At 59.0% G+C, this 112530-nt stretch overlaps 11 protein-coding genes across 32 annotated transcripts in view; 4 read left to right on the top strand and 7 right to left on the bottom strand.

The window, feature by feature from the left end:
* Positions 1-5511: 5511 nt before the first annotated feature.
* C1QTNF12 (C1q and TNF related 12) lies at positions 5512-11563 on the bottom strand. The gene is made up of 8 exons (XM_061383109.1): positions 9198-11563; positions 7332-7448; positions 7167-7251; positions 6929-7080; positions 6509-6617; positions 6169-6259; positions 5887-5965; positions 5512-5711 (listed from the first exon to the last, which is right to left on the bottom strand). Exons 1-8 carry the CDS (start codon positions 9363-9365, stop codon positions 5613-5615), a joined length of 900 nt encoding a protein of 299 aa, XP_061239093.1. The 5' UTR covers positions 9366-11563; the 3' UTR covers positions 5512-5612.
* Positions 11564-12302: 739 nt separating this feature from the next.
* Positions 12303-24279, bottom strand: UBE2J2 (ubiquitin conjugating enzyme E2 J2). 3 transcript variants are annotated; one of them, XM_061383111.1, is made up of 8 exons: positions 23785-23988; positions 20450-20466; positions 20102-20232; positions 17616-17656; positions 14138-14240; positions 13920-14058; positions 13558-13638; positions 12303-12954 (listed from the first exon to the last, which is right to left on the bottom strand). In XM_061383111.1, exons 1-8 carry the CDS (start codon positions 23846-23848, stop codon positions 12670-12672), a joined length of 861 nt encoding a protein of 286 aa, XP_061239095.1. In that variant the 5' UTR covers positions 23849-23988; the 3' UTR covers positions 12303-12669. The 3 variants fall into 3 exon arrangements, with proteins under 3 accessions (XP_061239095.1, XP_061239096.1, XP_061239097.1); XM_061383112.1 differs by lacking the exons at positions 20450-20466; positions 23785-23988 and adding an exon at positions 24096-24279; XM_061383113.1 differs by lacking the exon at positions 20450-20466.
* Positions 24280-24442: 163 nt separating this feature from the next.
* On the top strand, positions 24443-33624 carry SCNN1D (sodium channel epithelial 1 subunit delta). 3 transcript variants are annotated; one of them, XM_061383108.1, is made up of 12 exons: positions 24443-27912; positions 29557-29936; positions 30470-30677; positions 30754-30935; positions 31106-31194; positions 31267-31430; positions 31537-31635; positions 31797-31914; positions 32017-32095; positions 32172-32229; positions 32392-32637; positions 32719-33624. In XM_061383108.1, the coding sequence occupies exons 1-12, from the start codon at positions 27877-27879 to the stop codon at positions 33013-33015; spliced, it is 1956 nt and encodes a 651-aa protein (XP_061239092.1). In that variant the 5' UTR covers positions 24443-27876; the 3' UTR covers positions 33016-33624. The 3 variants fall into 3 exon arrangements, with proteins under 3 accessions (XP_061239092.1, XP_061239091.1, XP_061239090.1); XM_061383107.1 differs by having other exon boundaries at positions 24445-24611; positions 24738-29936; XM_061383106.1 differs by having other exon boundaries at positions 24445-29936.
* A 374-nt stretch (positions 33625-33998) lies between these two features.
* ACAP3 (ArfGAP with coiled-coil, ankyrin repeat and PH domains 3) lies at positions 33999-48138 on the bottom strand. Its single transcript, XM_061383114.1, has 24 exons — positions 48013-48138; positions 44330-44387; positions 43586-43705; positions 43336-43389; positions 42174-42232; positions 41386-41569; positions 40980-41024; positions 40799-40894; positions 40644-40718; positions 40210-40221; positions 39490-39602; positions 39344-39395; positions 39006-39106; positions 38820-38931; positions 38370-38578; positions 38228-38297; positions 38001-38095; positions 37718-37923; positions 37454-37558; positions 36333-36431; positions 36028-36248; positions 35742-35851; positions 35521-35631; positions 33999-35386 (listed from the first exon to the last, which is right to left on the bottom strand). Exons 1-24 carry the CDS (start codon positions 48057-48059, stop codon positions 35239-35241), a joined length of 2502 nt encoding a protein of 833 aa, XP_061239098.1. The 5' UTR covers positions 48060-48138; the 3' UTR covers positions 33999-35238.
* Positions 48139-48543: 405 nt separating this feature from the next.
* PUSL1 (pseudouridine synthase like 1) lies at positions 48544-51601 on the top strand. Of its 6 annotated transcripts, none has more exons than XM_061383085.1 (8): positions 48676-48835; positions 49097-49154; positions 49247-49434; positions 49570-49719; positions 49802-49972; positions 50570-50624; positions 50705-50867; positions 51218-51371. In XM_061383085.1, exons 1-8 carry the CDS (start codon positions 48771-48773, stop codon positions 51277-51279), a joined length of 912 nt encoding a protein of 303 aa, XP_061239069.1. In that variant the 5' UTR covers positions 48676-48770; the 3' UTR covers positions 51280-51371. The 6 variants fall into 6 exon arrangements, with proteins under 6 accessions (XP_061239074.1, XP_061239069.1, XP_061239070.1 ...); XM_061383086.1 differs by having other exon boundaries at positions 51195-51284; XM_061383090.1 differs by lacking the exon at positions 50705-50867 and having other exon boundaries at positions 48544-48835; positions 51218-51601.
* INTS11 (integrator complex subunit 11) lies at positions 51435-61730 on the bottom strand. The gene is made up of 17 exons (XM_061383069.1): positions 61580-61730; positions 60618-60715; positions 60134-60207; positions 59617-59845; positions 54961-55059; positions 54842-54876; positions 54446-54584; positions 53964-54028; positions 53614-53803; positions 53371-53454; positions 52897-52986; positions 52629-52791; positions 52428-52535; positions 52268-52329; positions 52056-52198; positions 51844-51973; positions 51435-51754 (listed from the first exon to the last, which is right to left on the bottom strand). Exons 1-17 carry the CDS (start codon positions 61605-61607, stop codon positions 51692-51694), a joined length of 1800 nt encoding a protein of 599 aa, XP_061239053.1. The 5' UTR covers positions 61608-61730; the 3' UTR covers positions 51435-51691.
* A 77-nt stretch (positions 61731-61807) lies between these two features.
* On the top strand, positions 61808-65697 carry CPTP (ceramide-1-phosphate transfer protein). 5 transcript variants are annotated; one of them, XM_061383095.1, is made up of 4 exons: positions 61808-61900; positions 63534-63625; positions 63879-64012; positions 64154-65697. In XM_061383095.1, exons 2-4 carry the CDS (start codon positions 63599-63601, stop codon positions 64674-64676), a joined length of 684 nt encoding a protein of 227 aa, XP_061239079.1. In that variant the 5' UTR covers positions 61808-61900; positions 63534-63598; the 3' UTR covers positions 64677-65697. The 5 variants fall into 5 exon arrangements, with proteins under 5 accessions (XP_061239079.1, XP_061239082.1, XP_061239080.1 ...); XM_061383098.1 differs by lacking the exon at positions 63534-63625 and having other exon boundaries at positions 61811-61881; positions 63879-64070; XM_061383096.1 differs by lacking the exon at positions 63534-63625 and having other exon boundaries at positions 61812-61881.
* Positions 65698-65776: 79 nt separating this feature from the next.
* On the top strand, positions 65777-71209 carry TAS1R3 (taste 1 receptor member 3). 2 transcript variants are annotated; one of them, XM_061383060.1, is made up of 6 exons: positions 65777-67506; positions 67598-67898; positions 67974-68756; positions 68916-69119; positions 69214-69334; positions 69465-71209. In XM_061383060.1, the coding sequence occupies exons 1-6, from the start codon at positions 67310-67312 to the stop codon at positions 70427-70429; spliced, it is 2571 nt and encodes an 856-aa protein (XP_061239044.1). In that variant the 5' UTR covers positions 65777-67309; the 3' UTR covers positions 70430-71209. The 2 variants fall into 2 exon arrangements, with proteins under 2 accessions (XP_061239044.1, XP_061239043.1); XM_061383059.1 differs by having other exon boundaries at positions 65777-65858; positions 66832-68756.
* A 102-nt stretch (positions 71210-71311) lies between these two features.
* On the bottom strand, positions 71312-83203 carry DVL1 (dishevelled segment polarity protein 1). 7 transcript variants are annotated; one of them, XM_061383068.1, is made up of 16 exons: positions 82957-83203; positions 77734-77803; positions 77488-77609; positions 77107-77210; positions 76722-76860; positions 76418-76511; positions 76224-76293; positions 76006-76145; positions 75856-75932; positions 75699-75766; positions 75410-75562; positions 74688-74819; positions 74326-74493; positions 74032-74238; positions 73192-73231; positions 72575-72653 (listed from the first exon to the last, which is right to left on the bottom strand). In XM_061383068.1, the coding sequence occupies exons 1-15, from the start codon at positions 83124-83126 to the stop codon at positions 73221-73223; spliced, it is 1725 nt and encodes a 574-aa protein (XP_061239052.1). In that variant the 5' UTR covers positions 83127-83203; the 3' UTR covers positions 72575-72653; positions 73192-73220. The 7 variants fall into 7 exon arrangements, with proteins under 7 accessions (XP_061239045.1, XP_061239049.1, XP_061239046.1 ...); XM_061383061.1 differs by lacking the exon at positions 73192-73231 and having other exon boundaries at positions 71312-72653; XM_061383065.1 differs by lacking the exon at positions 73192-73231 and having other exon boundaries at positions 71312-72653; positions 75485-75562.
* Positions 83204-85998: 2795 nt separating this feature from the next.
* MXRA8 (matrix remodeling associated 8) lies at positions 85999-90405 on the bottom strand. Its single transcript, XM_061383078.1, has 10 exons — positions 90287-90405; positions 89196-89219; positions 88727-89077; positions 88523-88624; positions 87927-88412; positions 87619-87777; positions 87400-87436; positions 87244-87320; positions 87068-87148; positions 85999-86858 (listed from the first exon to the last, which is right to left on the bottom strand). The coding sequence occupies exons 1-10, from the start codon at positions 90333-90335 to the stop codon at positions 86833-86835; spliced, it is 1392 nt and encodes a 463-aa protein (XP_061239062.1). The 5' UTR covers positions 90336-90405; the 3' UTR covers positions 85999-86832.
* Positions 90406-111436: 21031 nt separating this feature from the next.
* Positions 111437-112530, bottom strand: part of AURKAIP1 (aurora kinase A interacting protein 1) — a 4547-nt gene continuing 3453 nt past the window's right edge. For both annotated transcript variants that reach the window (XM_061383101.1, XM_061383103.1), the window contains exons 3-4: positions 111721-112166; positions 111437-111627 (exon numbers count right to left, since the gene is read on the bottom strand). In XM_061383101.1, coding sequence (XP_061239085.1) covers positions 111526-111627; positions 111721-112166 — 548 coding nt within the window. In that variant the 3' untranslated portion in view covers positions 111437-111525. The remainder of the gene's footprint in view (positions 111628-111720; positions 112167-112530) is intronic.

Here is a 112530-nt window from a genome sequence, read left to right as displayed (position 1 = left end):
GTATTGGCTCCCAGCCCTCCACTTCCCTCCCGCCCAGACCCTCCCACCCTTACAGAGCCTTACCCCCAGCAGAGGAGGCACTACTCACCACTGCCACACTGCAGCCAGGAGACCCCTCCTCAGCCCTGACGCCGGCCACCCGCCGCCCCCCCTCCCCGGGTCCCCGGGTTCCCTCCTCTGCCAGGGGTCCCTGGAACTTTCCCCACCCTTTCTGATGACCCTGAGCCTCCCCAGTCATGGAGCCCACCAGAAGGGTGACGGGAAGAGAGCGGGAGGCGAGGGGGAGACTGCCAGCCCAGGCCCCTGCTCGGGCCACAGTGACCAGTGAGACCCTGCTCATGGCCTCGTGCCCATCCCGTGAACTGTGGCTGCAGCACCAGCTCTGCCCAGGGCCCAGCTCTGGCGGGAATCAGCCAACAGCTGAATCTCCACTGATGCCCCTCCCAGCTGCTGGGGCCCCCGAACAGGACTCAGGGAATGAGTGAAATCAGGAAAGGTAAGCAGTTCCTGTGAGGCTGGGGCAGGGATCCCAAGTACCCTCCAACCTGGGCTAGGGCCAGACCCCGCTCTGAATGTCAGCCTTAGTCACCCAGGTCAGAAGACTGTGCATAGGTACACCCCCCAGTCCAAGCACTGGCAGGCATGGCCGGGTCCACCGAGCCCCACTGACTGACGAGATCTGCCCTCACTGCCCCCAGGAGAGCCAGCCTTGGCTGGGGCGGGGAAGGACCCTCCTTACCACACCGTGCCCTGGGCTCACAGCTGGTGCCTCATCGCCCCTGACCCCAGGTCCCGGCACTTCCCCTGCCCACAGCCCCTGGGGTTGGCAGTGTCCACCAGACAGGGCTCTGCTGGCCGCAGTGCTGGGCAATGCTCAAGGCTGGGGAGGAACCTGGAGCCATGGTGGCCATGGGAGCCTAGACAGGGGTTCACTCTGTCCCTTAAACACTGAACCTCTATGGCCCTGCCCACAGGACGGGCGCCAGGGCAGGTCTCGGTCCAGCGCCCACCTCCTGCTGACCCAGGGCCTGACCTGGCCTGGTGATCCAAGAAGAAAGAAACCTGAGCTCTGCCCCTCCCTCCAGTGGCGTCTGAGGGTCTCAGCAGCCCAATCCCTGAGGGGCTCCTGCACCCCTGCCGCAACCGCTCATGTGGTGCCTCGCAGAGTCCCAGGCAGATCCCAGGCTGCCCCTCCGGCCCCAGAGGAGGGACCCGCAGCCTCCAGAGTGAAGGCCAGGCTGATCCCGCTGCAGGGCCTGGAGCAGGGCTGCTTCGCTTCGGGTAACGCCCTTTCCTGTTGAGTTCTGATCTCACACACCCAGGCCCCTGGAGGGATGTGGGCACAGGTGGCCATCTAGGCTGGCCTGGCCACCACCCCAGGTGTGTGTGACATGCCAGCTGTTGCAACACCAGTGTTATCACACCAGAGGAGCCTGTGAGTCACTGCCTTAGAGCAGGTTGCATCCAAATCCTCCAGAACAAAGGTCTTTTGTCCCCGTGCCCCCACCCTCCCATCCCCCACACACTGTGGGCGCCATCAGACGCACCCTCAGATGCCCCAGCCCCCCGACACCATTGGCGCTGTCTGACACACCCTCAGATGCACCGAGGGGCAGGCATGCTGATCAAGGTGGTGGGCATAGACATGGACACGGGTCATGGGGGAGGGTGTGCCTAGTAGCCAGCCAGGTGGGCTCCCCAGCCTATCTTGACCCAGCTCCAGGGGCTGAACTGGGGGAGACCCCAGGCTGCTGGAGGCCTCAGCTCCTGGATCAGCTCCTGGATCAGTCAGGTCGAGACTGAGCACCTCCAGGACCTAGGGCGGGGTTGGAGCGGCCTGAACGTGGAGCCCAGAAGGCATGTGGCCAAGCCCAGTCAGTGAACACAGCCCCCCAGCACCCACTGAGCGAGGGCCCCTGGGCGCAGCCAGGTCCCAGGTCAGAACACCGAGTGCCGGCTGGGGGCCTCAGATGAGATAAGGCTCCCTACGGCCCCTGAAGAGCTTCTGCCCCAGGTTGGGGGTCTGGAACCCCTCTCCCTTCACCGAGAGTCCCTGTTCATCTGGGGAGTCCAGCTTCAGGTTTCAGGGAACTGATCCCTCCCCACCCAGGATCAGTGATGGTGTGGTCACCAGCCCAAGTGTCAGAACAACAGCCTCCAGAGCTGGACAATGCCAGTAGTTCTCCCAGTGCCAAGAACCCTGACTGTACCAACCTGAGCCCAGGGACTGCCTGGCCAGGGGCTCAGGCCACCAGTGCCTGGATACCAATTCTGCATCCACCCTTGGGGGCCCAGTGATTCCAGCTCAGGCAAGAAAGCCTAAGCCCCAGGGCAGAGATGAGGGACACACAGAGACCCCCAGACACACCACACAGACACAACGGACTTTGGCGGGGCTCCACTTGGACCAGAGAGTCACCGTCATGATCAGCACTGGAACATTTGGGGTCAACTTGGGAGGCCAAGATACACACAGGCCAGGAGGAGGGTCAGGGCCCCCCAGAGGACACATCCACCCAGGCCCCAAGAAGCCCCCCCACACCCCCACACCCTCAGGGCACTCTGGATCCTTGGTCGGGGTCACAGGAGTCAGCGGTCTAGTCTGGCTGAGGATGGGAGCTGTGGTGGGGAGAGGCAGTCCAAGAGGCCCTTGGAACAGGCCCCCCTCCCAGCCCAGGCCCAACCTGAGGGGAAGATGTTATACCCACGGTGAGTCCCTGGCCACAAAGAGCCCCAAAGGGCCAGTGTGTCCTGGCTGCACCCTAAGGGCCACACCCTCCCTGGAGCCCTGGCCCAGGCAGTTGGGTGGCTCTCGGACAGGCCTCACCCCTACCCTGGACCATCTGCAGCCCCCAGAGGGACCATGAGGGTGGGGCCTGGAACACCCAGCCTGCCCACCCCTGTCCTCCCCAGTTCCTGCCACAACTATTCCCAGCCCCCAAGAGAACTTGCTACTTTACTAAGTCAGAGGCCCATTTCCTGTCTGCACTCCAGCCAGATAACAGCAGAGGGTGCTGGGAGCAGGCTCTGACTTGACTGGGAGACATACTGGCCCCCAGAACCTCAGGGACAGCCTCAGCCTCAGGGCCAGGAGGGATGGTCAAGGGAAGCTGGCTACAGCCCCAGGCCCAGGGCTCAGGGAGTGTCCTCCATCCCAGGAGCCCTGGCATGGCCAGTCCCCAGCTCTGGCTGCAGGCAGATCAGCGGAGATTGAAGGCAGTGAGCCCTAGAAAGGCCAGCAAGGTCAGCCCAGCACCTCCTGCAGCTCCAGATCAGGGCTCGATCAGGGCTCAAGCTAAGGCTGCCCAGTGCAGTGCTGGCCATCCCAAAGCCCAGCTTGGAAACCAGAGTCTGGGCCAGAAACGAGCCCTGTCCCCAGGCCCCCCACCCCAGACCCCAGTGAGCCCCCCTACCCCGAGCAGCAACAGCTCCTGCAACCCACCTGAGGAGCCCCTGCTCAGGCCAGGTGGGTGTGACCCAAAGGGCCCAGGGCCCAGGGTCCTGCAAACCCTTTCAAGGCTCGGAGGCTTAGCAAACACCCCAGTTTGGGTCTGGCTCCAGGAGATGGCGGAGCTGAGAGAAGATGATGCAGCTGGGTCTAGGGTGGAGTTTCGTGCGGGCTTTACCCTGCACTGGCCCCTTATCTGTACTGAGGGGTCAGCCTACGTCCTTAAGCGCCAGTGTGGGCCTGAACTCCCTGCCTCCGCACTCAGGTGCCTAGACCCGCCTATAACAGCCACTGCTGCCCACACAAGCCCCCTATTTCTTTGCTCCTGCACCCCCAGCACCATGCTGGGGGCTCAGTTGGAGACGGCATATTCCAGGGGAATTACAGTTAAGTGGTTAATGACCTCCCATTAGGGGCAGAAGCCGGGAGGAAGACGAGACAGACCGGGAGGTGGTGGAGTCGGGCGCCAGCCCTGGCCACCTGCCCAAGGGAGCCCGGGCAGCTGGCTCATCTGTCCTGTCTGTCTCTCTTCTCTTCATCTCCTGTCTCCCACCTGTCACCCCAGCAGAGCCTGGGCCGAACCCTGTCATCACAACTCCACGACAGGACCAAGTGAGGAGGCAATCCCTGCCCCCTCTCAGGCCAGGTCGGGTGAGGGATCTGAGAGGCTTCCTGAGCCAGAGGCCCATCTCCTGTCTGCACTCCAACCAGATAACAGCAGAGGGTGCAGGGAGCAGGCTCCGACCCGACTGGGAGACATGCCGGCCCCCAGAACCTCAGGGACAGCCTCAGCCTCAGGGTCAGGCGGGATGGTCAAGGGCAGCTTGGTACCAAAGGACTGTCAGCAGAGTCCTGGGAACAGGGAGAGTCTGGCTGTGCGTCCTGCCAGGCACAGCCTCAGTGTCCCCCGTACGTGGGCAGCAACACTGACTGTACTTGCAGCCAAGCCGGACTCCAGATGGATGGCTGCCCCAGGAAGCCTGGGCTCCGGGGCCCACACAGGCCCTCAGTGATGTGGAGCAGTGACCCTGGCTTCCCCTATTCTCCTCCCTCGCCCAGCAGAGAGACCCCAGCTTGGCACTCACGCATCCCCCTTGCAGGGGTGGATACACCTGTCTCAGATCATGCCGCTGTGAGGCTGAGAACCACCCCCCAGACCCCTGGCTCCTGTCGCCACTGGGTGGGAGGCGGGGGGGACAGGTCAGAGGCCAAGCCCGCAGCTACAGGGACTGGCGCCTGCCTGGCACCAGAGCTTTCTTGCCTCATTACCCAGCGGGCTGCAGGAGGGTCGGGGGAGCAGCTGGTAACCTGCCTGCTATCCCCCCACCCCCCACCCCTGCCCCTGAGCCCCTACTCTTCCCTGCAGCCTTGGAAATGGGTCTCTGGGCCCCACTACTACAGAGCTGAGCGCCCCCTCACCCCCACCCTCCAGGCTTATACAGAGGGGTCACGTGGGGCCACCCACTGCGGGCCCAGGGGCCAAGCAGAGATGGTATCTCGGCAGCTCTGTAGAGGCCTGAATGACCCACCACAATTTACATTCTTCAGTCTGAGTTTGCCGAGGCTGTGAGGGGTGGGGGCCAGACCTCAGGGTGGCAGCCGCCAAGAAGGTGGTGAGAAGTCAGCTCCCTTAGGGAATGAGGGGATTTGAGGACCCTGGGGTTCATACGGGGGGCTGGCGGCCCTGTTCACCCACAGGCCCAGGCCCCCCTGGGGCACCTTGCCTTGCCCTGCATGCCCCGACATGTACCATCCTGCACCCCAACCTCGAGTCCTCCATGGCCCTGCGAATGTCCACAGACTGCTGCCCTCTGGGGTGGGACTGGCCCGGGCTGGCTGAGGGGCAGCCCCAGGTCATGGGCAGGGCCAAGTGGCAGCTTGAATGGACAACTGTCCTTGTCCTCAGAGTAAATGTGGCTCTTAACAGAAGCAGGGGCTATTGGGGCCACACCCACGCTGCCAGGGTGATTAGCCAGAGCCTCCACCTCCCCGGCCAAGCCCTCACCCATACCCATGGCCACTCTGCGCCACCCCCCGCCCCTTCCCCAGTGACCAGGCGACGGTGGGGGCTGGGGAACCTTTATTTATTGCTATGATCACAGGCCTACCAGCGGGCAGAGTGGTGGGGGCGGCAGGGTGACTACTCTGAGGCCCTTTCCATCCCTCACGGGCCCAGGAGCAGGCCGGAGAAGCTGGAGCTGCTCTGCACAGTGAGAGCTGCCCCGGAGCCATTGTCCACGAAGACGGAGGTGTACTGTCCAGCCTGCAGACACCCACAGTGGACGTCACCACCCATGGGGCCCAGCTGCTCTCTGGTTGACACCCAGCCCCACGAGGTGGCCCCTCCCCAGGCCTTGCAATGCCCAGGCTGAGGCTTAGAGGTCCAGGACCCCACCCCCGGTGTTCCTCTGACCCCCGCACCAGTGGCTCTGCCTCACCTGCAGCTGCAGCAGCCCCTGCACGTGCATCGAGAAGACGCTGCCACTGCTCTCCAGGCTGGAGATGGCTTCCAGGGACCTGAACGTGGGGTCCAGGGATGAGGGGCCAGGGCACAGTGGCCGTGGGGGGAACACCCCTGTCAGTGCCCAGAGACCTGCGTGCTCCCACCTCAGGGCTCACCACGGTACTCTGTGTTCGGGGCAGCCCCCCTCTGTGGGCAAGGCGGTAGGTGGTCCCCTGCCCCTCAGGACACCTCAGCGACCCCCAGGGGGCTCACTCACATGTGGCGATGGCACAGGGACTCAATGCAGACCAGCACCCGCACTGTGTCCCGGGCCCTTGGCCGGACCCTGCCCTGCAGCTCCCTGGGATCTGGGGAGACAGGCCAGGTCTGCAGTGCCCACAGGGAGGACGGAGCAGAGGGGGAGGGGCCTGGGGGCCTTCGGGGCACACTGTGGGCTGGGGAGGGTGGGCATGAGGGCTGTCCAGTCCCCAGTGGGTGCAGGGTTAAGGCAGGAGGTGTCTCTGCAATGGGACTGAGGCCTGAGGTCTGTGACATTGGGGCCCACCCTGGAGGGCCAGCCCCTCCCCATCACCCACACCCTGGCCAGATCTGCTCACCCACATGCAGGCTGGCGGAAAACTGGAAGATGGCAGTCACCGGGGCTGTGAAGCGACCAGAGGCCAGGCTCAGGCCAGACCCCCGCAGGAAGGCACCCTGGGCCGCAGGCTGGAGTGGGACAGCAGGGGAACGCAGCTGCAGTCTGGAGCCCAACCTCCCACACCCAGCCTGGTGCAGGAGGGTGCCTGCAACCAACAGCCCTCAGCTCAAGCAGACCCCAGGTGGGCAGGACAGAAGGGTGACCTGTGCATCCATCCCCACCAGGACTCTGGGCACCAAGAAGCCCCACAAGGGAAGGCATCTCTGCCCCGGCTTCCTCACACCCTACCCCAAGCCTCAGTGCTGTGTGGAGGCCCAGGGTTGGACGGGGGCCACTGTGGCCTGCTCTCCTGTGGGGCCCGCCCGCCACGTCCACTCACGGCCTGGAAGCCCTGCAGTTCCACCAGCGTCTTCTTGTCCACCAGCACCGGGCCCCTCAGCCGACAATGGAAGGCCTCAGCCACCAGCTGCCTGCCTATCCCCTCAGGCAGCACAGGGCCCAGCAGCCCCAAGGACCGATGCTCGGTGGCCTCTGTGGGGACAACGGTGCAGGTGTGGCTCGTGGCAGCATGGGGTTCTCTCCCACACCCAGGAGGAGAGGGGGTGGAGGGGGCCTACCCTTCAGCATGTCCTGGAACTCCCGCAGTGCAGACTCTTGGGGGGCCTCCACACTGGGGTGGCCGGGGGGGCCAGAGAGGCCTCGCTGGGGGAGGCAGGAGAAAATGAGGCTCCCAAGGGGGCACTCACAGCCACCCCGACCTGGGCTCAGATCCCGGGGCTCACCGATTTCTTGTCCTGACCTCGGCACCGCTTCTTTGAGGGCCCATGATCAGGGCGCCGGACAAAGTTCAGCCACGTCACATGGGCATCTGTGAACTCAGGCCCTGAGGCCTCGGGCAGCTGAAGGGTCAGAGGACAAGCCTGTAAACTGACCACCAGGCCCCGCTGGGTCCTGCCCCACTACCCCCGGCGAACAACAGGAATCTTAGGGCCCAGGCTGCTGGGGTGGGACTCGGTGCAGACACAGGAAATATGGCAACGGGACACTGCAGGGCTCCCCTCGGGCTCAGGCTGGGGACCCGTGTCCAGAAGCCTGCGGTCTGCTGCTGTGTTGGGACCCACATGGCCCCTCCTGCTGCTTCCTGTTCCCAGGCAGACGGGCATGGCCATGTGCACATGGAGCCAGCCCTGCCTGTCCCAACAGAGGTCCGGCCTGGCTGAGGCAGGCAATGGACAGGAGTGCTTTCCAGAGTCATGGTGAGGCTGGGGAGAGTGGGCGCTGGGTGTGCAAGCTGGCGGCCCAGGATCAGACCCTCCAGACATCTCTCGTACACCCCATTTCTGCACCAGGGCAGTGGGAGGGATAGGAACACACCCAGCCCCAAAGTCAGGGCTGAGTGAAGGGGTGTGAGCTGGGGGTTGGTCCCTCTCTGTATCCAGGTCTCACACAGGAGGGCCACAAAGTGACCAGGAGCACAGCAGACACTGGTCTGGTGGGGGAGAGCTACTGCCACGAGGCCAGTGGAGCCCCGGCCACTCCTGGAGAGCCAGCTGTCCAGGAAGACAGGCCAAGAGGTCCTGACCAGGTCTGGGGATCTGGGAGGGCCAGGGTTTCTCCCTTCTGCAGTCCACCTGTTCCTCCGGTCACCATAGACCTGAGCCATAGTGGGCGGACCCGGGGGGCAGGTGGAGCAGGAGCCCACTTTCAGCAGGAAGAGTGGGTCTCCTGACGCCTGCAGAGGGCTGTCCTGGGGTGGGGGTGCCATGGTCAGGGACAGCCCTTGTCTGCCCCCAGACTGCCTTGCCATGGCTCTGGAGGGGCAGCCCAGGCAGGTGGGGCCAGGCAGAGCAGGAACTGCCCCCAAGGATCCTCCCCCGAGCAGCTTTCCCAGAGCTTGCTGGCAGCCCACTCCCCTGGCAACAGGGCCAGAGGACTTGCTCTCCTCAGCCTGCCCAGCTGGAATATGGGGCCTCAGGCTCCAACGGGGCGCGTAGGCTGAGAGCAGCCGGGCTGGCCGCCATAGAGACGCCCGCGGGAGGTGAAGGCCAGGATCAAAGGCTCAAGGGCTGGCAGGGGGCCTGGCCCAGCAACCGCTGCCTCACTTCAAGTCCAGGAGCCACCAGGCCCTTGCTGACGGGGTCAGCTCCGAGACCCCCTCAGGGAGCCCCAGCCCAAGAGGGTGGAGACCGGAGGCTGAAGCAGGTGTGAGAGGCTCTCTTAGAGGGGATGCCAGGGGGTAGGCTGGAGCCAGGGGCCTCCCAGGACCTGGCCTCCTTCCCCATCCCAGAGGCCGTAAGGGATGCTGGCTACTCAGCAGTGGGTCAGGGCAGGGCTAGCCTTGGCCACCCCAGAAGCCAGAGTTGGAGCACCAGATTCCATCCAGGGGTCTGAGCCAGCTGCCCAAAGCACCTCCCCAGTTTGCAGTCTCACCTCAGGGCAGCAGGTTACTCAGGGCTTGATGGTCCTTAGGCTTCAGTGAGTTCAATGTAGCCCCCACAGAAGCCCCTCCACCCCCTACTCCCTCCCCAGGCCCAGAGAGGGTCCCCTGATCCACACTGTTACGGTTCCTGCCCAAAGTCCCACCCCACTCTGACAGGGGAGGCGGGCTGGAGAATGGCTCACGTGGGCCCGTAACAGATCATGCATACCTTGGGGAAGCCCAGTAGCCCCTCGCTGCCCAGTGTGGTGGTGCTGGGGGCCATGGGGCGCTGGCTGGACTGCCGAGGCCTCTTGGGCTCCTGCCGGGCCCCGTTGCCCCCGAGGAAGGAGATCTGTGGCCAGAGGAGGACTGTGGCGGCCACCCAGGCCCAGCGCATGTTGGCTGCGAGCTGCCGGGTCCGGAGCCCGCAGCGGCTCAATGCTGTTGAGCCCAGGCAACCGGAGGCACTCAGAGGCTGGGCGTGGGGGCGCAGCCCCGAGGGACGCCTGACTGCCACTGGTGCATGTCTGCACAGGATGAGCTGGGCTAGTGAGGGACGCGCCCCCAGTCCTGCAGACTCCCTTGTGAGCAGTGCCCTCCCCGCCCGCGCTCCCCTCCTCCCCAAGGCTGGCGGGCTCCAAGGGGGCGGGCCCACAAAGGAGGAACCTCAGCCTCCCAGGCTTCAGGGCCTGCGGCAGGGGTGGGGGGGCGGCGCGTGGAGGGGGGCGGAACCCCACTGACAGACCACCCACCTCCCACATAGCTGCTACCCAAGGGGAGAGGTTGTGCACTCCCCATCCCAGCCCCTTCAGGGCGGAGCCCAGCGACCCCAGGCGGGGACACACTCCATGGGGGTTCACAGCCCCTTCCTGTGACCTCACAGCCTGTCCCTCTGGCCCTGCTGCCCGGGGCGTGGCCCTGCTCCCGGGAGGGCTCCCAGTTGATCCCAGCCTAGGTAAACCCTGGGGGTTCCTCACCAGGGGCCAGTGGGGCTAGCAGGGAAGAGACAGGTCAACCTATAAGCAAAGGCATGGCACGCATCTGCCCCTCCTCTTGGGCCTGCCCAACCCTCAGAGGGGTTGCCTTCACCCAGCTGTGCCCCTTGGGTCCTCCAGCCTCCAGGCCTATCCCCCCACTGGAGGCCAGCGGAAAGCTGAGCCCCCAGTGGCTGTGCCCTGCCAGACGAGCCACTCTGGCAATGGAGAGCAAGCGAGAGTGGGCAGGTCCCCAGGGAGAGCTGGGGCCCTCCCTTACCTTCCTACGAGCTGCAGGCAGCATGAAGCTGTGGCCCTGGTGGGGCCAACACCTAAACCAGGACCCTCCCCCTTCATCAGCTGCCCCTTGGCTAGTGCCGCCTGGGGCTAAGGGTGGTCAGAGTTGTGGCTGACCTGCTGCTTGCAACCCAGACTTGAAAAGGGTGGGGTTCCCTGTCCCAGGGGCAGCACGGAAGACCCCTCCAGACCACCCCCACCCCTGACAGAAGTCCAGCACGAACAATGTGGGAAGGAGACAGCCAGCCTTGGGTCACGTGCAGGGTTGGCAGATTCAGGCAGAACCACCTCAGAGACAAGCTGGGTGGGGGCGATGTGAGGAGTGTCTGCTCAAGGACACCTGTCCCGCTCCTTACTCAGGTAGAGGTGGTCACCTTCCAGGACAATAGCAGCCAGTCTCTGAATCCTGAGCTCGCCATTGGGTCCTCAGCTCTCTCAAGTGTCCAGCTGGCGAGCCCAGTCTCAAGGAGGTCACGCCACAGAAGCCCCTCTGCATCTGCCCAGTTAAAGCCTTCACGTGCCCTTGGCCAATGCCCAGCAGGAAGGGACTGGCAGACAGACGACTCCTCTCCAGGCTGAGCACCTGAGTCCTGCTGGCCCGGCACATGTGGATGCGCCAGCTGTGCCAGCCTCCGGCAGTCCCCACGAGCCCCAGCCCTCCTGGCTGATTGAGGCCAGACCAAAGGGAGCCTACTCTTTGAGTTGTCCACACCTCCTGGCCACAGCCACCAACTGCTCCCTTGAACAGGCTCAGGTCAGCTGACCTTGACCCGACAGTGGACACCCCAACTCCCCACAGGAGGACAGGACCTTGGGAGCCCCCATTACAGCCCCCATCGGGTTGTCCACCCACCGCCCAGGGGAGGTATCCCACCCTCTCAAACCAATGAGAGGACAAAGTCATCTTTTATTCAGGGTCACATCAGACAGCAAGCCGCCATGGGCGCCGGGGAGTCTCTGTACAGCACGGACCTGCTCCCAACGTTGGCTGAGGATTTTTGAAAGTCAAGATTTCATATACAGAAAAAATCCATCTGCTAAACGCTCTGCCTCCTGAGGCCCTCAGGCAACATGGCACACCTGGAAGAGGTAAAGGCCTCCACAGACACGCCCCCGTGCTGGCAGTGGGGGGAGGGAGGCCCAGCAGAGCCACTCCACCAGTGGCCAGGCCCTGCAGTGAGCCCAGGCAACAGGTCCACTGCTGGTCACAGGACGCCCAGCTCCTTGGCACATGCAGCAGCTCTGGCCCCACAGGCCACCTCAGCACTGGGTGGAGATGGGCTTGTGGTTCACACACACGAAGAGCACAGAATTTAGGAACAAAGACAAAAGGATTTTTTTCACAGGAGTGGGTCAAATACACAGAAGTGGTAAATCAAAGAGTACTTTTAAGTTGATCAAAAAACAAAGAATGCTGAAGGTGCATCAACGCCTGCCGGCACGCAGTGAAGTCACCACCCGCTGTCTGGTGGCCCCCAGGCACAGCACCTTCCAAACACTAAACACTGTGCAGGTGACATCATTAAGCAGAGACACAGAGGAGGAAGACATTGGCAATCCAGGGAGTCACAGATCCCAAGCCTGAGAGGGTGCACACTGGCCCTGCCCCTGAACCCAGCTGTCCATCCCTCTTTGCCAGGTAGCCAGCCTCTAGGAACTAGACACAGATCTGCTGTGAAATGATCTTTGGGAGCCTGTCTCCAGGGCAAACAAAGGTCTGGACCACAAGTGCGGAGCCTGTGGAGCAGGTGGGACCCAGGGAACCGCTGAGGGTCTCCTCCTGCCACCAGCGCAGCACATGGAAGGCTGCAGGTGTGAAGGGAAGCAGGCAGTGTGACCAGGCAAGAAACAGCTCAGCCTCAGTGAGAAAGCAGATTTTCAACTTCAGCACAACAGCCCGTGTGCTCCCCTAAGAGAAACCTGCTCGTTTCTAGTGAACACAAGCATGTCTTAAACACTAAGGCCAGACAGAGCCCACACCCTCTGACCCACCCTTGGCCATCTGCCAGGCCCCGCCCCTGCCTGCCAGGTCAGAGTTCTGCACTAAGAACACACGCAGAGTGTTGGATAGGCATCGAGTTTTATATTTTTAAGTGACCAAATCTAATAAAATGAAAAACAGGTTACTAAAACAGGTCCAAAAGACAATACGGGAGATAAGCTATAAAACCAAAGTGTGAGGCCTCCTCGTGGACATGGAGCCCCTCAGCCCCTGCCAGATGCCAGGGCGAGCATGGGGGCTGGGGATCTCACGTTTCCTCCAAATCCAAACTACACACTTTGGTTCTTGTTTTCCTTTTAAAGGTTTTTAAAAAGCTAACCCCAGGAGTCAGCCAGGCCTGAGTGCTCAGCAGCACGTCCAGCCAGCCCACGTCGAGCTCGGGCCCAGCGTCCTGCGTGTCCGACCCCTCTGCTGGTCGTGGTGGCAGCTCACTCCTGCGCTATGCTCCTCAGCACGTACTTGACCGTGTAGGCGAAGGCCGCAAAACCAACTATAACAAACAAGTTCGCCAGGGCCCCGCCCAGAAGTCCATGGTGCCGGTTGGCCTGCTGGAGCCCCGCCAGGTGCGGCCCGGCCCCCGGCGCGTGCCCATTGAGGAGCGGGAGCCCGTGCTGGCCGTGGTGCGTCTCCCCGTCTGGAACCACGTCCGGTAAGGGGAGAGCCTGGGGTCTGCTACTGAGTTCGTCTTGTGCTTTCTGTTTTTGTTTAATTTCCTAAGAGAAAAACAGCAGGAAACAAGGGTTGGTTTAAACAAGCCACTTCCTTCAGGGCCTAGAAGGGGACTATGGTATACCACGGAGACCCTGCAGGGTCAGTGGTCACCAGCTGTACACATTTCATCCTAACAACTGCCTTTTAAGGTTGAGCTGCTGCTAATCCTGTCTAACAGACGCAAGGGCCTGTGGGAACAGTCAGAAATCACCATGCCTGTGCCTCAGGGACTGGGACTGAGCCAGATCCGATCTGCTCTGACCCACCAGGGCCCCAACCCCCATGAGGCCCAGCCTCCCCTGCTCACAGCCACATTCTCTGCTCCAGCACCAAGACCAGGGAGTATGCCCGCCCCTCACTCCTGGCCACCCATGACCTCAGCAGGCCCACCACCCTTTCCCTGATCTGCCCCCATCTCCAACCCACCCTCCGAGGTGCCCCAAGGAGAGGGGCAGGTCTGCAACACCTGCCTGTTTGCACCTCAGTTCCCCTCTCCATGTTTGTAGCACAAGAACACATAGGAATACGTTCTCATGGAAAAAATAGAATCAAAGTGTTCCTGACTTGGGGAAAGCAAAACCGATGGCAAACTTTCACTTTCTTACCTCCACAACTTCAGGAAATAATTCACAGAACACTTTGTCTTTTAAATTAAACACTAAACTTTGTGCAGCCAGTTGTCTTTTCTAGGAAGAAAAAGAAGGAAAATGTCAGTCTGGTGGCTGCTTTCAGTTCCTTCATGTTCCAGAAACAGACTAAATGACAGTTGAGCGACTGGTGTCTTCATGTTGTGGAAAGCAGTCCACAAGCGTGCTCCTCAGGACAGATTGACATGGAGTCTCCCAAGGCCATTTACCTTTCTGTATCATCAACTGATCTTAGACCTGATGCCAACTAGTAATGGAGGAGTCCCTGTCCTAACTGGGCTGAGGAGACCAAGCATCCTCCTCACCACCCCCAAGCTCACCGTGAAGTCCGATGTCTCGATGCTGCCCAGGGTGGGGCCCTTCTCCACCATAAAGCTCAGGAGCCCCGTCAGGATGGTGGAGACGGACCAGGCCGGGTTCCACGTGTCTGGGTGGAAATCCGTGATAGAAAGACACAGCCTGGAAAAGGGACCCAGTCAACGGGGCACAGGTTCCTCAGGACCCCAGTCCCGCACCCAAGCATGCAGGGGCACCTTACCTTGTATTGCACTTAAATCTTCCATTGGGAGTTATCATATAAATACTAGGAGGTTTAAAAGGAAATTCTCTGGGAAAAATTAGTTTTCCGTGGTAATAGCCACCTGCAAAAGAAGAGAGAAGCAGCCTTGTCATCGCCACAGTGGGCGCAGCCCTCACAGTCCTCAGTCTCCCGCACACCCTACTCCTGCCCATGAGCCCTGGAACACACATGTAGTGCTGGCCATCTCGCTGTGGCTCACAACCACCAACCTAGAGAGGCCTTACCACCCATCTCACCCCATGCCGAGCGCAAGCCCCTCTTCCCTCATTGCGCACCTCTCTTCCCGAGAGCAGAGCATCAAGACAGAATCTGCACAGGCTCCTCACTGGCCCTACCCCCATATTCTGGTCCCCTCATTCCTGCACCTCTTGCCTCCCATTCTCCACCAAACCACACCCAGCAACAGGTGAATAGCTGTCATTCCCCCCTGAAAATGAGTCAACAACGCAACGTTGACCCCTACCCCCTCCAAGCCCTGTGAGCTACTCCCTCCCCTGGAGAACCTTGGGCCCACCCAGACTGGCAAGGCAGAAGAATGTCACTTGACAGGACTTCCAGCAACATGCACGTGTCTGTGTGAGTGTGTGCATGCACAATGAGGCTTGACAGAGCTGCCATCTTCCCACTGGGGCTCCCTGCTGGCCCCCAGCCCCACAAGTCTCTGCACAACTCTCCCAACTGTCTGGGGCAGTCTCCCATGGTGAAGGAATGATGGAGGCAGAAAAGTGTGTGTGTGGGGGGGGCGGTGATGGGCAAGTGCCACCTGAGGCCACCTCTGCACATAGACAAGCCAGTCAGAGAGGGATTAACTCTCGAGACGACGCTGCAGCACGCCCGCACCACGAGCACTGAGAAAAACCAAACTGGAAAAAGCGCAGGAGGTGGAAACAGGGGCTCAGCCCAGAGGAGCAGGAACATTCACACACATTAGTGGAGACCACTTAGCGGGGGGGGCAGTGCAGGGTGTGTGCAGGGCGGCCAACCTGCCCAGGCAATCCAGAGGACTGTCAGCAGCACCCGCAGCCACTGGTCCCCGGCAGGAAGGCCTCCGCATGCAGTCACACACTGAGGGGCTGGGGCAGAGCCACGAGCAGGGCCTGCAGTTCCCCCGGCACCCAGATGCCCGCTGTCACCGCAGAGCATCTGTCACAGGCCTGGGGGGTAGTGCATCTGAGGGTGTGAGAGGCTGGGGGTGGGGGGGCAGCAGGAGGGAGGGGTCTCTCCTCTGGCTTCATTCCAAGTGTCCCAGCCAAGCCCTAGGACAGACACCACTGAGAGTGCCCGGCTCTGGAGGAGGGAGGCCTAGGAGAAGCACACCGGGAGCCAGGGCAGTGCTGCCCCCGACCTACTGTCGGGGAGCTGAACCCGCACCTCCCTCCAGGGCCAGCACACCGTCCAGTCAACACGACACCACTAGGAGTCTCAGAACCAGGCACAGTGACTACTTCCGCTTTATGATTTTAAAAACCATTTTAGCTTCTCTGAGTCCCTCACTTTTCCATGTAAGTTTTAGAACCAATTTTTAGAATAAACCTGTGTGTGTCTACAGAACACTCTCCTAGGGTTTTAAAGGAATAATATAAAACCTCTAGACACAAATCAACACTCGTGTGTCAGGAAGCCCACTTGAACCGTGAGCCTCCCAGTTCTAGAGCAGCACTAGCAGAGCTCAGAGCAAAGATGGGGTCAGCGGGCAGCTGACATGGAACTAGATAGATGTGGACATGGGAGAGTGGCTAAGGAGACTGCGAGGGAAGGGTCAGAACACCCACAAGTCAGAGGAGCAAACGAGGAGGGAGCCAGAGTCTATGCATCAGAATCCACACAGGCCCAAACACTGAGACCCAAGAGCTGTCCACCAGGTGCGGCAGCTGAGGGTCCCTGGGAGACCCTGACAGAGCAGAGTCATTGGAGGGTGGCACTGTGGGCAGCGGGGCCCTGAGCTGAGGCAGGGACAGGCATCAGGAGGGGCACAGCAACAAGTGCGAAGGGGAAGGGGGAAGGTAGTGGCAAGGTGGGCAGCAGAAAAAGCCCTGGTCTCTGAAGGAACCCTCCTGAGGAGGAGGTGGACTGTCCCAGCCCGAGGACCAGGAACAGCAGGACACACAGGAGAGCAGACCAGACCTGGGCCAGCAGAGTGACGGGGCTGGGCCGGGGAAGAAGGGACTTTTATCATCAGTCAGAGCGGCTGGGCGATGGGGAAGTTCCTGCAGTCCAACCTCCCACCCCTCCTATATGGAAAACACTAAATCCACAAAGAATAAAAAACCTTTAAAACCAGGCATAACCCTACTTGCGAAAGAACACTGCTCGTCCTTAGTGTCTCTTCAGGTTTGTTAAAAAAACAGCATGTATTTGGTAAGTACGATCCACACAGGCTGTCCTGCAGCCCATCTTCTGCCCTGTGGTCTGGAACCCCACGCAAAGCCATGACCAAGCCTGACACCCTGTGGCAAAAATGACATGCCACCCAAGTGCTTTCTGTACTATTTCCTCAAGACAGGGGATTCCCAAGCCAGCAGAGTCCCATGAGGCTAGTGACGTTTCTGCCAGCCTACCCACAAGGCTCGTAAGTGGCTTGTAGGTCACCCCACCCTTCCTCCCAGCAGCACAAGCCCTCTAGGGAAATCGCACACAGAACCCCATGGCAAAGCAGCAAGCGGGCTGCTCCAGCAACCAGAAATCAGGACCCAGGCCTAGAGAGCGGCCTGTCTGGCCACAGCTCTCCCCTGGGCTCCAGCTTCACCTGGAGGCTGGCTCCAGGGCTCAACTCGAGCCCTGGAGACTCACTGACTGACAGCTCCAAGTTCTACTCACAAACACCAGAGGCCACTGGGTGGCAGCAGCCACCCTTGGCAAGCCCTGCGGGCCCCCACGTTTTTGTGCCCCAACACAACGTGCCATGCCGGAGCTCAGAGGACACGGCGCAGAGCGATCACTCGGGAAATGACTTCCTTTCCCTCAACAACACACACGCTGGTCTTCCTCTTCCCCGTCTGTTCTCCCAGCGCTGACTCCACTGAGACAGGAGGCTGAGCAAACTTGATACTTTAGCAGTCCCTGAAGACAGAGAGGCGAAGTGAAGTGAAGTGAAAGTCGCTCATTCGTGTCTGACTCTTTGCAACCCCATGGACCATACAGTCCATAGAATTTTCCAGGCCAGAATACTGGAGTGCGTATCCTTTCCCTTCTCCAGGGGATCTTCCCAACCCAGGGATCGAACCTGAAGACGGAGACACATCAGCAAAACCAAACCCTGAGCAAACACCTCTAGGACTTGGAGGAAACCAGAACAAGCTCCAAATGTGCGCAGTCTACCTCTCGCACATCCAAACCAGAAAGAGCACTACTGACAAACAGACGGAGTTTCTCAGGTAAGGTCTCTTTGGAACACAGACGCTACCTCTTGTTCATCTAACTCAGAGCAAAGACTTACCTTCATAGGGAGTCATCTCAGGGCCTCGGACCACATAGTGCCTGAGGGACGAGAGAAAATGAGTTGGCTTTGGGGATGGCATCACTCCAAGGCTGGGGTTTTTGGGGCCCACCCGAAACTAACATACTCATAGACATCAGCAGGTGACTAAACTTGACCAGCTACACAGCTCCCTGCCTTGCCAACAGGATCAGAGAGGCTGTGCCCTCCAAGTTTTCTACAAAGTGCCTCTGAATCCACAACACAGTATGCAAAAAGCTAACCCTCTTTGACCATTAACATCAACTGACAATTTAAAAATTCACTTCACAGGACTTCCCTGGAGGTCCAGACGTTAAGACTTGGCACTTCCAATGCACGGGGTGCAGGTTTCAATCCCTGGTTAGGGAACTAAGATCCCACAGGCCGTACAGTGTGGAGGAAAAAAACAAACAAAAAAACAAAAATTCACAATTTATAGTTGAGATGTACTTGAAATCTGATGCTTTTCAGTGTGCCCAAATATCATGCAGTAGCTCACCAGGAATAGCTGGAGACACGCAGAGACTGTGCCCCTGGCCCTGCTACCCTGGAAGACTCAGACGTGACCTCGAGAGCAGCTATCTTCCAGCAGGAGGAAGAGGGACAGTTCGTGGTGGTCACCAAAGGCCTCACACAGAGGGACCACAGCCCCATGGACTCTGCTCTCCACACAAATAAACAACACTTCATCTCTATGGCAAGAAGCATTGGAAATACTCAATTTTTTTGGGGGGCTGCTCTGTGTGGTTGATGGGATCTTAGTTCCCTGACCAGGGATGGATTCAAGGCCCTTGGCAGTGAGAGCTGAGTCCTAACCACTGGACCACCAGGGAAGCCCTGAACTTACAAATTTTCAAAGAAAACAGAAAAGCACAAAGAAGAATACAAAACCAACCAGAAACACAAGACCAGACACAACTGTGCACACACGCGTAACCACCTCGCCAAACACTACTTCCCACCAGGACACTTCGACAACCCCTGCTCTCTACTGGCTGATAGGTCAGATTCAAAATATACCATCATCCTATGTCAGCAGACCAGGAATAAACTGGGAAAGGTGGCCTTAAAATGGGGAACGTGGCCTTAATTTGTCACTGCTCCCAATTCCTCTGTCCAATCTAAGGACATCAGGAAGGGCCGGGCAAGCAGTGCTCTGAGTGCCTGACAGCCCCAGGGCAGCAGAGTGAGGAAAGCCTAGAGTACAGCCCTCTCCAGGAGACTGCTCTCTTCTCCAGCGGCAGGGACAGACACCCCGGCTGGGAAGAGCCCACACAGCAGGCCCAACACGGCCGTCCTCAGCCGGTGTCTGGAACTGGATGCCAGGGGGTCTCATCACCTTAACGGCACCTCAACTAGGCAAATATGTGGTCAGTGCTGAAAGGAAGCCTGCAGTCCTTCTGGGAGTCTGGAATACTGGGGGGCTCCAGGCAGAGGTTCCTGTGACCCACTCCCCCTGAAATCTCTGGTGCTCAGTCCCAAAGGGGCTTCCCTGAGGACAACCCGCCAGCATACAGCTTGTCGCAGCTCGTGGCAAGGAGAGGAAGCCTGTGTCTGGTCTCCAATGGACTCCGTCTCGCGCCTCTCTAGGGAAGACCCTAGTTAACAGTAGAACCTGGGACCTGACCCCCACTCAGGAGGGTCCCCCACATGACGAGGATGTCCCCTAGACTGCCACAGAGTCCATCTGTCCATCTGCTAGCTACATCCTGGGGGCAGGGCGGGTTGTTATACTGATGTCTCCCCCGCACACCAAGGCTGGACTCCCTGAGACCTTCTGCCCACCTGCCAGCGCTGACCCTTCTCTGCAAGCCAAGGAATGTGGATCCAAAATCCTTGAACACCTGTCCAACCTGGAAAAGACTTTTCTTCAACTCAGATCTCTTTCTTCTAGATCTAAAAAATTTTTTTACAGCATTTAAGATCAAAACATAAAATATTAAATACCCTCCAAACAGAGAAAATGCTCCTTAATGTTTCAGCCCTACACTGTTTCTCACAAAATCACCAGCACACTTGATAAGGGCAGCGCTTCTGTGGCGTGGCAAGTTCCCATGAAACGCACGTCCACAGGCACAGAGCAGGGTTCAGGACCCATCATCCCCCATCACAAACTTGCCAATGTAGGATAGGCCACCTCACAGCATCAAGAAGTAAAGAGCAGAGAAGAAGAGTCAAGACAAGGAGCTTCTCCAACAGGCGTGAGTCTGCAGGCCCCAAAGTCACCCCTAGGAAGGACCCTCTCTCTGGCCCCAGCGTGCACAGCTCAAAGACAGCCTGCCACATCCCGGGTTGCTATCCATTGTGAAGACAACCAGAGAGCATCTGCAGGCCTTACGGTCCACTCACGCCCGATGAGGGTACAGGAACCCCCTTCCCATGCTAAGAGGGCCCCTCTGGCCCTAAGCCCATCAGGGAGAAGCCAGGTGGCAGGTGGTACAGGGAAGGAGGCGGCAGAGCCTTACCACTCAAGGATGTTGGAAGGGAGGGGCTCGGCACAGATGTAAGGCACGGGGTCTTTCTTAATCCGGAGATAGTCCTGCTTCAGGCGCTGGGTCGCTGTCGTCGGTGCTCTCTTCCCGCTGTTGCTGCTCATCTGTGGAGACAAGTCTACACTGACACAGGACAGAGCAAGGCAACCCCCACTGCCCACACCTCTGCCACCCGGAATCAAGGCCCCTGGGCTGCTCCAACTTGCCCGCCCTCTCAGACACCCATGAGCCTTGCAGAGTCTTTACTGCCTGTCCCAGCAGGTCCTTCGCCAATGTGACTTTCCTCAGATACAAAGGTTAAGAGAGACCCTGCAGACTCACCTGTGTCCTTGAAGAAGCTTCAGAGGGAGAGAGCCCTTGAATTCGCCAGTCGTGAGTGGAAGCGAGCTAAAGCCAGCCCCAACCACCTGCCATGTGCATGTCTCCCCCAGCGCTGCACTGGGTTCCATGCCCCTCCCAGAGCTCCTTGTTAAACATTTTCCAGCATGTTTACCACTGACCACAGGTGGGTGGGAAGAACAAGGGAATAGAGGAATAGCCTCTTTCTGGGACTGGAGAGAGAGAGGGGGCCCCAGAGAGACCCAGACACACATGCAGCACAGAAGAGGAAGCAGGAGCAGCTGGACAGGCTAAGGTAAGGAAGTGTGCTGTGTCCAGGGCACAGCACTGGGCCGAAGCACTGTGAATGGCAGCTGACGAGGCCGACCAGGGACTCGAGGCCAGGCTGTCAGGTGGCACCCCACAAAGTTTTTAGGCCCAGGTCTTAAGTCAAATCAGGTCTTCCGTTAGAAAGGGCACTCTGGAGGCCCAGTAGAGGATGACTGGGACAGACTAAGACAGACAAGATGGCACGGGAGGGACAGGACAGCACAGGACAGTACTAAGGCTGGGATGGGAGGGAGGGAGCAGCCATCATTCGAGAGAAGAGACCTGGCCTGGATCAGGGGACCTGGGACGCCTCAGCTCTGCTCCAGAGGTAGGAGGGCAGGACGGGGAAGTAGAAGTCGGGCTCCCCACTCTCAGGGGCACCAGAACAGCTCCAGCTCCGTCTACTTAACAAACTAGAACGTCTCATAGATGGAAATTAGGTGCATAAATGAAAAAGTTCTGCTGCTAAAAATAAAGCAAGAAAGCCACTGGTGTAAAACAAGGTGGAGATGGAGGACACACAGGGTGTGCAGCACAGGATAGAAAGAAGACGGGGGAGGCTGACTAGACAGGGCAGCAAGTGAGCAATCACTCTGCCCAACCTGTGTTCCCAACCTGTCCACCATAGCACAGGACGTCAGCAGCCAAACCTCCACACAGACCTCCCAGCCAGTACCCACTTGGCACTGCTCCCCGCCCCAGGCCGGACCCTCCTCACCTCACTTGCACCCTTCCTCCCATCAGTTTCTGCACGTAGTGCCTCATTAGAGGCTATGGACTCCTGCCCTGTGCCCATGGGATCCACCTCAGAGCACCCGCCCCGCCAGATGACGACCAGGGCTTGCTGTCTCACTCTGCACTCCCACGGTGCAGCAGTGGTCCCTCCACATGCTCAGCCCTGCTTCCTGCCCTGGGGTCTCTAAACCTCAGATACCCATATGCTTCCACTCTCTCCATCCCACCACACACCCCCGATGCAGGGCCCACTACACTGCCCATCAGTTATCACGAGACGTCCAACCAGCCTCTGGCTTCCAGTCTCCCCCCATTTCAGTCCATCTTGTTCACTGAAGTCAAGCTCTGGCTGGAGCTTAGGGGTGGTGCTGGGGGAGCGCTCCCCTCTCAGACCCTTCTCATCGCACAGTTCAGATCACAACCTTCGGGACTCACTCAAAACTGAACAAATATATGTCAACACCTCTGCCACCTGCCAAGTCCTCAGCCCCAGGCCGCCCTCTATCCCCTGATTTGGACTCCCACAGCCCCCGACACTCCTACAGCCTGAGCCAACCCCTCCTCACCCCAACCACGTGGCCATGCCCTCGCCCAGCCTCTACCAGTGGATGCCTTGCCGAGGCCCTGCCCAGTCCAGTGCCTGACTCCCCTGGTCAAGTGCCTCCACATTCTGCCCTTTGCTGGCCTTCCTGTTACCCAGCTGCATATCGCACAGGTGCCACCAGGCCCCAGCAGACACTGCTGGCTGGGGTGCCCACTGCGGGTAGTTAGGGTCTAGCCTGAGAGGGGAGTGCTCCCCCAGCACCACCCCTAAGCTCCAGCCAGAGACGGCAAGAGGGCCAGGTGGTTCGCCATGGGCAACATCTAGTAACAAACACCATGACAACTCAAAAGCAAGACCATCCATCACCCAGGACTTGTTTCCTTTAACTATTCAACTTAAGTCTGACATTCTGCCACACACAAACCAATTCACTGGATAATTCAAACACACTTGTGCTTGAACTGCATCGAAGTGGCCGACTTCGATGCTTCATGAAGGTTAGAGGACAGCCACACAAAACAAAATAGATCCTGCCTGGCTCCTCACAAATGAACTTTCCTCTCCCTCTTGCTTTTGAAATCATAATCTTTAGAAGCCCACTTACAATTCAACTGCTCCGTTTATTAAAGGAAAGGGATCTCTCCGCCTCGCTCAAAGCAGTGCCTTCAGGTCCCTCCAGATGACAGGCGAGCCAGTTTCTCTGTCTTCCCCAAGCACACAGGGTGCATATCGGGTGCCTCCACAGACCCCAAAGTGCATCTCAAGGTCCCTTCAGGCCAAGTCCCCACAGAGCACAAGTGTTACAGGAGACATTAAAAAACAAAACAAGAAGCACAGTCCACAGAAAAAACTTCAGTGAAGACAGCTTGAAGGCCAGTAGCCTGAAACAACATCCCGGCAAGAGTCCCTTCAGTACCACGTGTACAAAGACTCGCCCCTCACCCAGCACTGCCCGCCCGGCTCCTCTGGCTCCTTTCTCTCCGCCCAGAGACCTTGGTCTGACCCACCAGAGCGCACGTGACACCCCCGTGCCCAGGACTTCCACGGAAGTCTCTTCCTTCACCAGTGGGACTGCTTCACAGGCTGGATGGAGGCCCGCGGCTGATGGAGGCCACTGCACCTGCCACTCACTCCCATACCTGCACAGAGGTCGGCTCACCTAAGGTGTGCTGATGACAGAGCACTAGTTCTAGGCACTGGCATCCAACCGTACCTGCAGAGAGCCTGGGCTTTTCAAGTAAGCAAGACCCTAAAGTTACACCGAGGGTCCCTCACCCAGAGAGAACAGAGCCCTGACCACTGCCCAGAAAACTCTCAGGCCCTCACTAACTCCCCAGGGGCTGCCCCGGGACCTCTCTAAGCATTTCCAAGCCGGGCCCGGCTTGAGTTTGAGAATGGATGTGAACTAAACATAGTCCAGATAAGTGGTGTTAACTGGGAAGGGGGCGAGAAGCGTACATCTGGCCAGGGGTGGACCCAGACAAGTAACTGGCAGACGGGGAGGGCAGGCAGGCACAGGCGAGAAGCCGGCCCAGGGTACTCTCCAGCCACCCAGCATGGAGCTTCCCAGTCTGACCGCCCGAATTTTGTTTCCACCCCAGACGTTCATTGCTCGGGGGACTTAAGAGGCGGTCTGGGGTCCTAACTGATCGAGATGAAGCGGCGGCGGCGGCGGGCTCAACGGCAGCCACCCCACCCCGATACCGATTCCCAAGATACGTTTACAAACCAAGCTCTACGCCGGCTGGTCCTGGCGGCGCCCCCAAGTGTGCCACTAACGGGAGCCTTTCCATGGGACGTCAACCGTGTGGCCACCCGAATCCCTAAGTTGGCCGGAGGAGGGACGACCCGGCCCGGAGCCCCGGGCGCCCCGCTATAACCGACCTCGGGTTCCGCGCACAGAAGCTCCGGGCCGGGCCCCGCGAGCGCGGACGCGACGAGGACGGGCAGTGCGGAGGCCCCGCGCTCCCCGCTCGGGCCGGCTCCGGCGGGGCGGACGCGCGGAAGAGGCCCCGGCGGGGGCCCGCGGCGCGCGCTCACCTCTCCCCGTCGCCGCGCGTGGGCCGCCGCCGCGCTCAGGCTCGCCGTGGTCGAGGCCGGAGCAGGGAGCGGAGAGTGGGGCCCGCGCCGCAGAGCTGCACCGCGCCGGGAGCGAGCCCACCCGACCGCAGCCGCTACCGCCGCCGCTGCCGCTTTTGCTGCCGCCTCAGCTTCCAAGATGGCCGCCCACGGGGCGGGGCAAGCCGCGCTTCCAGTTCCGGGGCGCGGTTAGTTGAGGCGGCCGCTCTAGACGGCCAGGCGGAGGTCGCCTGCATCTCGCTGTCGCCTTTAGTCCCGGGAGGCGGAAGCAGTCGGCGCATGCGCACTGACAGGCAGCTCCGAGGGGCGGAGAACGAGCTCAGGGCAGGTCTGGCCCAATCAGCCACGGCTGGCCCTCCTGTTGGTCCCTCGGCCACATCGCTGTCAGCGGCCGCCGGGCTCCGGGGCCCCCCGACCCTGCACGTTCCCCTTCTCATGATCCCCTGCCTTCCGCGGGAAAACAGGCCCAGTTAGAAGGTAACCCCCGAGATGCCGGGATGAGCCCCGCCCAAGTTCCCTGGTACCTCGACCCTCCCACCGCCCCCTTCCAAAGAATCGGCCCAGTCCCGCCTGGAGGACCCAGTTCTTGTGCCCACTTAACAGGGAAGCGCTGAAGGCAGTCCGCGTCCCTGGCGACTGAACCACCTGGGTCCCTGAGAATCGAATCCTGGGTGACCTTGTGTGACCGCAGTGATTGTGGAGCCAGGAGCCCCACTGGAACCTGTGCCAGGTGGGGTCCAGCGTAGGAATCCTGCCCAGCCCCTGCCCAGGGGGAGAGCTGTCCTCATAAAAAGAGTTACACTGTTCTCCGACTGAATTTTCCGCCTAGCCCATGAATAGGGTCATTATTGCAGCAGTGGCCGCTGCACTGAGCCTCACTTTCTGCTCCCACGGTCCCCTCCCAGGCCCTGGGGGAGGGGGAGGCAGAGCAGGGAGGTGAGGAGTCCAGGGAAGTCCCTGGGGAGCAGAGAGTCTCTGGGATAGCACTGGGAAGCACTTTGGAGCAGGTGAGGATGGCATTCGGGTGGGGGTTTGGATACAGGAGGGCTGGGCAGCAGGCGGGCCAGCACACTCCTCACCACCCTTCCTGGTGAGTGGGGGCTGGGGTGTGCCCCCACAGGGCTGTGCCAGGGCAGACGCTGCACTGACTGTGAGACAGGCCTTGGTCATCAGCTGGGACTAATCCAGAGAGGCTGTCGCTAGGCAGATCTGGGGTTCAAACCCCAAAGTCTCACCCTTGACCACAACCCTGACTGCCTTTCAGTATACAGCACCGGTCAGGGGTACTAACCACATGACCATTGACAGTGGACTCCAAGCTCCAACGGGTCCAGCCATGGCCACTGGCAGAAGGCAGACGGGGCCATGATCGCCACTGAATCTGGCCCACCCGGGGCACCTCAGACAAGATATGAGCAGTCACTGCAGTGCTGGCCCAGGCCCAGGGGCAGAAACAGAAGTGCCCATCGCCCCTCAGGCCAGCACCAGGCCAGCCAGCCGGGGGGAAGCAGCCTGCTACCTCCCCCTGCCGCGAGTGAGCTTCGCTGGCCCTGGCCCTCCTTCCTCATGGGGAGGCTGGCGGTCCCAGGCTCCACCTCCTGCTGCCACACTCAGAAAACATCTCAAGCTTCCTTCTCTCCCCTGCCTCCTCCGGGCTCTGCCATCCCCACGCAGGGCGGGCCCAGCTGTTTTTAGCTTGAGGAGAGTTATGTAAGGGAGGCTGCCCTGAGGCGCTGGGTGTTTCAAGTGCAGGTGTGAGAGAGACACAAGACCAGACCCTGAGCCCCACACGGGCAACATCACACACTCGGCCCATCTCTAGTGGCCAGTACCTCGAGGAGCCCCCTCCGTGGTGGCCGGAATCCCTGCTTGACACTGCAGTCAGGACCTGGGGGACAGGGAGGTGCTGCAGTAGCACCGAGGAGGCTTCCTACTTGCCAGTGGGCAGGGACTCCAGATGGTGCAGCCCCCCAGGCTGGGGCGGATGCCCCTGGCCCCCAGAATCTGGCACACATGCAGAGCCCATTGGCTCAGACTTCATAGCTGCTGCACCAGAATCCTTCCAGGACCAACTCTTAGCTGTCTCTGAGGGTGGAGACACCCACAGGTGTGAAAGTGGAGCCCAGGGGTCCCATGAAGTGCTGGGTGTCCACAGTCTGGAAGGAGGCACATTGGTGTCCCTAGGTCCAGCTTCAGGGAAAGCCACCACTTGAAGGCTCAATGGGGCCATGCTCAGCAGGCTGGGGCCAGCTGTCCCTCTGGAGAGAGGGTGGGGGACATAGGGCCCTAAATAATTTCTCTAATTCTCTCAACACACAGCTGTCAAGGAGCAGTCACACAAGCCCCTGTTGTGTGAGAAGCTGGAGATGCCCTGTCTGGTCCCAGACAGCGCCTTCTGCTCCTCCAGGCACTGGAGGAGCCTGGGGAGGCAGGAGAGGGGTCAGGCAGGGAAGGGAGGAGGGGGCTGCTGGCCTCACTGCCACTGGCCACAGTCTCTGTGTCTCTGGCCTCCCAAAGGTGGGTTCTGGAGCAGCCTCCTCAGAAGCAGGAAGATGGGGCTCTGATGCGAGCTCTGTGACATCACTTGGTCTCACCTTTGAATCTCGAGCTTCAAGAGGAAACTCAGCCCCACTTTGTGCTTGAGGAAACGGGCTCAGAGAGGTTGAGTAATTTGTTCAACGTCACACAGCCGATGACTGAGGAAGCTGTGATTCGCACTCACACCTAGATGAGTCCAGGGCCAGCTCTTCCCTGAGCGTGACTTCCCTCTCCCAGAGGTCCCCGGCTGCCATCTGCCCCTTCCAAAGGCAGGAGGCTGATGACCTCACCCCTCCTCAGAGCCAAACCCCCACCAGAAGGGCCTAGCGAAGGTGGGGGCTTCCTCCCTCATCTCAGCACCCATTTGGGGTGGGCCGTCAGGAACCCAGAGCCTGTGTGGGAGGGGCAGAGGGCCAAGCGGAGGGTCTGATTATTTGGGATGGTGAGGCCTCTGGCCTCATGGAACCCTGTTGGGTTCCCCGTGGGTCCTCCTGGGGGCTCTCCAGCCTTTCACACACTGTCTGGCCTCAGGCAATCACTCTGGGGCCGAAGATTTCAGCCGGGAGGTGGTGGACTTGGACCCTGAATGTGGTGTGTGGCTGGCGCAGGGTCTCTGTGCCTCCTGGGAGGCTGAGCTATGGGCACCACCTGCCCACCCAGGCCCCAACTTACTCCCACAGTAGGTACCTGTCCCAGGGGCTGGGCAGCCAGCACCAAGGGACACCCATGTTCTGGGAGTGGAGGCCCCTGCCTGGGGACCCCTGGCCACAGACACCTGTGGTTAGAGCTGGGCAGGTGGAGGCAAGCAAGCATTCTCCCAGGCCAGGTGGGAGGAGAGTGGACAGGGGAGGGGGCCAGGCACCCCAGGGTCTACCGGAGTGGGGTCCCTCTTCACCCTCCAGAAACCTGGAGCCCCTCACCCACTGCCAGGGCCAGGCCCCCAGACCTCACTTCCAGGAACGTGGGCAAGAGAGCCTCACTGAGGTGAAGGACCCCCATCCCTACCCCAAAGGCTTCCCCTTCCGGGACCAGAGCAGATGTGGCTTTCCCTGCCAGGCTCCGCCCCACCACCGCTCCCCACGCCCAGCCTGTTATAAACAGGAGGCTGCTTGGCCAGCCTCGGGCCACAGCCCACTTTGTCACCTGCTAGAAGTGCCATCAGCACTGCTACAGTCACCGCTGTTGCAGCCGCCAGCACCAGAGGATGGATGCCCATGCACAGGGAGGGTGCAGCCTCGAGGTACCAGGGCATCAGGGCGGGCCGTCACTGGGGTCTCCCCGGCTTGAGGTGGAGGGGCCATGTCCCCCACATCGTCTGGAGCACAGGCACAGGCGGGGCAAGGGCAGAGGCTCCCATCCACGCCTTTGTCATGCACCCCTACTGACAGAGGGCTTGCTGTGTGTGAGAGGAGTGTGTGTGTGTGCACAGCTGTGTGCGTGCGTGTACTGTGTGGAGGAGTGGTGCACCCCCACTCCTGCCGTGGCTGAGGTGTCGGGGACCCCACCCCCCATCTCAGGAAGCTACCTTCCTCCTGCCTGGCAGCCCCAGCCAGGGTGGGAGGTGGCCAGTCTGGAAACATGGTTACTGGAGTCGGAAAGAACCTTCTGGAGGCCCTTTTCCCTCGCCTATATCACGAAGCTAAAGGTCCTGCTGCCCTGTGAGGGCTCCATGTGGTCACGGGACACCCGTGTGGGCAGCGCTCTGTGCCACAGGGGGCCCACCAGCAGCACCCATGCTGGCACATTTTTCTGGCCTGGCCGCCTCCACAAACCTGAGGCCCGGGCTGACCACCCCCACCTCCTACCTGGGCCCCAGGCAGCTGGTGGGTGCTGGGTGTCCAGGCCAGCATGTGCTGGCTGAGACACACCAGGCCCTTCCTTGGCTCAGCCCCCTCCCAAGGCATCAGCCCAGGCCCAGTTGCCTAGAGGGGCCAGAACCCAGGAGGCTACACCCCAGCTGCAAGAGGCCTAATGATTCAGACCAAGATGGGGACACTCTGGAAAGTCCGTAGGAAGCCCAGGCAGTGACTCAGTGCGTGTCCCGGGCCAGCCAGCCTGACCTGGTCAGGCCCCATGGCCCTGTGCACTGAGGGACCAAGGTCCCAGGATGCTGGAGCCTCCGGGTGGGAGTGGGGCCAGGCAGGCCTCAGGTCAACCTCCCTGGAGCCCTCAGGTCCCCACCATGTCTGGCCAGACTGCTGCCTACTTTCTGGAAGCCCGAGGCCCACAAACAGAGCATCCCTGGACTCAGCTCGGCGGACAACACCCCCACACAGGCCCACAGTTCCCAACAGGCTACAGGCCTGACCCTTGGCCCAGATGTGGCTGGACTTGTGTGGCTCCATTGGCCCCAATCCAGCATGGCTATGCTGGCCACTGAGGTTTGTTGGAGGCTGTTGGGGCCCAGGGTTCAGTCAACCCCCAATGCTGGGCCCTAGGCCCACTCAGAGCAGGTCACCTGGCTGCCCCTCACCAGAGGCCCCTGCCCCACTTGGCAGATGGCAGCAGAGACCCACCCAAGCCTCCAGCCTTGAGCCACCTTCCAACAAGGCCTGGCACAGCCTAGAGCCTATGTCCCCTGCTGTCCCTGCTCCACCACCCAGGCTCAACTCTGGCCATAAGACACGCCTGTAGAGGCTGCTTGGTGCCCTGCTTGTCACCACGGGAGTAGGGGCAACAGAGTTGGTCCCATGTTATGGACCAGCTTCTGATGGGGTTTTTCTCAAGCATCAGCAAGCCGGGCTAGGCCACAGGTGGCTGAGGGATGTGACAATTCCGGGAATTCCCAGGCATGGAGAATGGAAGGCTGATGGCCCAGGTGGGGAGACCCGGGTGGGGTCAGGCCAAGTGGTGGGCTGGAGCCCCGCTGAGTCTCACTTCTCAGATGCAGGCTGAAGGCACGGGCCAAACAGTGGGTGGGGGGCCAGGAACCTGGACATGCCCCCAGGCATCCCCACCGACGCTGCCCGAGGAGGAACATGGAGAGAGGCTGGTAGAGCTGCACGCCTCCTTCAGGGAGCTGGTCACCTTCTTCTGCACCAACTCCACTATCCACGGCACCATCCGCCTTGTTTGCTCCAGCCAGAACCGCCTCAAGACGGCCTCCTGGGGGCTACTGCTGGCAGGAGCCCTGGGCGTGCTCTACTGGCAGTTCGCACTCCTCTTCGAGCAGTACTGGCGTTACCCGGTCATCATGACAGTGTCCGTGCACTCGGAGCGCAAGCTCTTCCCATCGGTCACTCTGTGCGACATGAACCCACACCGGTGAGGGCTGGTCCAGCCTGGGGGCCCCTCACCTGGTGCGGTCACAGCAGGACAACCCACCTCTTCCTGCTCTGTGCCCCAGGGGCAGGGCTAAAGGACAAGAAGAATAAGCTGAGTGTTACTGTGACCAGTGCCAGGCTGGAGGGACCTTCAGGAGTTAGGCAGCCCAGGATGGGGAGGGGAGGAGAGCCGGAGGCTTTCCAGAAGAGCAGGTGCCCAGGAGAGGGGAGCAGGGTAACATTGCAGTGTGGAGTCAACAGAGCAAAGACAGGGAAGGGCTGTGAATGAGCCAGAGGAGGATGGGGTCCCGGGGGTGGGAGGCAGGCCAGGCCGGGGGTCTGACTTCCCTCTGCAGCCCCGGCTCTGTATTCAGAACCACCTTCTAGGTTTCTGAGGATGGCACGGGGTGGGGGGCTCCTATCCTGTCTGCGACTTCGGGATCAGTGCCTGGGGGCCAGCTTGGCTCTCTCCAAAGTGCGCGTGCTAAGGGGCCCTGGCTCTGACTCTGACCCCCACCCCTGCCCTGCCCCCAGGCCACACTTAGCCCGCCACCATCTGCGGGTTCTGGATGACTTTGCCCGGGAGAGCATCTACTCCCTGTATCGGTTCAACTTTAGCGACAGCATGGACGCCCTGGGGGCCGAGGTCCCAGGTCCAGAGCCCGCCTTCCATCTGGACCGTAGGATCCGCCTGCAGAGGCTGAGGCCCTTGGACGGCCAGAACAGAGTGGGCTTCAAACTGGTGAGTGTCCAGCCCGGGGGGTCTGCATGGGACTCGGGCAGGCCAGTTGCGCCCACACTGACCCCATGCCCCACAGTGTAACAGCACTGGCGGCGACTGTGTTGAGCGGGCCTACTCCTCCGGCGTGGTGGCCGCCCGGGAGTGGTACCGCTTCCACTACATAAACATCCTGGCCCTGCTGCCCGCTGCCCACGAGGACAGCCACGGCAGCCACTTTGTCTTCTCCTGCCGCTACGATGACCGGGACTGCCATGCCCAGTGAGTACAGACCAGTGTCCGCTCCCCCCACCCCACCCAGTGGTCTGCCGGCCCCACGGCTCCCTCCAGAGACAAGGCACCTGTGCTCCCCTCCCGAGAACCCCAGGCCACACACAGCAGGGTGGTGGGTGGAGGGCGTGTGCTTGTCTGAGCATGGCCCCTGGTTCCAGGCACTTCCAGACATCCCACCACCCCACCTACGGCAGCTGCTACACTTTCAATGGTGTCTGGGCCGCACAACGACCGGGCGTCACCCACAGTGAGTGCCAGCCGGGACTGGGTGCGGGCGGGGTGTCCAGGCCGACCTGGCCTCACCCCTGGCCTCCCCCAGGGATCAGCCTGGTCCTCAGGGCTGAGCAGCTGGACCACCTCCCTCTACTGTCCACGAAGGCTGGCATCAAGGTCATGATCCACCCACAAGACCACACGCCCTTCCTGGAGCATCAGGGCTTCAGCATCCGGCCAGGGACAGAGACCACCATTGACATCCGTGAGGTGGGCCTCCCCTGCCTCCAGGCTCTCAGCCTGTTTCCAACCCTGGGGGGTGGGGGCAGGACCTCCAGCTCGAGGCAGCAGGACTGAGTAGTCCCACTTCCCCCAGGACGAGGTGCACCGGCTCGGGAGCCCCTATGGGCAGTGCATGGACAGCACAGGCAGCGTGGACGTGCAGCTACTGTACAACACCTCCTACACCAGGCAGGTGAGTCTGGGCGTGGAGGATGGGGAGGCGGGGAAGGGGCCCAGGGAAGGGGCTGGGGAGTGGGTGGGGGAGCAGGCCAGTGGGAAGGAGGGGAGGCAGGCAGGCCAGGGAGAGGGGCAGCTGCTCCGGACCCCCAGCTTCAGCCCCCACTGTCCCCCTAGGCCTGTCTGGTCTCCTGCTTTCAGCATCTGATGGTGGAGACCTGCTCCTGCGGCTACTTCTTCTACCCTCTGCCGGCGGGGGCCGAGTACTGCAGCTACATGCGGCACCCAGCCTGGGGTGAGCTCCCCGCCCCACCCTACCAGCCTGTTTGGCCGACAGCAGACCTCCCCACCGCCCCTGGGTCGCTTCTCATAGGTTCACCCGTGACTGTCTCCCCAGGTCACTGCTTCCACCACCTCTACCAGAAACTGAAGACCCACCAGCTTCCCTGCACCACCCGATGCCCGCGGCCTTGCAGGTGAGGGGGTGTGCTGGGCTCTGTTTGGTCTGCCGGGGGCCAGCACACAGGGATGTGACGGGGCTGTCTCTCCCAGGGAGTCTTCGTACAAGCTCTCTGCCGGGACCTCCAGATGGCCTTCCTCCACATCAGCTGTGAGTCCCCAAAGTGGGGGTTGAGGGATGGACAAGTAGGGAGATCACGGGCAGAGAGCCCTCCCAGGACTGGCCTGTGTCCCCACAGTCCTGCCCTCACACCACCCTGCAGCGCCCAAGGGCCAGGAGGAGCCGCGGCCACAGCAAGTTTTTTGTGTGCAGGACTGGGTCCTGGCTGTGCTGGGTGAGCCAAGCCGACGGAACCCATGGCCATCTTCTGCCTCTATCAAGTCCTGGCCGCTGCCCCTGCCCTCCTCGCCCTCCAGGGCCCGCACAGAGGGCCCCACCAGCAGGTCTGGGGCTCAGCCCCTCTCACCTGAGCCCTGCCCCAGCATCAGCCTGGCCAAGGTGAACATTTTCTATCAGGAGCTCAACTACCGCACGGTGGACGAGACACCGGTCTACTCGGTGAGCTGCCTCCTGGGCCAGGGCCGGGAGAGGGGCGGGGCCAGCACCTGGGCCTCTGCTCACCACTGCCAACACCCGCAGGTGCCACAGCTGCTCTCAGCCATGGGCAGCCTCTGGAGCCTGTGGTTCGGTTCTTCCGTCCTCTCGGTTGTGGAGGTGCTAGAGCTGCTACTGGACGCCATAGCCCTCACCCTACTGCTGTGCTGCCGCTGGCTCTGTGGGTCTCGGGGCCAGCCCAGGGCGGCCACAAGGGTGCACCCTCCGAGCCAGAGGCCAGCCAGTGGACCAGTGGCTGCAGACACAACGTCGAATGCCCCGGGGCCTGGCTGCCTTCACCTACCAAGATGCTGCCGGGACTTCAGCAGGAGTCTCGGCTGAGTTCAGCCAAGCGTGGGCCCCAGAGACCCCTGACACCTGAACCAGTCTGAACCTGGCCTGATCCTAGGGGCAGTGGCAGCGGTGGGCTCTCCTGACTGCCCAGGGTGGGCCAGTCAAGCCCCATGGGGCTTCCTGGGCCAACCAACCCAAACCTGGGGCCCAGGAAGCAGCAGCACCAGAGCTGGGGGGTGGCTCGCCGCCAGGCAGAGCACAGAAGGGCTTCTTGTTAGCCAATCCACCCTGCCCTGTCCAGTGGTGGCCTCACAGGTCTCAAGGAGGCCCAGGGCAGGCAGGGAATAAGGGAGCATCCCCACCACTCTGGATTCCCATGTTCTGGTTGTGATGGAGCATCTGCCCAAGTGGAGTGTGTGCCCGTGTGTGGGGGGCGCTCCACATGGGAGTGTGTCTGTTTGTTGCCAGTGACATATGTCCGCATGTTTCTGTGTCAACAGGTCTGTCTGTACCTACATGTAGGTGTGTGCAGGCATTGGGCAGAGCCTCACTCAGCTTGGGGCCAATGGGAGGAAGGGCAGGGCCAGGCCCAGGCACTCAGTGACCTGGGGACACTTTGCAATAAAATGATTTCACCTGGTGGCTAGGGTGTTTTCTCCTGCCCTCCTGGTTTCCTGAGTGAGCTGAAAACCTCCAACCAGATAGTACTGCCACATCCTCAGTCACAGATGCTGTGGGGGTTGTGGGGTAGGGGACATGGGGCAGAGTTTGCCTAGGGGACAAGGCTAGGACCAGACCATCCTCGCCAGTTAGTGTCTATCCTAGAAAAGGGCGGGGCAGCCAGAATGGAGTATCAGGAACTGATTTTAATCAATGGAGCCCAGGTTTCAGGCAGGCCCTCAGGTTCCAGCTTACTGCACCCTTTGAGGACACCACTGGTGCTGTCCCACGCAGGGCCGCCCCTTGGGGAAGGCAGGTGACCCCCCCACCCCAGTCGAGACAGAGCAGAGTGAGGCGGGTGAGGCGAGGAAGCGGGTGCAAGCGGCTGTTTATTAACTGTGATCTGGAGTGGAGGCGGGTCCCGCCAGCTGAGGCCCTAGCAAAGGCCCTGGCGCAGGCAGTGGGGTGGGAGGTAGGGGCAGAGCTCAAGCAGGGAGAAAGGAAGGAGTTAATTCTGCTCTCTGGGTGTCACAGCCAGCAGGCGAGGGAGTTGGGGGCCCACCTTGCTGCCCATGGGGCCTCCCTGGGCAGCCTTTGCATAGTGACCAGCCAACTGGCCTTGGACTGGCTGAGGGTAGAGATGGGGAGAGGCCCAGCCACTGCCCCAGGGCTCCAGGAAGGGGAATGCAGAAGGCATCAGAGGGCCCTGGGGGTGAGCTGAAGCCCCATGGGCTGAGCCAGGGTCAAGGCTGGTGAGGGGGCAGGGCTGAGCTGCAGAGCCCCCGCAGCAGCGGGCAGAGCTGGGGGTCAAAGTGGTCCTTGAGTCAGAGAAAAGACGTGAGACAAAGTGAGAACGAGGTCATTGTAGAAAACCCCTCAGTCCATGACAAAGGACATCAGATGCAGGGGTGGGAAGAGCGACGCACTTGCCACTCGCTCTGGGAAAAGGCAGGGACAGATGGGGCTGCATGGCCAGCCACACGGCCTCAGGACGTCCGTGCCCAGTCAGGGCTGAGGCCCAGGCCAGAGCCCCAAGCACCCAAGAAGCCCAGCCTGGATGCTGGGGTCGCTAAGTGAGGTACACGGGTTGATTCCCTGGATGGGCGGTCCCTTCTGCCCTCACAAGGTGCCGGTGGCCAGCCACCAGCCCCAGGGCCCAGCGGAGGGGCTAGGGGCATGGGAGGGACCCAACTAGCAGGTCAGTGTCCTTGGGCAGTAAAGTGGGGGCACGAGGTGACACAGGCCCTGAGGGCAGAGTGGGGCACCAAGTGGCATGGGCCCAGGGATAGAGGGGCAGGAGGTGACACGGGCCTGGGGGAGCAGAGAGGAGCACAAGGTGACATGGGGCCTTGAGAGTGGTTTGTGACACGAGCAACCCAGGCCCCCTAGGAAGGGGTCACCTGAAGACACAGGGTCCCTGGGCGGGGAGTGATGCAACACCTCCTGGGGAAGACTGGAGCTTCAGAAGACTCAGTGCTGGTCCTGCTCCGGCCCGGGGTGGGGGCCGCTGGAGGAGGAGGGCAGAGCCGGCAGCAGGGCCTCCAGGAGCTCCGGAACACCAGTGCTCTCCGGAAACAGGCCGGTGGGGGGGGTCCCGCCCACCCCGCTGCCCTAGCTCTCGTCCAGGTGAAGGCTGATGAATTCCTGGATGCACCTGCGGTACTGGAGCTCAGTGGGGCTGCTGCCGGTCAGAGGGCCCGGCTGGCCAGAGGGCGCCTCGGCCTCACGCATCTCCTCGGCCATTCGCGCCAGACGGAGCCTGGAAGAGGGCGGGCCTTGGGAAGAGCCTAGCCCGCCCCCACCCCACCGCGTCCCAGACCTGAGGAGGGCGGGCCTTGTGAAGTGCTCCGCACCGCCCACAGGGTCCCCCACGCACACCGCCCTCCTGCTCACAGCGTGACGATGTCGGCGTTTGCTTCCTGCACCGCGATGCTCAATGGGTCCTGCTGAGCGTGGTCCAAGGCATGCTGGTCCGCCCCCCTCTTCAAGAACAAGCAGACCTGGCTGAGAGCGGAGGGGTCAAGTCAGGTCAGGCCTTGGGCAGGTACTGGTGGGCTGGCAACCCGGGCCCATGGGGCGGGGGGAAGTGAGGGTATGACCAGCCCACGACTCACCCAGTACGGCCAAGGAGCGTGGCGTGGTGGAGGGGAGCCCGGCCGTGGCTGTCTCTTTGGTTCACGTCCGCTCCGTTTTGCAGGAGGAATTCACAGACGATCAGGGAGCCCTGGGGAAGCGGGCGTGGGGAGGCGGTATGGTTCAGACGGAGCCAAGCCACGGAGACGGTTCCTTGCAGGCCCCCCACCTCCCACCACACCGACGCCCCTTCAAGCTGGCGCACCAAGGGAGAGCCGCTGTGAAGACGCTGCACCTGGGCCCAGGCGCAGCCGGGCGCCTACTTACCCCCAGTACAGCCTGCACCAGCGGCGTCTTTCCCTCGTCCTCCGCGTCAGCCCAGTTGACCTCCGCCCCGTGCGCCAGAGCCGCCGCCAGGGCGGGAAGGTCGCGGGTGCGCGCCGCGCGGTGCGCCAGCAGCCCCGGATGCAGCTCGCGCACGTCTGCCAGGCCCCAGGTCTCCGCCTCTCCGTCCGCCTCGCCGCTGGACTCCTCCGACTCTGCACCCTCTACGAGGACAGGGCGATCAGGGCCGGTAAACCGGCCGGGAGCGGGGGAGGCGCAGGGCCGGAGATGGGGAGCCGCGCACTCACCCTCCTCAGCGACGCGGTCCACCACAGAGCCCACGCCGAAGGCCAGGACATCTGAGCTGCCGTCGGAGCTGCCCCCTAAGCCGCTGTCGCTGCTCAGACCTGCAAAGTCCACAGCTAGAGGGGGTCCTGAGAGCGTCTGGGGGAAGGCTGGAGGGCCGCCCACACTCCCGGGGATGCTGCCTGGAGCAGGATCAGTCCCCACTAGCGGGCAGAGGAGAGCCCTGCCCAGGATGGGAGGAAAGGTGAGGAAATCAAGTGACAGCTCAACAGAGTCAAGGATTAAGCGCCCCCTAGGAGCACAGCCGTGGGTGTGATCCCCACCCTCGCTCAGGCCGGCCCTAGCAGGACGGATGGGCCGAAGCGCCGCCATAATGCAAGCGGGGAGGTCTCCATCCAGACGCGGTTCCAGGCAGCAGAGAGCGGCACCCAAGAGCAGCCCTCACAGAAGAGCCCAGAGCTGAGGGACGGCGAGGCAGCGCCCTCTGCTGCCCGAGGGCACCCGCTCACCCCATCAGCCCTGCCAATTCTTGGCCCCCGTCTATGTCTTCTGTCCACACTGCCCAGAAAGGCGGCCCAGATGCGCCCGGCCAGTGGGTGCTGTTAGACACTTTACAGGCAGGCGACAGGGCGGGGAGGGCCCCAACCTGCAGCATGTGCCCCCTACCCCCACTCCAGGAGGAGCTGGAGAAGATGCACACAATTGTCTTTCAGGAGCTGGTCTGGCACACAGCTGTCCACGAACACACATGTATGTGCACACACCCATGTGTGTACACATGTACACACTCACATGTATGTACCCATGTGCACAGTCATGCCACATACACACTCCTGTGTGCACACTGCACACGGGTCTCCCTGAGGGTCATGGCTCCAGCCTCCAAGTCAGTGGCTGAATTACCCCCAGCCCCTGGAGATACTGTCCCAGCCTTAGCCCTGCTTGGCCCCCAGACTCTCCCCATCCCTACACTAGTCCCTCCTGCAAGGAATGCCCATCCTTCCGGTCCCTGGGTGAGTGGCCATAGCTGTCCCGTACTTGTCCACCCTCTGAGCAAGCATGCCTGGTCCCTGCTCTGAGCTGCCCTGGCTGAGCTGGGGGTGGTGGGCAGCAGGGGACTTACTGCGTGGGCCGGCTGCAGCAGCCCCTGCATCGAAGTAGGAGAAAAGGGAGTCCAGTTCGTCCGGGCAGAAGAGCGAGTCCCTGCGGAACCTGGGCTCCATGGAGCCTGCAGCAGGGCAGTAACCGGGCCAGGCTGGGAGGCAGGCAGAGCTTGGGGCTCTGCTCCTTCCTTCCCCCACCCCTGGCCTCCCTGGGGTCCATAGTCTGGAGGCTCACCCCCTGCCCAGGCCTGTGAACTGGGGTGCACCTGCCGGCCCCCTCCCACCTGAGCACAGGGCTGCCACAGAGGGCAGAACGGGCTCCATTCGGACTTTGCTGCGGCGGGGGGCAGGGGCTCGGGGAGAGCTGTGGTGACGCTGGCACTTCTGCACCCTCCAGCGCTGTGGGGCCTCCCGGGCTGGTGCTGAGGGCGGCCTCCGCACAAACTTCTTCTCCACATATTTGTCCTTGATCCAGGCCTCCTTGTCCTGTCTGGACCAGGACCAGACATGAAGCCGCACTTGTGGGTGGGGGCTCCCCAGGCCTGCCTAGGCTACCCCACACCTCACCTGGGGCTGCTGGCTGTAGGCTTCCTACTGCCCGGCCCCTCACACTGGGCCTCGTAGATCTGGTTCACGGTGCTGTTTCCAAGCTCACACATCAGCTGGCAGGAGAGGGTGAGGCCAGCATCAGCCCAGCCCACAGACCTCCCCTCAAGTGGGCAGACCCGGCTCCTGTCTCCCCACCCTGCTACCCCCCCCACCCCCGCCAGCTGCCTGAAATGGACCCCACACACCTTCAGTAGCTCCGGTTCCCATGAGTCCAGGGTCAGGGACCGCACCTTGGAGCAGTGGACGCCCAGGCTCCTGGATGATGAGGGAGGAGGAGTCAGGGCACGGCTCCGCCCCCACCCCCTCCACACCGCCCAGGAGGCCCACCTGTGGATGCCTGAGCACTCGATACAGAGCAGCACACCCAGGTTGATGCTGGCCCAGCGCGGGTCAGGCTGGCCGCAGTCACCACACTGGCTGTTGCCGGCCACGTTCTGCACCCGCTGCAGCACACTCTCACCCTTGACGCTGCGTTCCCGAGAGTCCGTGGCAGAGTCAATGCTGCTTGTGGACGGGGAGGCAGTGCGGTCCAGCCTCTGGGGACCGGGTGAGGGGTCACTCAACCCCATGGGAGCTCCAACCCCAGTCTCCCCAGCGGGGGCCCCCTCTTCCTCCCCAGATACAGGGGCCGACACAGGACAGGGTGCCTGAGGCACGAGCCTGCACCCCCATGTGGGCACACACACTGATGTGCACATGTGTGCTGGTGTGTGAATGCACATATGTGCTGGTGTGTGGCCTGTGGGAGTTGTACATGCACATGCAGGGAGGGCCCACCTCACTGTAGCAGCTGTCAGGGCTCTCCCGATAGGCGGAGGCAATGCTGGCTTGCACCGCCTGAACCCAGGCCTGCCGCAGTTTCTCTGAGTCGGCTTGCAGCATGCAACTCCTGCAGGAAGGGGCCTGTCAGCCTGGGCAAGCAGGGGCTCTTGCCACATCACGCCCTGGGCAGGACCTGCTTACTTGGTGGGCGACACGACCTCAAAGCAGAACCTCCGCTCGACGTCCTCACAGGGCTTCACAGAGCAGAGCCGGAGGTCGTCCACTACCACAGTCAGCACGTCCTGTGGGCATGACCGCCTTGGTCCTCGTGCTCAGCACCCACCCCTGCCCCACCCTGACCACCCGTTCACTGCTCTACCCAGGACACAGATTGCCTGGGGTTCAAGTGGTCTCTGTCCCTGGCCACTCAGGCTATGGTGCCCATCCGTGTCCTCAGCCCTGTGATACCAACCCCCCCAACTGCCCACCCCCAGGCCAGGTGAGAAGGCCCAGGAGTTGCTGCCCTGGGCCCAGTGCACCTTGAGCTTCTTCTGGTAGACCAGCTGGCTGTTCTGGATGGAGAACCAGCGCCTGGATAGGGAATGGGCCAGGAGGGGTCAAGCCAGGCTGGGCACCCTCCCCCACCTATCTGCCCTGCAGTCCCCTGAGGAAGGGCCTCCCTTACCGGTTCCATGTCTTGAAGGCGTTGCTGGCCCTCTTGAAGAGGTAGCCTTCCATCACTACCCCACTGGGTGCATCCACATCAAACTCCACCTTGGGCTCATCGTAGGAGAAGTCCTGGGAGCAGTCGGAGCCCAGCCCCCATGAGCACCCACCCACTGCTGTGCGGACACGGCTGCCCTCCCAGGCTCCCCCCAGCCAAGGTTGAGAGGGTGGGTCTTCACAGCCACTTCCTGACCAAAACCCCATGGGGGCAGATGCCTCCTGCCACAGCTGGGGGCCCGGAGCGCTCTGGCCCCACCCCCTAGCTCCCCCCGCCCAGCACAGACAGCAGCCTCTGGGTAGGATCAGGAAGGAAGCCGCCTCCCTTGTCCTCAGTCCCCCATTCAAGTCGCCAGCTGGGCTGCTCCAGCCAGCCTGACAGAGCTCCATTCACATGGGCCAGGGAGACACTGAGCGTTGTCCTGTGTGTCCGGCAGTGGGAGAGGAGGCCCAGCCACCTGCTCCCCTGGCTGAGTGGGGGCGGGAAGGGACAGCTGCAGCTGCTCCCGAAGGGGACTCGGTCCCAGCTCAGCAGCCTCCGCTGGTGCTGGGCACACCCCGGGAGGTGTTCAGGGTCGGAGAGCCGGGGCTGCGGAGGTGTCCTTGGTGCTGAAACAGGGCGAGGCGGACAGAGGCCCCACCCACCTGTTCCCCCCCCCCCCCCCCGTGGGTGCCCACTCACCTGCAGCAGCGTCTGAGGGCGGGAGCGGGAGGAGCGGGAGCAGGGAGAGAGAGAGCCAGTGAGTGAAGCCCTGCTGCCTCCTCCTGGGAACTAGCAGCTCCCACCAGCAGTCATCTCCGCCCAGGGCAGCGCCATGACAGCCGTCTGGCCAGGAGCAGAGAGGCCCCAGTAGGACCCTCCACCCAGCCCCAGCCCTAGCGCCCGTGGGCTGAGGGGGCTGGTCCTGGCCTCTAAGTGACCTCTCACGGTGCTGAGACCCTGAGGGATGAGGACTCCCACCTCTGACTGCTCTTCCAAGGAGGATCAGAATCAGCCTGAGCATGGGCAGGCCTGGGGAGGGACGGGGAGTGTGTCTTTGCGGCAGGCTCCCAGGTCCACACTTGGAGAGGGCTGAGGGGCCCCTCCACAGGGAGGCCAGGGCTGCAGGGCCTCACCCGCTGTTGGATGGCGGCATGCTTGCGCTCCATCTCCCGCTTCTCCACTGCTGAGTCGATCACCAGCTGGTCCAGCTGTGGGGAGGGGTACAGAGAGGGAAGTGGACCCCCTCCCCTGACACGCTGGCCCTGGCTTCCCCTCCCCGCAGGCTCACCTCGGCTGCCAGCTTCTTCATGTAGGGGTCCAGCTGGTGCAGCAGGCTATAGCCCTGCTGGAAGAAGCTGTACTGGGCATGCATGAAGGACAGCATCTGGGGGGGTAGGGACCCAGGTGAGGCCCGGCTGCCAGCCATGGTGCCCAGGGCCCCAACAGGTGCACCCAACCCCAGCACTCACAGAATCCAAAATCTCAAACTTCTTCTTAGCCTGGAGGACGTTGATCTGCCAAGGAAGGAGTGAACAGGTGAAGATATCAGGGCTGAGCCCGGACCTTGCTTGTGTCCACTCAGGGTGCTTGTGGCTCCCCGAGACCACCAGCTCATCTGATGCTCCCTACACTGGTACCCATCCCTCCTCTCATGGTTTCTCCATGGACAAAGCCATGAACTCTACCCCATGCTCCAAGCCGTCCTGCAGCCTCTGGCCCTGGCTTGTCCCAAGCACGGCCCCACCTCTGGGCCTTTGCCCGGGGCATTCCCCCCTCCAGGTCCCTCCCCAAGCATCTGAAGTTTTCTCAGGTCCGAGGGGCCCCTCCAGACACCAGGTCCCTGTCTGCAGTGACACCCAAGGCCCAGCGACTCACCTGGAGCACATAGTCCAGCGCCAGGTGGCGGAAACACTTCCGGGCGAGGATCAGGGCACCCGTAGCTTCCTCTACCTCGTGGGGCCGGTGCCTCGGGGCCTGGGCATTCCTCACCAGCGACAGCTCCATGTCCTCCCGAACTTTGTCAAACTGCTTCTTGGTCTCCTTGAACTTCCGCACGTCCCTGGAGGCCGGCGGGTGTCAGGTCAGGGAGACTGAGGAGGGGTGCACTGGGGTCTCCCCCCTTCAAGAAATGCCCTCTTTCTGCTCCTAGCCCCTCTGTGCTCCACAACCCTCTTCCCCACCTCCCTGTCCTGGCCTCCCACCCACTACAGCCAGCACTCCCTGCCGCCTCCTCCTCAGGTCCCTTCCCCAATCCAGGGCCCCCTTTCCCTTCACCACCTCACCCACAGAATTGGTCCAGCTTGGGGTGACCCCTAGCCTTACCCTGGACTCCAGATGCTCCACTTGGGGGATTCCCAACTATACACACAGCACTGAGCTGAGACCCCCGCCAAGTCCCCACCTCCTGCTCTATGACCCCGACCCTGACCCTTCCATGGTCCTGCCCTCACCTCTGCCTGAGGGCCCTCTTGCTGCCCTCTGTGGTCCCTGCCCTCCAGCACTGTTTCCTCAGCCCAGTCTTGGCCTACACTGAGCCCCCCACCCAGAGCCTGCAGACCTTGTGTCAGGGCCCCAGACTCCCTCAGCTCAAACACCCCAGCATGGGTGTGGCCTCGTGCCCTCCTGGGGCCTAGAGAGGCCAGGCCTCCCTTGGGGCCACTCACTCTTTGACAAAGTTGTGGAGCTGCTGCCGCACAGACCTCTGGGCCTGGTCAAACAGGATCTGGGAGCATAGGAAGGTGGAGGTATCAGGGACCTGCCCCCACATGACCCCAGAGGCCAGGCCCCATCCCCTCAGGTAAGAACCAGAGAATGCCCTGTCCAGCCCCACTTAGGCCCCAGCTGGTCACCCTCACAGAGCAAGCCTCTCAGGGTCCAAGGGACCAGGTGCAGCCCCCAGGCCTGGGTCGGCGCCCAGAGACAACAGCTGTGACCACCTGCCCATCTCCCCGACTTGGCTCTCAGACTCGAGGCCCAAGCTGTCCCCCTCCCATGGCCCAGACAGAGCAGGCACACCCAGGGTCCCTAGTGACAGCCAGTGCCCCAGCCTGGGGAGGGGCCACCTTAAGGATGACCAGCCCTGCAGTTGGAAGGGTCCGGCTGTGGCCGAAGCTCCTGAGTGATCTGGCCTGGGGGCAGGGTGAAGTGGTTGTAGGGGGCTGGAGAAGCTTCCCCCACAGTGCTAACTGGACCCAGAATCAGATCCGCTCAACATGGGGAGAGGGTTGGGCCCTAACCAGAAGCAGACAGACACATAGACAGACTGCTGAAGCCGGACGAGCTGTCCAGCACTGGTTTATTTCTGAACTTCCCCTGTGAGGGAGGGGCCCCTTGTTTAGTCTGGGGCTCTGGTTTCCAGGCCACGGTCTGACCACCCACATGGGCCTCATTCTGTTCTGTGTGTCCATGCGGGGGGCCCCTGAGGGGCTCAAGGTCATACAGACCCATCCTGGGAAGCAGTGGGGTCAGCCTGGCCAATGACCCTTGTCTGATGGCCCTGGATAACCCTCTAAGGCACCTATGCCAAGCCCCCACCACCCTCAGCCCCAGACGGGCAGGTTCCAGGCACCTCCTTGCTGGCTATCCAGCCCTCACCTGGGACACAGTAGAGTTTCAGCAATGTGGGCCCCCCACACCCAGACTGCAGGAGCAGAAACGTGGCCTCCCCCACAGCCCGCCCCTGCCAGCTCAGCTCTCCCAGAGCCAGCCCAGAGCCTTCCAGGCTGGGTGGGGCCTGCAGGAAGCCCGAGGGGTGGCTGCCTGGGAAGGGATGACAGCGATTATAAGGAAGCGCAGTACCCCCCTACTCCCCCCATCAGGGCTCACCATGTGGTAGGTGACCATCTCCTGCAGGCTGTCTCCAAACCTCTGCAGACATTCCTGGGGGTGGGTGGGGAGACCCTTGCTTAAATGGGACTGCCGTGCCCCCAGTGTCAGTACCTCCCACCCACTAGCCACAGAGTGGCCCCTGTGGCCCAGCACAAACGCCCACCTGCTCCCAGGGCAGGGGCACCCTCAAGGGGCTGCCTGCCTGTGCCTGCCCCTGCCTAGAGGTCAGAGGTCAGCTGCCCCTCACCGATATAACAGTGTCGCCCTGGCACTGCTGGGACAGGTCTCGGATGCCACTCACGAAGAGTCTGTTGGTGGTGACGTAGGCCTTGCCTGCCTCGATCATGCTGCTACATAACTTCACCAGCTGCAGACAGGAGAGGACGGATGGGGGACACTCATGCCACCTGTGCACCCAGCCCTCACCACCACCAAGGCCAGACCACATGGGCTGGGACCCTGCCAGGGCAGCCGGAATTCAGCTCAGGGCCCATCAGTGCCCAGGACACAGCTGGGCAGCCCTAGGCAGAGAAGGCCACTGCCCACCACCTGTCCTAAGCCCACCTGGTGCTGGGCAACAGCTTGGCACTGCCCAGGCCTTGGCTCCAGTGTGGGAGGTGGGAGCAAGAGAGGGAAGCCAGGAGCAGGGACCCCAGGACTGGGGTGGGCATGCAGTCCTGGCCAAGGAACAGCAGGATCAGCCAGCAGGGGCTCATGGATGCCACCCCTCCTCCCCTCCTGCTTGTGCCCCAGGCCCCTAACCCAGCCACTCAGAGGCACAGCCCCCCAGCAGCTGCCCCTGCCTCCCCCAAGACTCCCCTCCTTGGCTTGGCGAAAGGAAACTACCCAGACACAGGTGTGTGTGCGGCAGGTATGAAGGCCAGTGACAGCCAGGCCCACGTGCTATGCATAAACACACACTTGTGCTCGTATTGGTGGCTGTGAGTGAGCTGGACCAAGCCCTCTGTGTGCCCCCAGGCCCTTCCCTCACCTTGTCCAGCTTGGCCTCGATCTCAACCACGTCCGTTTCCACCTCATCGATAGTTGCCCTGTGACGGGTACAGGGTGGCTGGAGACCCGCCTGCAGCGAGCCTCCCCCACCGACTTAGCTGGTCTTCGTCTCCCCAGGCACCTCCCCAAAGGGGTCTGCAGTGGGAAGGGGCTGCTCTGTCGATAGCCACTGGCTCCTGCAGGGCCACCTTCCTCCACACCCCTTGGACAGACTAAGACATGGGGACTGGGGTGGGGGCACGGAAGAGGGAGGACGAGAGGGGGCAGGACCTGGACCATGACTCCACGGCTGCAGAGCCTCCAGGGCCCACCACCATCCCAGGCAGATAGAGGCCTACTCAGCTGTGATGCCCCCAAATGGGGTCTGTGGACAGGAGAGGGGGTGGTCCCTAGCACAGAGGGAGGGGCCGGGGCCCTGTGGAGGGGGACATGCAGGGCCTCACTAGTCACTGCCCCCCGGCCCAGCCTATACACCTCTCCAAGGCTAGAGTTGACCCCAGACCCCATCTGGACCCCCCAGTCCTTAGCTTCAGCTGTAGCCCACTCTGGCCTGGGGCTGGCGGACCCTGGCGCAGACCTGTGTCAGCAGAGCCTGCAAACCTGGGGCTGCTCCCTGGCACAGTGAGACATCCAGCAGAGGCATGCCCCTACCTCCCAACTACTCCCCCAACCTCAAATACCAAGTTGGCCCTGTCTGCCTGGAAGGAGCAGTGGGTCAGACCTTGGAGGAGCCCACTCCCACTGGGACGGCCTAACAATGGGGCTGCCTTGGGGAGGGAAGAGTTAACGATGACATCACCAGAGAAGCCAGTGGACAGAGAATCCCGGAAGGCGAGGCGAGAGGCAGATGGATCAGGCACGTGACTCCCCACCCCCCCCCCCGCCCCCAATGCTCTGGGAACAGGAAACAGAGAAAGAGGGCCAGGATCCCAGGGCCCCCCCAACCCACTCAGCTGGTGAGCTGGGCCCATCTGGCTTCCTGGGGACAAGGGACAACGTGGAATGGAGCTCGGGCCAGGGGCTGGAGGCAGCCTCCAGGGCCAGGGCCAGGGCAGAGGAGGCTGTCCAGGTCTAATGGCCCTTTGCTGCCCTGTGGCTGGTAGAAGAGGGCCATGTTCCAGGGTTTCCCAGGCTTGGGGGAGAGGGACTTAGTCCCTCATGTGCGGGGCAGCTCAGTACTCCCTCAGTTAGGAGCTGTGGGGGAGGGGTGCCAGGCTGCCTTGTCAGGGCCCTTGGAAGATCCCCTGTCCTCCTCCACTCTGAGCAGCCCTCATCCCTGCCCCAGGGCTGAGGGGTCTCTGAATTCCAGAGCAGGAAGGGGTCAGAGGGGACGTCTGCTTAGACCAGTGTTGCCCCACCCCCAGCAGGATGCCCAGCCTGAGACTACAGGATCCTGACCATCGCTGTAGCCTCTCCCCTCCCCACAACCCAGGGGCCCAGGGTATGGAAGGACCACCCGCCCAGGAGAGGATACTGCAGAGCAGAGCAGAGACACGGCCCCTGGAGCCCCAGTCACCCCAACTGCCCTGGGCAGCTGCATGGAGGGCCATCTCCCCTGAGCCAGGAGGGCGGGGAGGGGGCAGCTGGTCCCTAGAGAGCTGGTGGGGGGCGCTGTACCAGATGGTGACAATGTGCTCATGGGGGTGAGGTGGGCACTCAGCAGAGAGCCCATCCTGGGGGCCCCATGCCCCTCATCTCTCTCCTCCCACCTCCATGGACCAAGGCCTCCTCTCCTGCCATCCCTCCAGGATTTCCTCAGCAGCTTGGATGGTGGGTAGGAGGGTGAGGCTGGCTTCCCCACCAGAGCCATGACTCAGCGCCTGAAGCCCCACCCAGGGGAGGGGGCACTATGAACAAGGGGTGGGCGGTGCCCCGGTGAGTCTGAGAGAGCCTGGAGCCCTCCAGCCACAGGCACCCAGGGCTCTAGGGCTCTGCCCAGGCCACAAGCACACAGACAGGGTCCCTCTTCCCCCAGGGCTGGGGTCACTTGGCCCTATATGCTGACCACGTTCTCCCACCCAGCTCTACCCTAACCCTGGCCCCCAAGCTGGCCTCCAGGAAGTCCATGTTACATCCTCAGCAGCACCTGAGGGCACACGGACAAGGGAACCCCCCAAAGGCCTCAAAACCTGGTTAAATCTCAGCCCAACCCTGAAACCCACACAGTGCAGCTTCTGTGGCCCAAGGTCAGGGGCATCTCCCTGGCCCCCACCCTGGGGTCTTAGCCAGGTACTTTCAAAGAAAACCTAGCAAAGCCCAGGCATCAGCTGCATCCACTGCCCCACTGTGGGTGCCCCCTGGCAAGCAGGCTGGGGTGGGAGGGAGGGCCTGGAGCTGCCCCACTGTGGGTGCCCCCAGCCCAGGATCGTAGGTACCTGAGTTGCTCACATTCCCCCCATCAACTGTCAGGAATGTAAGATGGGAGAGCAGAGGTGACCATTAGCCCTCTGCTCAGGGCCAGGGGCCACTCTCTGGTCCAGTCTCTACCCCTCATCCAGTCTTCCCTGGCCTTCATTGCTGACTCCCTGTGAAGCAGCTGGGCAAGGCGCTGGATCCAGGGACTCAGAGGTGAGAGCACCGATGCTGAGGCCCACCAGGCACCGCACACAGGCCCTCTTGCTAACACACCTCAAAGACTCAGCACACACACATACACATGCACACAACCCAGTGCAAGTGTGCCAAGGCCTGACAGGCACATGTGCCATCAAACATGGATGCACGCAGAAGCACAACACACACAAAGTGTGTACTCATGGATTTGCTGCATAAACACGTACCCTGTGCTGGGATACAGAGGAACAAACTAACATGCGCTTAGTGCCTAAACTCATCCTTGCATGATAAACACCCACTCTGTATCTAGCAGCAGTCCAGGGGCGCAGCTCACCCACACATTCATGTCCAAGGGCTGGCACCTCAAGGGAGGGTGCAGAGGGGCAGAATTCATACGAGTGTACCCAAGCACAAGCATGAGCACCTGACACACAAGAGGTGCCCCGTTAGAGCAGATGCATGCACACCATGAACATGTCCACACAGATAAGCCCGCCTGCACTCCCAGGAAGGACTAAAAGCACAAACCCATGGCCAGGCACAGCCCAGAACCTCCACCAGTCTCTCGAATCCAGTCTGCTCAGATAGCCCCCACCCTGCCAGGCATCTAGGTCACCCTGCCAAGCAGCTTCCCCAAGCCCTAACTGTGGCTCCAGCTGCCCGCCCCCTTGACTACTCCGGGCACAGGAACCAAGACAGATTCCAGGGGCAGACACCCGACGCACCCAGACGACCCTAGCCAGAGTCGGGCTGCAGGGCCCGGCAAGGTCTCAGCTCTGTGCAGGTGGCCCGCAGAAGGTCTAGACACAAAGCGGACGGACACTCCCACGGAGAGGTGGCCGCGCCAGAGGCCGCCCCGCCCCACGCGCGCACCCTTCGCGCGCGGCGACCAGCACAAGGGGCATCTTTTGTTCCGGGCTCTAGGGCTGTGGTTACTGAGGGCTTTGTCCAAGGCGAGTCCTCCTGCTCTGGCCTCCAGCCCGGGCGCCGGGTACAAAGGCGGCACCGGCTCCCCCTCCCGCGCCCCATCCCCCGGCGGTCCCGGGTACCCAGAGGGGCTGCGAACCGGCGGATCACAAAGGGCCGCGCCGCGCCCGGGGGGCGCACCTGAAGCGCGGCGAGTCCTTGATGCACTCCTCGAACTCCACCGTCATGGCTGCGGCGGCTCGCGGCGCTCACTGGCACGAGGACCGCGGCGGCCCGAGCGGCATCCCCGACCGGCCTGCCCGCCCGCCCGCCCGCGCCGCGCCGCGCCGCGCCGCGCCGCGATCGGCGCCCGCCCGCCCCGGAACGAGGCCGCTGCGCCACCGCCCCGCCCCGCCTGTCACCGCCGGGGAGCGTCGCTAAAGTCCTCCGTCCGCGCGCGCCGCCCGCTGTCACCGCCGGGGAGCGTCGCCAAACGCTCCGACGTCCTGCCCCCTTCGTCCCGGCAGCGGGTCGGAAGAGTGGATGGGGCCAGTAGCAGTCTCAGGAGCCGCTGGGCCGCGCGCGCTCCTGCGATTCGGCCTTAGGCAACCTGGGGGATTGGCAACATGCGCTCATCCGGACCGCGGCGGGAGGATTGGGGTGGGTGCTAGTGGGGTGGGCGCGGGAGCTTGCGGGTCTGCGAGAGGCTGCGGCGGCGTTTCCCCTGGGTGGGGACTTTGCATCCGCTCCCTAAGTCTAGTCCCGCCTCGGCTCCCCAGCCCTGGGCAGCCTTGCTAGGCTGTCTGGGCGGGGCGAGAGCACAAGCGCAAGCGCCGGAGCGGCCAGGGGGCGTAGACAGACGGGGTGCGCGCGCGCGTAGCCCCACGTGCGGTCCCAATCTGCCTGGCTCTCCGCCTGCCCCGCTCAGCTCCTGCGGCTCCACCTTGTCCAGTCTGGCTATGGGCGCGGGCTCGGTGCCGGCGCGCTACCTCGTGTACTTCCAGTACTTGGGAACGGACTTTAAGTACGTCCTCTGAGCCTCCTACCCGTGCCCGCGACCCCCTCGTGGAGCCCGGCGCCGCGGGGAGCACCCAAGCTCGAGCCGGAAAGCAGCCGAGGACTGGCGCCCGAGGGGATGGCAGAGGCTGAGTTTAGGGTCCTCACCTCCGGCCTCCGGCCCGGGCAGCCAGGGCGGAACGGCCGCCTTTGATCACAGTGGGCGGGGCGGGCGGGGCCCCGGGCTAAGCAGCCTCCGCGCTCTAACTTCCACCTTCCCTGCCCGCAGCGGGGTCGCGGCCGTCAGGGGCGTCCAGCGCGCCGTCGGAGTCCAGAACTACCTAGAGGTGAGCTTCAGGCCCGTGCCCGGGAGGGAGGAGGGCGACCCCGGGGAGAGGCAGATGGGAGCCCGGCCCATCTGTATCTTATACACCCCTAGGAGGCCGCAGAGCGGCTGAACTCGGTGATGCCGGTAAAGTTCACCATTTCCAGCCGCACGGATGCTGGGGTCCACGCCCTAAGTAACGCGGCGCACCTGGACATCCAGCGCCGCTCAGACCTGCCACCCTTCTCCCCTGAGGTCCTGACGGAAGCCCTCAACACCCACCTGAAGCACCCTGCAATCAGGTGAGCACCGCTCTCCTGGGATCGTACACTATGGTAGAGGCGGGAGGTGAGGACAGAACTCCTTGGGGTGATGGGGGAGATGCCAAGGTGTCACATCGCTGCGGCAGGGGGTCATTCCTGGTCTCGCTCCCACAGGGTGCTACAGGCCTTCCGTGTACCCAGCCACTTCCATGCCCGCCATGCAGCCATATCCAGGACCTACCTGTACCGCCTAGCTACCGGCTGCCCCAGGCCTGACAGGCTGCCTGTATTTGAACGAAACCGGTGCTGGGCGCTTCAGGCAGAGTGAGTGGTTTGAGTGAGCAGGGGCTTGCCAGGCCTGCCTGGCCAGCCATTCGCTCCTGACCACTCATTTGGCTCCCTGCAGCTGCTTGGATGTGGCTGCCATGCAGGAAGCCGCCCAGCACCTCCTGGGGACACATGACTTCAGTGCCTTCCAGTCGGCTGGCAGCCCAGCCTCCAGCCCGGTGCGCACCTTGCGCCGGGCCTCTGTGTCCCCCGACCCCGCCAGCCCCTTTGTCCTCCCCGAGGAAAGCAGGTGAGAAGAGCAGCCTGCACTCCGGTCTGAAGCCTGCAAAGGCTAGATTTAGCTCCAGAACCTTCCCTAGTGCTGCACTTGGGGCTCCCTGGGTACCCACCCATCCAGCTTCTGGGAAGAAGAGGGTGGTTGTCAGCCATGGTGTGGGCCTTCTGGACCCATGAGCCTTGGTCCAGAAGGCAGAGCTCACCAACTCAGACGAATCCTGGTGGTCAAGGACAAGGTTCTCCTGGGGGAGAAACACCAGGCCAGTGGTTCTGGTCTAGGCTGACAAGGGTTGTTTCTACTGCCCCCCACCTCACCCCACCCTCACTGTCCCAGGGCCTCCAGCCATCCAGCAGCTACTGGATTCCAGAGCCTTCCCAGTTAGGCCCAGCCTCCAGCTCCTGCTGAAGAGCCCAGGGCTGCCTTACAGTTGCCTCTGAGCTCACACCAGGACCTCAGCCCCGACAGCTCTACAGTCACCTCACAAGCACCAGTCATCTGGCTTTAGTCTCCCTTTCACTGGGCTCAATTACAGTAAAGCAGGAGGGGGGTGGCATTTGGACCCCAGGGTGGGAAGCCATAGGTCACACTGTGAGGTGTCTGTGTCTGCAGGCAGTTGCAGTTCTGGAGCATGGAGTTTGAGAGCCAGTCCTTCCTGTACAAACAGGTGAGCTCCAGCCTGGGGTCTTCCCTGGGGGTGGGGCCTGGGGCTTGAGCAGCTGCAGCAGTGTTTGCTTTGGGTCACAGGTGCGGAGAATGACTGCTGTACTTGTAGCCGTGGGGCTGGGGGCTTTGATGCCTGCTCAGGTGAAAGCCATTCTGGAGAGCCGGGACCCCCTGGGGAAACACCAGTCCCGTGTGGCCCCTGCCCATGGCTTGTTCTTGAAGTCAGTGCTCTACGAAGGCCTTGGTAAGAGGAAGTGACCTGAGGAGGTCCCTGCTTGTACCCTGACTGGCTGACCCTGCCCAAGGTTGAGCCTTCACCAGAAGAAGGGTGCTTGGTGGCAGTGCCATACCCCAGGAAAGCCCAAAGGCAGGTAGCCTGGAGTGGGTGCCATAGCCCCTCAGCCAAGCCCCGTCCTGACCTGGCCCTGGGTGGTGGAGGCGGGGAGGGAAGCTGAGAGGATCCAGTCGGCAGCACTGGGTGGAGGGACTTGAACTCTGGGGCAAAGGCAGGGGCTCTGCAGTTCCATGGAAGGCTCTCGCCTGGCCCTTGCAGGGACCTTCTTGCCCCCAGGATGACCTGGGGTCTGTCCATAGGTCCCACATCCATGCAGCCTCCTCGCAGGCCCTCAGAGACCCAGTACAGAAGTCACAGGTAACCCTCTGCTGCTCCGCTGCTTGACCCTGCCCTGCACCGTGCAGCAACCACAGCAAGCCTGTACCTGCCACAAGTCCCCACTTCCCTGGGCACCTGCCCAGGTGGGTTGCCACAGAGGAGTGGTGCAGGAGAAAGCATCAGAAAGGAAGACGCCCAGACAGCCTGTGGTGGTTTTTATTGGAGATCAACACCCCAAGAGCCCCCACCCATCTCCTGGGAGGCCAGGAGTAGAAATAAAAGGTGAAAAGCCTCCCAGATCCGTTTCTTTGGCCAAAAGCAGCCACTCGAGCAGGTACGTGGCCCTGTGTTCTCTACACAGATGAGCGATGGGATCTACACCCAAGGACACGGGGAAGACAGGGGCATAGACAGGCCTGGAGCACAAGCCAGGTCCCTCTACTGTCCACGGGGCTTCAGCTGGCCTGGGGCAGGCCCTTCTTGAGCAGAGATGTGAGGTAGCTTCCTAGCTCCTCGTCCTGCAGCCACAGGCAAGAAGGGCTGTTGGTCTATCCCCCTGACCCGCCTGCCCCGGGTGATAGGGAGACCCAACCAGTCCTGCCCTCACCTGGTAGGTCCAGGAGACCAGTAGCACCTTGGTGCCTGGGTCCTCGGAGTGGGCAGCGGCCTGGACTAAGATGGACTCCACGGTCACGGAGCCGTCAGGAAGGTGCTGCACGCAGTGGTCCTTGAGGACACTGCAGGGAATCCCAGTGAGGCCCAGCCTGGCGCCCCCACGTGTGCCCTGCACCCATGGGGAAGGGCGGCCAGGACACCTACCTCTTCAGGTGGCTGTACACACGCATGGCCATCTCCTGCTCCTTGCGTGTGTCGTGCAGGTGTACACGGCAGGTGAAGCGCAGCTGGTGCTCGGCCAGGCCCAACTCCTTGAGGGCCTGCTCTGAGGACACGAGCCGGAAGTTCTGTGGGGGAAGAGTGGGTCAGAGCCGGCAGAGACAGCCCCCCAGCCCCATGGCGATTGCAGCACTCACACTGTCCTTCATGATCAGGGTGCCGTGCAAGAGCCGAGGCTTCTTGGCGTCAGGGAGCAGCCCTGTGGGGATGGGGCACTGGTTAGCACTGTGAATGGGGCCACCTGCCCAGCAGCTGCCCTGCCCCCCAACCCCCACCGCAGCTGGCCTTGCCACTCACCCTGTGCCATCTCCCGCTTCAGCAGCCCCAGTGAGATGCCCACAGGGATGCTGGGGCTTGTGGGCAGCGTCACCGTCTCGCCGTTGGCCGGCATGTAGCAGTTGACCCCTGGCCAGGAGATGGAGAGAGCCTCAGTCCAGGCTGGAGGGCCCCGCCTGCACCAGACCCCCCCACTCCCCTACCCTTGCCTGGACTGCCTACGGAATTCCTGCTCAATCTTCTGCTTCAGAAACTCCATCTTCTTGGCCTCGCCGTGCACCAGCAGCACATTCTCTGGCTCCGCCTGGCCCACCAGCTGCATGATGCCCTTGGCATCTGCGTGGGCACTGAAGGACATGTACTCCACCTGCATCTTGACCTCCAGCTGTAACATCGCAGTATGTGGGCCATCAGCACAGGTGGTGGTTCCGAGGGCCTCCACCCACCCAAGTGGGATCCACAGGGCTGGTAGAGAGAGGTGAGGACTCACCACCTGCCGCCCCTCCATCTCCAGCTTGCGCTGCCCACTGAGGATCTTGTGACCCACGGTGCCCTGCACGCAGTAGCCAGGCATGATGACCTGTGGGAGGGAGGGATAGACGAGTGGCTCCCCTGCACCTCCTGCCTCGGGGCTTCCTCCTGGGACATTCCCCCCACCCACCCTTCTGCCCACCTGAACCTGAACCCTTGATGGAGGGCCCTCCCCTTCAGGGCCCACTGCAGACCCTGCAGAAGCAGGCTCAGTGGTCTCAGCACAAGCCCACCCAGGCCTGACCCCCATGATGGCGTTCAGGAAGCCAGGGGCTTTCCTGCCTGGTGCAGATGGTCCAAGACACAGTGAGAGTCAGCCTGGGTCAGACCCCAGGCACCAGCATGCCCAGCCTGCTCCTCCTAATGGCAGCAAGCCCCCAGCCAGGGCAGCCCCTGCCCCCAAGGAGCCAGCCCTGGGGCCCAGACCCCTCACCATGTTCTTCTCGTTCCCTGCCCACTTCCGGAAGATCTGTAGTGACTGGCCAGCATGCAGCATCCCCGGGGTTGCAAACACGACCTTCGGGGCAAATGTGGGGACAGTCAGGGCAGCAGATGCTCCCCCTACCCTCAGAGCCTTCTGCCCCCCCATCTTCCCAGCACAGAGGCACACTGCACCCTGCAAGCGAGCCTGAGCCTGGTGGAACTCCCTGCCCCCCCCAGCTGCACCGGGGCACACCATGGGTCCTGGGCTGTCAGCAAATGCCCGGTCAAAGGCCTTGATGTGCTTGAACTCGAACATGTTCCTCTGTACAAAGGTCTTCCGTATCTTCTGGTTGGTCCAGGGGATGAAGAGTTTGTAGTAGTGATTGGCCTTCTCTGTCAGGCCCGTGGAGAAGTAGATGGGGGCTTTCAGGTCCATGCGCTCCCTGCAGCCAGAACAGGGCATGGTGGGGAGACTGTGGAGCAGGGCCAGCCAGTGGCCCCCATGTGCCCTTAGCCTGGGTCAAGTCCAGTGCCAGGAAGGGTGTTCCCCCACCCACAGCTAGCAGCACAAGGCTTAAAACAACCACCTTGGGCTGCACCTACCAGAAGGTCTCCAGCAGGATGCAGAGCTCCTGAGCACGGCCCAGTGCAAACACAGGGATCAGCACCTGTGGGGTGGGGCTGTGAGGCCAGCTTGGGCAGGAACCCCTGGCCATGCTGTCCCCCTCCAACTGTGTCAAGCCCAAACCACACGGGCAGGCAGTCACTCCCTATGGCTGCCTTCTCAGAAGACCAGCCCTGCTGGCAGCTCTGGGGGCTTGAGGCCCTGTGACAATTGTGTGTAGCTCCTATTTTGTCCCAGCAAAACTGACCAGTGGTCAGCAGACACTCTGGCCAGCCCTTCACTGGGGTCTGAGGTCTGAGGGGTGAATAAGCCCTGGCAGAAGGGTCTTCCCAGGGCTGAGCAAACCTTCCTCCCTCTGTCCCTACCCTGACCACATGCCGGAAAGCCAAAAGACCTGTGCAGCATGGCCGGGGCACATGTGGCAAGTCCCACCCGGGGCCCCTGCGCCCTCACCAGCTACCTTCCCACCGCGCTCCACGGTCTCGTGGACCTTCTTCAGGAAGTCTCGCTCCCTGCAGCGCTTGGAGTCCCGGATGGTGGTGGCATAGGTGGACTCTGTGATGAGCAGGCTGGGCCGGCACTTATCAATCCAGGCGGCGCTAGAACACAGGTGGGGGTGGCCAGAGGGGGACAGTCCACACGGGAGCTAGGCTGTACACGGCCACGGCCCTCCTGTACCCTCTGGCGGGCAGCCTGCCTTCTCTGCACAGGCCCAGGCCGCAACGCTTGAAGGGAGATAGGAGGACACCCAGGGGACAGTGATACAGACCACTCAGGTACCCGACACACCCCGCTGAGGGTCACTATACCCTTGCAGGGACCTCCATGAATGAAACAAATGCACAGGCCTGCTTACCCCAAATGCCGGTCTGGGGTCATGTTGTAGTCGCCCTGGCAAAGAATGTGGTGATGAGGAGGGGCCTCCTCCCTCTCCTCAACCAGGCAGCCCTTCCTGTGCCCCAAGTTTCCACTGACCGTGTACACCACAGACTCTGAGCCCACTTTAATCTGGAACATGGCCGCCCCCAGCACATGGCCCGCATAGTAAGCCTTGATTTCCAGCTCATCGTCCACCTGCAGAGAAGAGGGCTGACCTCAGGTCTGTGGGCTGCACCGGTCAGAGGGCTGGGAGGTGGAGTCTGGGACATCATTCCAGCCTTTCACTATGCCAGTTTTTTTTCCATATGCAACATCCAGTTCTGGTCAGAAGCAACTGGACACAGGAAATGGGACAATAGGGAAGGAAAGAGGAGAAACAACAGTCTACAGAAGCAGACTCGGGGCACCTGGGGTTTTCAAGCACAGGCTTTAAAAGGATTGCTTTTAACACATTCAGAGAAAGAATTAAGAATATTAGCAAAAGACTAGAAACTATTAAATACAGTGGAAATCTTAAAATGAGAAAACTATAACCCAAATTAAGAATTCAATAGAGCCATACTACCCAAAGCAATCTACATAGTCAGTGCAATCCCTATTAAAATACTGAGGCTTTCCCGATGGCTCAGTGGTAAAAAAAATCTGCCTGCCAATGCAGGAAATGCAAGAGATGCAGGTTTGATCCCTGGGTTGGGAAGATCCCTGGGAGGAGGAAATGGCAACTCACTCCAGTATTCTTGCCTGGAGAATCCCATGGACACAGGAGCCTGGTGGGCTGCAGTCCATAGGATCACACAGAGTTGGACATGACTGAGCAGCTGAGTACATAGCACATCAACATAACCATTTTTCACAGAACAAGAACAAATTTTTCACAGAACAAGAACAAATAATTTTAAAATTTGTGTGGAAACACAAAAGACCCTAAAAAGCCAAAAGAATCTTGACAAAGAACATAGCTGAAGGAATCACACTCCTCAATTTTAGACTATGCTGAAAAGCTACAATCATCAAATCTACATGGTAAATGGAGAGAAAAATGAAGAAAAACAGAACTGGAGTTATCAGGCTCCCTGACTTCAGACTACTACAAAGCTACAGCAATCAAAGCAAAACAGAAATATAGATAAGTGGAGCAGGATAGAAAGTCTAGAAATAAACCCACACACTTACGGTCAATTAATCTATGACAAAGGAGGCAAGACCATACAATGGAGAAAAGAGAGTCTCTTTAAAAAATGGTGCTGTAAACACTGGACAGATACATGTAAAAGAATAAAATTAAAACTTTAGCACCACATACAAAAATAAAACAGATTAAAGGCCTAAATGTTAAAGAGCAGACACCATAAAAGCCTTAGAAGAAAACAAAGACAGGATACTCTGCAGCATAAATAGCAGCAGTATCTTTTTGGATCCGTCTCCTAGAGTAATGGAAATAACAAATGTAAACAAATGGGACCTAAATTAAACTCAGAAGCTTTTGCACAGCAAAGGAAACCATAAACAAAACAAAAAGACAACCTACAGAATGGGAGAAAATATTTGCTTATGATGCAATCGACAAGGTATTAATCTCCAAAATACACAAACAGCTCATACAGCTCAATTATCAGAAAAACAACTCGGGACTTCCCTGGTTATCCAGTGGTTAAGAATCTGCCTGCTACTGCAGGGGACGTGAGTTCAATCCCTGGTCCAAGAAGATTCCACTCGCTGCAGGGCATCTAAGCCCATGCACTACAACTCCTGAGCCATGGGCCACAACTACTGAAGCTCTTGTGCTTCGCAACAAGAGAAGCCACTGCAATAAGAAGCCAACACACTGCAACTAGAGAGTAGTCCCTGCTCACCACAACTAGCGAAAAGTCTATGCACAGTAACAAAGACCAGTGCAGCCAAAAACAAAAATTATTAAAAAAAAAAAAACAAAAACCTCCAAAATCCAAAAATGGGCAGAAGATCTAAACAGACATTTCTCCAAAGAAGACATACAGCTGGCCAACATGCTCCTGAAAAGATACTTATCACTGCTAATTAACATAGAATTGCAACTTAAGACTACAATAAGGTACCACTTTACAAAAAAGTCTACAAATAATAAATAATACAGAGGATGTGGAGAAAAGGGAACCCTCCTATACTGTTGGTGGGAATGTAAATCGGTGCAGCCACTATGGAGAATAGTATGGAGGTTCCTCAAAAAGCCAGAATTAGAGTTGCCATATGATCCAGCAATCCTACTCCTGGGCATACATCCAGAGAAAACAGTAATTCGAAAAGATAACATGCACCCAAATGTTTACTGTTTACTATTTACAATAGCCAGGATATGGAATCAACCTAAATGCCCCTCAACAGATGAATGGATAAAGATGTGGTATACACAGACACACAGGACTACTACTCGTTTAAAAGATGAAATTTTGCCATTTATAGCAACATGGATGGACTTGGAAGGCATTATGCTAAGTGAGATAAGTCAGATGGGAAGACAAATACTGTATTGTATCACTTAATGTGTGATATATAAAAAAATACAACTAGTGAATGTAACAAAAACGAAACAAGGCTCATAGACATAGAGAACAAACTACTAGTAGGAAGAGGGAAGAGAGAAAAGGTGAGAAGCATGGGGGATTAAGAGGTACAGGCTCTTATGCATCAAATAAGTTACAAGGATACACTGTACAGCACAGAGAAGAGCGCCAATATTTTACAATAACTATACATGAAGTGTAGCCTTTACTGATCTCCTAAAGGAAATCAGTCCTGAATATTCACTGGAAGGACTGATGCTGAAGCTGAAACTCCAATACTTTGGTCACCTGATGGGAAGAACTGCCTCACTGGAAAAGACCCTGATGCTGAGAAAGACTGAAGGCAGCAGGAGAAGGCGATGACAGAGGATGAGATGGTTGGATGGCATCACCGACTCAATGGACATGACTTTGAGCAAGCTCCAGGAGTTGGTGATGGACAGGGAAGCCTGGCATGCTGCAGTCCATGGGGTTGCAGAGAGTTGGACATGACTGAGCAACTGAACTGAACTGACTGACACATGAAGTATAGCCTTTACAAACCATGAGTCACTGTACTGCATTCCTGCAACATGTAATATTGTAAGTCAATTATATTTCAACTTTAAAAAGAAAATTCAACAGATGAATTTAACAGCACATTATATACAACAAGGAAAAGAATTAATGAACTAAAATAAATAGAAAAGGCTATCCAGCATGAAATATAGACATGAGGACAATGGAGGGTCTGGAGGAGAAAGATCTCCATTCAGCCTGGAGGGAGCTGGGGGCAGCTCCAGGGCCTCACACCTGAGCAGGAAGGGAACAGGTGGAGCCAGCACAGCCACCTGCCAGTCTGCAGGAAAGGACAGAATCCCACAAGTCGCCCAAGAGAATTCTCCTACAAATAGCAGATGGAAGACTTGAGTCCTGGTAGTACCTGCTGCCCTAGAATTCTGAACCTAAGGGAGAAAGTCTTTAATAATAAAGGCGAAATAAACCCATCTGCAGACAAATAAAGTTGAGAACATTCATCACCAGCAGATCCATACTGATGCTCTTCATTGCAAATATGAAGTGAAGAACATGGGAAGGAGCAGGGACACAGCTAGGGTAATGCAGATGGTACATGGCAAATGGTGAGGGCCTTGGGGCCTCATAGGCTGACAGAATTAAAATCCTGCTATATGGAAACAAGAGCTGGTGAGTAGAAGAGGGGTAAGTGAATTTAAGATGCTCTGAGACGCTTTCATTGTCCAGGAAAGAGGCAAAAGTTCCAAGTACCTTAGAGCTGAGTTGTCATGGATGTATTTTGTAATCTCTGCCACAAAAAGAATTACGAAAGAACATATAATTACTTACAAAATAAGAGGACAAATGGAGTTTTAAAGACTCAGTCCGGAAAAAGACAATAAAGGAAATAAAACATAGAACAGGATGGACAAACTGGAAGTAAACGGAAGAAGATACACCTAAATCCCAAATTATTACACGTGGAGTGCACACCTCTCCTACAGGACAGGCCATCAGGTTGCATTAAACCCAAGCCGTGGAAAAGAGTCACATTTAAAATATGATGCAGAGGGACTTCCCTACTGGTCCAGTGGTTAAGACTCTGCACTTCCACAGCAAGGGGAGCAGGTCTGATCCTTGGTCAAGAAACTAAGATCCCACATGCTACACAGTGCAGCCAAAAAACAAAAATAAAATATGCAGCAGAAAGGATAAAAGTACTAAGAAGGGCAAGGATTCAAGGTGTGGGAGGGGCGAGCTTTCGCCAGAAAGGTAGACTCAAAGATAAAGCATTATTGAGGATACACAGAATGATTCAACTCGACAAAGGGTTCAACCTGAAAAATAAGATGACCCCAAATGTCAGACTCATGAAAACAAGCAAAACCTAGACTCTTGAGAAGAAGACAAATCCATAATCCTTGTTATAAATTTTACATTTGATGTTACTCGCCTGCCTCAAGTCTTACCCCTCCACCCTGAGTCAGTCCACTGCAGTGAGCCCACACTCTGGTCTCTGACCCACCCGGCCTGCTCCTATGTACTCAGATGGCACAGTGGCCCTCTTTGGCCTCTTCCACGCACTCAGGCAGAGCCAGGGAGTGGCAGGGGCCCTGCTCAGTGCTGGATCTGAGCTGGGCCCCACGCTCACCTTCTGCCTCCAAGGGTCCCTGGGATGGCAGCAGAGTGAGTTGGGGGCGGGTAGTGGGGGGCTGACCTGCACTGTCTGGTGGAGGTGGACGGCCACCACTTTCTTCATGCAGTCCTTGATCATCTGGGACGTGAAGAAGTTGGCCTCGCCCTTCTTGTCCACGGCAATTTTGCGGTAGTCCTCCAGCAGGATGGGGCAGATGGCTTGGGTGGGCTGGGTCATGTAGATCGGCCCATCGTAGCCCACCATCTCACTGAAGTAGGGGAGTGCCCCGCAGTGGTCCAGGTGGAAGTGGCTGCGGGCGCAGCACCAGTCAGCTGGATGCCCCCCAACCCCCCATTCAGCAACCCTACTGCCATTCCTCTGCTCACTGAGGGCCTACTGTGTGTCAGACACAGCCCTGAACGTGGAAGAGGGAGAGGGCAAAAGGGACTCAGGCCCAGGTGTCCAGCGACGCCACCAGCAGGCAGTTACTGTGGGATCAGCTTCATGTTCCAGGAAGGAACAGGAAGGGGCTCAGGGCAACACGAACCAGGATGCCACTTGGGTGGGTGGTTGGGTCTGGGGTGGGGAGGGCGCCCACCTGATGATCACGCAGTCCAGAAAGTCGGTCAGTCGGCCGCTGCGGGTGATGTAGGAAAAGTCGGGGAAGCGCCTCTGTGGGGGGAGAAGCAGAAGTGTCAGGATGCCGCCCACCCAGGGTTCAGGTGACTGTCGGGCAGCCAGGGCTGTGGGGACGGCCCCTGGGTCAGGGTGCAGTTGAGCCTGACATCCACACCCTGCAGGCCCACTGAGGCCACCAACTGCTCAGAACCCCTGAGCATGTAGGGCAGAGCTGAGCCAGTACCTGAGAGCTGAGACCCCCAGCTGTGCCCTGGCTCCAGTACAGTCTGGCCCATGCAAGTGCTCCACCTGTTGGGTGACCGTGGGGGCTGCCCTCCTACCAGTGCCCACTTGCCCCCCTGTTCCCCCTCTGTAGTCAGAGCCTGAGACTCTGAGGCCCAGGTCCCTTGGTGACGACGCCGAGGAGCAGGCTGGATGCCAGGCATCCCACCCTCGAGACTCACATCGTCGCTGAAGCCCATGTGCATCCCACAGTCCAGCATGACGTTCTTGCCCGCAATGGACACCAAAATGCAGCTTCGGCCCACATCCTGGCCAGCCCCTGTATGGGAGGACCAGTCAGAGGCACGGCCATGCCCCCCTCTCTCCCACTGCCCGGCGAGGATTTGGGGTAAAAGAAGCAGTAAGAAGACAGGACTGTTCAAAAGTGAGCGGTGAGAAAGATGCCATAGGGGAAAAGAGGCTGGAAGGAGAACCCTGCAGAAGCCCCTGGAGAGGAACCAGGTGCGAGGACAGCGTGGGGCTGAAGTGGCCAGAGGGGAACCGGAGCCAACAGGTAGGAGAGGCGTGAGGGCACCTATGGCGGGGCGGGATGCGTGCTGTGCCCTGGTAGGCCAGGGGCTAGGCCACTGCAGCGGGAGGCTGGGTGGGCTATTCTGAGAGTGCACCACAGAAGAGAGCATGTAGAGCTGCGGGGGACAACACTGCTAGAAGACGCTGCGGACATATAGCCGTGGCAGGGGGGCAGGTTCCCGAAAAGCCCCTGGCACCTGTGCACAGAAACCCCGGCTGTTCCGATTCTGAGTGACCTACTGTACCTCCTTCGCACCAATGTACTGTTTGGGCCTTTAAACTATGCACTTACATCTTCCGCAAAAGGCAAGCTGGGGGGCGGGGGGCGACGTTGGTTTTGTTTTTAACGCTGCGCCGGTCAAGCAAAACAAGGTCTGACTGACGTGGGGTGAACGGCTCACGGGTAAACGGAGGCTGCAGGGAAGCGGGGCTCGAGACATATGGAACAGGTGGAAGGCAGCGAGTGCGCGAACGCAGAGGCAGGAAGAAGGTGCACTGTGCACCGGCGCTGGGAGGGGGGCCGCGCGGCGAGGAAGACACGTCCCGGGGTCCCCAGACCTCGGAGCCCCCAACCAGCCTTCCTCGGGCGCTCCCCGCGCCGCCCAGCACTCACCCAAGGGCGTGACCCTGATCTCGGGCATCCTGCTGGGCAAGCCAAGCGAGCGGGCGGGACCACCACGATCCCACGAGACCCCGGGGCCCGCGACCGGGTCCCGGCCACGCGCACCTGATTCGCGGCTGCGCACTGCGCAGGCGCAATCCCAACGGCGCCAGTTTCCGGCGCGCCGGACGGAAACGCTGGCCCGCGCAACGGGCTTTCTGATTGGGCGGCCGGCAGCCAGTCCCGGGCGACGGGGCGGTGGAGCTGTGGCTGAGGTCCGGGCCGCCGGCCCCGCGGCTGCAGCGGCAGCACAGGTGAGCAGCTGAGGCGCAGGTGAGTGTGGCGCGACGGGCTCAAGGCGGCGCCGAGGAATCCTAGCTCAACCGAGCTGGGCCTGGGTCTTGCCGAGGGGTCGGAGCGGGACCCCCCAGGCGTGGGAGGAGGCGGCCGAGGACCTGGCCTGGACCCCGAGCCCCTGTCCCCTCCCTAGGGACTAAGCTGGAGCAGGACCCGCGCAGGACAGGGGCCCACCCTACCCGAGTGGGTCCCAGCCTGGCGCCACCTGGAGCCCCCTTCTCAGGCGAGATTTCCAGGACTTCCCCGCTCCCACCCTCTGGGCCTGGGGTGCCGGAGGGCCGCCCTCTTTTCCTGGGGACCTTCAGCTTGCCGTCAGTCTCAGGACGAGCCCTGACCTTGGGGCCATGGGCTGCCCCTGGGGGAGACTTCGCGATTCCCTGCATCACCTCCCCGGAGCTGGCAGCCTGCCCGACCCCGCTGCACCGCCACTGCCCTTCCTGTTGTTTCCAAGCTCTGAAAGGCTGCTGGCACCTCCCGTTGGCTGCTGGCTCAGGTTCCGGGCAGGAAGGCTAGGCCCACAGGATGGCTGGTGACCAGGAAGGTAGTCCTGAGGACCTCAGAGGCCATCTGTTTGGTGGACAGGACACTGAGGCCCTGAGAGAGGGGAGGGTTATGCTGAAAGCCTCCCAGTGTCTTCTTCCTGAGGTCAGGCACTGCTGTCCCCCACACCTGAAGACGGGGTGAGCTCACCACCGGGCACTCCACCTAGTGCCAGGCGTGTGACAAAGGCATAGGGCCTGCAGGGCCTCAGCACCCACTGGGCCCCATCAGAGGCTCCCAGCAACCTGGGTGGTGGGTAGGGCAGGATGTGCTGGCCCATTTTCCCTAAACCTGTGGGACAAGATCTTAGGTCAGTGCATGACTTGCCCATGGTATGGAAGGGATCCACGTGTGCTCTCTTGGCTGGGCTCTCACCACAGCTCAAATGGCCGCCTCCCATGCAGGCTCTCACAAGACTTCCAGCACTGAGGGCCCAGGAACCCCTGTGCCCAAAGGGGTAAGATCTTGTCCTGGACAATGAGATGAGACACAGCCTAGTCTCCAGGGCCCATCAGAGCCACACCACATTGCAGCCCTGGGCACGCAGGGAGGCAGGGGCTGGGGTGTCCAGGAGCACTTGCTAACCTTGGGCACTTGAGTGGCATGACTATGGGAATGCCAGCAGAATCTAGAGGAGTTCTGTGGCCTGGGGCACTTCTGGAGTCCCTGGGACCGGGGGAGGGCCTATGTCCAGCCTTCCTTCTCTGTGGGACATGACATCTCCTTGCCCTCTTCCTACATTCTCACCGGGCTCCAGTTACTGTAGGGGTGGAATATCTGGTGTCTGTCCTCTGGCAAACGCTGACCCCACAGCCTCTGTTCTGGGTTTTGGGATATAGCTGCAAGCATGGAAGGGCATGACGCCCCCCCTGCTTCCGCCCACAGTCTGTCTCTCCGTGGTTCTCATCCTTTTACTTGCTACGTTGGACTTGCTGTCTTTGTTAAAAACCACACACGCACACACCCACCACGAGGATGTCATCCCAGTGGGCTGGGCTGTTGGTTGCACTCACAGTGCACCCAGGTGGCTGCCTGGCTGTGCGTGGGGACTCAGCAAATACTTCTCCAGTTAGTAGGAACAGACACACCCTGGAGAGACACAGACTGTAAACAAGCAAGAAAACCTGAGCACAGATGCTTTCCACAAGTGAGATGTATCAGGTTTGAGAAGGCTGAGTTATGGGGGGCCATGCTGAAAGCAAAGGGTCCTGCTGTGGCCCAAGCAGAGCAAGGTGGCTTCTGGGGAGGAGGGGCTGACCTGGGGGTGGGAGTCCTCATGGGTTTTCACTGGGGAGCCATGGGATCCCAGCTGTTTCTTTCCAACTGCCTCTACTCCCCCTCCCCAAAATAATGACCCAAAGAAGAGCCTTCTTACCGGGAGACAACCCACAGCCCAACCCCCTGTGTGTTCCAGCTCCTGTTGAAAATGGATGACTTGGAGTCAGAGTTCAATCTGAAAGTCGTCCTGGTCAGTTTCAAGCAGTGTCTCAATGAGAAGGAGGAGGTGCTACTGGAATACTACCTCGCTGGCTGGAGGGGGCTGGTCAGGTGCGCGAGGGGCTTCCCCGGCCACACGTCCTACCTGTATCCCGTCGGCCCAGTGCAGGTCGGCCATACTCACTTGCGGCCCAGCAGGTGGGAGTGGTCTCGCCCACACCCAGGCTGAGAGTGCCTGCTCTCTTCCTGCAGGTTCCTGAATAGTCTGGGCACCATCTTCTCATTCATCTCCAAGGATGTCGTGACAAAGCTGCAGATCATGGACCAGCTGCGAAGCGGCCCCCAACAGGAGCACTACAGCAGCCTGCAGGCCATGGTTGCCTACGAAGTGGGCAACCAACTGGTGGACCTGGAGCGGCGCTCACGCCACCCTGACTCAGGCTGCCGGACGGTGCTCCGGCTACACCGTGCGCTGCGCTGGCTGCAGCTCTTCCTGGAAGCTGTCCGCACAAGCCCTGAGGATGCACGCACCTCCGTACTCTGCACCGACTCCTACAACGCCTCGCTGGCCACCTACCACCCCTGGATCATCCGCCGGGCTGTCACTGTGGCCTTCTGTGCGCTGCCCACACGCAAGGTCTTCTTGGAGTCCATGAATGTTGGGTCCTCTGAACAGGCTGTGGAGATGCTAAATGAGGCCCTGCCCTTTATTGAGCATGTCTACAACATCTCCCAGAAGCTGTACGCCGAGCACGCCCTACTGGACCTGCCATAGGGGCTGGCGGACCCACGTGGGGTGGGCTTCCCCTGATCCAGAGGTGGGCAGGGCAGCCAGGACCCATCAGTCCCACCATGGAACTTTCTGGGCTCCCCTGTGAGCTGAGCTTGTCAGGAGCCACTCAGATTGTGCACATGGGCCACAGACGGGCTTCAACAGAGAAGGCAGTCACTGGCCATCTGCTCTGTACCCGACCTCTCCCTTGCCCAGGCGTCTCATTTTTACCCTCTACCAAGTTACACCCATGTAGTTAGGCCTCTTCTGGGTGGGTGAAGTGCTGGAGGTGGGGGGCAGGAAGGATCAGTGTTCATGGAAAAGCTGCCCCTATTTGGGGGTCAAGTCTGTGGGCTGGGGAAGTCACAGGGCCCTGGATGTAGTGTTTGCCCACCTGGGCTGTCTTGAGCCTTCTATATCAGCTAGCTGACCCCAGAACAGGGAGAAAACCCCTGGGCAGGGGTCAGCTCTGCGGGATTTCTCCCTGCCTCTGGCCTCCTCCTTAGCTAGAGGTGCACATGTCCTTGGCTGTGATAGCAGGACCTGAAGCCCCGAGGGAAGGCCTGCTCTGCCTTCACTGCCCTGCATGCACACACGGCCTCCTGCAGCCTCAAGTCTGCACAGCACAGTCCTGGATGAGAATCCCAGAAGCCCAGGACTCCTGGGCCAGCGCTCGCTTCTGCCTCCTCAGCGTCCACACATCCAGATGCTGTGTCCCCTCTTCCTGGCCCCATACTGCTCTGTCCCCATGTAGCTCAGGAGACCTAGAATGACATAACACGGGAGGGAGCCTGAGCCACTTCACCTTGGTGACAGGCTGACAGGTGACCACACCCAGCCTGGCCATCATCCAGTGATTGGGGGTCTGGTCCCACCCACTTCCTCTTTGCGAGCCCAGGATGTCAGGTGCCAAGGGGACAGTATCCACCAAGAGCAAATGTGTGTAAGTATGAGCTTTCAGGGACCCTAGGCGCTGTAATACAGGTGATGGCTTTTCCAAAATAAACAAATTGCACTTACAGAATGAAGTACTGCGCTCCAGGACAAGGGTGCTGCCAGGCCATCAGGGCAGTGTCAACCACAGGGGCATGAGGCATGTCCTTGCCAGTGTTGGGGTCCTTCCCATCTCTGTGCGAGATTGGTCCCTCAACCAGTGCCAAGGTCTGAATTATCTTCGTTGGACAGGTGAGAAGACTGAGTCACAGAATCACCTGAGTGGCTGAGTTGGAAGTGCAGATCTGAGGTCAGCTACCTCCCCTGTAGAGAGAGGAAAATCTGCCGAGCTGCAGCCAGTGGAGAGGCTGCTCTGTGCAGGGCCGTGGTCTGGACAGAAAGAGGACACGTGTCAGGCAGGGTCCTCACAGACGCTGCCTGATGGCCAGAGCTGAACAGCAGCGCGCAGCACAAGCCACTTCCTGGTCTGCTGCTGCACCCTGTCCAGCTCTGGCCATACCCATGGGGGCCAGAGCCTAGAAGGTTACTGACAAAGGCCAGAGAGTAAGGGCTGCACGTGTGCCTGTGTGCATACGTGGGTGCTGGTGTAGGCACTGTGTGTGTGTGGTGTGCGTTCTGTGTGTGCTGTGCCTTGTGCGCCCTCCCTAAGGGTGTGTAGTGCGTGTGTGTGTTTGTGGTGAGCGTGCCGTCCATGTGTGCCCCCCCCCAAGGCCATAGTTTCAGGCAAAGACCAGGTTCCTAGACCAATTCCGTGAACGTCTGCCAGACGCCACTGCACCCTGAAGGGCATCTCTAGCCTCCCCCAGCTCCCTTGGGTGCCTGTGGCCTGGTGTCAGTGAGGCCCCCAGACCCAGACTTGGGGAGACCAGTCCCCGGGCACCCAGTGGCTAAGCAGGAGCCACCAGCCTGGGCCTCAGGTCCATTGCCACACCTGGTGCTGGTATGACTGCTGCAGCCCATTTGGTTACAGCATTTCCTCCCTTGTTTGCATGCCTCCCCACCCAGGCCCAGCTGTGAGCTCTGTCCCTGAAGGAAGGCACCTGCCCTCTGAAACCTTGTGGCCTCCGAATCTTCTAGGCCACAGACCCTCAAGGTGCACTGTTCCCAGGCAGGCTGAGGCCATGACCCCCACCTCGGGACCCTCCCCACCCAGTCATGGGTGAGAGCCATGCTGGCCAGCCATCCACTGTACTTTTGGTTGCAGGGCTGTGCGATAGGCCCCCTCAGGCTGCCCCTGGGCTTGCAGTCCACCCTGCTCCACCCCGACTATAGACAGTGCCTCCCTGGGCTGGGGGGATGGTGTGCTGCCCCACTGGCACCTCCATGACTGTCTCACATCAGCTGGAGACTCCAGGGCAACCCCTGCAGAACAGGTGGGTACCAGGGGTTTGGACACAGGTAGCAACGTCATGGGCAGTAGCTTCCTAGAGCCTGCCTGCCCAGGTCACCATCACCCAGAGGGCCTGTTGGTGCCATCAGGATAAGCCCAACGTGAGTACACCTGAGAGGCCCAGGAGGTGGGGGCGACTCCAGGGCCCCAAGGAGGCAGGTGAGCAGGCAAGCACTTTGCTAAACAAATCCTGTGCCCCTCCCCGCCTGACTCCCCATATCTGGGGCCCCAGTCTGCCCGCCCACTTGCTACTGGAAGTTCAGGTGCAAGCAGTCTGTGCTGCTGCTGGAAGATGCCGCCTGCCATGCTAGGCCTGACCTTCCTGGGCCTTGTGGCTGCACTGGGTATCAGGCCAGGGGCCCCATTGTGCCTGTCCCAGCAGCTCAGCCTGCCGGGGGACTATATTCTGGGTGGGCTCTTCCCCCTGGGCTCGGCCGATGACACCGGGCTGGGTGACAGGACGCAGCCCAATGCCACCGTGTGCACCAGGTAGGGAGGCTGGGATTGTGTGCAGGGGTGGGGCTGGGGGAGGTTGGTCAGGGGGAGAGGGGTTGGCCACCCGCAGCCCCTGTGGCCCCAGGTTGTCGGCCCCCGGCCTGCTCTGGGCACTAGCTGTGATGATGGCCGTGGAGGAGATCAACAACGCATCCATCCTGCTCCCTGGGCTGCGTCTGGGCTATGACCTTTTCGACACATGCTCGGAACCCGTGGTTGCGATGAAGCCCAGCCTGGTGTTCATGGCCAAGGCAGGCAGCCGCAGCATCGGCGCCTACTGTGACTACACGCAGTACCAACCCCGTGTGCTGGCTGTCATTGGGCCCCACTCGTCCGAAGTTGCCCTGGTCACTGGCAAGTTCTTCAGCTTCTTCCTCATGCCCCAGGTGCGCCCCCTCCCCACATCCCATCCTCCCGCCCACCTCAGGAGCCCCCGTGTCAGGAGCCGCCTTCGCCTGCAGGTCAGCTACGGTGCCACCACCGACCGGCTGAGCAACCGCGAGACATTCCCATCCTTCTTCCGCACGGTGCCCAGCGACCGCGTGCAGGCGACAGCCATGGTGGAGCTGCTGCGGGGGCTGCACTGGAACTGGGTGGCCGCCGTGGGCAGTGATGACGAGTATGGCCGGCAGGGCCTGGGCCTCTTCTCCAGCCTGGCCAATGCCAAGGGCATCTGCATCGCTTACGAGGGCCTGATGCCACTGCCCCGTGCTGGCGGCACGCGGCTAGGCTCTGTGCAGAGCCTGCTGCACCAGGTAAACCACAGCAGCGTGCAGGTGGTGGTGGTCTTCTCCTCCGCCCAAGCCACCTACAGCCTGTTCAGCTACAGCATCCGCTACAGGCTCTCACCCAAGGTATGGGTGGCCAGCGAGGCTTGGCTGACTTCAAGCCTGGTCATGACGCTACCAGGCATGGACCGGGTGGGCACGGTGCTCGGCTTCCTGCATCAGGGTGCTGAGATGCCCGAGTTCCGATCCTATGTGCAGACCCGCCTGGCCCGGGCTGCGGAGCCCGCCTACTGTGCCTCGCTAGAGGCAGGGCGGCTGGGTCTGGAGGAGCATGTGGTGGGGCCACGCTGCCCGCAGTGTGACCGCGCCTCCCCGGAGAACGTGACCGATGGGCTGCTATACCACCAAACTTTTGCCGCCTACGCAGCTGTGTACAGCGTGGCCCATGCGCTTCACAAAGCACTGCTCTGCAACTCCTCCGGCTGCCCTGCACAGGAGCCCGTGCGGCCCTGGCAGGTGAGGTCACAGAAGCTGTGCCTCTTGGCTCGTTCCCCAATTCACTGGCACCCCTGAGGAGGAGATGGGGGACGGGGAGGGGGGTCTGGCCAGTGGCGACTCCCTGCCCAGCCCCACCATCCCGATTCCCCCACCACCCCCTGATCTCCCCACTGCCAGCTCCTGGACAACATGTACAACATGAGTTTCCACGCATACAACCGGACCCTGCAGTTCGACACCAGCGGAAATGTGGACCTTGCTTATGACCTGAAGCTGTGGGTCTGGAGGGACCGGATGCCCATGCTGCGCACTGTGGGCAGCTTCAACGGCAGCCTGGAGCTCCAGTTCTCCAGCATGATCTGGCACACCCCAGGAAACCAAGTGAGCACCAGTCCTGCCCGGGGAGCAGGGGTGGCCCCCAGGGCTTGGGCCAGTGTGGCCAGCCACGCAGAGCCTGAGCCCTGCCGCCCGCCAGGAGCCCGTGTCCCAGTGCTCACGGCAGTGCAGGGAAGGCCAGGTGCGCCGCGTGAAAGGCTTCCATTCCTGCTGCTACGACTGCGTGGACTGCAAGGCAGGCAGCTACCAGCGCCACCCAGGTGAGCCCTCAGGGTCCAGCCCACGCTGAGGCCCGAGTGAGGGCGGGTACCATAGGGTCAGGTCTGGGGCAGAAGGAAGGCCAGGAAAGCCAGTGGTCCCCAGCATGCCCTCTCTCCTCCCTTGCCTTAGACGATGCCCTCTGCAGCAAGTGTGACCAGGACCAGTGGTCCCCAGACGGTAGTACCCGGTGCTTCCCCCGCAGGCCCAGGTTCCTGGCATGGGGGGAGCCGGCTGTGCTTGGGCTGCTCCTGCTGCTGGGCATCGTTCTGGGTCTGGTGCTGGTGGCCCTGGGACTCTTCACCTGGCACCGGGACAGCCCACTAGTTCAGGCCGCAGGGGGACCCCGGGCCTGCTTCGGCCTGGCCTGCCTGGGCCTGGTCTGCCTCAGCGTCCTCCTGTTCCCTGGCCGGCCCAGCACTGCCAGCTGCATGGGCCAGCAGCTGCTGCTCCACCTCCCCCTCACCGGCTGCCTGAGCACACTATTCCTGCTGGCAGCCGAGATCTTTGTGGGCTCAGAGCTGCCACCCAGCTGGACAGACTGGCTCCATAGCTGCCTGCGGGGGCCCTGGGCCTGGCTGGTAGTGCTGCTTGCCATGCTGGCAGAGGCGGCGCTCTGCTCCTGGTACCTGGCAGTCTTCCCACCAGTGGTTGTAACAAACTGGCATGCGCTGCCCACGGAGGCACTGGTGCACTGCCGTGTGAGCTCCTGGATCATGTTCGGAGTGGTGCATGCCACCAATGCCATGCTGGCCTTCCTCTGCTTCCTGGGCACCTTCCTGGTACAGAGCCGGCCTGGCCACTACAATAGCGCCCGTGGCCTGACCTTTGCCATGCTGGCCTACTTCATCACCTGGGTCTCCTACATCCCCCTCTTTGCCAATGTACATGTGGTCTCCCACCCCCCTGTGCAGATGGGCACCATTCTCTTCTGTGTGCTGGGCATCCTGACCACCTTCCACCTGCCTAAGTGCTACCTGCTGCTGTGGCGGCCAGACCTCAACACCCCCGAGTTCTTCTTGGGAGGGGGTCCCAGCGATGCCAGAGGGCAGGGCGGCAGTGGGCACGGGGAGGAGACTCAGGGGAAAAACAAGTGATCCTTGAGTCAGTGACCTCACCCCAGTGAATTCAGACCTCGTTGAGGTATCCCCAAACCAAGTCTCCATGCAGCAACCTGAAGACTGTGCTTTGACTCCACTGAGACTCACAGCCCTAGATTCTGCTCACGTTGACCCCAGAGTGACCTCCAGAGTGCATAAGCAGCCTCAGCCCAATGGGATCTCATCACCTGGGGCCCCAGAGTTAGGCTCTGTCTTGTCCTGGCCGAGCCCTGGCCTACACAGGTGACCCAGCCCCACTGTTCCAGTCAGAGGCCCATAGAGGATTCTCGGGGCTCCATGAATCCTACACTGAGCGCTCAGGGAAGACCCCAGGGACCACATGAAGGCAAAGCTGGGTGTCACTTGCCTGGCTGGGCCCAGTGGGAGGCCCCCACCCAGCATCCTCTCCAAGCATCACAAGAGTGGGATATTGGGAGGTGGGTGGGGCTTTCTCAACCCCTCTGCAGGGGTGTGTACCTGACCTGGGCCCCAGCACAAGGCAGAGGCCTCCTCAGAAGGGAGGGGGCACCCAGCTTCCTTCTCTCTCCCTGGCCGGTGAGCCAGCAGAATGGGGGCCAGTCACTTCCAGCACCACGGACAGAGCCCAGGCAGGGTTGGGGGGTCAGCACTATGGCCAGCACCAGCCACAGGGACCCCTACCCCCCACCCCACCCCTGCCCCAGAGCCAGGAGCCAGCACCACAGACACAAGACTGCCTGCCAGGTCAGCTGTGGGCAGGGCCTTGGTGAGCTGGCACCCAGAGGACAGCACCAAGCCAGTCCTGGGTCAGTTCTCAACTGGACCCTGGGGAAGTTGACCCAGCCCCTGCATCCCAACCTCCTGAAGTGTGGAAGAGACACAGGTCACACATCAGTCCCATAAAATTAAACGATTTTTAGTGTTTAAAATAGCATTTACACAGAAGCAGCTCTATTAACTATCTGGATGATGCTCCCAACTAGATATAGTATCTACAGTGCAGACATGTGCAGGCCAGAGACGCCGGACGGAAGCGACGTGTATGTGTGTGTGCGTGCGTGGGTGGGTGGGTGGGATGCCACCCCAAGATCGCGAGGAAGGCTGAGCTGGCCATGCCCTCTGCTCTAAACCCTGCCCCTGCAGCAGCTGTGCGCGTCTGTGGCCCTCCCCCCCTCAGGGTCCCCCATCCTGCCACCTCCCCCTCACTGTCTTCCCGCACACCTCCAGACATGACCTGTGTCCCTGCAGGGGGGATACACGAAACTGTTCCGGTGGCTGGGGTAGGGGACAGCTGACTTGGCCGCCACCCCACAGAGCACACAGGCCAGACAATAAATAAATAAATTAGATCCCTACCTTGGGCAGCCACAGAGGGACCTTGGGGCTATGATTCTAACCCCGAGAGGAACCCCCCAATCCTGGCCTAGGCAAGATGGGTGGGGCCTGTGAACCTGGTGGGGCCCAGGCCTAGTGGCCACCTCTCAGCTCAGTTTGAGGCCCCATGTGCAGCTCTGTGGGCAAGCTGGGGTCCCTGAGGCATACGCCAAGAGGAGAGGGTCAGACTTGCCTAAGCACAGGGAGATGCCCCTCCTGCCCAGGGTCTGCACTGACAGCTCCAGCCAGGGATGGATGAGCCACCATCCAGATCACGGTGGTCTGGGCTGCCCTCAGCCCCTCCCCTCCAGCCTGCTGCCACTTTGTCCAGGCCCAGACTCCATGGCAGCAAGCACAGGTCTAACCTGGAATGGCCGCTAAGGCAAGCCCACACAAGCTCCAGGAGCAGAGCCCTCCTGCAAGAGCAGGACTCTGGGACTCCCCACAGCAGGGCTGGGCCGAAGGCACTCTCGCCTCGGTCACATGATATCCACGAAGAACTCACAGGGGTTCCCCATGGCCTTTTGGAAGGACTGGCGGCTGCCCGTCAGCTCTGGCGGGACAGCGGCCAGCTCCCGGACAGGTGGCCCCCCAGGTGGCCCACCCACCACTGAGTAGGCCTTTGTCAGGGGGTGCAGCGGGGGGAGCCCTGGGGCGGCGGCTGAGGCCTGGCTGCGTGGGCTGCTGCCACGGCTGAGCTGGCTAGGGGGACGCTCCCGCCAGCCACTGCCACCCGCCCCGCTTGGCGCTGTGTGGTCTGACTCGCTGCCACTGCCCCCAGCTCCAGCCGACCGGCTCTCCTTCTCGCGGCCCAAGGCCCGACGGCTGCTCCCGCCAGCACTCCGGGTGGACCCACTGCTTTTGCTTCCTGGGGTCAAGAACGGGGGAGAGGAATGGGATGGTCAGTACTAGACCTTGCCTCTTCCAAGACAGACGGCCATGGCCGGGACCACCAGGGGCAACACCAGCGGTCCTGAGCGGGTGCAGGTTGGGGTGGGCAGCCATGCAGATGTGAGGGCTGGACTGGCCCAGCCCAGGGAAGCAGGAGCAGCTGCAGCAGGCAGAGAAGAGATGCAGTTGTGGGGGGTGGGCGGTGGGGGACAGGGCGGGCAGTGGCAGACAGGCAGGGATGCTCCAGGGCCAGCTTGATCCCCACTCCTCACACCAGTGCCTGGATCGAGGGCCGTTTTGCAGCTGAGAAACGGAGGCCCAGAGGAGGCCATGTGCCCGGGGCACTGCCAGCCATCGTGGGCTCCCCACCCAAGACCCGCCTTTCATCTGCCCCCAGAGCCCTGGCCGGCTACTCAGCTCAGCCCCTCCTGGGCACTCAGGACATGTCGGGAACCTGAAGATGCCCACTGGCTAGGGACGTGCGGAGGGGGACGCCGAGCAGGACCCTGGCTTACCGGCCCCGAGGGTCCGCTCCGCTAGTCCTTCAGTCTAAGGCTTGCTCAGCACAAAGCAAGGGATAGAGGAGTTACACACCAGCGGCCGGGCACCCACACCGCCAGCTGGGCCTGTGCAAGGTCCACTGGCGCCCAACACGCTTCCCCTTGGACACTGCTGCCCCTGATCCACTGTTCTCTCTCCCCATCCCCTCCTGGGTCCACCAAGCCACCCACCAGACCTCTCCCCAGACACTGGGGGCATGTGCCCACTGGCCTTAGCACCCAACATGCTTCCCTTTGGAGACTGCTGCCCCTAATCCACTGTCCTCTCTCCCTATCCCCTTCTGGGTCTACTGAGTCACCTACCAGATCTCTCCCCAGGTGCTTTTAGGAGCATGTGCCCATGGGCCTCACTAACCCCCGACTCAGCCTCAGGACAGTGTCCCAACAGGTGCTCCTCTGTGACACCACAACCCCCCTGCTCAGCTTCCCTTCATGTCCCAGCAGCGGGCTGCAGCTATCTATGGAACTGTCACCTCTGCTCCCTGCTGTGCTGCAGGTGCTGGAGGGAGGGTCCCAGGACCCCTCTGCTGCTCCCCCACCCTGGGCCATCACATCCCATGCCCCCATTTCCACACCATCTCTCTCTGCCTTTGCCACGTCTGGACCACCAGCACACCCACACAACCCCTTAAGACTCTAAGCTCTTCTCCCCAACCTCTGACCACTCACCCCTTTCAGAAGAAGCCACCCAGGGCCCGAGCACAGAGCAGATGGGAGTGCAGGGCAGGGGTCGGGCACGCAGGGCAGAGCCAGGCTGTGGGGGATGGGGCTGGGCTTGGAGGTAGGGGCCCTCACCTTCACTCTGCTGACTCCCAGCACTGCCGCTGCCGTAGCCGAAGCCAGGGTCCTGATATGCAGGCGGGAAGCAGGGCGGGGGCCCTGGGTACTGGTAGGGGTAGCCCTGACCCAGAGGCCAGGGGGCAGCCGGGTGGGGCAGTGGGGCCAGCGTGTCCTGATCAGAAGCCCCACTAGAGCCGCTGTTGAGGTTCAGGGCGGCAAGATCTGCGAGAGGGGAGGGCAGAGGGAGTGCGGGTGAGGGTGGGAAGGGCGGCCTTCCCTTCTGGGACTCCACTCCGCAGCCCCACTCACTGCTGCACAGGTCCCCGAAGACGTAGTAGCACTGCTCTGAGAAGGTGACCTTGTTGACTGTGTGCCGCAGGAAGCCACGCTTCAGCATGCTGCTGGCGTACTTGCGCGCCTCCCGCCGCTCGCGGAAGCCCTCCAGGTGCGCGTACAGCCAGTCCACCACATCTGCCCCTGGGTGGCAGCAGGCAGCAGTCAGGACAGGGACCTGGTCCCGCCCCCTCACCCCCAACCACCCCCACCCACCCACCCACTGCTTGCGGAAGCCCTCCAGGTGCAGGCACAGCCAGTCCACCACATCTGTGCCTGCGTGGCAGCGGGCACATCAGGCAGGGACCTGGCCCCAGCCCCGGGTACAGGACCCTCACCGATGACGGCATTGGCGATGGTGATCTTGAGCCACATGCGGTCCCGGATTTCCAGGCCCGAGTCCGGCAGCTGCATGACCCGGACAACAGCACCCATGTCGCTCTTCACCGTCAGCGGCGCCTCCTCCAGCTCTGCAAGGCATGGCCCCCTCCTCAGCCCGAGTGGCTGACGGGCGGCACAGGGTCAGAACAGACCCCAGGCCCGGCCTGCTTCCCCACTTCAGAGGCCAGGCTCTGCTGGCCAAGCAACTGTGGGGCTCAGTGCCAGCGCTCAATGGCCCTGCAGGGTCAGGGAACAGGCACTAGGCGGGAGGGGTTTGGACCTGCATCTCCCACCCTGTCCAGCTAGGGCAAGGCCCCCTGACCCTGCAGACCAGAGCCCCAGGGGCCAATATCAGGCGTCTTCTACCCCCTCCCCTGCGGGCTGGGGCTATTAGTCATGTTAGTGGCAGGAAAGCAGGGTGAGGGCCCCACACAGGCACCTGCCTCTCCCTGCCCCCGCCACGCAGACCCCAGGGCTCACTGAGCCCCTCCAGGCATCTCCCACTCCCATTGCTGGGACAGAGAGCAGGGAGGAGGGCGGGACCAGGCAGCCCTACATCTGATCATGAGGACCCGGCAGCACCGTGAATACTCAAGGCTGGTGTGGCCCTCAGGGGCGACCGCACCCAGTGAGTGCCTGGCCAGAGCCTCGGTTCCCAACCTTGTGAGCTGCCACTTACGCGGAGCGCCAGGCACAGAGCTGGTTAGTGAGGAGGAGCTGGTGCGCGTGACGGCGCTGGAGCAGGGGCTCGTACCATAGCGGGGCAGGGCTCCCGTCAATGCTGCCGTGTGGGACAGCCAGGCAGCTGGGTCGATGGGCCGAACTGGATCCGCTGGGCAGCCATAGCATGGCAACAGACGGACAGATGGATGGTGTTGGGGGGAAGTGGAACACAGGACAGAGAAGAAGCCCTTTAGGCTGGGCTAGGTGCCCCACTCCCACCCCACAGGCCCCAGGGGGTCACTCACCCCTCGGGATGGTGAAGTAGCTGCGGGGCGTTGGGTCCCAGCACTTGGCCACCGTGAGGCTGATGGGCCTGTGGGGTGGGCGGGTCACAAGGTGACCCAGGCGGCCCCCTCCCATCCACTGTCCCACCCCTACATGTGTCACCCCCACACGCCTCACCCCGTCTGGGACACGATCTCCCGCAGGACTCGCACAGCATCATCGTTGCTCATGTTCTCGAAGTTGACGTCGTTCACCTGGGGGCAAGAGGTCAGCATGGTGGGTGGGGGTGCTGCTCTTCCCCCCACCAGAAGCTCTCCCAGCCCGCACCTGCAGCAGCATGTCGCCTGGCTCGATGCGGCCATCAGCAGCAACAGCCCCACCCTTCATGATGGAGCCGATGTAGATGCCACCGTCGCCCCGGTCGTTGCTCTGGCCCACGATGCTGATGCCCAGGAAGTGGTGCCTCTCTGCAGGGCAGGGTGGGTGGTGAGCAGGTGTGCCCCCAGCACCACTGTGCCCTGCCCAGCACCCCCCAGGGGCCTCACCCATGTTGAGTGTGACGGTGATGATGTTGAGGGACATGGTGGAGTCCGTGATGCTGCTGAAAGAGGAGGCCTGTAGGGGACGCCAGGTGAGGGGCTGTGAGTGGGACCCATCTGCCCGCCCCAGCCTACACCTGCTCAGTCCACACCTGACTGGTTCACACCTGCCAGCCCACACCTGCCCAGTCTGCACCTACCCGGTCTGTCTGCCGCAGGCGCTGTTTCCGCCGCCGGCGCTTGTGTTTCCGGATGAGCCTGGAGGAGGTGCTCTGCTCCGTGGAGCTACTCAGCCTGGGGGGGCCCAGAGTCAGGGTCTGGCCACCCCCATACAGTTGAACTCAAAGGGGCAGGGACAAGGCTGAACCTGGGGAAACCATCCCCACCCTGCAGACAGTGAGCAGCCAGCAGGGTGTCCTGCCCATGTGCACACGCACATGCGTATATACATGTGTGGTCCAGGGCACACACCCTGCCCCAACTTACACCCCCACCCTCACCCACCGGCTTGTGTTGTCATCTTCATCCGAGTCGATGAAGCTGCTGGACTCAAGTTCACTGCTCAGCACGGTGGACGCACTGTCAGGGGGCAGCCCCAGGTCCCGCCGCCGGTCCCCCCTTGGGTGCCCGTTGGTCCGGGCTGCTGTGGGGACAGCAGGGACGGGGCCTGGCCATGGGATCCCCTGGAAGTCATGGGAAGCCCCTGCAACCTCATGCACGCTTTCACCTGGGAGCTGGCAGGGTGACTGCAGGGCTGCTGAGGGGTCACTAGGGTCCAGAGTATTTGGGTCTGGAACCTCTGCCAAGGGACCCCCAGGGGAAGAGGGGCCAGCAGGGGCTTGGGGTGCCCACGGGGGTCCCAGGGAGGTCAAGGGCATGGCCTCATTACCCTCTTCACGGTTCCGGCGTCGGGCTCGCTCCCGCCGGTGGCTGACCAGTGACTCCGTGCCAGTCTCGTTATCCATCCCATCGCGGCTGCCGGCCACATTCGGGCTGTGCCGAGGAGGGCTGGGCTGGGGCGGCCAGGCCACTCATGCCTCAAACACCCTCTCAGCTCCTCTCCTCCCAACATCCAGTGGGACCTCAACTCCAGCAGAGCCCCCATGTACCCGCCGGCCCACTCTGGGCCTCTCCACTTGCCCCTCCTCTGCTGACCAGCACCTACTGACCGTGGGTCCCTGCTCAGCTGCCCCTCCCCACTTCCAACAGGCTGGCAGGACGCAAGCCCCTCAGCTCCACTGGGCTCAGCACAGCCCCCCAGAATCCTTACTGGAAGGAGGGAGGCCGGGAGTCCCCGATGCCGCCTGTCCGCTCAAGAGGCGGGGGCAGGTCTGTGTGTCCATCAGTGCCCTGAGACCCTGCATCCGAGTGAGCACCCTCAGCCAGAACCAGCTGTAGACAAGAGCAGGGCTCAGGAACCAGCGTCCAGGTGACCCCAGCAGGGCACCGGCATGGGCAGTCACCTTCTTCCACTCCCACCAGCCCAGGGCCCTCTGCCAGCATCCCATGGACTCACCCAGGAGACCACACGGCCGTTGAAGCAGGGCAGCTTGGCATTATCGTCAGAGATCTCCTCCTTTACAACCCTGCAGGCAGACGCAGCTGTGAGGCAGCCACACTGGGGCCTGCTCCCATCACTGGGCTCTGGACTAAGGCCCCCAGCTTGTCCGGGGTGTGGGTCACATGGGGTATCTGGCCACACGGGGCATCCGGCCACACACCCATATGCCAGTCTGTGCGGATGCCCTCACCCAGCACCTCCGCTTCTGGGGACCATCACCATCCTTCCAAGGACTCCACCCAGGGCCCGTGGGGCCCAGATACAAATACAAGTATCCTCCTTGCTCTGTGTGACTCCCCCAGACTTCGTATTGTGACGGCAGGGCTCAGTTCACAGCAGGCTTCAGCACAAGTAGGGTGTGGGCAGAGCCCCCAGGAGATGCACGGCACACAGACCTGCAAGCTCACACTCCAGGAACGGGTCACCACCCTCCTGACCTGTTGGCCCAGCCAAGGAGACAGAAACAGATCCCCACTAACAACACTGGCCCAACTCGAAGGGCGGACAAGTGCAGGGCCAGCAGGGCCCATGGAGAAGCCTCAGGCCCTGAATGTCACCAGCTCTACCCACTGCCCAACGGCTAGCCTGGCCTGTCCCTTCATGCTGCCCCCAGCAGGTGGGCCGGTGGGGACAGGAGAGGCAGGTGGCCAAGGCCCAGGGCAACTCTAACTGGGAAAGAAGCCAATGACCCTGGGGTCAGAAACAGGTTGGGGAGGTCCAGGAGTCCGGTTCAAAGGGGTGAGAAGGGTAGCAGAGAAGGGCCATGGGGCAGGGCAGACAGTGCTGTGGCCCAGACACATCCCACACTGTGGCCTCCCGGAGGCCCAGGGAGCAGGGTAGGCAGGGCGGGGCCGGCAGCAGGCCCCTGGAGCGCAGCCCTGCCCAACACCGCAGATTTCCACACCTGGGATGAGGGCCCAGTGTAGAAATAGGAGCTACAGACCAAGCAGGAAGTAGCCTCGTGGCCTCTGGGCCCAGACACCTCAACTCGGCATGTCCGAGGCAGCAGCAGGGGGCAGGAGGCCCCAGAGAGCAAGGCTCCAGTCCACCCCACCCACCAGGAGAGGCCCAAGACCTCAGGGCAGAGTGCACAGAGGAGACAGGGCAGCCTGGAGGGGGCACTCCGCCAGGGTCCTATGGTGACTCCATCAGATGCCTCCCAGGCCTCCCAGGCCAGCCACACAGGCACAAATGAGGTGGACAAAACAATGGACAAGAGTCATTTCTCAGGAGCCCCTCTCCCCAGTGAGGAACAGACAAAGTGTCTGCAGCCTCCATCATGCACCACAGTCCGGCAGAGCTGAGCTCTGAGGAGGCCGAGACCCAGCCCAAGATGACAGAAGGTGTCACCACATGAAGACCTGTGGTGGCCTGGGGACACTTGGGGTTCTGCTGGCTGCAGCCAGGAGACAGGGGGTTGCAGCAAGCCCTCCAGGGGACCCAACAGGCCCCAAGCACCACCTCTGAGTCACTGCAGCAAGAGACCCAGGGGGACCTGGTTCTCACTTCACAGCCCAGGTGGCCTGGCCCGCAGCCTCCCCTCCCTCCCTGCACTCATGTTCCCGCCCTTTTGACTCACAGCACAAGGTCCATGGGGCTTCCCAGAGGTGGACACCTCAGGCGGCACCCTGAACCCCCACTGCCTGCACGGCCAGTGCCTCCAGACAATCGGTCACCCAGAGCTGCCTGAGGCCCCCATGCAGCCCACTCACACATGAATGCCCTCGACCAGGGCCCAGAGGCCCTGCTTCCCCAGTCCTCTCCAGCCTGAGAGATATACACCTTCTGGTCAGAACTAAAGGGCACCCAGCCTTCCCCCTGGGGGTCAGGGCATCGAGGAGCAGCTAGTCAGGATAGCAGGGAGGGAGAGGGAGGGCCTTGCCTTCCCCAGGGGCACGCCCAGCACCAGGGGCACGGTGCTGCCCATCCCTAGTGATGGCCAGGAACAGGGACGAGGTTGGAGGTGGGGTTTGGGGAGGCCTCAACCAACCCTGGGGAAATGCCCCCCAAACAACCAGAGCGCCTTCCCTGAACCTGAGAGTAGACCTCAGGAGCTGTGGTCAGCAAAGACACGAACCCTCAGGGTGGCCACCCAGGGGAACCTCCATTGGCATGTTGCCCCCAGCTCTGGGATTCCTGGTGAGATCCATGATAACCTGGAACTTGGGCTGTCCAGCCCCACCCGCCACCCCCGCAGACGCGCCCCAGCCAGGAATCTGCTCAGAGCAGGGCCCATACAGAACAGGCTCCCTGCTCCGAGCCAGGAGCCCAGGGACCCTTGGGCTTCCAGAGACCCAGTGGGATGCCCCGCCTGTGTCCTCAGAGACACAGGGGTGCCCCAGGAGTCAGGATCCTCAGTTCCCACAGAGCCTTCATCTGTCCCCCTACTGCCTCCTGACCAGGCTTGGGCTCTGAAGGCTCCAGGGTGAACGGTCTAGACCCTAGACGCTCCACGCCTGACCGCAAGCTCCAGGGGGTGAGGCATCTAGAACCTCTCAACACCAGGGGCACTGGCTGCAGAGGGCAGAGCTGCAGAGGGCAGAGTGGGAGCTCAGGCAGCCTAGACCAGGCCAAGCACAGCCCCCACCACAGCCCCCAGGGCCCACAGACAGATGGCCCTGCAGACCAGAGCTCCTGGCCCAGAGATGCAGGGCCCAGGGCCACTGCCAAGTCCAGGGAGGCCTGGAGTCCACAAGGCAGTGGAAGCCTGTGAGCATGGCTGCACACCAAGCCCAATGCTTAGCACCTCTGGGTCAGACCAGCACAGGCTCTGAGAGCCTCCCCAGCTTCACTGGGACACACAGCTATGACCTGGATGGGAAGAGTGGGAGGGAGGTGCAGGACTCTCTACCCACTTGCCAAAGATGCTCTACCCACTTGCCAAAGATGCTCATGGAGAGTGGGGCCTGGCCAGAGCAAGTGGCTATGGCCACACCTTAGACTTAGCAAGGTTTCCCTTCCTGGCCAGAGAGGCCAAGAACTGAGACTTTAGGAACAGAGGCCTCAGCAGGGTCAGGGACCTCACAGTCCCCAATCTGAGGCCACCCCTCTCATAAGGGGGCCACTTCCCCAGCCCAGCCAGGGCCTGACCCCTCTTTCTCCAATCTCCAGCTATATCCATTAGGTAGCCAAGGTGAGACTCTAGCTCTCATTTATACTAAAGTGTGGGTGACTAATCAGACACTCCCAGAGGAAATTTATTCCACTGAGTAAATGATTCTACAGAATAAACAGAACCTGGAACTCTGTAGGTAGATCTCAGGAGAGGGAAGGAAGGAAGCAGATCCCCTCCAAGGGTCCCTGAGGCCAACAGGCCACCAACCACAGGTCTGGGGGTGGGAGTGGAGGATAAGATGAGCCACCCCTGCTCTGTCTGCCCATGCCCACTGCACCTTCCAGAGTCACCCCAATCCCTCCCTCTGTCCCAGCCCAGCCTACCAGCCCGGTCTTGTTCCCTCCCTCACATCCCAGTCATGCTTAGACAACCTGAAGAACACCTACTCTTGCTTCAAGACCCATATCTTGCCTGCCCACCATGACCTCCTGGGCCAGGGCACCCATGGGTCCTGAAAATCCTCTAGCAGGCACAGCCTCTGCTGAGAGTGCACCTGGCGTGGGGCAGGGGTCTCTGCAGCTCAGTGGCTATTAGACACAGTAGGAGGGTCGGTCCCTCAGGCTGCACCCCAGATCATGGTCCCAGGGCAGCAACCTGGGGGGTTGGGCACACAGTTTGTCACACACTCCCTTCAGTGTGTGAAAGAGCATGTGTGATTTCAGTAATTTTTGTTAAAATGATAAACTAAGTTAAAAAACAAAAGCACCCTTTCACATACCTGATGCTCACAGCCAAAGCAGAGCAGGCTCAGAGAAGTGAGACTGTAGGCGATCAACCAGCTGAGGCGGGTAGGGGGCAGCCAGTGGCCAGGACCAGGCTCCCCAGTCTATGCCCTACCCTGTGAAGCCTGGCCTGGGGGCAGCTCCTAACCTGAGCCCAGCAGGGCTGGGGGCTGCCAAGGACCCATTCCTCGTTCTCTGCCTCTCCCTGGTGTTTAGGGTATGAGACAGTCTAGTTGCCCCCATGTCCCTCAGGCCTCCGTGGGAGCCACAGAGTGGCCTCAGCTTAACCTGACGTGGGACTGCCCAGGGCCAGCGCAAACCACAGAATCCAGGAAATGGCCTCAATGTCAAAGTTCTAAGACGCAGCCACAGACAAGGACACGGGCTGCCTAAGGGCGCCCAAGCACACCTGCTCGACCCAGGCGGCCTCTGGGTGCCCCCCCAGCACTGCCGAGCGGGGGACTCAGGTTACCCGTGGTTGTGCTGGGTCAGGGCTCGAGCGTCCAGGCAGCCTCCAGTTCACCACTCACCATTCCAGAGGCCTGGCCCGGCACAAGCAGGAAGTCCCCTCAGCCGGGACAGCCACCCCTAAGGGCAGACGTGGGAACTCTGACCCAGAGGCTGCCCGAGTCAGCAGCTGGCCTGCACTGCTCTCAGGAACCCAAGTGGCATGTAGTTCAGCAGGGACACAGGCCCTGTGGCCAGCAACCCCAAGGCTGGGGTGGGTGGAATAAAGCCCCATGTTGCCCAGTGACCCTTGGCCCCTGCCCTGTCCTGAGGACCCTGGAGAAGGGGGCCAGAAGAATGCTGTTTTAAGCCTCCAGAAACTTCTGCAGACCCCTGCAGACAGATCTGTGCCCTTGTCCCGGATCACCTCATTTCCCCCGTGCTAACTAGGAGACCCACTGGGTGGCTGGCACCCTGTCCCCTCCCTAACCCCTTCCCCCCAACGCTTGGAAACTCCTCTGACCCCAAGCCTCATGAATCCCACCTGCCCTCCACATAAGGGGGTCAGCAGACCCTGAGTCTGACAGGTGCCAAGATGGGATTTCGGAGGTCCACTTCGACTACAGACCTCCACCACAAGTAACACACACTCAGAACAGGGCCCAGGGTGAATGGAGAAGCCAGGACTGCTGTCCGCCCACCGTCCAGTGCTCTCAGACCCCGGGGCAGGCAGTCAGGGGCCCAGGCGTCCCATGCTCAGAGCACAGACAGGTGGGACACACGCACCAGGGCGCGCAGACACCGCCCAGGTCACAGCCCCAGGATCCCCTGCCCTGCCTGGCCGGACAGGTGCCTACCGCGCGCACCCGCGCACAGGCCCTACGTCCCACTGACCCGAAGTCCTGGTCCATGGACTTGAAGAAGAATTTGTAGGCGTGCACGGGCCGGTTGCTGAGCACGTTCTTGAAGTCGGCCAGCGTGACGCGCTCGGGCGCCACCGGCAGCTTGACCAGGTACGGCGTCTCCTCCTCATCCATGTGATAGATGATCTTGGTCTCCGCCATGGCGCGGCGTTCAGGCCCGGCCCGGGCCTCGGACGCGGGCGCCTCCCCGCTGCCGGCCCGCGCCCCGCCCGCGCGCCGCTCCCGGCCCGGCCGCGACCAGGCCCCCGCGTCCCCGCCCGGCCGCTCCGGCCCCGCCCGCCCTGCCGGCCTCAGCCCAGGCCCTGGCCCCGGTCCCGACTCCGCGAGCACCCCGGCTGCTGCCCCGCCGCCCACGGCCGCCCATGCGCCCCGGGCCCGGGACGCAGGCAGGGAGGGCGCGAGGCCCGCCGCGTCCGTGCGCCCCGCCGCCGCCCCCTCGGGCCGCGCGTTAAAGGGACCGCGGATCCGGCTACGAGCGGCCGCTGGGGGCGCCCGAGAGCGGCGTGCCTGACGTCACCGGGCGGCCAGCGGCGTGGGGGCGGGGCTGCGCACGCGCGCCTGGGGGGCGGGGCGCGCTAGGGGCGGGGCCTCCTGCCGTGTCCAGGCCTGGAGCCTAGGGCGCGCGCTCCGGGCCTTCGCCACGCGCATTGGTGGGCAGTCCACAGGGTCAGGCTCCGGGCCAGTGGGCGGCCGGGGGCGCGCTCGGCAGGAAGAAGGCGGGTGGGGGCCCTCAGGAAGCTCCGAGCCCGGCCTGGAGCCCTCGGAGGGGTTCTGCGCCGCCGGGCTCCGGTCCTCCACCTCTTCATAGTCCGGCGGCGCCTTGGTTACACCGACGTGCTGCAGCGGCTACGCGGGAAGCTGAGAATTCTTGTGTCCGGACCGGAACCGATGCCACTCTGTCACTTTGCCCCCCTACCCCCACCCCGCGTCAGCTCCGAGTTGGCGCGCCCTCTGCCAGGTCGCACGGGGGCTCCAAGAAACACGGGCCAAGCGTTTTGCGGGTCCCCGTGTGGACGCGACAGTAGGGTCAGCGCGAGCAGCTATGCGCACACAGGAGCACGGCCCTCCGGCAGCAGGTGTAGAGATTTTTTTTTTCCTAGCTGCTGTCCATCAAACCTGCGTGGGGTCCTCCGTGGGGCAAGGGATATGAGGAGCAGCGCCCCCCTGGCAGTGAAGGGTCCAGCCACTGGGGAGAGCGGCTCTCCCTCTTCGACCCCAGGAGGAAAACTTGAGGCCACTAGAAGGAGGCCCACGCTGGCGAGAGTGAGATGGGAGAGGACCTAGGGTGGAGCCTGAGAGTGATGGTGCTGCCCTCTTTGAAGTTGGCTTGGAGCCTGGACTCTCCCATCTGCCAGGTCAGGACCATCCTTGCTCAGTGGACCAGCACAAGAAAAGGCCACATTAGTCCATCACTGGAGGAGCCAGTTTTTCCATAAGTCCCTGAGTCCAGGCCAGGGACCACCCTCAGGTGAGCCTCGGCAGGGGTGTTGACATCCGTTTCCCTAGGCTCTGAGGGCTCTATGAGGTTGGCCCACTCAACAAAGCCTGGGCCTTCTTCTCTTGGGTCTCAGCTTCCCCAGAGGTGATCTGAGGAAGCCAGGAAAGATGGCCTTGAAGGAAGGGTCACCATGGCTTTCTGCTGGGTGTTCGGGAGAGGGAGGAAGACAGTCCCTACCCTGAGAGCTCACCAGGGACCAGATCCCCCAGGTCAGATACAAATAGCTGCTGGTCACACTGATGCAGGGGCTCTGGGGTCCCAGATGCTCTCCTGCCCTTGAACCTCTCTCTCCTACCTGATCACCTAACTCTCAGCCCAAGTCACAGGACAGAGGCTGGTAGCCAGAGGCCAGTCCCAGGACCCATGTTCATGTGGTCGAGCTGGGGTTCTGCAAGGGGCCTGAGTTTGTGGCCAGAGCCTGAGCTCTGACAGGAAGGGCCTTGTCCAGTGGCAGTGTGGCCACTGTGATTCGGGGGCCACTAGGCTGGGGGGAGTCACAACTCCCTGCCCCAGCCTCCCTCCCTGCTTTTGCCACTGGGGGGGTTCTTGAGGGGTGTGAAGAGAAAACAGCTATTTTGAATTGTCGCCCAGGCGTTTTACTGCATGTCAACCCTGCTCACGTACAGAATCTGGACAGGTAGGTGAGGACCCAAGCTCAGGATCCCCACCACAAGTTCCTGCCTTGCTTTTCCCCCAGCACCTTTTACAGTGACCACTCAGAGTCGAGCCCGTGACAGTCAGTGACCGCTGCCCCAAGTGCCTTATAAATTTTAGGTGCTTGCTACCCTGGGCTATCCATCTCCGGCCTGCAGCCCTTGCTCCAGAGAGCTGCCCTTCCCCTGGCTCACAGAGCATTCCCATCCCCCAACCAGGAACTGTAAGGAACAAATATTGTGGGTCTCCTTGTGTGACATCTTGAAACTGTGGCTTCAAAATGACAGGGTTTCACCTTCGGCAGGTGAGAGTTCCAGTGCTGGGAGAGCCACACGCGGACTCTGTGAGGGTGGCTGTGCTTCCTTGCTCAGCAGGTCATGATCTGTGAGTTGTCAGTCTACCACTCTGGGTTTTCCGACTTAGGGTGACAGTTGCCCCTCCTCCCCCCAAGGGCCTTGGAAGACAGGGTCAGGGCTGGAGAAACAGGCTTCTTTCTACCTCATACTCTTCCTGTTCTGTTCCTGTCCTGCTGGCACCCCTGAGGGCTCTCCCACTGACTGCTTCCTCCCCCTTTTTCCTCGTGAACTGAAGCCCATCCTGGCATCTGCTTCTCTTTTCAGAGGACTGAACTAGTACAGCCCTCTGTCCTCATATCCCCCATCATGCTCCCCTCCCCCATGTCCAATAAACCCTCTGAAGAGGACCTGAGGCCCCTCCCCAGGACACCCAGACCTTCCACCCAAAGGAAGGGGTGATGACAGTGCAACTTCAGATGAAAGAAAGCACTTTGGGGTCCCCAAGGCACAGACTCTGCCCCCGGGAGACGGAGTGGAACAGCAGAAGCATCCTTGGGCCCAGGTCTAAAATCGATGTGGTCTTTATTGAGACAATAGCAATTCCCCAGGATGAGCAAGTTTAGGGTGTCGGGAGTGGCAGCACTGGCCACTCTAAGACCATCTTGACACCATCCTCCGGTCCTCAGCCAAAACAGAGTCAATGAGGCCTCGTCCCTGGACTCCAGCCCAGGGAAAAGCCGAGAGAAGGGGGTCAGAGTCAGAAGTCACATGGAGCCCAGTGACTGTCAAGGCAACTTGTTGAAAACGGGGCTGGAGCAGGGTAAGCAGAGAGGCGGCCCCAGGTGGCCAGATGCAGTGCAGAGAAACACTAGCCCCAGGCCTGGAGTGCATAGGCTTTGGGTTGCCATGCAGAGCCCGCTACAGTCTGGCAGGGTAACATGGGGTGCAGTCGAGGGGAGCCAGCAGGCAGCTCTCCTGAGGACTGCCAGCCCTGAGGCTGACCCAGACGCCAAGAATCCCCACTGAGCCCTGTCCTGCCCCTGCAGAGGTGGGGCTCCTAGCCCCCAGTGGGCAGAGGCCAAGAGAGCCTGAGGGACTGGTGGACATCAGCAGGGTCTTGGCCACGTGAGGAGGGAAGGGCACCTGGTGAGGGCTGCTGAAGGGGCCAGCTGCAGCGCTGGCAGATTCCAGGGAGCCCACGAGCGCGTCGGAAGACTAGGTGGTCCTGTGGGCCTGGAGGCAGCCTCACTCTGCACCAGTCCGGGCCAAGTTCCTGGACAGCGGGACCAGCCGCTGGAAGGGGGGCCAGGTAAGCTGCGTGGGGGTCAGGAAGAGTCCTCCAAGGTGGACAGACAAGAGTTGGCAGAGCTGCTGGCCCAGCCAGGAGCCCAGAGTCGCCTTATTTGCAGTACTCCTTCCTGAACTCTGGAAGCCAAAGGGACAGGTGGTGTCTGCCCTCTGCCCCGGCAAAATGGGCCGACTTCTATCAGGACCATCCAGGGACTTCTGGAACCCCGAGGGGGCAGGGGACTCCTTGCAAGGCTGGCAGGTGTCTTGGGGTTCTGAGTGGATGGAAAGGGGGTACAGCCCAGCTCTGAGATGGGCAGGGGTCTCCCTCCCTCCCCTTCACTAACCTTTGTCCAAGTCGATGTTCTTGGCCGGTGGGAGGCTATGGGCCACCTCAGCCCTCTCCTTCAGGATGTTGTTTTTGTAATCTGGAGCAGGAAGAGAGCAAGGTGAGGGCCCCTCAAAGACGTGCCTCCCTCATCCCAGGCCTGGGAGCCACAGTCTGCCCCTTGGGTCTCCTCACCTAGTCGAATGTCCTCACTCCTGTAAAGAGACTGGTCCCCGGAGGCCACAGCAAACTCTGCCATGTTTATGTCTTTCCTGGAGGCAGGAGGGTGGTGCGAGGTCAGAAGGTGGGTGAGTCTGCTCGGTCCCCGGGGAACCCAGAAGGGATACTTACCCCTTTGACTTGGACTTCTTGTTGGAGTATTCGTAGCCTGGGGAGGAAGACTCGTGTTGGGGGCAGCCTTGCCCACTCCCCAGCTCCTCCAGCCCAGAGGAACCCTCGCAGCCCGGGCAGGAGGCTCCAGGCCCGTCTGCTTTGGTCACTGTGCCCTAAGTCCCGCCTCCGGCCGGGAAAGGCTTCCTGAAGCTGGCCCAAGCCAGGCAATCGGCTCACCTCCACGGCGGCGCTGCCGGGTGGCCAGAACGACCGTGATGAGCAGCAGGATGAAGAGCAGCAGGGTGGCCAGCACGTAGCCCAGCTGCTGGAAGAAGTGGGCTCGGCCCTCGGGGACGATGACGTTGATGACGCTGCGGCCTCGCGTCAGGGTGGGATCTACGGGGACCGTGCGCGGGACAACGTCAGGGAGCGCACCGTGCGCCCCGACCCAGCCGATCTCAGCCCGCGGAGGCCAACCCCCCAACACCGGGATCCCTGCTTTGGGACGGGAGGGGGCCAGGTGGGTTGCTGCCCCGCAGACGTACCTCTTGCACCTGGGCCGGGCGCGCCGCTGTGGCTGGAGCCATTGCCCGGGGAGTCCCGCGGGGGCGGGGGCGGCCGGGCAGCTGGCTCGGTGACCCTCAGGTGGAAGACGCGGCGCTCGTGCAGGCCGCAGTAGTGGTGGTGCAGGTGGCAGGAGTAGGTGCCCTCGTCTGCAGGCTCCACCGGGTCGATAAGCAGCGAGAAGTCGCCGCGCGCGAACGCGTCCGCCTCCACGGCCACGCGGTCGCGCAGGAAGGGCGGCCCGTAGGCGCGGCGCTCGCCGGACGCGTAAAGGTCGAGCAGGCGGTCCGCACGGTCGTGCGGCACCCCGGGAGGCTGGCGGTCCCAGTGCACAACCTGCTGCGCTTCCTCCAAGTGTCTGTCAGTCCACACGTGCGCGCGGTTCACGCACGTCAGCAACGCAGGCGCGCCGCGCTCCACAGCCAGCACCTCTTTCTCGCCGTCCCAGTGCGCGCCGGCGGCCCGGGCTGGGGGAGCATGGTGGTCAGGGATCCCGGGCCGTGAGGGAGCCGGGACGGGGCGTCCAGGGTGGCAGGGGTGGGAGCGCAGGGCCGGGGTGTTGGGGGGGCACACTCACGGTCGTCGGTAACCTCGAGGCTCACGGCCAGGCTCTCGTAGAGGTGGCAGTAATGGTGGTGAAGATTACAGGTGTACAGCCCCTCGTCAGTCTCCTCCACCGCTACGTACCGGGGGATGGGCGGGGGGAACCCAGCCGTAAGCTCCGCGGCCCCGCCTGCGCCCCGGAGCCCCCGCCCCCCCGCCGCGGTACCCCGGCTAGTACCTCGGATGAACAGCGAGAAGTTGCCATCGTGGAAGGCGGAGGGAGGCAGCAGGAGGCGGCCGCGGTCGCGCGGCTCGTACACGCGCTGCTCGCCCACGCGCTGCTCGCCCAAGCGCTGCTCGCCCACGCGCTGCTCGCCCGTCGAGTACATGTCCACCAGTCGGCGCGCGGGGCCGCCAGCCTTGCTGCCGCTGAGGTCCCAGTGGACGACGCGCTGGCGGTCATGCAGCCTGTCTTGGGTCCACACCATGCGCGGGCTCTGGCAGCGCAGCACCGCCCGGGCGCCTGCTGCCCAGCTTACTGTGGACTCGGACACCACGGACCTGTCGGAGGTCGCGGGCCCTGATGGCCCTGGTGGGAAAGGGGAGTCTCACCCTCTGGAGGGATGAGACTCCAGAGGACAGTACAGGATGGGGCTAGCAAGAAGGCAGGGAGACTGACAGGTTCTTAGGGGAGGGTGGTCACTAACCTGAAGACAGAAGGACGGCAGAACCTGGAATGAGAGGAAGTGAGGGTCAAACTGGGGAGGGGGTGACCTGAGCCTTCACATGTGGCTCACCTGCTGAAATTGGCTCCCCACTTGGCCCCTGGGTCCCTTCTTTAGTCCTATTTGAGGTGGGTGCTAAGGATACCCTGGTAACAGGTAGGGGTAGGTCCAGAGAAGCCAGGAGGGGACAGTGGGGGGTCTCCTATTCCCCCTACCTCTCCCAGGCCCCCACTTAATCCTCGTGGCCACCTCCCTGGGCTGCAGGGACAGCACCTGCATCTCTCGGGGTGAGTGGTGGGGCCAGCCCAGCTCTGGATATGTGCTTGTCACCAAGGGCCACCTTCAGGAATGGTGGCTACCCTAACCATCACTGCAGCAAGGCCACAAGAGCGCCAGTGCCTGACACCTCAGCTGGTTTGGGGGCTACATACATATCCAGGTGTGGCACCTGCCCAGGGCCATGCTGCACTAACCCTCCAGGGTCCTCAGGCTGCTGGCACCCCACCCAGGAGGCCCTTGGCCTTCAGAAGGACAAGAAGGCTGGATGTGGAGAGTGACCCCACCATCTGCCACCCCACATGCTAAATTCCTGCTCCAGAGATGTGGCCTGGCGCCCCGGCTGGACAGAGGAATGTGCCGGGTCAGCAGGCCACCCCCGGGGAGCAGGCTCCGGCGGCCCGGGAACGGACCCTGTGATACCCATGCTTCCCGGGTCCCCCTCAATCCTTCACCCATCCCCTCCTGACAACAGATAAGCACAAGGCTAGAGGGGCGTCCCAGGGAAGTAGAGGGTGCAAGGGACTCCAGGAGGAACCCCCATGCTCAGCCTCCCTGCCCTGTCCAGCCCTGTCTCCAGCATACAGTGAGGGGAAGTTCTGTAGGGATCTAACATCAGACTTCAGCCCCTCCGTGTCCTGGGGGCCTTCTGGTGAGCGGCAGCCTCTGAGGTCCCCAGACCCATCCGCTTCCTGGTGGGGTGTCCCCTCACCCCAGAGTTCAGACAGGCTTAGCCCCAAACACAAACTGGCTCAGACTAGATGTGACTCCTGCCACCCCACCCCCCATGAACTCACTCTGCAGAAGCACAAGTCTCCAGAGCAGGACCCAGGCCCGCAGCTCCATGGCGCCCGCCTGGCCCGGAGGCGCTTTGTCTCCCTCAGTCTCAAACTCTGCAGAAAAACAGCCCGGCCCCCTCCTCCTCCCCCTCCTCAGCACCCGCCATGACATCACGGAGCCCTGGGCTGGCTGACAGTCTGCAGACCGCCCCCTCTGCTCCTGCCCGGCCCCTTGGCCTCCCCTAGTACTTGGCTGGCTTGATGGGAGGCGTTAGGGCCTTGGCCACTGTGTCCCAGAGGGTGAGGGGAGTCACTCTGGCTTGGGTCCTGGAGAAGGGGGCAGCAGCCCAGCCCTGGAGGGGCAGGGGCCTAAGGGCATGGCCCCAGATGCCTTGTGGGTATTTGTGACAGACGGATCCCCACTAGGGCCACTGGAGGTCTAGGGTTCTGGGGGGAGCATCTCCTCACCTGCACCTCTATAGGGGGACCCCAGCCATTTCCCCTCCCAACCCCCTGCAGGCCAGCAGAAAGGCCCCCCAGCCACCAGCTCTTCCCGCTGGCTGTGTGGTGACCCCTGGGGCTCCATTTTTTCAGCTGTGAGGTGGGGACAAGAGTAGTGCAGGCCCTGGGGGTGCAGGGGCTCCCTCCTGGCAGCGTGATGGACACCACGGTCTATCAGTCAGCTTCAGCACCCAGAAAGCTGCCAGGGAGATGAGTGGCAGGGACCAGGGTTCCCTGTCCTGGTGCCCCCACCCCATCTGCCTTCCACCCAGACCCAGGTCCACTATTCCCGGGAGCACCACCCTCCCCTCCTGGAGGAGAGGGAAGAAAGGGGGGTATGGAAGCCTTCCCAACAGAAGGCACAAATTTGAAGCTCTGGGAAAACTCACAAAGTCACGTAAACAAATGTGAAATAACAGAGCATGCACTGTGTACCAAACCCACTCTTTCTAGTTAAGCAAACCTCAAGAAAAAGAAAGGAAAAATCCACTGAACAACCACAAAACCCACGGTGCATTTTTGGACTGCCCATTTGGACTGAATTATGGTCACAGGTCCCAGACCCTGGTGGGCTGGAGTCTAACTCTTGAACCCTGCCCTGGTCCCCAAGTTCTCAGACAAGCAAGGAGCCCAGCTCAGCCAGACTCCTGGGCTCCAGGCAAGGGGAGGAGGCTGCTGATGCTGCAGCAAGAAGGAATGAGGGGTGACAGCAGGTAGGACCGGCTGAGGACACAGGACTGGGAGGACGCCCCACCCCCAGTCTAACGGACCGTTTCCTCAGCAGGATCCAGGCCCTGGTAGGCAGAGCCCTTTTTCCAAACTGGAATCAGGACTTGTCTCCACACCCCACCCCCAGCTCCTTCCGGGCCTTTCATTCTGGAAAAACAAGCCCAGCCTGGCTGGCCTTGATGCCTGGCCTCTCCTGTTTTTCTAACTGGTTTATATTAGTGCTGGTGGCCTCCCTCCCAGTCCGCCTCCCTCCTCTGCGCACCGCCCCCCCCACCCGCCCCCCCCACCCCAGCCCCTGCGATGTGTCTGTCTCTCTCCATGTGCCTCAGCCTCTGTCCTCCATCTCAGCCCTCTGTCCCCGCCTCTGGCTGCTGGGGCTGTCTTTCTTCCACAGAAGGAAGTTGTCCAAGCAGGGCGGCAAGAAGGCAGACACCCAGGTCTGGCCTCTCAATCTGGAAGAGGACAGGGTCAGCTCCCAGCACTGAGCTAGGAGGCTGGAGGTGCTGGGTCCACACCCTGAACTCCCTGCAGAGCCCCTCCACCCCCACACCCGACCAGGCCTGCATGGAGGTTGGTGGGTTTATGGCACCGCAGATCCAGCCCTTGGCTCAGCCCCAGTGCAGAAGCCTGAAGGAGGAAGCAAACCCTGTGGCACCACTGGGCAGGATGGACAGGGCAGTGGAAGGCGGCATCACCCTCCTCCCTGCTCCCTCCTGTTCTGCTTGAGCCCACCTCCCCCGTCCTTGGCAGGAAACACAAGTGAGAACAGAGGCCCAGAAGAGAACAGACCAGAACTAAATGACCGCATCCCCTCTCCCAAAAGGCGGGTCAGCCAGGCAGCCCCATGGAGACTGAGACTCAGCCTCTGGCTCCAGTCCTGGGGACCCGGACATTCCAGGCAGCCAGGCTCATTGGGAGGAAAAACCACAGGCACTCAGAGGCACAACCCGACACAGACACGTGTTAACACGTGCTGTTCCGTCATCCAGCAGAGCTGAGCACCTACTGCTCACCCGGCAGAGCTGAGCACCTACTGCTCAGCCGGCACAGAGCTGAGCTGTGTGCCAGGCCCTGGGGTTCAGCACTGCACAGAGGCCAAGCTCCTGCCCTCTGGGAGTTGTTAGTGGGGAGGCAGCCGGCTCGCTGAGGAATGATGTCATTTTAAACGCAGCAAGATTAAAGCCGGGCAGGGGCTCCCTCCGTGAACTGACCTGGACAGCCTCCAAGGGACCCATTCCTCCGAGGATGGACCAGGACACCCTCTGAGGGACCCACACCCACAGCGAATGGCCAGGCAGGGGCTCAGGAAGCTGCCTGCCAGTAGGTGTTGGGGAGGGGGGTAGGCAAGCTGGGCAAGGAGGTCTGTGGGCCACGCCCAGGCTCTCACGTGAGCACAGGGAGGCCTGAAGAGGCCTGGTGGTCTGGTGACGCAAGAAAAGCCAAATGGTTAGTTTAGAGCCGTCAGGGTTTACAAGAGCACACCAGGAAAATGGACGTCCGAGGACCAGGTGGTGGACGGAATCTGAGATGCTCCCCAGGGCACCCAGCCCTGAAGGAGCCTGTGGCCGGACAGCCCTTTGTACCCACACAACAGGTGCCTGCCAGTCACTCCTGAGGCAGAGTCTGCATTGCTGCCAAGGAGCCTCAGCTTCTCCTGGAACACTGAAACTCCCTCCCCCAAGAAGAAAACGGACCGTCACACTGCTTTTCTGTTGGTCTGAGCAGTTCTCCTAAAAGCCATTTGTAGAACTTCACTGGTGGCCCAGTGCCTAAGACTGAACTTTCCCAATGCAAGGGGCTTAAGTTTGATCCCCGGTCAGGGAACTAGATCCCACAGGCCACAATGAAAATCCAACTAAGACCTGGTACAGCCAAATAAATAAATAAATACATTAAAAAAAAGTCACTTGAGACTGTGTAGGCCCTTCTTCTTGGTTCCTGGTGGCCTGCCTGGCCCCAAGAGGCAGGGGGACTCTGCAGCCCTCGTGTCTGAGGACCCATGAATCCCATGGAGGCTCTCTTCTCCTCTGGCTGAGAAAACAGGGCTGTCCTCCACCATCTCCTGGAGTTTGCTGTAACTCATGTCCATTGAGATGGTTATGCTATCTAACCATTTCATCCTCTGCTGCTCCCTTCTCTTCCTGCCCTCAATCTTTCCCAGAATCAAGGACTTTTCCAAAGAGTCAGCTCTTCACATCAGGTGGCCAAAGTATTGGAGCTTCAGCTACAGCTTCAGCATCTGTCCTTCCAATGAATATTCAGGGTTGATTTCCTTTAGGATGGACTGGTTTGATATCCTTGCTATACAAGGGACTCTCAGTAGTCTTCTCCAGCACTACAATTCGAAAACATCAGTTCTTTAGCACTCAGCCTTCTTTATGGTCCAACTCATATCTGTACATGACTACTGGAAAAACCATAGCTTTGACTATACAGACCTTTGTTGACAAAGTGGTCTCTGTTTTTTATTGTCTAAGTTTGTCATAGCTTTCCTTCCAAGGATTCAGCATCTTTTAATTTTGTGGCTGCAATCATTGTCTGCAGTGATTTTGGAGGCCAAGAAAAATCTGTCACTGCTTCCACTTTTTCCACTTCTATTTGCCATGAAGTGATGGGACTGGGTGCCATGACCTTAGTTTTCTGAATGTTAAGTTTTAAGCCAACTTTTTCACTCTCATCAAGAGGCTCTTTAGTTTCTCTTCACTTTCTGTTATTAGAGTGGTATCATATGCATATCTGAGGTTGTTGATATTTCTTCTGGCAGTCTTGATTCCAGCTTGTGATTCATCCTGCCTAGCATTTTGCATGATATACTCTGCATATAAGTTAAATAAGCAGGTTGACAATATACAGCCTTGATGTATTCCTTCCCCAATTTTGAACCAGGCAGTTGTTTCATGTCTGGTTCTTCTAACCATTGCTTCTTGACCCTCATACAGGTTTCTCAGGAGACAGGTAAGGTGGTCTGGTACTCTCATCACTTCAAGAATTTTCCACAGCTTGTGATCCACACAAAGGCTTTAGCATAGTCAAAGAAGCAGATGTTTTTCTGAAACACCCTTGCTTTCTCCATGATCCAATAAATGTTGGCAACTTGATCTCTGGTTCCTCTGCCTCTTTGACACCCAGCTCGTACATCTGGAAGTTGTTTCAGGGACTGCTGAAGCACAGCTTGAAGGATTCTGAGCATAAGCTTGCTAGCATGTGAAATGAGCTCAATTGTATGGTAGTCTGAACATTCTTTGGCATTGCCGTTTTTGGGGATTGGAATGAAAACTAATATTTTCCAGCCCTGTGGCCACTGCTGAGTTTTCCAAATTTGCTGAAATGGGTGCAGCACTTTAACAGCACCATCATTTAGGATTTTAAATAGCTCAGCTGGATTTCCATCACCTCCACTAGCTTTGTTCACAGTAATGCTTCCAAAGACCCATTTGACTTCATAGTCCAGGATGTCTGACTCTAGGTGAGTGACCACATCATTGTGGTTATCTGGGTCATTAAGACCTTTTTTGTACAGTTCCATGTATTCTTGCCATCCCTTCTTAATCTCTTCTGCTTCTGTTAGGTCCTTACTCTTTCTGTTTTTTATCATGCCCATCCTTGCATGAAATGTTTCCCTTGATATCTCCAATTTTCTTGAAGAGATCGCTCGTCTTTTCCATTTTATTTTTTCCCTCTACTTCTTTATATTGTTCACTTAAGAAGACCTTCCTATCTCTGTTATTCTCTGGAACTCTACATTCAATTGGATGTATCTTTCCCTTTCTCCCTTGCCTTTTGCTTCTCTTCTTTTCTCAGCTATTTGTAAAGCCTCCTCAGATGACCACTTTGCCTTCTTGCATTTCCTTTTCTTTGGGATGGTTTTGGTCACTGCTTCCGAACAATGCTACAAACATCTATCCGTAGTTCTTCAGGCAGTCTGTCCACCAGATCTAATCCCGTAAATCTATTTGTCACCTCCACTGTATAATCATAAGGGATTTGATTTAGGTCATACCTTAATGGCCTAGTGGTTTCCCCTACTTTCTTCAATTTAAGCCTGAATTTTGCAATAAGGAGCTCATGATCTGAGCCACAGTCAGCTTCAAGTCTTGTTTTTACTGACTGTATAGAGTTTCTCCAACTTGGGCTGCAAAGAACATAATCAATCTGATTTTGGTATTGACCATTTGGTGACGTCCAGGTATAGAGTCATCTCTTGGGTTGTTGAAAAAGCGTGTTTGCTATGACCAGTGTGTTCTCTTGACAAAACTGTTAGCTTTTGCCCTGCTTCATTTTGTACTCCAAGGCCAAACTTGCCAAGTATCTCTTGACTTCCTACTTTTGCATTCCAATCCCCTATGATGAAAAGGGTATCTATTTTTGGTGTTAGTTCTAGAAGGTGTTGTAGATCTTCACAGAACCATTCAACTTCAGCTTCTTCAGCACCACTGGTTGGGGTATAGACTTAAAAGTAATGTTGAACAGTTTGCCTTGGAAACGAACTGAGATCATTCTGTCATTTTTGAGAGTGCACCCAAGTAATGCATTTCGGACTCTTGTTGACTATGAGGGCTACTCCTCTTTTTCTAAGGGATTCTTGCCCACAGTAGTAGATATAATGGTCATCTGAATGGAATTCTCTCATTCCTATCCATTTTAGTTCACCAGTTCCTAAGATGTTGGCGTTCATTTTTGCTATTTTCTGCTTGACCATGTCCAATTAACCTTGATTCATGGAAAGGAGAGTGAGAAAGCTGACTTAAAACTAAACATAAGGAAAAAAAAAAATCATGGCATCTGGCCCCATCACTTCATGGCAGCTAGATGGGGAAGCAGTGGCAGATTTTATTTTCGTGGGCTCAAAATTCACTGCAGGTGATGACTGAAGCCATGAAATTAAAAGACGCTTGCTCCTTGGAACAAAAGCCATGACAAACCTAGACAGCATATTAAAAAGCAGAGACATCACTTTCCTGACAAAGGTCTGTTTAGTCAAAGCTATGGCTTTTCCAGTAGTCTTGTATGGATATGAGAGTTGGACCATAAAGAAGGCTGATGGCCAAAGAACTGATGCTTTTGAACTGTGGTGCTGGAGAAGACTCTTGAGAGTCCCTTGGACTGCAAGGAGATCAAACCAGCCCATCCTAAAGGAAATCAGACCTGCCAAATAAATAAATAAATGTATTTTAAAAAAGTCACTTGAATAATGACTGTGTGAATAGTGACAGTCACTATTCAACCCTGTGTTGAAGGGATAAAAGGGAGCTTCCAGACGATAGGGAGATCTGTGGGACACACGCTCATGCATAGCACTTAACAATTGTGAACATAGTGTTTAACTTTACCTCCTGTGTTAAAAATGTTTTTTACTCAGGACCAGAGAGTGGTCTATACATAACTTCATGAGGGCTCTTATCCAAGGCTGCTTCTAGGGGACACCGGTGTATGGAGAGCAATTTGCAAGACCATGTCTTGTGTTAGATGAGTTTTCCGGCACAGCCTACAAGAGATGTCTTAATAATCTCAGTATCTTTAGAAAAGATCCACATATTTGCTGCATAAGCAACACAACCACAAGCTGGGGGAGGGATGAATGGTAGAGCACAGGGGGTTTCTCCAAGCAGGAGATCAGGGAACAGGGAACTGTTCTGCATGACCCACAATCAGGGGACACGTGGCACCATGCCTTTATTAAGATCCAATGAACTGCATGGAACATGGAGGGAACCTTAATGTGTGAAAAGTCTAAAAAACTCATGCAGGTGATCAGGAAACCAAAATGTGGCCAAGAAACCTGCTGAGTCACACATGGAGTAACAACACGTAAGGGGTGTGTAAGCGCCAGTCTGAGCAACCTCAGGAGTGAGCAGAGCCTGTGACTAAAGGAAGAGGGGCCTGCACACAGCACTGAGGTTGAGCTGGCAAAGCTGTTTCCTGCTGGCTATGGTTTATCAGCTCCACTACTGCCTATAGGATGTGGGCTAAACAATTAGATGAGAGGTTATGGAAAAGCAAGAGAGGGGCTGGGATGAACCACAAGGTCTGGATCACAACTGGAGATGCTGCTATGAACTCGTGTTCAGCCTAACAGAAACACTGTGGATGCTTGTGGCAGCAGTTTCCTCTGTGTGAACACATGGTCAAGTGCCATCTGAGAAGGGCCCACAGCTGTGTGCATACCCAGCTCCAGATCTTGGTTTCTAAGATCATTTTCTAAGAACAGGAACCAGGGCTCCTTGGAGAAATGCCTGATTTTAGGGCTGTGTGAAGAAATACACAAAAGAAGTCTGTAGTGCCAAAAAGGAAGGATGTGCTAAAAAAAAAAAAAAAAAAAACCAAAACTAATGATGGGGGTGTCAAAGGTCACAGGGCCCAAGGCTGGAACCAGAGGAGCAACAAAGTCCAGGGGTTCTGGACTGTGAGCCAGAGGAGGAAGTAACCATCCATGTTGACACCCACAGGAACAAGTGACTAGAAATAAACACAGCTTTTCCAGGCAGGAGAACCCCAAGGTTGAGGTGGAGAGAGAACAGAATCGTGGCTCTCACCCACACCTAGCACAGGGGGGTACAGGGCTGATGTTGTTGTCCTCTACTGCCCACAATTCTGTGGGTCAGGAGTCCTAGCTCCACATGGCATTGCTGGGATGGCTTGATGGGGCCTGGACGATCCACGTGCTTCTCTCCAGAAACTGGGGTCTTGGTGTGGCCCCTTGTCACTCAGCAGTCTAAACCAGGCTTCCTTCCTGACAGAAACTGCTGGGAGCCTTAAGGCCGAAGCTCAAAAGCATCTGCCGCTTCCGACTGGTCAAAGCAAGTCACAGCCCAGACTCCTGGGAAGGGAGACAGCCCCTGGCTTTGGTGGGGGGACCAAAGCAGGACCACAAGGCCAAGGGGTTTGTGTACAGGGAGGGGTTCTGACATCCGTAGTGACCATATACCAGAGGTGAGAGGCAGGTAGCACAATAAAACGCGAGTAGTTCAGAGCATGTCTCAGGTTTACCTGAACAAATCCTTTATAAACGAGATCAGCTCGGACTTCCCTGGTGGTGCAGTGGATAAGAATCCACCTGTCAAATCAGGGGACATGGATTTGATCCCTGGTCTAAGGAAGATTCCACATGTGGTAGAGCAACTAAGCCCATGTGCCACAATTACTGTGCCTGTGTTCTAGAGCCCCCAGCCACAAATACAGAATCCACGTGCTGCAACTACTGAAGCCCGAGCACTCTAGGGCCTGTAAGCCACAACTACTGAGTGTGTGCCACAACTACAGCCCGGGAGCCCAGAGCCTATCCTCAGCAGCGAGAGAAGCCACCGCAATGAGAAGCCCCAACACTGCAACAAAGAGTAGTCCCTGCTCGCCACACCTGGAAGTCCACACAAAGCAACAAAGACCCAGTGCAGTCAAAAGCAATAAGTAAAACAGATCAGCTGTTTTGTTTTGTTTTTTTCCGAAGAGGAAGGCGGGGTATAGGGACGTCAGTGCTTTTCTTTCAAAAAAAATATTTATTTATTTTTGGCTGTGCTGGGTCTTTGCTCCCTTGCGTGTGCTTTCTCTAGTTGTGGCAAGTGAGGGGTACTCTCTAGTCAGAATGCGAGCTTCTTATTGTGGCGGCTTCTCCTGTCGTGGAGCACAGGTTCTAGGGCAAGCGGGCTCAGTAGTTGTGGCACGTGGGCTCAGCTGCCCTGTGGTATGTAGGACCTTCCTGGACCAGGGACTGAACTTGTGACCCCTGCATTGTACGGTGGACTCTTAACCACTGAGCCACCAGGAAAGCCCAAGACCAGTTAATTTAATCAAATATAGTTAAACACAATACCAGACCACCTTACGTGCCTCCTGAGAAATCTGTATGCAGGTCACAGAGCAACAGTTAGAACCAGACATGGAACAATGGACTGGTTCCAAATTGGGAAAGGAGTACGTCAAAGCTGTATATTGTTACCCCGCTTATTTAACTTATATTCAGAGTACAACATGTGAAATGCCAGGCTGGATGAAGCACAAGCTGGAATCAAGATTGCCGGGAGAAATAGCAATAAGCTCAGACACGCAGATGACACCACCCTTATAGCAGAAAGTGAAGAACTAAAGAGCCTCTTGATAAAAGTGAAAGAGGAGAATGAAAAAGTTGGCTTAAAACAACATTCAAAAAACTAAGATCATGGCATCTGGTCCCATCACTTCATGGTAAATAGATGGGGAAACAATGGAAACAGTGACAGACTATTTTCTTGGGCTCCAAAATCACTGCAGATGATGACTACAGCCATGAAGTTAAAAGATGCTTGCTCCTTGGAAGAAAAGCTATGACCAACCTAGACAGCATATTAAAAAGCAGAGACATTACTTTGCCAACAAAGGTCCATCCAGTCAAAGTTATAGTTTTTCCAGTAGTCATGTGTGGATGTGAGAGTTGGACTATAAGGAAAATTGAGTGAAGAATTGATGCTTTCAAACCATGGTGTTGGAGAAGGCTCTTGAGAGTTCCTTGGACTGCAAGGAGAACAAACCAGTCCATCCTAAAGGAAATCAGTCCTGAATGTTCATTGGAAAGACTGATGCTGAAGCTGAAACTCCAATGCTTTGGCCACCTGATGTGAAGAACTGACTCTTTGGAAAAGATCCGGATGCTGGGAAAGATTGAAGGCGGGAGAAGGGGACGACAGAGGATGAGACGGTTGGATGACATCACCGACTTGATGGACATGAGTTTGAGCAAGCTCCGGAAGTTGGGGCTGGACAGGGAAGCTTGGCATCCTGCAGTCCATGGGGTCACAAAGAGTCAGACATGACTGAACTGAAACACATATGTTTACATTTTTATGACCTTAAATAGTTCTTGGAAAAAAATAACTTATCTGACCCATAAAACCAGACTAAGAAATGTAGGAAAGTTTAATTAAGCTTTGCATACATAAATAAACCTAATTCTTCCACAATGCTACATTATCTTTTCAGTGTTATGTGTCAGGAGAAAGATATATAGTTGTTTTAAGTCAAAATTATGGAACCAGTCTAATGTGGGGCTTTTCCTGGTGGCTCATAGTAAAGAATCTGCCTGCCAATGAAGGAGACACAGGTTCAGTCCCTGGTCCAGATGATCCCTTGGAAAAGGAAATTGCAACCCATTCCAGTATTCTTGCCTGGAAAATCCCATGGACAAAGGAGCCAGGTGGACTACGGTCCATGGGGTCGCAAAGAGTCAGACACAACTTAGCCACTAAACAATAACAGTCTAATTTGTTCAAGGATTCATCCTGATTAAAAACACTACCTAACCTTTTTATAATATAGATTGTTAAACTCCACATTTTCCACCCTGACATTTTTTTTCTTTAGCCATGGACTTTATTGTTTGAGTATTTGCAATTATTATTCTATACACAAATGTTAATTTCTTACAAAACTCTGTATTCCATATTGCTAGGTCACTTCACTCTTCATTTTATGTCACATTTCCATCAAGAACTATTTCCCCAAATCACCATCTGCCTGATTGTGTGTTGTTGTTGTTTAGTTGCTAAGTTGTGTATGACTCTGCGATGCCAGACACTAGTCCACCAGGCTCATCTGTCCATGAGATTTTCCAGGCAAGAATACTGGAGTGGGTTGCCATTTCCTTCTCCCACCCTGACATTTAAACAGTATTAATGTTTCTATGACATGAAGTCTTCTTGGCAATATTTGCTCTCTGCCAGAATTCACATCTCTCTGTTTCTTATCCAATGATCAACCACTGTCTCAGGTGTTTTGTTCTTTTTTAACTGTGGATTCTCCAAGAAAATGACTTTCTTTTAAAGGGTGAACACTTCTAAGGCATTGCTGTTTGCTCTTCAGTAGCTAGGTTGCATTCAACTCTGCAACCCCATGGATTGTAGACCACCAGGCTCCTCTGTCCATGAGACTTCCCAGCAAGAAAACTGGAGTGGGTTGCCATTTCCTTCTCTAGGGACTCTTTCCAACCCAGGGATCAAACCCACATCTCCTGCTTGGCACACAAATTCTTTACCACTGAGCCACCTGGAAAGCTCTAAGCTGTTGTTAGGAATTCAGTTTATCTTTTCTTTCTGGAATTCTCACATTCTCTAGCTTTTTTTTTCTTTTAGCTTTTTAATCATACAGACTGCTTTGGTTTCCAGGAAGACAGGGAGTTACACTAAAACACTCAGAGAATGCCTCCAGTCAGGCATCTGGAGACCCTGGAACTTGGGCCTCATCCTCCATGGTTGCCCAGAGAACGGGCTTCAATACACATCATACGCTTCAGTTCAGTGTGGCTACCCGCCTCCTATGGTCCATCTTTGGCCAGCAAAGCCCTTTGTGCCCTCCAAACTCCTTCCATGGCCTCTGCCATGAAGAGACATGGTGGGCTCTCAAGAATTTCCTGCTACAGGTCTGGCATTAGGGCTGCCAGGTAAACACCACACGGGACATACTTGTACTAAGAAATTTGTTTATCTGATATTCAGATCTAACTGGGAGACCTGTACTTTTATTTGCTGAAGTTGGCAACCTTCCTGGAATCAGCCATAGTCCCAGAGTCCTGGCTTCCACCAGAAGTGGAGCGGAGGGCACTTAAGAGCCACTGCTGGGGGTCTCAGTTTGTAGACCCCACTCTCAAACATAAGCACACAGCTTATGTGCCACTAGAGGAAGCCCACTTTCATGGGAAGCAGAGGCTACAGTCCACAGACCGACGGATGAACTGGGAAGAAGTGGAAACAGGACTTGGTGGGGGAGGGAGGTGGAGGAAATCCACAGCATCAGTATCCTCACAGAAGTGACCTGACCACACCCACAAAACACACAGAAAACAAAGGGGTCTTAGAAATGAAGAACAAAGTAACAGAAATGAAAAAATGCATTACATGTGTTAGAAGAAAATGTTGAGGGTGCCAATGAGATAGAATATAGAAAGTGATCCAAAAAACAGGAGCTTCAGAAGAAAAGAAATACAGGGAAGGAAATAATGACAAAATGGTTCAAGAAAATGTCCTAGAACTGAAGGAGGGTTAGGCGTTTCCAGATAGAATTAGGCTCCCGGAGGGCAGAAAGAGACCCACACCAAAGCACACATCATGGGAGAGTTCACACCAGTGAGGAAAGAGGAGCTTTGAAAAAGGCACAGAGGCTCTGGAGCCAAAACAGATGCAGTTTTCTCAACAGTAACACTGAGAATGGGAACATGAGAGAGTGACATCTGCAGAGCTTGGCAGGAAATAATTTCCAGCCTAGAATCCCATATCCAGCCAAACTGTCAACCAAGAAACAGGATGCAATAAAGCCATGTGCAGATTTACAAAGTTTCAGAATTTCTCCTGTTTTTTTGTGTGTGTAGGAAACTATGGAGGATGTGGGCTTCCCTCATAGCTCAGTTGGTAAAGAATCTGCCTGCAGTGCAGGAGATCCGGGTTCGATTCCTGGGTTGGGAAGATCCCCTGGAGAAGGAAACGGCAACCCACTCCAGTATGCTTGCCTGGAGAATCCCATGGGCAGAGGAGCCTGGTGGTCTACAGTCCATGGAGTCGCAAGACTCAGACACAACTTAGCAACTAAATTACCACCCACCATGGAGGATATGCTCTTTCAAAGTGAAGGAAGGAAAAAGAATTTAAAAACATAAGTGAACAGGAGGGGTCAGGGGAGCAGAGAGTTTGAGACAATCCCCAAGGTGAAAGCCAGGCCCAGAGGTGATGGGCAAGCAGCCAGCTGGACAGGTGAGTGGTCCAGGAGAGACCTCACCTCAAGATGAGTGAAGCTCAGCTGCTCTAAGAGGTGGGCTGAGAACTTGGTGCTGACATTGTGATGAGGGCACAGAAAACTAAAGCAATAAAAAGAATAGAATAAAAATAAGACAATTAATGCTTCCAGGGAAAAGAAAAACAGGGAAGGAAGAGCAGTGAGTATCTCCTTTTTATGGTTCAGGGACATGAACACACTCACGGTCCCCAACTCACAAGTCAGAGGAGGGGTGGAAGGGGACAGCAGAGGACACCTCCAAAGAAAACAAACCACAGAGACAAGTATGTTCAGTGCCATATTTTCCAGAGTGAAATTTAGGTCCCATGAGCGAGTGTGAATTCAATTTAGTGGCTCACAAAAACCATTTCTTAATGAAGTTGATTAGAACAGAAAATGTCTGAGATTACTACGCTTCAGTTCAGTCACACAGTCGTCAGACTCTGCAACCCCATGGACTGCAGCACGCCAGGCCTCCCTGTCCATCACCAACTCCCGAAGTTTACTCAGATTCATGTCCATCCAGTCAGTGATGCCATCCAACCATCTCATCCTCTGTCATGCCCTTCTCCTCCCACCTTCAATCTTTCCCAGCATCAAGGTCTTTTCCAATGAGTCAGTTCTTCACATCAGGTGGCCAAAGCATTGGAGTTTCAGCTTCAGCATCAGTCTTTCCAATGAACATTCAGGACTGATTTCCTTTAGGATGAACTGGTTGGATCTCCTTGCTGTCCAAGGGATTCTCAAGGGTCTTCTCCAACACCACAGTTCAAAAAGCATCAATTCTTCAGCACTCAACTTTCCTTATAGTCCAACTCTCACATCCACACATGACTACTGGGAAAAAAATAGCTTTGATTAGACGGACCTTTGTTGGCAAAGTAATGTCTCTGCTTTTTAATATGCTGTCTAGGTTGGTCATAGCTTTTCTTCCAAGGAGCAAGCATCTTTTAATTTCATGGCTGCAGTCACCATTTGCAGTAATTTTGGAGCCCCCCAAAATAAAGTCTGTCACTGTTTCCATTGTTTCCCCATCTATTTACCATGAAGTGATGGGACCAGATGCCATGATCTTTGTTTTCTGAATGTTGAGTTTTAAGTGAACATTTTCATTCTCCTCTTTCACTTTTATCAAGAGGCTCTTTAGTTCTTCTCTTTCTGCCATAAGGGTGGTGTCATCTGCATATCTGAGGTTATTGATATTTCTCCCGGCAATCTTGATTCCAGCTTGTGCTTCATCCAGCCCAGCATTTTCCATGATGTACTCTGCATATAAGTTAAATAAGCAGGGTGGCAATATACAGCCTTGACGTACTCCTTTCCCAATTTGGAACCAGGTCTGTTGTTCCAGTTCTAACTGTTGCTTCTTGACCCACATACTGATTTCTCAGAAGCATGTCAGTTGGTCTGGTATTCCCATCTCTTTAAGAATTTTCCAGTTTGTTATGATTCACACAGTCAAAAGCTTTGGCATAGCCAATAAAGCAGTAGATGTTTTTCTGGAACTCTCTTGCTTTTTTGATGATCCAACACATGTTGGCAATTTGATCTCTGGTTCCTCTGCTTTTTCTAAATCTAGCTTGAGCATCCATACTGTGCTTAGGAGGGCTAAGTATTTTTTTTAAATTTTGTAGATGTGGGTGTGTACCAGGTAGTGATATATAAAATATATTTGAGTTTTGCTCAAAAAAGTCCAAAACCCACCAAGTTAGAGAAATGACATTAAACACCAGAAGAATTATCTAAAAGGGCTGACTTGCTTCTGGGAAAGGTGGTGTGGGGAAAGGAACAGAGACTGCTGTTCTCTTAAGCAGCACTGTTGAACTATTAAACTATTTACATATGTAGATATGCACTGACGTGATTTTTATAAAAATTGTTGTTCAGTCACTCAATCATGTCTGACTCTCTGCGACCCCAAGGACTGAAGCACGCCAGGCTTCCCTGTCTTTCAACATCTCCCAAAGCTTGCTCAAACTCCTATCAAGTTGGTGATGCCATCCAACCATTTCATCATCTCTTGTCCCCTTCTCCTCCGGCCTTCAATCTTTCCCAGTATCAGGGTCTTTTCCAGTGAGTCAGTTCTTCACATCAGGTGGCCAAAGTATTGGAGCTTCAGCTTCAGCAACAGTCTTTCCATTGAATATTCAGGACTGATTTCCTTTAGGATGGACTGGTTTGATCTTCTTTCATTCCATGGGACTCTCAATAGTCTTCTCCAATACCACAGTTCAAAAGCACCAATTCTTCAGCACTCAACTTTCTTTATAGTCCAACTCTCACATCCACACGACTACTGGAAAAACCATAGCTTTGACTGGATGGACCTTTGTTGGCAAAGTAATGTCTCTGCTTTTTAATATGCTGTCTAGGTTGGTCATAGCTTTTCTTTCAAGGAGCAAGTGTCTTTTAACTTCTTGGCTGCAGTCACCATCTGCAGTGATTTGGAGTCCAAAAAAATAAAGTCTGTAACTGTTTCCATTGTTTCCCCATCTATTTGCCATGAAGTAATGGGACCGGATGCCATGATCATAGTTTTTTGAATGTTGTTTTAAGCCAACTTTTTCACTCTCCTCTTTCACTTTCATTAAGAGGCTCTTTAGTTCTTCTCTTTCTGGCATAGGGTGGTGTCATCTGCATATCTGAGGTTATTGGTATTTCTCCCAGCAATCTTGATTCCAGCTTGTGCTTCATCCAGCCCAGCATTTTGCATGATGTACTCTGCATATAAGCTAAATAAGCAGGATGATAATATACAGCCCTGACGTACTGCCTTCCCAATTTTGAACCAGTCCGTTGTTCCATGTCTGGTTCTAACTGTTGCTTCTTGACCTGCACACAGGCGTCTCAGGAGACAAGTAAGGTGGTTTGGTATTCCCATCTCTTTAAGAATTTTCCATAGTTTGTGGTGGTCCACACAGTCAAAGGCTTTAGCATTGTCAATGACGCAGATGTTTTTCTGCAACTCTCTTGCTTTTTCTGTGATTCACTTTTTAAAAAATAAGTTTGAGCTGATTCATGGCTTCTCAGTCATGTGACTGTGGGCAAGTTCATCTGTGTACTTAAGGGTCCTCCCTTATCAAACAAAGCTCATTATAGATTTGTTGTGAAATTAGATAGTCCTGTGAAGAACCTAGCACTCTGTCTGTAGTAGAAGGAATCACACCTACATCAATTATTGTTTAAAAACATAATTCTTAATCTGCCAACTGTCTCTCAGACACCTACTCTTGGTAAGCTACTCTAGGATATGCTCCATGAAGAAAAGGAAATAAACCACTGGAATAAAACTGGAACACGCAGCATTCCAGAAACAGAGGCTCCAGCTTATGAGGCCAAGGGTATCCCAGGGAGACCTTACTGGTGCCACTGAGGACAAAGGGCAGCCCAGACAGGGCTCAGGAGGGCAGTTCCATCTGAAGAAGGCACTTGAGGAGCTGGACTGGACTGAGAGTTTTCAAGTTCTGTCAGCATGTTTGGGGCTGAGTCAGTGACACATAGAAAAACTTGCAAAAGAAAAAGCAAAACAAGACCAAAAAGCTGAACAACAAAGGAAATATAAGTTTTAAGGCCATTTACACTGCCATGATGACACTAGGAGGAGGCAGAGGCTGAGGCCAGCATGCAGAGGTGGTGAGGTTGGTGCCTCTGGGACAGGCTCAGGGTAGGCGAAGTGAGTTGGGTGAGCAGAAGCTGAGAATTCAAGGCTGCGCCACATACAGTCCTGCTGCTGCTGCTAAGTCACTTCAGTTGTGTCCGACTCATGTGCGACCCCATAGACGGCAGCCCACAAGGCCCCCCTGTCCCCGGGATTCTCCAGGCAAGAACACTGGAGTGGGTTGCCATTTCCTTCTCCAATGCATGAAAGTGAAAAGTGAAAGTGAAGACACTCAGTTGTGTCCTACTCTTAGCGACCCCATGGACTGCAGCCTACCAGGCTCCTCCGTCCATGGGATTTTCCAGGCAAGAGTACTGGAGTGGGGTGCCATTGCCTTCTCTGACATACAGTCCTACCTGCCCCATAAAATTAAGAAATAAGAATTCAACTGTAAATACACAGTAACAAAACCAACACAAACAAAGTGAACAGGCTCCTCTTGGCAGGGTTCATGGGGAAGCCCAGGCCTGAGTTCCAGAGAACCATGGGGTGATGCACCCCCTCCCCATTCATGTGACGGCTTTGGTGTCCCAAGCCCTTGGGGACTCCAGGCCAGAGCCCCAGTTGTGGTAGTCTCTGGGGCTTCCTCCACCCACAGAGGGCCCAGAGGGAGGCCAGGTTCACTCAGCAGGAAGCCAGGCTGAATCAGTTCCCTACCGCACACTGCAGACCATCTACCCTAGGGCAAGGCCAGCCCACGTGGCAGCCCACGTGGGCGAGGGTGTGGGGAATCAGGTCACAGGGTGATCCCTGTCCTACTTTCCCAAATTCACTGGGTCCACCTACACTCCACATGGCACATGAATGATTCATGCCAGTGACCCGGTTCACCCTGATCTTGGGTCTTGGCCATTGCAAAGAGGCTCCTAAGGAAATGGCACAACTCCCCCCCACAACCAAGTGTTGTCTCCCCTTCTCTTGTCCTCAAGAGGTCCTGACAGTCCTGTCACTGCCACAGCTGAAATGAAGGGGCTGTAGGCCTGGTCCTACCCCACTGGGGTCTCCAGTGCTTCCCTCCCTACTCAGTCAGAAGGGGTCCTTGAAATACACACAGGCTGCCCCACACCCCACACAGAGAACTCCAACCTCTGTGAGGGGCCAAGTCTCCGCAGAGGTTAACTCCAGCCCCAGGCCCACTGCTCAACTGACCCCCAGGTGAGGGGCCCGACGCCACAGCTCAGCCTCCTCATGCAAACGCTGGCCCAGCAGCGCTCTGTGGGGCTGAGGTCAGCGCCAGGAAGATTCAACAGGGCGTCTGGGTGCCTAGCCAGGCAGCGGGGCTGTCAACCTCCAGGGCCCACCCTCAGGCTACCTCCAGTCCCAAGTCTGGACTGCTTCACCCCATCCTGGGGGCTGCAACTCCACTGCCCTTCAGGAAAGTGAAAGTTACTGTCATGTCCAACTCTTTGCAACCCCATGGACTATACATTCCATAGAATTCTCCAGGCCAGAATACTGGAGTGGGTAGCCTTTGCCTTCTCCATGGGATCTTCCCAACTCAGGGATCAAATCCAGATCTCCTGCCCTGCAGGCAGATTCTTTACCAGCTGAGCCACAAGGAAAGCCGAAGAATACTGGAGTGGGTAGCCTATCCCTTCTCCAGCAGATCTTTCTGACCCAGGAATCGAACCAGGGTCTCCTGCATTACAGGCAGATTCTTTACCAACTGAGCTATCAGGGAAGCCTCAGCTCTTCAGGGGCTTTCTCCAAAACTCAGTCCTAGAGAGGAACATTCTCTGCCTCCCTGTCCCCCAGGTTCCAGTGTTCTTGCAGCAAGTCCAGTGGGCATGGCCAGGCCAGGGGAGTGAGGCCTCCCTCTGCCCTATGCCTTGTCCCTCTGTCACCCTCACCAGCCTGCGTGCTCCCCTGGGTAGCGGGGAGCACAGCCATTCACAGGCAGGGTTTGAGGGGCGCACACGTATGTGTGCACTGTGTCCACCCCTGTGTGTCCAGCCTCACATCCTCCCCCAGGACTTGAACCTGCCTGGCTCCTTCCTTGGCCCATGGTGTGGACACAAATGCTCAGGCTGGAAGAGCCTGGCCATGCCCCAGAAGCACCAGCAGAGCGACAGCCGTGGAGCAGAGCTGTATGCAGTGCCTGCCCTGGGTCCAAAAGGCAGCCACTCCAGCCCTGGAGCCTCTCCTCTGGCTGTGTTCATGCCAAAGCACTGCTCCGAGAGGCTGTGGAGGAACCAACTGTAGGCCGGAACCACATCACACAGGCAGGCCCCTCACTCTGTGCCCCTCTCAGAGGGTGCCCAGGGCTAAAACAGGAGCCAACATAGAGGAGCTGGGAGAGGGTGGAGGCCCCACAGGGAAGAAGCAAGAGGCAGCCTCCTGCGGTCTGGGAGGAGCTAAAGAGTAAAAATAAAACCCCCAAACCACCTCCTGAGGTCATGGCTGGGGCCCAGGGCACCCAAACCACAGTGGGGACAAGGTCTGCACGTGAGCCAGGCGGGGCGGCGGCTGCCAAGTCCAGGCCCAACAGGGCAAGGGAGGGGATGGACTAAGGAGACCAGCAGGGCTGGGCCAGCTCAGGAGAAAACCCGAAAGGATCAGTGACATCAGGAGCAGGGGCCTGGACAGCAGTCCCACTCACACATCCAGGCTACCTGCTCTAGGTCAGGGGCTGCTCTGTGCGTTGTAGGGCATTTCACAGCATCCCCAGCCTCGTCCACTGTGACCCCACCATGACAACCAAAACTGTCTCCAAACGCGGCCAAATGTCCACTTAAGAACCACTGCTCTGGAGGAATGGTGAGGTTGTGCAGTCTGGAGCCCCCGGGCAGCCTGCCTTCTAGGGGTGCCCCAGCTGGCACCCCCCCAGCGTGGAGGAGGCGGGGGCCCTGCGGCACTCTGCCAGGTGGCTGCCTCCTGGCATCTGGGTCTGTGCCTCTTTGCACAGGCAGCCAGTTGCACCTCCGGCACTCACTGCCCCAGCTGAGCTTCTGACGGACAGAGGCCTTGTCTCCAGGCTCAGCATCTATTTCTCCCCCGCCAGTCAGGGAAGGGTGGGGTGAGCAGCGGGCAGCTCTGCAGCAGGGTTGGAAGGAAACACCGGGAGCAGCTGCTCAGCAGCCATGGGTATCAGCCAAGGGCGGCACTGGCAAATGGAGGCCCTGCTGAGCAGACTGGTGGAGCTGGGGCCAGACTGACTACCAGAAGAGCCTGGTCCACTCCACCCCAGGGAGGCCCCACTGCTGAAGCCCTGGACCTGGGAGCCCTGCCCCACCGGCAGCTGAGGAAACTGAGAGGGAAGGATGCTAGTGTCCTGGTGCTCAGCAAAAACCCCTAGGGCTGGCAGGAGCCCAACCAGTGCCCCCTAGTGGTTACTGGTGGAAGCAGTCCTGCGCTGCCAAAGGCCTCAGGTCCCCTCAAAGTCAGGGCCAGCTTCACCTTCCTGACATCCAACATGTGCATTTGCTCCATGAGCCCATCCCACTGACAGGCAGGGACCCAGATGGGCCCCTTGGCTAGAAGCCTGCTCACCTGGCTGGCGGGCACACACAGGACAGGGCCCACCAGGCTCTCTGAAGCATTGGAGTCATCAGTGCCCTTCCAGGGGAACTTCTAGGAAGCTTGTGTCCAAGCACAACCCCTCCCTCCAGATCTGCAGGGAACCCAACCCAGGCCCCAGACACATCTCCACAGCCCTAGTGCGAAGCAGGACAGGGGCATCTCCAGGGCTCAGGAGAGGTGCACCTTCCCCTCCTTGCACATGGCAGTCAGGAGCAAGGCAGACACCTCACCTATGCTCACCTGAGCTCAGACTCTGACCAGGCTCCATGCCTGCAACCCAATCCCCCAAGCCTGGATATGAGAGGCCCAGGCTCCCCGCCTAATCCCCTACTATTAGACAAAACATGTTCCTCTCCACGCAAACAGAATCTGGAATCCCTGGGGGCAACTGGTTCATGATAAGGCTCCAGGCTTCCCCAGCTCCATAAAGGGCCCCCTTTCAGCCAGTCCAACCCTGAACCTGCCAGAGCAGGCCATCCCTTCCTGATGAGCCCCCCAAAGTGGCAGAGGCCAAGGAGCTCACAGCACGCTAGGGGTCCCCTGCTGTAGCTGAGCAGGACCTGCCCACCATCCCTGAGGACAGGCGCCTTTGCTGCCTCCCACCCGTCTGCCCAGTGAGGGCCTCCCTGACCCCTCAACTGTGCAAGTCCACTCTTTTTTTTTTTTTCAATCATCAGGTCCTATAGCAACACACAAGCCACAGCTGGTTGATCCCAAAACCGAAGAAATGGAGTGCTGACTATAAGCTCTGCTCAGGTTTTCGACTGCAAAAAGGGTCAACGGTATACTCACTCTCTAACCCCCAGATGGTCCCCGTGCCATGCTCCCTGATTGTGTGCTCACCAGGGGCAGGGCTGTGACTCTTCACAGATGTCCCACAGCACTGGCTTTCCCTCCTGCAGCCAGGGCACCAGGACAGGGCCCGCTGGGGGAAGGGGCTCTCAATCTGCCCCAGTGGCCTTGGGCTCCTGTAATACCAGAAGCTGGTACCAGCCTTCATCCCAGAACAGCTCACACCAAGCAGAAGAAGGTCCCGGCCAGTAGGGACAGCCGAGTCCCCAGAGCATTTATTATCGTTGGGCATCAGCAGTCACGGGGGAGGAGGACAGAGACAGAAGACTCATTTGCCCTTCAGGTAGATCTTGGGGGTCTGCCAGCCTGGGGGGGCTTCCTTCAGGCCTGCCTTCTGCCAGATGCGCCTCAGGTCTCTCTCGAACTTCATCTGCGAGGGCAGAGGGAGTGACCACCAACAGGTCTGTGGCATAACCACGCACTCCAGCCACCCCACATAGTTACAGCCAAGGGCCATGCTCACCTGCTTCCGTTTCAGACGTGCTTCCCTGACTTTCCGCCGCAGGAACCGGGTCCTCTTGACCAGCTTGCGGTACTTGTGATGATTCATCTTCCGCCGGCGAATCTTGAGCACATTTCTACACTGCATCTGGGGCGCATCAAAGACATCCTTACCACCCTGCTCGACCCCTTCGCCCACCTGACTGGGCGGACACTCATAGAGTTGGGCTGGAGACACAGTCCCTGGGGCCCCAGTGTCCAGTCTGGGTAGGAGGTAGCGAATGGTCAGCCAGCTCTCCAGGGGGCTGATGGACATCTTCCTTGGGACCAGCATCTCCTCAAGTTCCATGTGGACCCGCCTGCCAGGGAGAGAGGCAACCCCACTTGGGCCTGTTGGCTTCGTGCTATAGCAAGGCCTGCAGGCATGCCTGCCCAGCACCCCTAAGACAGGCCAGGGTCCATTGCAGCCTGCAGGAGACAAGAGAGCACAGTTAACTACTGCTCGTGGGGCTACACAACCTACACAGCCATGGGGCCTGTGGAGCAGAACCCCCTGAAGCCCTGCTAACATTCTTAGGCCAAGACTCACCTTCTGTGACATCTGGATGACTACAGGGTTGTCTGTTCTCATCCATCAGAGGGCAGATAGAATGAAAACTACAAGCACAGAAAACTAACCAAACTGATCACATGGATCACAGACTTGTCTAATGCAGTGAAACTATGAGCCATGCCATGTAGGGCTACCCAAGATGGACGGGTCATGGTAGAGAGTTCTGACAAAACATGGTCACTGAAGGGAATGGCAAACTACTTCAGTATTCTTGCCTTG

This window comes from Bos javanicus, chromosome 16, assembly GCF_032452875.1.
Source record: "Bos javanicus breed banteng chromosome 16, ARS-OSU_banteng_1.0, whole genome shotgun sequence".
Taxonomy (NCBI): domain Eukaryota; kingdom Metazoa; phylum Chordata; class Mammalia; order Artiodactyla; family Bovidae; genus Bos; species Bos javanicus.
This window is presented reverse-complemented; position numbering and strand designations above follow the sequence as displayed.

Bases quoted from the DNA above. Each gene is read 5' to 3' on its own strand.
- CPTP (XM_061383095.1), top strand. From the start codon at position 63,599: ATGCTTTCCACAAGTGAGATGTATCAG. The intron at 63,626-63,878 runs GTTTGAGAAGGC...TGTGTGTTCCAG, and splicing joins CCACAAGTGAGATGTATCAG to CTCCTGTTGAAAATGGATGA. The intron at 64,013-64,153 runs GTGCGCGAGGGG...CTCTTCCTGCAG, and splicing joins GGCTGGAGGGGGCTGGTCAG to GTTCCTGAATAGTCTGGGCA.
- TAS1R3 (XM_061383059.1), top strand. From the start codon at position 67,455: ATGACACCGGGCTGGGTGACAGGACGCAGCCCAATGCCACCGTGTGCA. The intron at 69,120-69,213 runs GTGAGCACCAGT...GCCGCCCGCCAG, and splicing joins GGCACACCCCAGGAAACCAA to GAGCCCGTGTCCCAGTGCTC. The intron at 69,335-69,464 runs GTGAGCCCTCAG...CCCTTGCCTTAG, and splicing joins CAGCTACCAGCGCCACCCAG to ACGATGCCCTCTGCAGCAAG.
- DVL1 (XM_061383061.1), bottom strand. From the start codon at position 83,126: ATGGCGGAGACCAAGATCATCTATCACATGGATGAGGAGGAGACGCCG. The intron at 74,494-74,687 runs GTGAGGGTCCTG...GCTGCCACCCAG, and splicing joins CATCGCCAATGCCGTCATCG to GGGCAGATGTGGTGGACTGG. The intron at 72,654-74,031 runs GTGAGGGCCCCT...TCTTGACCCCAG, and splicing joins TGGGAGTCAGCAGAGTGAAG to GAAGCAAAAGCAGTGGGTCC.
- UBE2J2 (XM_061383111.1), bottom strand. From the start codon at position 23,848: ATGGAAAGGCTCCCGTTAGTGGCACACTTGGGGGCGCCGCCAGGACCA. The intron at 17,657-20,101 runs GTAAGGCTCTGC...CTCGTCCCTCAG, and splicing joins CCTTCCAACATCCTTGAGTG to GCACTATGTGGTCCGAGGCC. The intron at 12,955-13,557 runs GTAAGAAAGTGA...TTTTTCTCTTAG, and splicing joins TATTTCCTGAAGTTGTGGAG to GAAATTAAACAAAAACAGAA.
- INTS11 (XM_061383069.1), bottom strand. From the start codon at position 61,607: ATGCCCGAGATCAGGGTCACGCCCTTGG. The intron at 52,987-53,370 runs GTGAGGGGTCTG...TCCCTCCCACAG, and splicing joins CAGGGAACGAGAAGAACATG to GTCATCATGCCTGGCTACTG. The intron at 51,755-51,843 runs GTGAGGGCAGGA...CTGTGGCTGCAG, and splicing joins TGGTCTCCTGGACCTACCAG to GACGAGGAGCTAGGAAGCTA.
- SCNN1D (XM_061383107.1), top strand. From the start codon at position 29,464: ATGGAGAATGGAAGGCTGATGGCCCAGGTGGGGAGACCCGGGTGGGGT. The intron at 30,936-31,105 runs GTGAGTACAGAC...CCCTGGTTCCAG, and splicing joins GACCGGGACTGCCATGCCCA to GCACTTCCAGACATCCCACC. The intron at 31,195-31,266 runs GTGAGTGCCAGC...GGCCTCCCCCAG, and splicing joins ACGACCGGGCGTCACCCACA to GGATCAGCCTGGTCCTCAGG.
- C1QTNF12 (XM_061383109.1), bottom strand. From the start codon at position 9,365: ATGCGCTGGGCCTGGGTGGCCGCCACAGTCCTCCTCTGGCCACAGATC. The intron at 5,966-6,168 runs GTGAGTGAGCCC...CCCCACGTTCAG, and splicing joins TCCCTGTGCCATCGCCACAT to GTCCCTGGAAGCCATCTCCA. The intron at 5,712-5,886 runs GTGAGGCAGAGC...GGGTGTCTGCAG, and splicing joins AGGGGCTGCTGCAGCTGCAG to GCTGGACAGTACACCTCCGT.
- MXRA8 (XM_061383078.1), bottom strand. From the start codon at position 90,335: ATGGAGCTGCGGGCCTGGGTCCTGCTCTGGAGACTTGTGCTTCTGCAG. The intron at 89,220-90,286 runs GTGAGTTCATGG...CTCTCATTCCAG, and splicing joins GAGACTTGTGCTTCTGCAGA to GTTCTGCCGTCCTTCTGTCT. The intron at 87,437-87,618 runs GTGAGCCGATTG...CTTCCTCCCCAG, and splicing joins CCGGCAGCGCCGCCGTGGAG to GCTACGAATACTCCAACAAG.
- PUSL1 (XM_061383090.1), top strand. From the start codon at position 48,771: ATGGGCGCGGGCTCGGTGCCGGCGCGCTACCTCGTGTACTTCCAGTAC. The intron at 49,720-49,801 runs GTGAGTGGTTTG...GGCTCCCTGCAG, and splicing joins TGCTGGGCGCTTCAGGCAGA to CTGCTTGGATGTGGCTGCCA. The intron at 50,625-51,217 runs GTGAGCTCCAGC...GTCTGTCCATAG, and splicing joins AGTCCTTCCTGTACAAACAG to GTCCCACATCCATGCAGCCT.
- ACAP3 (XM_061383114.1), bottom strand. From the start codon at position 48,059: ATGACGGTGGAGTTCGAGGAGTGCATCAAGGACTCGCCGCGCTTCAG. The intron at 40,895-40,979 runs GTGAGTGCTGGG...CTACCCCCCCAG, and splicing joins AGTTTGAGATTTTGGATTCT to ATGCTGTCCTTCATGCATGC. The intron at 37,559-37,717 runs GTGGGAGGGGGC...GCCCTGCTGCAG, and splicing joins TGTGGCAGCCCTGTGCTCAG to GCTCCATGGAGCCCAGGTTC.